A 118,498-nucleotide genomic window follows, 5' to 3' on the forward strand; every position below is an offset into this window, starting at 1 on the left:
CACTCATTAATCTATTCAACATCACTCCCAAACTTGCCCCTTGAGCTCTTAGCCTCACAGGGAATATCTCTGAGCAGTAGACCCACGTCACTGGGCCGGCACCTATTGAGAATGTTGCTACAAACGTCATTACCATTGTAACGCTAAGCACAATAGCCCACTTGAGCGTGTGTCCTGGGTTTCTGTCGATGACTGTAAGACTAGTCCCAAGCGCGGTCAATGAAAGAAACATTCCGCCCATACTCGTGAGCAACAAGGCACGGCGTCCAAACCGGTCGACCACGCAAGTCCCTACAACGATAAAGAGTGTTTTGACAATTCCAACAGCGACAGTTGCCAAGAGCTGGTCATTCTTGGATTTCAGTCCAGCCTTTTGGAAGATGGTCGGAGAGTAAAGGACGACCGCGTCAATTCCGGAGGCTTGCTGAGCGAAATGGATACCGAGACATGCTATTAGGATATGTCGGACAGCAGGGGTTGGCCGGACAAGAAGATCCTTCCACACGCCTTTTCCGGCACTCTTCCTGTTGGGAACAACTATAACATCGTCTGTCATGTCCTCGGGAATTCCGGCAGCCCGTTTGATGTCATTGAGTCTAGAGATGGCTTCTTCTTTGGTGTTTGAGGTTTTGTCGAGGACTTTAAAAGCATCCCCAAGGCGACCCTGGAGGACTAGCCATCTCGGAGACTCGGGCATTGCCAACACTCCAATGGCTAGGCACACTGAGGGAATCGCTCCGACACCTAACATGAATCTCCACCCAATATGCACGGGAAGCTTGGCAAAAAAGTAGTTCGATACGTACCCAAGAAGTATACCAATGTTGATAAATATCTGCATACAAAAGAACATATAAGCACTAAGTTTCATTTAAAATGTGCTTTTTATTATATCTAAAATTAGAAAGGTCAGATCTATTAGACCTCAGGGAAAGAGCTGAGAAAACCACGAGAAGTAGCAGGAGCAACTTCAGCCGTGTAAACCGGTGCGATCATCATAGCATAACCGACGCCAATACCAGCTACAAAACGGCCAACCATAATGAAAGGATAATTTGTGGCAAACCCCATGAGAAGGGCACCACAAAAGAAGAAGGCTCCTGCCAACACTATGGTGTATCGTCTCCCGATCCAATCAGAAGTTCTCCCCGCGGCGCCTGAACCTACCAGGGAGTAGATGTTTAAAATTCCCATGAGAATCTCAAGCTGTACGTCTGACAGTTTCAAATCTTCTTTTATAAAAATTGCAGCTCCACTCATCACTCCAATGTCTGCAACATCCATAGATATGTAAGGACGATTACAGAAACCAACTATGACATGGATCGTTAGAATAAAATCGTACCGTAACCAAGGATGATTGAAGTCATGGAGGCTAAGATTGCACATGCAAAAGCAAACCGGCTTCTATTCCCCCTCGGCGCCTCGGCTTCTGCAGTGACAACACCTTTCTCTATTCCAGAGGAACTCATCGTCTTCACTATGATTGCAAGAAAATGAAATTAATTAATAGAAGAGAGTATGAAAATGGAAAATGAACTTTGGTTCTTGTGGATGATGGAATTATTGGGATGATGGAATGGGTTTAAATAAATGTGTAATGCTCACAACAAAAACTAACTAATACCGACTGTTAAGAAAATACTTAGTTAACTGATTACCCGTTATGGTTAAACAAAATTTCAGGGATATAAATATAGATTAGAAGATGTCAAGATCCAGTGTTTTCCTCTCATCAACAAGTTTTGTCCTAAAATCGGTTGCTTACAGTAAAAACAGATCTAACAAGATTCTCTCTCTCTCTCTCTCTCTCTCTCTCTCTCTCTCTCTCTCTCTCTCTCTCTCTCTCTCTCTCTCTCTCTCTCCTAAAGTTAGTAACATATCTTATTATATAAAAGGTTAGTTCTTTAAAATTAATAATTAACACTATCACTACACAGTGCACTTAAAATTTTGAAATGGTGACATGTTTGAAATATATCATAGATAATAAGATAAACTAGAGTTGACCCACGAAACCACTGGAGACTTTAGGATTTGAGGATTTGCTACTTTGTAAAGGGAGAAGGCTCCATCTCTCTCGCCTAGAGAAGATTATCTTGAACCCTCTTTTTGTTTCTGTTATTCTTATGCAGTATTATTCAATATTGATGTTTGTGTTTTCTTGTGTCATGGCTGAGTAGTCGGCTAGCTAGTCTAGGGTTCTAGGGTGTTAATCATGTGAGCTAAACATAGATAAGTGAATCATATTATTGTCTTCACTCATATCCATCCTTACTGCTTGCATTAATCTGGCCGCTTAATGCTAGATCCTAGGTTTAACCTGTTTATTAACCGTGTAATAGGTTGCTAGATCTGTTATGAATGAGCCTAGCATCCATAATCAGCGAAAGTAGATATTAGGGTGTTTGGTGAACCTATCGGACTTGATCTCTATTGCTTGCTGTCGCGGCTTGACCCAAACGAGAGTTTAGATATCAAGATCGATCAGCATAGGGGGCTGTTCTACTTGAGTGATCCGAGTTCTGGACCTGTTCTTATAGCGCTTGAATAATTGTTTATCTCACAAGTATTAGCACCTGATGAAGTAACCCTAGGCTGGCTTCTTTTAAGTTGAATTCACATTTACATTATTTACTTGTTTTGCACGTTACCCACAAATCAAAACCCCATTATTGTTTTAGCTAAGTATTGATCCCATAAGGATAAAGTGTAATTGTTGGTCTATGTGGATTCGATCCTAAAGTGCTACATCGACATACCATTCGATTGTGGTAGTGTGCACATTAGGTTAATTGGTGTGGGTATACACGTAATATCAGACCCGGATGACCTAACTCGAACCCCACACATAAATTTATAATATACAAGCGGAGCCTAATTTCAAAACCCAAGAAAATTGATCCCGCAAGAAACAACTTGTACCTGAATGAATACTTGAATGTCCATATCTTCTGATTCTGTAAATAAATTTTTTTAAAAACTCTTTCTATATATTTGGCTAAAATAAAGGAAATAAAAAGAATTTTTTATTTAGTAAAATAGTTATACGGAGTGAAACATTAAGTGACAAGAAATGTAATACGTTTTAATTATTTTGATTTAAATTATTTTTTTGTTCACATAAATTATGACTTTGAATTATGTGTTTGGTTACATAACTTTTCACCGACTGGAACTAACATAATTTTTTTTTGTAAAATAGATTAAACCGAACTATTAACCATATGCAAAACCCGGCTATTTTACATTTTTGATTTTTATAATTTGCACAAATTTAGGGTATGCATAGTGACTAAGGAGCTAGATATGATTTTTATAATTTGCACAAATCATAAAACAAACCATAAACAAAAATATTACACATGGAGCTAGATATCATTCCTCAACATAGATAATATTGGAATCCATTTAACATCATCTCTTTGCACCACTTTCGGTAGAAGACTTCGGAAGACTTCCTGAAGACTTCGTGGAAAGTCTCTAGCATAAAATAAATTAGAAGACTTCCCACTAAGTCTTCCAATAGTCTTCTGAGAGTATTCCTAGAAGTTTTTCAAAATCTGATTCAGATCCGAAAAATCTGCATATTCAAAAGTATTCAAATGGCTTCAAAACAGAGAAAACTCAAAAAATAATTTTTTTATGCTTAAATAATAAACAAAACAATTACATTTGGTTGAACCTATAACTTTTTAGAATCTAATATATAAACACACAAAAATATATATCAAAACATTGTACCACTTTGGGCGGAAGACTTCCCGAAGACTTCGTGGAAAGTCTTCTAGCATAAAATGCATTAGAAAACTTTCCAAGGAATCTTCCGAGAAATCTTCTGAGAAGTCTTTTAAAGTCTGTCTAGATCTGAAAAACCTGCAAATTCAAAAATATTCGAATAGCTTCAAAATACATACAAACTTCAAAAATATAATTTTTATGTTTAAATAATAAACAAAACAGTAATATTAGGTTGAATCTATAGCTTTTTAGAATCTAATATGTAAAACACACAAAAATACATATCCAAAATTTATAGATCTACTTTGAAGGAGTGAAAGATGAGAACCATATAATGAAAAACTTGCAAAAAGAAGATAAATTAGTGAGAAGACATAAGAAAAAAAATGAGAAATAGATTTAAAGTTTGGTGTTTTGACGTTCAAAGAGATTAAAGAGAGGTTAGAGAGTTTTAAACTGAGAAACATTACATTTTTCTTTGCAGCTATTTGAGAGGAAAAATAGAATATGTAAATTTTCTTTATATATGGAAACAAAAATTCCAATTAAGTTAAATATTTTCGATACATAAGACTTTTTGGAAAGTCTTCTAAGAGCCTAAAATCAAATAACTAACTAAATAGCAAAAAACACTTCATTAAACTTAAAATCAAAATTTAAAGTATTTAATATACACAAAACTAAATACATATATGCCAAATTTAATTGTTTTCTTTTAAGTTAAGATTTTCAAATCTATCCGTAAAAAAATCAACAATACTATAACATATGTTATCAAACCCTAAACCAAAAAATATCATGACTCAATCTATATTCACTCATCTATGTTAAAAATAATTCAATTTAGTAAAATTAAATTTACACCATTTAGAAATGTTTATATTTACATGATTTAGATTTTTCTCCCTATCAAAATATATTTTATAAATTACTTTTAAGATCTAATACATGAAAAGACTTCTGGAAAACTTTGTTTTTGGCGGAAAACATAAATTCTACTAAATTTTAGATAGGACACCTACCTACTACAAAAATTCGGGCGGGAATATGTCAGAAGACTTTTTGGGAAGTCTTGTAGAAGTCTTCCAAACCCTAACCTAATCAAATAACTAAATAAATAGCAAAGCACAATTCATTAAACTTAAAATCATCTTATATAAAGTGTTTAATATACACAAAACTAAACACATGTAAGTAAAAAATTTTGAGTTAAGAGTCCAAAATCTAACCCTAAATACAAACAATACTATAACATATACAATACTATAACATATGTTACCAAACCCTAAACCAAAGTCTTCTGGGAGTCTTCCACACCCTATAATCAAATAAGTAAACAAAAAATATTTCCTTAAACTTAAAAGAAACTTAGAAAATGTTTAAATCAAATTATTAGATAGTCACTAAACACATATATGTCAAATTTTTTAAAAAAATCAAAAGATAATATTTCAAATCTAACCATGAAAACATCAACAATACTATAACATATGTTACCAAATCATAAACCAAAGGCTATCATGACTTGATCTTCATTCACTCATCTATGTTAAAAATAATTCAATTTTAGGAAAATTAAATTTCCATAATTTAGAAATGTTTATTAATACATGATTTTGATTTTTTTCCTTTTCAAAATATTTTTTATAAAATTTATTAATTACTTTTAAGATCTAATACATGAGAAGACTTCTAGAAGACTTCGATTTAGGTGGGAAACCTAAATAATTCTAAAATTTAGGCAGAAACCCTAAATTCTACTAAAATTTAGACAAGATATGCCAGAAGCAAAAAATACTTCTTTAAACTTAAAAGATACTTAGAAAGTGTTTAAATCTAGTTATTAGTCACTAACAGGTAGTGGTCAAATTAAAAAAAAAGGATAAGATTTCAAAATCTACCCTAAAAATACTAACAATACTACAATATTTGTTACCAACACTAAACCAAAGACTATCATGACTCAACATTCACTCAACTATGTTGAAAATAATTCAATTTTAGTAAAACTAAATTTACATCGTTTAAAAATGTTTATTATTACATGATATCATTTTTTTCCCATCAAAATATTTAAAAAAAATAAAAAATAAATTATAATATATTTAAAATCGACCGAACAAGGAGAAGAGAAGACTTTTTTGTAAGTCTTCTCACGCAGAGGGTTATAATGGTAAAACTCAATACATGTCATTTATTTGGTCATAATGATGTTGTTGTAATTTCACTAGTTTTTTTTATTTTTGAATTTAATTAAATTTGGGTATATTTTTGTATTCAAAATCAAAATTTGAGTCATTTTTGACAATTTTTCCATAAAGTTGCACGGTTCCATATCTAGTGAGAATATAATTAACATAGATCAAAATATTTCAAGCAATAGTTACAAATTTTGTTCACTTTGAACTTTATTTTAGTTTGGTATATATATAAATTTTATGTATAAGATTTTTGTTGTTCAATATAAATATATAATACAATGTCTAATATTTTTATTTAAAATATATAAGTAAGTGATTCATCTGCCGGGCTGCCGCACCTATCTAAACAAATTCCACATTTATCTGAACAAATGAATTTGTACAATATAATTGAATCATGAAAGTTAGGTTAATATTTTATTTTCATCTCTTTATTATACTTATTATAAATTTGGGGATTATTATTTACATGTATTAAATTTACACAGTAAGAGTTTAAGTTGATTATTGTATTATGTTAATTAGGATTTTGATTTGGATTTAACGTTTCAGATGGACTATATTACTCGTGTTTCCGTTACACTGGATTGTTCATCACTCCCTTTTGTTTTCTATAGTTAGAATATTTACCATTTCCATTAATTTAATCATTTAATATAGCAATTATTGACATTTACTTTGGTAAATCCGGTCATATGTCCGTCTAAAGTGTCCGTCTAAATTCGGTCTGTTTCTTTTTCAGTGTCTTCTGTTCACTTTAGTTATATTATGTTTTTTTGAATATGTCTTATGTTAATTTCAAATTTTCAAGGAAAATCAATGGAGTTATCGCAAGTACCTTTCTAAAGTCTGCATTAAGCCTGAGCATTTTAACAAAATCTGAAAACCGAAATGAATGCAAACAAAAAAAAAACGAAACCAAATCAGAATCGTTATAAAGATACCTGTATGGAGACTAAGAGCTAGGTATATTAAGGTTTGGGTACAATTCTAATTGAACCAAAATTGGTATTAAGATATGAAAACATCCGATTAATCTATGAATTTTTACATATATTAAGGTAATTTAGAAATTTTGTATTTTTTTGTTACTTTGAATACTTTTTTTGTTAGTTTAAAATATTAACTATTTTAATTATATTTTTGAATAGTTTATATGTTTTGAGTATTTTTCAGTTTCGTTAGTTTTAAAATATTTTTAGGAGTTCAAACATAGTTTACAACCCGATCTGAAGTGAACCCGGAAGGAAGCGGACAAATCTGATCTAAAAATTAGTAAAACCCGAATGAGACTTATGAGCATACTACCAAAAATTAGAATCAACCAAACCGAACCCAAACGGGACACCGAATACCTATGCCTTGTCTGCACTCATGTATCCATCTTGTATTGTATTGTGCTTCTGTCTCTTTTTCAGTTTCGGTGTAGATACCTTGGTACATGGTTTCATCCGAGTAACATGGCAGGCATACTTCTGGGGGCAGTAGTCCAGCTGGAAATTTCTTCCAAATGAGCGGAAAGATAAGTGGTGGCAAACTTTCATTGTAAGTCTTTCCTTTCCTTTTCCTTTTTCATTTTCTAAGTAATGAAATAATCAACATAACTAACTACTAATGTATTTTCTTATTTGACTTATAAGCATACTACCGAAAATCCAAATTTGAAGGCTCCTATATATGCCCAAGAAGAGATATAGTTTGATAGGTAGACCTTTGCCAAACAATCATCATGCACATTTTGATCTCTTGACAGAAAAGAAACACATGAAGAAATCAAAAGAGGAAGATGGTGATTTGATATCCGAGAGTACCCTGTGGAGATTCTTCGGTTTGGTGATCGAATTGCTGGCTTGGATGAGCTCTTGTGAGTCTGAGAAAAGCCAGATTTTGGAGATGTCAAGGTGGTGAGCATAAGAGATGGCTGCTCTAATAGCTAAAGCTTCAGCCAAAGGAAGTACCTTTGATATAAGTTTTAACAGGCTCATTCTCATACTTATCTAATATTTTGTTCTATATGTCTAGGCTTTCCCGTGGAGATGAAAGTATCCACCAAAAATCATAAATTTCATCTAGCAAGTTTTACTTGGAAGTGTTAGGAGTAGAAAAATAGAGTTTCTGCAAAACAATATCCTCAATGTGATTTTGCAACTTTATCCACAATCTCGAAAATCCACAGGGTCAATCCAATAAATACGAGTCAACCCGCAATATAAACTTTAAATGCATACAAATACAGAGGGTTCAAACCTTGAACCTTAAATAAATTTTGCAAGTTATCTAACCATTTCGGCCAGCTGATATATTTGTTTTCTTATCAGACAAAATAATTTATATAGCAAATCCATTTGAAATGACATTGTTTCTTCGTATTCTTCCATTGAACATGGGAGATCGGGTAATGAACATGATCTACCTTATACTTTTAAAGTTTGTTAACTTGTCTGTCTACATAATTTATGGAAAACATACATGGAATGTATTTTTACGAAATTGATGATTTCATTGTAACTAGGAAAAACTATGTACACATAAATAAATTGTACAACTGATGTAAATATATTTGTTATGTGGTACAACTAATATTTTTCGATTTCACTGTCAAAGTACAACTATGCACAAACTAGTATAAGTCAAAAACTAGTACAACTATGTACAGAAGGTACAACTAAAAAACTGGTACAACTACTTGTTATTTTATTTAATATTGTTTTAAATGTTGACCAGTTTTAAATGTGTATCATATTTTAAACATTGGGGTTGAACACATTAGTAATACTGGTATAAACAACTATTCAAGTTCTGAAATTTAAATATTCAATTGGGTACTGCATATGAAAAAACAATCAGCTGGCCAAATTGGTAAGTGTTTAGATACGTTCTTTTTAAAAAAAAATGTTTTTTGGCAATTATAACACTATCACATATGTTTGCATGATCTACCTTACACTTTTAAGGTTTGTTAACTTCTTTGTCCATATAATTTTTGGAAAACATATATGAAATGTACTTTAACAAAATTGATGATTTCATTTTATTGGGGCAAAGACATGTACACATAAAGAAATGGTACAACTAAGGTAAGTTAATGAAACTTCAACTAGTACAACTATACACAAATTAGTACAACTCAAAAACTAGTACAACTATATAGAGTTGGTACAACTAGAAAACTAGTACAACAACTACTTGTTATTTTATTTAATATTGTTTTAAATGTGCTTCAATTTTTAAATATGTATCATGTTTTAAATTATGTGGTTACTAATGTCGTAGTTGTACTAGTTGTACCATTTGTAAATATTATTGTGTAGTTGAATATGTTGTATTAGTTATACTAATATATATATATATATATATATATATATATATATATATATATATATATATATATTTAAACTAAACATAATTTATTTCATAAGAAACATAAGTTTTAATAGATCTTGGGAAGAGAAACCTACCATCCGATGTTAAAACAACGCAACTCAAATGTTGCCAAAATTAAACTAGTAATCCTATTATTGTAGTTAAACCAGTTGTATCAGTCAGACTATTATTATCGTAATCCAAACACCAAACATGAATGTTTATACATCCTTTTGAACTCTTGATGGTTTTTGTGTCTTCTTCTGGAATATATTCTACTAATCCTTTACTACTGTAACATTTTTCGGCTTGACAATTGTCTTCTTTGGTTACGAGAGCAAAAAAGATAAAAAATGATTTTTTTTCTGTAAATAGTAAAACTAGTACAACTGTTAAAACAACTAATTATTCAAATAATTATTATATAAAACAAAATTTTAATATATATTGATAAATTCATGCATGGGAAAATTAGACCAACATTTTCATTGGTTCTACATTATCCTCTTCTATAACATTATTCGCTGAAAACAAAAACCATAATATAGCCATATTAGTTATAAAATTGTACTAGTTGTAGGTTTTCTAATTATAATAATTATACTCGTTGTAGTTGTACTAGTTATACTAGTTTCAGTTGTACTATGTGTACTAGTAGCACTTTGCATTCTTCATTGTCGAAATTTTGTATTTAGAACTTAGATTTGATTTTATATGAGATAAAATAGATTGGGAATGATGAAGAATTGACCGATTTGGGATAAGAACGAAAATTTGTAAGGTTCGAAGAGTTTTTTTTTTTATTATGGAATGGAGAAATTTGTTAAAATGGAGATTTTAAATCTGGGCTTTTAAAGGTTGTGAATCGGGATGAAGTAAATTAAAACTGAATAATATGGAAGGGATTAGATGTATGGCACTTAACTTTGAGTTTGAGTTTGATTTTTAAGAAATGGTGACGAAAAATGGAGATGAAGAGCGTCAAAATGATGTTGGAGAAGAAGGAGAGATTTGGGGATCTAAGGATCCGGAATGGGTTGGGTCGGATTATTGGGTTTCGATAGGTAGTGGTTGGGTTGGTAAATAAATAGAAGTTTTTGGGTTTTGAGGACTTTTTGACTATTTTTCTATTTAAAACTAATTCAAAATAAAAATCAAAATACAAGGGGTCTTTTTTAGATTTTTTTTCTATGCCAAGTGGTCTATATCAACATTTGTTCCGTGAGAAACAAAAAGAATAAAGAGATAATGAGAGAAAAGAATAATAATATCCGTTAGATTGAGATCTATCAATGGTCAAGATTAATAGTTTTGTTATCCGCACCCTATTGGTCAAGGTTTTTTCTCTTTATTTTTTTTCTTTGTTGTACTCTGTTTTTTTTTTTAATATTTAGTATATTTAATAGTTATTTTATTTTGTGGTTAATAATTTAGTTCATGTTATAATTGTGGGTTTAAGATTTGCTTAAATTTTTAAAAATATAAATTTAACATTCATATATAGAGCTTAAAAAACCAATGATAGAAGATTACAAAATGATTTGATTTCACTTTTTATAAGCAATTTATGTCAAAGGAAATTAAGATTAATAAAGTAGGCAAAAAACTATGATTAATAAAATGATTAGATTTCACTTTTATAAGCAATTTAAAACTTAAAGTTAAATAACAGAAAATATTAGAGTTTTAATATTTTAGTTAGAGTTTAGGGTATATGATTAATTTGGAGTATGATATATATAGTGTTTGAGGGTTAAAGGTTTGGAGTATTGATTTAAGATTTTAAGTTAAATTTTGAAAATAAATTATTTTAAGAATTATATTTAATTTTGAAAAGTTTTTATTTAGAGCCTAGTTTTAAAGTTATGAGTTTAGAATAGAGGTTTAATATATGGATAAAGGTTTAGGGTATTGAGATTTGCACTTAATTTTTTCTAAAGAAATAACTTTTGAGTTTATATTTAATATTTTATGTTAAATTTAAGATTTGATGTTAGAATACTAGAGTTTAATGTTTGTGTTTAAATTTAGGATTTGAAAATTTGTTTAGGTTTAGGGATTTAAAAAGGAAAATATAGTGTTTTTAATTATGTGCTATTAAAAATACGCTATTATAGCATTTTCAAATACTCTATCATAGAGTTTCCAAATATACAAACGCTATCTAAAGTAAAGAGGTATGTCAACCATAACACAAAGGCAAAAAAACGTTATACTCTACTGCTATCAAAATCTTTTTTTCTTGTAGTGCATGAGAGTGAATATCTATCAAACCTTGCCTTTTTTTTATTTATATTATCTGCATTTTTTTTCCTTCCGTTTTGTTGTCAGAATTGTTTTAATCATCTTATGATCATTCTGTATTGTTGTGTTTTTTTAGTATTTTGTGGTGTTGTAAGTTTGAGGATCTAATGAGCTTAATTAATTATGATATGTAATTGGTCGCTGAAGATTGTTTTATTTTCTCCTAGAAAAAATGAATTCCATAAATATTTCCTTATTTTTATAGAAAAAAAAAAAAGACTTGAAGTCTGAGCATAAATTCAGAAGAATATCTAAAAGAATCAACAATACAACTGAAACTGCGTAAAACCCAAATGAAAATTTAAAAAACGTGCACTTTAATATCAATTCCAGCTCCAAAATAAAAATTTAGGCAATGACTTTCACTATTTATATCATATACGAAGTTAGGATACATATGACAACCTAACATTTTAACAACCAGTTTGTAACCAATTGTTACAAATGGGCAGGCGTTCATTGAAATATGAATCTTTGAACCCATAATAAAGCTATATATATATATATATATATATATATTAAAATGAACTGACAACATATAGTTCTATACACATAAAAACAAACACAAAATAAAAATCCACCAATAAACATCACAAAAGTCCACAGATAAACGTCACGCACAGTCACAAATAACTAAGAGTATACTTACAAAAGCATATCAAATATATTTACATCTTTAAAAATAGGGCAAAATCAATACATGTTTACGATACAAATTTATTATATTTTAAATAAAAACACATAAATTATTCTAAAAAATAAAAAGTAGTCATAAGTGAATTACATATTGTATAGGAAACAAACTTCCTAAAAAAAGTAAGAGCAGAAGTGGTAATATTTTTACAACTTACAAAGTACACTACAAAAAAAAAATACTAGCAAAGTATTTAATTGTAATTTTTAGTTTCGGAATTACATAAATAATTAAAATTTTTGTATTATAATTGTAACTTGAAATATTTAGACCACAGTGGTTGTATGTATACTATTCGCTCATTGGCAAATAAATTAATTGAATTTAAGAAAAAACATAACCACGAAATTGGAATCCATTTTTTTTAATATTAAGATAAACATAATCTATAATAAAAATAACAAAAGATACAAATTAAGATCAACCATCATTATACATAGTACAAGTCAGATTAAAAACATATAAATTAACTCTTACGAGTCCAAAAAATGGATTCACTACAAAACCACTGAGTTTTAGCAGAATGTACACCACATGTTGATCATCTATGACGCATAACCGATTTATATACTTCTCTTCCATATCCTAGAATTGCACAACTGCAATGAAAAATATAGTAATATAAACATATCATACGTGAAGCATATCCCGCGCGAAGCGCAGGTAGCCCCTAGTAATAATATGTAAAAATCATTTGTATACATAATGTTCATCCCGCACAAGATGTGGATCTTAACCTAGTCATATATTAGTTTTTGTGTAATACATCTATACAAACATGGATCATTTTTTATGTTTTTCGAACTCAAAAATAAATCATATCACATCTGTCTTTTGAAATTTGGACTATATAATTTGGCGGCTTTTCATAAATCAAGATTACATATGGAAAATATGGTATATATGAAAAACTAGAAATTACAAAATTCATTTTTAACATTTGATTAGATCCTTATGAGATTTTTAAGAGAACAGAAACATAATAAATGGTATGGAAAAGAAAATTGTCTAAAATTAATACTAGGAAGTTTACGAACCATGGTCAAGGGCATAAAACATATAAATTCTCTTGAAATATATATTTATTTTTTTATTAAGTATAATATTTTTTTGTAAAATATTATACATTATCTTTAATTGGTTTGTGGCATCACGTATCAACACCAGCACACCTCGTTGAACAAACTTCCCTATGCCACTCGTGAAATGATCTCTACTTGGGTTCCCCTATGCATACCTTGAAGCTTTGAGAGTGGCATTGAGCCATGGTGTTATGTGCAGTATTGTCTTAGATTTGTTAGTATGGTTGGAGGAGTAGCTCTATTTGAAAGTGGGATGTGAATAAAACTGGATCAATAATTTTGTAGACCTTCGGGCAAAAGAATTTTTAGGACCTTTAAATTAATATTAATTTAAAGTTTTGAGTAAAAATATATTTAAAAGAAAAATATTTGGTGAAATTTTTTGATGAAAACAAAAATATATTCAAAGAAAATATTTTTGTACCTTTATTTTTTTTTTATAAACTAAATATATTTAAAAAAAGACTAGACCCAAATGCAGGGAACATCAAATTGTTTGGAGGAATTAGAAATTCAACATATACACAGTTATAAGTTTATTTGTGAGATTGTGTGTTCGTGTTTGGAGTAGATTTATTGTTTGCTTTGGACATGATCTTCATATCAGTGTGTATTTTTTGGAGGAATTAGAAACTTGAGTTCTCGCATATGTTGATCTAGATATTGAGTTTTTTCCTGCTTGAAGTGGTTTATATTTATTCTTAGCCTCAGTTAAGTTACTAATATCAAACACAGTAAATGTACCTTCTATTTTTTTTTTTTTTTGGTTTATTGTCTAACAATATTCATGACTAAAATTTATTATAAAACTTAAAATAGAAAACAGAGAAGATGAGGCACTACAACAAATATAGGTATTGATAGCAGATTATAATAGCACAAATTTCGTAACTGCTATGGAAAGGTAATTAGAAGCCTGGATAAGAAATATATAGCATTTTACTTATGCTATGCCGAAAAATCAGTTAAACGAGATTAAAAACTTAGTAATCACCCAAGTTTATACACTTAGCGGCAACACTTAGAAAATAAAGGGGGTTTTCGCGGCCAACATTTCTCAATTTACTTTTCATAGCATTAGAAAAAAAAAGAAAAGGGGTTCTCGTTTTCTCCGTCTTCTCTTCTTCTCCAGATCGAGCTCAACGCTCTCTCCACCATCTCCAACTCGATTCCTCGTCGCTCACCAACATTAATCTCTTCGCTCATCCTAACCGAGTCTCCAATTCGATTCAGCCATCATCATCTCCGAATTCAAAGTGAATCCTTAATGCTGTGATTAGTTAGGTTTTGATTTTGTCGATTGATTCAAGTTCTGAAAGTAGATAGGTTTTGGCTGCTCAATGCTGTGATAATTAGTTAGGTTCTTGGTTCATATTTGTTTCCATTAATCCTAACAGAGTCTCCAATTCGATTCAGCCATCATCATCTCCAATTTCAAATCCGATATTCTAAATTGAAAGTGAATCCTTAATGCTGTGATTAGTTAGGTTATGATGTTGTCGATTGATTCATGTTCTGAAAGTAGATAGGTTTTGGCTGCTCAATGCTGTGATAATTAGTTAGGTTCTGGGTTCATATTTGTTTCCATTAATCACAGTTTTTTTTTTTCGCAGGTGTGGGTTCGTGTCTTCACAATCTTGCGTCTTCTATCTTCTGTGGAGGTTAGACACATCTATTAACTTATTCTCATTTTGTAATCATTTGTAGACTTTGTAGACATTGCGTTTGTTGTTTGCGGTTACCACTTTGAAGTGTAATTTATATTGTCATTGCTGCTTGAACCATGTACGCTTGTTTGAACTGTGGCAAGGGTCTTAACAATGTTGGACAAGTCATGGGTGCATTTATGTAGGTATGTACATTTGTTTAAGTGTTCAGTTTATGCATTTCCTCTTATCATAACTATTTTTTTTTTTTGACATGAGCTTAAGAGTTGATTCTGCATATGAGAGAGGTGCGAGGAGTTTTGTCAATGATGTTACGGCTAAGTTATGAGTTAATGAGAAGATTGTATGTCCATGCGCCCGATGTCGTAATCTAGATCGCCATACAAGTGAGGAGGTTGTCTCTCATTTGGTTATAAATGGAATGGATGATGCTTACAAGGTACGGTCGGATTGGTTTCACCATGGAGATGGTAACTCAGTTGATGTAGTGGAAGTTAAAGATAGATGCTGGAATGCTGAGATCCTTAGTTTATATGAAGCCGCAAACTGCTTAGCTGAGGATTTAGCCATTCGGGGGTCAGAGTTGCATAAGTCAGTTGAGGGTGAGGATAGGAAAGAAGATGAGTTTTTAGCAAAACTTGCAGAGGCTGAAACCCCCTTGTATCCAACGTGTTCGAGTCATAGCAAGCTATCAGCTGTAGTTTCATTGTTCAGGATTAAGTCTCGGAATGGGTGGTCAGACAATAGCTTTGATGACTTACTGCAAACTTTGCCGAACATGTTACCTGAAGACCATACTGCACACATCAACTTATGATGTCAAGAAGTTTTTGAAATCTTTTGATATGGGATATCAAAAAATTCATGCTTGTGTGAACGACTGCTGCTTATTTAGAAAGAAGCTGAAGACGGCTGAGAGTTGCCCAAAATGCAAGGCGTCTAGATGGAAGACCAACATGCATACTGGTGAAATCAAGAAGGGTGTTCCACAGAAGGTTTTGAGATACTTTCTAGTAATACCTCGCTTGAAAAGGATGTTCAGATCGGAGCAACTTGCAATGGATTTACGATGGCATTTCAATAAAAAGAGCACAGATGGGAAACTGCGTCATCCAGTAGATTCTGTTACTTGGCAGTCAATGAATGACAAGTATCCGGCGTTCGCAGCGGAGGAGAGGAACTTGCGACTTGGGCTTTCAACAGATGGGTTTAATCCATTCAGTATGAAGAACAGCCGATACAGTTGTTGGCCTGTATTACTGGTGAATTACAACATGGCTCCTCACCTATGTATGAAGGAGGAGAACATAATGCTCAGTCTGCTGATTCCAGGACCCCATCAACCGGGTAATAGTATTGATGTATACTTAGAACCTCTGATAGAAGATTTAAAACATCTGTGGTGCATAGGCGAGTTAACATACGATGCAGTTAGTAAGACAACCTTTACGCTTAAGGCAATGCTTCTTTGGACTATTAGTGATTTCCCCGCATATGGGAATCTTGCTGGTTGTAAAGTGAAGGGTAAGATGGGTTGTCCTATATGCGGGAAGCACACATATAGTTTGTGTCTGAGTAATAGTAGGAAATTTGTATTTATGGGCCACCGGAAATGTTTGCCTCCCTTACATAGTTTCAGAGGAAAGAAGACTTGGTTTGATGGGAAAACTGAACACGGGACAAAGGGAAGGATACTGACGGGTAGGAATGTCTCATTTGTCCTGAGAAATTACAATAATGTGTTTGGTAATAGAAAACAGTCTGGGAAAAAGAGAGCTACTCGAGTTGACATACCATCTGATAACGAGGAGGAACTAAGTGAATCTGATGAAGATGAAGATATAGGAGAGAAAGACGAAGAGGAATTGTCTAGATGGAAGAAACGTTCGATTTTTTTCTCATTTCCTTATTGGGAGGTATGGATAAAAATTCGATTTACAAGATGTTTAATTCTATAACACTTGTTCTGATTGATTTCCTTATTTGCTTTCACATGAGCAGGAGCTACCTGTTCGACATAATCTAGACGTTACGCATGTGGAGCGGAATGTGGCTGCAAGCTTGATTGCCACATTATTACATTGTGGCAATTCAAAGGATGGTCTAAAGGCTAGAAAGGATCTTGAAAGTCTTGGTATCAGGAAGGATTTGCATACAAAAGCTCAGGGTAAAAGGACATTACTCCCAGCAGCTCCATGGTCTTTGTCAAAGTCAGAGAAACTCACATTCTTTAAGCGGCTCTTTGATTTTAAAGGGCAATGGGTAGAGGAATGAGTGTGAGCAGACTTGCGTTGTTCGGCTTGAAGAGCAAGCAAATGACTGAAATGCAACATACATAAGTTCAGTTGAAGCAGCAGGTCCACGAATTACAAGAGGCTCTTGCAAAAATGAATAGTCGAGTAAGTGTTAAAGATTAACTGTCCTTTGGTTATTGTTTTTTGCAAAATGGTAACCTAATTTTTATGTCTATTTGCAGCGGTCAGACTCGGAAGTGGGTGAAAATTCACCACCATCAGTAAGTTCTTCTAGGTTAACTATTTTTTGCTGAACTTGAACGGAATGTAACAGTTTTGTTGATTAATATTTGTAGAGTGTAAACAAAAGGTTTCCACAGCCTAAGTGTATTCTATACGATTGGTGTGACAAGGAATCCAAAGTAGCAGACGGTCGTTTTCTGTCTTCTGATGTGATGGAGTTTGTTAACAATGTACCCTTGGGCCTTAATTCAGCTAAGGTGGTAGTTGAGACGGCTTTTGAAAAAGATGCATTTCTTTGGAGACCGGCGCCGAAAATGTATACTATTGGTCAGGCTGTAGGAGAAACAGTAGCGTGGCCTCAGGATGAGGTTCTAGTTCTTGACGATGAGTTCTCTTCAAATGACATTCCAAGTAATGTAAGGTTTTCATTACTCATCTCATTTTGATCTTAAGTTTTTTTTCTAATATCTATTAATGTGTTTCCAATGATGGATTTGTTTGTTTGTCAGAGCCCAGAGAAAAAAGAAATGAACAAGTGCAAACTGCTACATTGGCTAACAGATGATGAAGAAACAGTTGCTGAAGGTCGTTGGGAGAGTCGTGATCCCGAAGCCTTGGTGGATGGCCTTCCTCTTGGACCAAATGCTGTTAAAGTATATGTGGATGTGGTAACGGTAACGGAGACATTTCTTTGGCGGCCAACAGAAAAACACTCAAACCTTCGCGACTGTTTGAAGACGTTTGTAGCATGGCCAGTGAGCAGAGTTTTATTCGAGAATTCAGACACAGAGTCACCAACTACAGCTACTCCTCATACGCACTCACAAGTTCACACTCCACCAGCTCCTGCTAAGATTTCAAAATCATTTGCACAACCTCCTTCAAGTTCTCAGAAGGTAAGTGTAAGTGTATTAGTAGGTAGTGATCGTTGACCTGATAAAGTTGCTAATGGTTACATATTACTTACACTATTTGACATCGTTCTTTTATACAGATTGTGAAAGAGGGTCAGAAGTGCAAACTGTTGGATATTACCGGTGAAAAGTAGTTGTTGCAGAAGGACGCTGGTCTTCGAACAACCCTGAACAGTTAGTCCATTTCGTTCCGTTGGGGAATAATGCAGTTCGTGTGTGGGTTGATGTAGTGAAGGTGAATGATGCCAAGATTTGGAGGCCAACGTCTGCAGTTGAGTGTATGGAGGATGCTGTCGGCACTACTGTAGCATGGCCTGAAGATAAAGTTGTCATCGTTTGAGGTGGAATAAGAACTGTATGGTCTTCTACTTTCTTTCCTTTAGTATTACTAATGAACCTATGGTATTTGTGTGTTTTCTTTCAAACTTAATTATGACATTGTATTTCTATTATGGAGAAATGAAAATGGATTCAGACTTTGTTTATTTCTTTATGAGAATTTGCTGTAACATGTGATGGATTTATTGTCTGAAACTGTATCCAAAATAGAAGCTACAATTCATATATACATAATCAAAACCACATCACCAAATAGCATCTATGCAGAGCTACTACAACGTAATTCATGGCTACATCATATATCTATTTTACAAATATACATAACAGCAAAAAAATGTTATTATACAATTATATATAACACGAATTAGATGTTATTATTAAGTTTAATACAGCAAAAAATAACAGTTGTTATATCATTTCCTATAACACGGATAACGTGTTATAAATATAATTAATACAGCGTTAGAGAACAGCTGTTATATAATTTCTTATAACACGAGTAATGTGTCATAAATTGCATTAATACAGCATAACCGTAACGCTATTATAGGTCACTCTACAATAGCATCATTTCAAAACGCTATCGTATATAGGTACCCTATTATAGCGTCAACTATAATAGCATTTATAAAACCGCTATAAAAACCATATAATAGCGTTATCCGTATGCTATGAAAAGCCATATTTGTTGTAGTGAGGATACATACTCTACTCAAATGAAGAAAACAAATTTGAGCATTTACACCTTTTCAAAAAAAAAAATTGATCATTTACTTGTAACACTAAAATGTGTCATATTGATTGTAAATGTTGTATTTGTAAATGTTGTATAAGTCAAAGGTTATAGTTGCTCTCGTGGTGTTGTTGTTTTCCAAGTAACAATTAAGTCTAGTGACTCTAACTTTGTGAATTTTTTATGCCTTCAAGAAATTGTCCTCCTGGCCATTGTTGATATTCCATCCGAGAGAATCCAACATTGGGTTACCGATCTCTAGTTCTTTTTTTCCTAACATGATTTAACTATAAAGCTAAATAACATTATCATACAAACCTTCAGCTGCTATGTGAAGATATATGAGACTTTTGTCGATGCTGATTTTATGAAGATATTGTTGTATTCCTCGTATGTAATGTGTTTCCAAGTTTTTTTCTTTTGTCAACGTGTCTCCAAGTTATCATTAGCAAAACATCGTTCCATAAGGTCGTTGTACTTGTGAGCGATGCAGTGGACTCACTGGCAGTGGTTGTGGTTTGATTTTCTTGTAGACGCGAAGATCTGTTGTGGCTTTTTCAAAACCCGAATTTCTCTCCATGATGATCCACGAACTTGTTCCCAAAACCAATGCCACTCGTGAAATGATCTCTACTTAAATTTCCCTATGCATACCTTGAAGCTTTGAGAGTGGCATTGAGCCATGGTGTTATCCGCAGTATTGTCTTAGGTTTGTTATTGTAGTTGGATGATTAGCTCTATTTGAAATTTGAATATGAATAAGACTGGATCAATAGTTTTGTGGACCTTCGGGCAAAAGAATTTTTAAGACCTTTAAACTAATATTACTTTAAAATTTTGAATAAAAATATATTTAAACAAAAAATATTTGGTGAAAATTATGTGATGAAAACAAAAAATATATTCAAATAAAATATTTTTGTACCCTTTTTTTTTTTATAAAACTACATATATATATATATATATATATTTTAAACTAGACTCAAATGCAGGGAACATCATATTGGACCTATGAAAGTCACACCGTTTATCCCCCACTTAAACCACCTTTAGATGTGAAAATGTGGATTTGGGCTGACTAATACTGTTTGGACCTAAGGGCATTTGTGGTGCTACTTTTTGTTGTGTGATTTTGTGTTCATGTGTTTTCTAGGAGTGTTGTTAAATAACTTTTTAGCAGAGGTTTCAGAGCATTTCTAGTATATATCTATAAATCTTTCTATAAAATAGAAAAATATATTATAGAAGTATTGCTCCAATTATTGTATACAATGGAAAGTTTTTAAAAGAATATATATAGAAAATATTATTTTTATCTATATATATAGGAATAAAAATAACATTTTCTATTTTTCTAAAAATAAAAAAAAATATATTATAAAAATATATTGGAGTAAAAGCAGAAAGGTTAGCTTGAAATGGTTTTATGGGAATTTTCATGTTTATCACTTTGTTGGTACCATTATTCAAGTTTAGAATCATTTATTAACACGCAGTTCACCCGTGGTCGACCCAGTGACCCAGCGATCTGGTAAATTGTTTGGTTCAGTGTCCGAGTCGAATTTAAAAACATTGGTTAGATGTCATTTTGGGTTTTGATAAGCTTGTTCTTATAAATTAATTTGAGCATATATGTGATATATAATTATTTTAATGGATTTCAGTAGGCCTGGGCATTCGGGGTCCCAAACGGGTTTCGGTTTTATCCAATCGGGTTTCGGGTTTATCAAAATCAGCCCCATTCGGATTATATGAAAGTTCGGTTCCGGACCGGTTCGGGTTTTATCGGGTTCGGGTCGGGGTTAGTAAATCTTCAAAGAACCGGTACAACCCAATATACTTTCGGGTTCGGGTCCCAATCGGTTTTTCGGTTTAAAAGTACCTGATTTTTACCTATTTTATAACCAAAACATGAGTAAAATTTGTTCTTCAATTTTAAAATACATGATTTGTACCTATTTTGTAACTAAAACTTAAGTAAAAATCGATTCAAAAATAAGGAACATCAACCGTGATCATTCAAAATCAAACGAAAAGTAAACATATTTACTTATAAAAAGAAAACCAAATAAATAAAAGCATAAAATAAAAACCAAGTTCTCATGAAATGAGAAACATTGTTTAACGAAAACAAAATCTAAATCTAAATACTTCAAGATTCAACGGCCATCTTCAACCATCAACCTTCATGTAATAGAACCACCAACCTTCATGTAATAGATAAGTATTTTAGATGTTCAATATTTCTTAGTGTATTTTGGATACATATTAGGAATTGAGATCATGTTTGGTACAAGATCTTTTCGAGGTTTTGAATGTTTCGGGTTCTATCGGATATCCATTTAGATTCGGGTTCGGTTCGGATAATACCCATAACCCGAAATACCACAAAACAAGATCCATTCGGTATACGTCGGGTTCGGATCGGTTCGGATTCATTTTTATCGGATCGGATTCGGTTTGGGTTTTCGGGTTCGGTTTATTTGCCCAGCCCTAGATTTCAGTATATATTTGTAGTTAATTTAAGTAATTTTATGATTATTTAGATGTTTTTAGATAAATTTATCGGACAATTCTCTCAAATAGCAATTTTTAAGTTTTTGTCACAGAAATAGCTTTCAATAAGGAAAATGATCAAAATAACCCCTTTTTATTTTGAAAATTTTAATATTTATTTTTTATTTTTAAAAATTTGAAACCATATCCTCGAAACTCCACCCCTTAACTCTAAACCTTAAGTCTAGATTAGTTAACCCTATGATATAAATTTATTTTTACTCTTTAATAAAAAAAATTAGTCATTTTTTTTCATTGAGGGCTATATTTGTGACAAAAAAAAACTTTAAAAAGGCTATCTTAGGGATTTTTTTCAAGTTTATATGTGTTTAATTGCATATTTAGGGTTGGAGCGCTCCGTTGGTAGTTTGAGACAGAAATCAAGAACAAACAAAAGAGAAAGGACCAAATTAGAAATAAGTGTAACTTGAGTTGTTTATCAGATTGAGTGTGTTTAACAATTAGATCTGATCTCAAGCTCTTCAAGGGATTTGGCTCATTGCATTGATGAAGGACAAATCACGGATTGGCTGCCGCGACATGAGATCCGCTGCATTTGGAGGTGAAATCGACGAATTTGGGAGCTAGTAGATGCTATTAAGAGTTCCACATCGTGTAATAACATGATTTTTGGGCAATATATAAGTGTATGGGTAATCCTCCACTCATGAGCTAGCTTTTGGGTGTGAGTTAGGCCCATCACTAATATGGTATCAGAGTCCATGGTAAAAGCCCAACATATGATTTCCCACATAAACAGTTTCCTACCTATGTAGCCTGTACAAGTGGTCCATATTGTTGTGGTATATTCGAGATGTTGGACTTGAGCTGTTTCTGATGGACCGTTTCCCACCCACATCTCGAGGGGACATATTAAGAGTCTCACATCGTGTAATAACATGATCTTTGGGCAATATATAAGTGTATGGGCAATCTTCCACTCATGAGCTAGCTTTTGGGTGAGAGTTAGACCCATCACTAATAGATGCCGTGGATGTTGGGCACGAGCTTATGAGGTTGCGGCTGTAAAACAACGAATGCGGCTCACGCCGCGGAGGAAGCTTGGTCACGACAACAAAGGAAGGCAATCGCGGTTGTACCACCGGAGATCAACCGGAGCTGCGGAAGAGATGACAGGAGGAGTGGCTTGGTGCCATGGTGAGGAGTCATGGCGAGGAGTTGAGGTCGCATAGAAGATGAAGACTTTGAAGTAGCTCGTTGCCATAGGGAGGAGTCGAGGTTGCGGAGAAGACGAAGACTTTGAAGTAGAGGTGAAGGATTGAGTTTGGTTTAATCTCTATTGCTAAAAAGGAACCATTATCGATAAAAGTTTTGAGGAAGAAGTTAAGTAGATGCAGCTTGGATCGATCGAGGTCATCTATTTTGGGTCCTATGCTCACTTAATCGAACCCTGGTTCTTCCATTGGAATGAAATTTCCTTCTCCAACACTTTATTTTTACAAAAAGTTTCTGGTGGGTTGAAGCTAAGTAGTTCAGCGGAGATATAGAAATGAGTTGGTTGAAGCTGATGAAAATTATCAAAATTGACATCCCCTATATATTATTTGAGAAACATTGCAACATTTTTTGTAGCCACGTGTCATCACTAGAATGATTCTTAGAATCCTTAGAGAAATAGGTTGGTCCATCTAAATATATAATAAGGTTTTTATTAAACCACAATAAATACATTATTAATGTGCTTCGTTATTTCCTTAAATAAGATTACAGAATTACCTAATGTGGCTAAAGTATATATGACAATTAATGATTTTGAATAATAAAGATTTGATAAAAATAAGTTTGTATTATAATTATATTTGTTTAATTTTAAGCTATTAAAAAAAATTAAACAATCATAGTAACCATATAATAAATTTTTTTAAAAATTATTTATATATTATATTTTGAATTTTTAAAAACGAGTATAAATTACTAAAACTGTTACAAGTTTCACATTCAAATTTTGTGATCTATGATTTAAAACTTTTGTTATGACATGCTACAAATAATTAAAAAATAATATAAGTTGAAAGTCTCATTTAATAAGAATCAAAAATAAAAGATATATAAATATATGTATCATTTTAAATTAAACTATATGCCATATAAAAATACATAAATATCTTAATTTTGAAATTTACTTTGAACGTTTTTTTGATAAAAATGTTGAAAAAATATTGACAACTTAATTTTTTTAAATATTATAAATTACTTAAACCATTAATCACACAGTGAAAATTTTGTTATCGCTAATTTAGACTTTCTGCTATAACAAATACAAATGATAAAAAAAATATGAGCAAAAAGCATCATCTAATAAATATTAATATTAAAATATATCATATATATGTTACTATCATTTAAATTTAATTATATATCATATCAAATAGAAAAAATTTTTTTGATTTATAAAATTTATTTATATGTTCGCACCAATTTAATTATATAAGTAGTAGATAATGATTTTTTAATTATTCAATATATATTTATTATTTCATAATATGCTATAAACATATAATATATAAAATAATTTATATATATAATGTTTATCCCGCGCAAGGCGCAGGTCTTAACCTAGTTCCAATTATAAAAGAAAATTACCGGATGAGCTAAGGAAGAGGATTATGTGAATTTATTGTGATGTAGTGGGAGTTTGGGTTTAGGAGGAAAAATTGGCGTTGGGTTAGAGATGCCCTTAGAAACTACTGAGACGGTGAAAATTAGGGCATGTGAGACGATGGAAACGGTGTAAATGGAAAGGGCAAAGAATATGGGAGGTAACATTCAAGTATGAAATAATTATGCTAACTCCTAAGGTTGAAGTGGACCTATTTAGTTTCACAGCCCAATTATAGAAGCGAGTAAAACGGAGGTTTAAACCAAGTAGAAGTGCAGGTGTCTCGTGATTTGCCCTGCGATTTGGCTCTGGATAACGTGGCAGCACAAATGAAGAGAGTTTTTCTTTTGTCACAGATGAAGAGAGCATTAGAGCATGTTTATTAGTGAGACCCATTAGTGTCTCTTAGGTGGATTGTAATGATTTTTTAATTATTAAAATTATGATAAGAGATTTTGCTAAGAGATAGTTAATTATTGGGGTTTATTGGTGATAGCTTAATTAAGGTTCTTAACAATTAAAAAAGATTAAAATCAGAGAGAATGGAAGGATAGAGAGAATGTGAGAGTAAAAGATAGAGAGAATGTGAGATTAAAATCAGAGAGAATGGCTTGTGATCAAAAGAAAGTGAGATGGCAATGGCTTGTGATCATAATGTTAAGTATATATAAGAACATCAACGACAAGAGTGCAAAGACCCGTGAACTCCAAAGACCCATGAACACTATACAAAGACAACAACAGTCGCCGGACAGCCTCTTGATCAATCCACCTTAACCCCCACACACACTCTCTCGGACAGCCTCTTGATCAAACAGCTAAATATACCTTAACCCCCACACACAAACAGCTAAATATACCTTAACCCCCACACACACTCTCTCGGACAGCATCTTGATCAATCCACCTCAAGAGAAAACAGACACAAATCAAAAAATATTCTGAAACTTTGTATTTCAAATTAATAACTGAGAGAAAGAGAACCTGTGTGATGCCGCTTGATCAATTTCACTAAAAACACAACAAATCATAGCAAATCAGATGATTTATTAAGATTGAGGATGAAGAATCTAAAGACATGCATGCAGCTTTACCTTTCGATTCGCCTCAGCCGCAACAGTCGCCGGTATAGATCGTCTCAGAGAGTCACCGATAGAGAGAGATGTCGCCGTCTGTCGCCGTTTCTCGACGTTTCTTGCCGTCTTCAAACAACGACAAGACCCACCGCGGTTTTCCTTCGTCGCCGAGCCCCACCGATAGAGCCGTCGTCGTTCCGTCAAGGAGAGCCACGGAAAGGAGGGAATCGCCATCGATTCGTCTTTCGCAGAGAGAGGAGAGAAACGAAACAACACTCGAACAAATGAAAAAAGATGAAATGGTGGGAGCGTGTTTTTTCTTTTCCCAGTAGAATTGCGACACCTGGCAAGAAGGGACGGTGCCTTCACGCTCCTAATTAAGGGACGACTCAAGCTTAAATCACATGTTTCCTTTAATTAAATAATCCATTTATGTTAACAACCTCACCTAAGGAACGCCTATAAACATGCTCTTATACTTTATATATATAGATAGATATTTGTTATGAGAAAATAAAAAGCGATGAGTCTATTGAAGATCGTTCTCCCATATGTGTGATGACTATATCTTTGTAGGGTTTTTATGTGATTGTCGATGTAAAAAAAATAGCAGCAGAACTCACATTCTCATTAAAATAAAGTTGAACTTAGTTAACAAGTTGAGCTAGATGGATACATACATTATTTACACATGTTTTTTTATTTAATTTATGAAACGTCCCCAATACTCCCAACAACATATTTCATTATTAATTATCAGTGTTCCTCAACCACTTCTGTACCTTCGTTCGTAACATTTTTCTTCTTGTTTGCAGTGTAGCTCCCGAAAAGACTCTCCATTTCTTCCAAAGGCATACCTCGTGTCTCTGGAAGAAAAGTAAAGAAGAAGACCCATGCAGCAGCAGCAACTCCGGCAAAGAGAAGGAATGCACCACCAATGGTCAAACCTTTAGAAAGCGATAGGAATGTCATTCCGATAATACCACTCATCAATCTATTCAACATCACTCCCAAACTTGCCCCTTGAGCTCTTAGCCTCACAGGGAATATCTCTGAGCAGTAGACCCACGTCACTGGTCCTGCACCTATTGAGAATGTTGCTACAAACGTCATTACCGTTGTAACGCTAAGCCCAATAGCCCACTTGAGTGTCTGTCCTGGATTTCTGTCGATGACTGTAAGACTAGTCCCAAGCGCGGTCAAGGAAAGAAACATTCCGCCCATACTCGTGAGCAACAAGGCACGACGTCCAAACCGATCGACCACGCAAGTCCCTACAACAATAAAGAGTGTTTTGACAACTCCAACAGCAACAGTTGCCAAGAGCTGGTCATTCTTGGATTTCAGGCCAGCCTTTTGGAAGATGGTCGGAGAGTAAAGGACGACCGCGTCAATTCCGGAGGCTTGCTGAGCGAAATGGATACCGAGACATGCTATTAGGATATGTCGGACAGCAGGGGTTGGCCGGACAATAAGATCCTTCCACACGCCTTTTCCGGCACTCTTCCTGTTGGGAACAACTATAACATCGTCTGTCATGTCCTCTGGGATTCCGGCAGCCCGTTTGATGTCATTGAGTCTAGAGATGGCCTCTTCTTTGGTGTTTGAAGTTTTGTCAAGAACTTTAAAAGCATCCCCAATGCGACCCTGGAGGACTAGCCATCTCGGAGACTCAGGCATTGCCAACACTCCGATGGCTAGGCACACCGAGGGAATTGATCCGACACCTAACATGAACCGCCACCCAAGATGCACCGGAAGCTTGGAGAAAAAGTAATTTGATACGTACCCAAGAAGTATACCAATGTTGATAAATATCTGCATTCAAAAGAACATATAAGAACTACGTTTCATATACAATTTTTTATATTATATCTAAAATTAGAAAGGTCAGATCTATTATACCTCAGGGAAAGAGCTGAGAAAACCACGAGAAGTAGCAGGAGCAACTTCAGCTGTGTAAACCGGTGCAATCATCATAGCATAACCGACGCCAATACCAGCTACAAAACGGCCAACCATAATGAAAGGATAATTTGTGGCAAACCCCATGAGAAGGGCACCACAAAAGAAGAAGGCTCCTGCCAACACTATGGTGTATCGTCTCCCGATCCAATCAGAAGTTCTCCCCGCGGCGCCTGAACCTACCAGGGAGTAGATGTTTAAAATTCCCATGAGAATCTCAAGCTGTACGTCTGACAGTTTCAAATCTTCTTTTATAAAAATTGCAGCTCCACTCATCACTCCAATGTCTGCAACATCCATAGATATGTAAGGACGATTACAGAAACCAACTATGACATGGATCGTTAGAATAAAATCGTACCGTAACCAAGAATGATTGAAGTCATGGAGGCTAAGATTGCACATGCAAAAGCAAACCGGCTTCTATTCCCCCTCGGCGCCTCGACCTCTGTAGTAACAACACCTTTTTCTATTCCAGAGGAACTCATTGTCTTCGCTATGATTGCAAGACAATGAAATTAATTAATAGAACAGAGTATGACTGGCAGATGAACTTTGGTTCTTGTGGATGATGGAATCATTGGGAGGATGAAAGGGTTTAAATAAATGTGTAATGCTCACAACAGAAACTAAAAACTATTGACTGTTAAAACAAATACTTAGTTAATTAATTATCTGTTATGGTTAAATATATATCCCAGGGATGAAAACTAGATTAGAAGATATAAACAGCCATGGTTTTTCTTCTTATCTACAAGTTTTTTTCCTAAAATTAGGAGTTTACAGTAAGAACAGATCTAACAAGATCCGTCTCTTTTTGTTTGCTTTTGTTTTTGTCTATCCCACAGTTGAAACAGAAGTTATGAATATGATTAGTTTAAATCAAAGATAGTAAATTTTCTTTTTAGAATAAGAAAAAGATTATGGTTGTGCTGTATGTCACATATATCGAGATACTTTAGTGATACATTTAGAGGTAAACATATTTACATTGACTTCTGCTAATATTTCACCAATCAAATGAAAAATATATATTTTATTGTTTCGTTGAAAATGGTTTAATTTATGCTTTCTCTTTTCTATTTCCCATATTTTTTCCCTCTCATTATCTCTTCTTTAGTTACTCTGAGTTACTACACTAATAAACAATCAAATCCTATGAGTTATATATTTTAAATTATTTCAAAGAGCTTTGAGCTATATACATGAAAATTAAAATAATACATTAACTAAATTTAGAATCACGATATATGATAATAGGAAAAATAAGAGATAAAGTTATATATAAAGACAAAACTTTGTTACAAATTTTTATATTCAAATGGATAAAAAAAATATCACCCAACCGATCAAAAAAAGAAATATAGTAAAAATTCTATAAATTAATAATGTTTGACTATGATAGTTTATTGATTTACTAGGGGGTTTTCAGCTTCACAAAGAGTTATTTTTTTAGTTTTGATTTTGGTAAATTAAATATATTTATATATTATTTATTTTTTTAAATACAAATTTTTTTTTGTTTCAGAAATAAACTGTTGATATGTTTTTTCTTTTGCTAAGAAAATTGTTGTGTTTTCACCTTTTTTGTGAATCCTTTATTTAGTTTTACACTAATGTTTTTCTTTAAGTTTGACTCGCTTTTTAATTTTTTTTTATCTCATTAACGATTTTGTAGACTTTTGTTTCATCCTCTTAACTTATTATGGATCCCGTTTTTTTTTTTCATTTTACAGGATTTTTATCTCCTTTTTGAAAATAGAAGCCAAAAATATCAAAGATAAAATATTCTTTGATTAATTTCTGAAAATGATTTCGGATTAGCCATTTAAAGAATTGAGAAAGACATATATACATCAAAGCATAAACCCTAGTTCCTAGTACAAATATAACGATCCTGATAATTCTGGGATATCAAGGGCTGCAAAGCAACTGCTCAGCTGTAAAGGAGGAGATCCAGTCATACTATTGTCCTTTGTCATCAAGATGCTTTTCCCTTTTCGTAGAGAATCCGACCGTTGAGGACGGCTAGCAGACTTCAACTTGATGGGCTGAGTATTGCGGCCCATTGTCTGATCAGTTAAACCCTTGTCGTTTTGGAGAGACTCTGATTATATTTTGGAGGCTTGATGTATTCCTTTCTGATACCCCCTTTCAAACTCGGTGTGGGAGGGAAATCAACACTGAGTTTGTTCCCACACCGAGTTTGTGCCGAAGCTCAGAAAATAGATCAATGGGCAATGACTTAGTACAGATATCAAGAATTTAAGATTTGATGGAATGTGTTTGACTACAAAAGAACCCAATTCCACACTCTCACAAACATAGTGAAAATATGTTTCAAAACGCTTGGTTCTCTGTGAAAATTCGGATTGGCAGTTAAGTAAACTGACGAATGATTGTTTCGAAACAGCTGAATTGTAACAGGAATAGAAATACCCAGCTCCTTTCCAAGTCAATTCTGAAGCGGTTTCAGAGAGTGAGGGATACTCAGCCTCGGTGGAACTTTTTGAAACAGTTGGGTGTTTCTTGGATGACCAAGAGATGAGGTTCTGACCCAGATAAGTGCAAAAACTTCCAATATAACGTCTTTAGTCTGGACAACCTCACAGTCGATGTTGCTGTAAGCGGTGAGAGTGAAGTCTGTATATTTGTCGAAGAAAACATCCATTGTAACTGTCCATTTGAGATATCATAAAATTCTTTTGAGGTTTGTAAAATCTTCAGCAGTGGGAGCATGCATCTTTTGACACACCTAATTGAATACATATTGTATGTCTGGCCTAGTCAATGTTAGATACCGCAATTCCAGCCAGACTTCTAAAATATGTGCAATTCAGAAACAAAACTTCTTGATAAGGAACTCGATTAGCTGAAGATGCAAGGGATTAGGTCTTGAAGCACACTCTTTCATCCCTACAGTGTGGACACTACAAGAAACGTAGTCATAACGACTATGCATTACGACGAAAAATGTGTATTCACGTACCAATAAAAAGCTGCCACGTATCATATCTTGTTTATGAAAGAAATATTAATTACAAAAATTTTTTTGACATTGCAAGATTCTAAGCCCAAAATCATATAGCTCAAAAATCAAACACTAAACCCTAATTCATAGGATTAACACTAAACATTATAACTCAAACTCTAAACACTAAACCCTATACACTAGGGTTAACCCTAAACCCAAGGATTTAGAGTTTAGGGTTTAGGATTTTTAGAGTATGATTTTGCTGACAACGTTTAAGGTTTTGAGTTTGCTTCTCCTCCTCTCTCTTTCTACGGAAAAGAGTTAACTCTAAACTTTATAACTCAAATTCTAAACACAAAACCCTAAACCTAGGGTTAACATAAAACCCTAAACTCTAAAAATTCTAAACCATAAACCTTAAACTCTAGGGTTTAGGGTTTAGTGTTTAGAGTTTGAGCTATAAAGTTTAGTGTTAATTAGAAGATTTAGGGTTCAGTGTTTAGAATTTGAACTATAAGGTTTAGGGATTAAAATCTTGCAATGTCAAATGTTTTTTTGTAGTTAATATCATTTTCTATTTTTTCATAAACAAAATATGATACATATCAGGTTTTTATTGGTTAGCGTATAGAGGGTGAACCCAAGAATAACTCTATAGGATGACACATGGTTAGAACTGAAAATATAAATGAAGGGATAATGTATTTTAATTATTTAAAGCTAAATATGGCACCTTAATTATTTAAGGGAGAATTTGTTGTATATACATAAGAGAACATAAAATAAAAAATATAGCCATACTATAGTAATCACTATTTGATGGGACAATTTGACACATTTTTGACTTTGTTCTCTTTGGGAGCATGGCACGTACATCTAACATATTATTAAAAGTTATGTATTATACCGTACTATGTATATTAAGTAAATAGTATAGAAAAATATACAAAAGTAGTGTGCATTTGAGGAAGAAGAGCAGCAGGGGAAGAAGAGGAAGAGGAGGAGGTGGAGGGAGAAGGAGGGATGAGAAGTAAGAGCAACGGGAGGAGAGAGGAAGAAGAAGAGGAGGGAGGAGGTGGATGGAGAAGGAAGGAGGAAGAAGAGGAGGAGGGAGCTCCAAAAAATTATACTATTTAAGTACATAGAATAGTATACTACTACTATAAGTATTAGTAACACATTGTTTTAAATATGTTTAATTAAATGTACTATTTTATTTTAATGAATTGTACATTATATCTTTTGTCCGATATTGTTTAAAAATCTGTTTTAAAATTTTTAAGTTATGCCATATGTAAAAAAAATATGTATATCTTTACTAACATAATTATTTGGTTGAATTATATTTGATCCAAAAGATATACATCAATAAAATTTGGAGGGGGAGAAGAAAAAAAAGACAAAGGAAAAAAGAAAATGAAAAAAGAAAGATGAAAATCAATGGTTGAGATTGTTCAAAGGGCAAAACAAGTAATATTACATAAAATACAAAGAATACTAATCTAGCCTAATTGTTGCTATGGATATACACTTTATTTCTTATTTCTTTTTTGTTATGTACATGTGCCCCAATTTCCCATTATTTAAAAGAAAATTGAGGCCTATAGCCATGAAAAAAACCATAATTAGCAGACTAGTGGTTTACCCTAACGGATGTATACACGGCGTCTTATATACATAATATTACTTTGATACCCTCTCCAATTTACCGGCTCATCTGCTAGAAAAAAAAAATTAAAAAAAAATACTTTTTACCCCCAAAGTAAATCGTGTCCTCTCCGTTTTCACACAACCTCCATTCTCACTTTCTTCATCGGTGGTTCTTCGCACTCAAGATGCCCCTGCCGCAATTCTCCTCCACCCGCTCACCTCCGCATGCAATCCCCTGAGCATCTCCGTCGTTCTCTCTTCTGATCATCTCTGTCTTCTCTACTGCTTAACGGTTTCGTCACCGTCTTCGCTACTGTGTTCTGTTCTCGGCGGAGGCAAGTTAAACCGCCGGTATCTCCAACTTCAAAGCGTAGCGCGTTTCTCAAATCTCTGACACCGCCGTAAGTTCAGGACGCCATATGCTTCTTCTCCGTTTCTCTGATTTGAGTTTTCCATCTCGTCAAAATTAGGGTTTTTACTTGTTGTCTGTATCATCGTGAAGGAACCGGGATACCATACTTCCGGTGACGGAATTCCGTCCTCGGAGGTTGGAATTTCTTAAATTGATTTAGGGTTTGAGTTTTCCCGGGTTGTGTGAGGGTTTCTTAAATTTGAGTTGTTTCATGTCGATGTTGTGAACTATGTGGTGTAGTAATTCATGTGCAGATTGTAGCATATCATTCATTAGAATTATCTTGTCAGTAGACATAGTATGAATTTCCGGATCCGGTTTCTATTTCAAATGTAATAGTATTTGTCACCCACTATACCATTGTATGTCGTACACTATAGCTTTTCATTATTCTTGATTTGCTGCAATTGGTGTTTGGGTGTGGTTTGATTAGTAGGTTCTTCATGTACGTTTTGTTGTTCCTATTAGTAACAAGTGGAATAGTATTCAGATAGTCTAAACAAGTCAAATAGTATGCCTTTCAAAGTATTCCATTTCATATCAAATAGTAAAGCCGCTCATAATGATTTTCCATTCTTCTCCCGGTTCATCCTCTGTTTAGCTCATTGTTCATTTATATATTGCATTTGCCACGATGAACCATCCTCAGTCTTTGTCTATCTTTTTTTTATAACATCCAGGTTTGTTATGGACGAGTTAGAGCTTCCAAGTAGATTGTTTGAGACAAGCTGTGAACCCACTGGCAAGAAAAAGGTTAACAATTATTTGAATAAAAGTCTTCTCGTAACCCTATACAGATACCTCTTCCCGTAGTCATTACCTTATACTCCTTGTTTAAATTTAGAAGGTGAAAATATCTTCGTTAATGGAGAGGTGTACGTGGCATCCTCCTACTCTTTAATATGTACTTGTTGTCATCAATTTGTGTTAAGTGTTTAATGTGAGGTGTAGTTTTACCACTCCCCCATTAGATTTGTATCCAAGTGACATAGTATACAGTATATCGAATGGAAAAGGTACAACAATATATACATGTCACTCTAAGATTTGTATCTACGTTTCCCACTGCATATTCCATGTGGTCATGAGGTTTATATTTCCATTAGATGTGGTTTCCCTATGTATTGGGGTTTATATTTCTCTAACTTGGGTTTAGTGTTTATACTCAACTGTTGTATTACCAGAAGCTGATGTTATGTATTTCGTGTGGCTAATTAATAAGGTAAATACCTATCTCTATGTATTAATACACACGTATTTAGTTTACCAAAGATTTCGCTTCCTTGTGCTGGATTGGGTTTATATTTCCCTATCTTAGGTTTAGTATTTGATGTCAAGTGTTCTATTATCATACCCCCTATCTTTGTATTTGATTTTGCTCATGAAGCGTCTAAATACATATGTCCCCTAGTATGCCAGGTGGATTTAATTTCAAGAAGGTTTGGGTTCCGTTACCTATGTCTTGGGGTTTATATTCCCCTAACTTGGATTTAGTGATTACTCTCAACTGTTCTATTATCACCTCAGTTAGTTTTGTATTTCATCTGGCTCATTATGAATGTAAATACATGTCACCAAGCTCCCATTATAATACTTAAATATATACATGCTGTACTCTGCAGCTAGTGTTTAATGTCAAGTGTAGTTTTACCACACTCTCATTAGATTTGTATCCAACTGACATAGTATACCGTATATGGAATGGAATGGTTACAATAATATATACATATCACAATAAGACTTGTACCTACTTTTCCCACTGATATTCAATGTGGTCATGAGGTTTTTATTTCCATAAGATTTGGTTTCCTTATGTATTGGGGTTTATATTTCCTACACTTGGGTTTAGTGTTTACACTCAACTGTTCTATTATCATATCCCCTAGCTTAATATTTGGTGTTGCTCATGAAGCGTGTAAATACATATCTCACCTATTATGACAGGTGGATTTAATTTCAAACAGGTTTGAGTTCGGTTATCTATGTCTTGGAGTTTATATTCCCCTAACTTAGGTTTAGTGATTACTTTCAACTGTTCTATTATCACCCTCGTTATATTTGTTTTTGGGTTTTTCATCTGACTCATTAGGAATGTAAATACAATTCTCCAATCTCCCATTATATTACTTAAATATATATGCATGATATACTATGCAGCTAGTCTATAATTAACATGGTTTATGTTACATGAAATAGTAGTAATTCTGCCCCGGTTCTCGGAATTCCACTCCACCTAGCGGAAATGGAATAGCAGATCTTCTTCTCGGAATTCCACTCCACCTGTCGTTATATTATGCATATGCTATTTGAATTGGAACTATATCTGTATTTCTACTACTCTATGTAAAATATATAGTATGGTAATACGATTCTTGCATTCTCCGTTTGTTTAACGTTGTTTCTTTTACACTTCCGATTTTCATCTACTCCTCTCTCTGCATATTTTCCTTCCTTTGATTTTCATTTCACGCGCTTCCAAAATTCTCTCATTGTTACTATGGGTCACAAAATCACCACGTCGTTTACTTTATGTGAAGGAACCGTGTACTTGTTACTTAGAAGGGTATAACCGGCTGGAATGATGGCAAAAATACAGTCATTATATTCTGTCAAAATCATGTCTATTCTCTTGGTTTCCCTCTGAAATATGGCTATTACGCCAATAAGCCCTTATTTAAAGCTAAATATTGTACCTTACTATACTTTTTTTTGTCAACAACCTTACTGTTTTTCTTTGACATTAACAACCTTACTGTTTGTTGGCAAAAAAAAAAAACTTACAATTTTCAAGAATTCAATTTCCTGCTGTGTAATATACACATAGAAACATGCAGGTCAAAGATAATCTTTCAATGGTCTGTTCAATCGATTTCAGTTCGATTTTGGTTCAGATTGTTTTGGTTTTTTTTGTATTTTGGCTTATAAAAATTAGCTACCATATTGGAGTCATATCTAATTCAGTTTGGTACGGTTTATATACCATCGGTTCTTGGTTTATCGGTATTATACCAAAAACAATATAACTATATTTATCTCTGATAATAAATTAGCTTATATGATTAGGAATCAGATTTATTAAAACATAAATATATATTCTTTACTGTAAATTTAAAATACAATATTTCTGTTTTATTTAAATAAAAATAAGAAAAATAGTAATACCATAATATTATTATATAAATATATTTTAGCACAAATAATTACCAATAATAATTGAAATTAAGTTTTATTTAATTGGATGAAAATGAGAAAACAAACTTTTAACTTAAAACAAAATAACAAATTATTAAAATAAAATTTTTAATTATGAATATCATATAAGAAAATAAATAATATATATATTATTAATTTTATCATAAAAATTATCTATAAGTAAAATAATATATTTTAATTAATCGATTTATTCGGTTGGATCAGTTTATATACTGAACCATATCAACATACTGCAGTTTCTTAAAGATAACATTCATTCGGTTTATTTGGTACTGCCAAATCAAAACCACTTTTTCTATTCGGTTCGGTTCGGTTTTAGTTGTTTGGTTTTACCAGATTGAAAACCCCTATCTTTCATGTATGATTTTTGACTAAATAAATAAATTGTTTAAAAGATTTATTTTGATGTGATATTTATAACCTATTAATTTTATATTTAATTTTAAATTACAGTCAAAGCTCTTAATATGATTACCCAAATCTAACTTAACATGTGTCAGAAATCTTGAACTTTCTTTTTGTGATATTCATAAAAAGGGAAAAAATAATTAAATTTCAACAAAAAAATAAGAAAATAAAAAAGAATTGAAATTTTGCCCATACTTTCTTTATATAATTATCTTAAACATATATGCATTCTTTAATTTTAAAATAAAATCCAGTTTGATTGATGCACTTTTACCTATATAAAGAATTAAATCTGTTAGTTTTTGCATATCTATATTATTAAAGTTGAAGTACACATTGAGATTGTTTGGCAATATGGATAGTAGTTAAAAATAATATTGTTTGGAAACATGGATAATAGTAAGTTAGAAAAATAATAATAATGGGCTTATGCTACTAAAAAATTGGAAGTTCATTACATTATATTAAAAAGTAATGGGTCTATGTTGCTTGATAATATATATATTCAAATCAAAATAATAATTTAAAATTGATTTATATCAAAAATTTATTCAAAAATAAACATATATTCAAAATTTGATTTTTACTAACATATTTTTCGATAACTATTATAAAAATGTTTTAATATATATAAGAAAAATACAATACAAATCCCAATTTCAAACACCAACTTAAATTATGGTTTTTATATTTCACATTAAATTTTAAAATACAATTTATGTGGTTATTTATATGATTGTACGTATAAAATATTATTAATTATAGAAAACTTATTTGATGGTACGTATAAAATACGATTAATTATATGATAACACATATTTTGTAACCTATGATGACACATATAGGATATATATATATAATAGTGATTAGGGGTACCCGTTCGGGTTCTTTTTCGGGTCTTTTTGGGATTTCGTGTTCATTTCAGATCTTTGAGGATTTGGTTCGGATTTGAATAATCAATTTAAATAGGTTTGGTTTAAATATTTGGTAGAGAATTATTAATTATTTAAGTATTTTTATAGTTTTGAGTATATTTTAACTATTTAAGATATTTACGTTTGATTATTTGTATATATTTTCAAGCATTTAAGCAAACTTAAAAGTATCATATATATTATGGATGTTTTTATATATATAAAATCTAAAAATAATTAATATATATAAGTATATAAATATATTTTGGATACCCAAAATACTTCGGTTCAGATCGGATTAGATTTCAGTTCTTCAAATACCAAATTTTGAATAATTCGGATATTTAATCAATTTTGATTCGGATTTAGTACTACTTATTCGGATTGGGATCAGTTCAATTCTTCGAATTCGAGTTTTTTGCCTAACTCTAAATAGTGACATAAAAATCAAATAACATCATATTTTCTTTAAATAAATACACCCGCACGAACGTGCGGGTCAAAATCTAGTAATATATTATAAGATTTGATTCTTGCATACTATATAGCCTTCCATTTACAGACATACAAAAATAAATAATCGTTATTAATTTAAATCAAGATTTGAAATTCTTTTGAAAATAAATTGACTTCCATCGAAATTTTCACTATATATATCTTTGCTACATGAAGAATTTTGTCAAATCTGCCTCACCTTCATAGCTACCGGTAGGCCAGGGCAAATAAACCGGACCCGATGACCCGTACCGAACCCGCACCGATAAAACCGGGTCGGACCGGGTTCGGATCTTGCAAAAAAAACGAATGGAGCTAATAATTTGGTATAGTGGGTTATGGACCGGTTCGGGTAAAATACCCAGATCCAATCGGGTTTAAAGTATACCCGAACTAAAAACCTAAGACTCTATCTTTCCTATTTCCCCTCTTTCGATTTAGGATTCGATATGAAGAATATCCTAAAAATCTCAACTTTCTCTCTCGAAAAATCTTAATCTCCCTGAATCCCGATACCCAAAATCCTTTCCTAACTCTTGTCCTCTTCGAATCTACTCTTCTGCAAGTTGTAAACCCTCGAATATCTTCTCTTATATAAGTGTTTGAGATGGAGAAAAAAATCCATCAAAAAGTATTCACCTCCTTCTTCAAAGACGTCAATAGCACACTCAGAGGTAGTCTCCTTCTTCTTTACACTTGATTAATTAGTATAAGTTATGTTATTTCGGGTTCGTAAGTGTCTTTGTATTTCAAGTATTTTGGTTTTCTCTTTTACATATATTCGTGTCTTGTCTCTTAAACTTGTCGTACTTGTACTTATGTGTTAGTCAATAGAAGAATTTCTTATGTCTTACTTCTTTTTGTAGATAGTCAACTCGTGATAGTCAGTAACTGATTTGTTTCTTTACGTGTTGTATATTTAATTATACGTTGTCAACGTGTTGTAGATAAAAACCTTGTCTTTATGTTTGTTCTGTTTTGATTTTTGTCAACTTGTTTTTGTATATGTATGCTCTGTTTTAGAAGCTTGCTAGTTTACCGTTTGTTACTTTGAATATATTAGGCAATTAGTTTTTTGGTTTTATTTGTATTTAGAATAAAATTTCAAGTCGCTTGTATGCTAAATTTAAATGGAAGGAAGTGAAATAAAGAAATCTTTTATTTTTTCAACCAAGCAGGTACACGATTATAATTAGTCTTGTTTAGTGTTGGTCAGGTCTATTGTTTGTTTGATTCATCGTGTTTGTATATGCGTATTGTGTCAGTGCTTCATGTCCTAAGTACTGCTTCTGCTTTATTTCTTGTAGATGGATTCATCGTCTTGTAAAAACCAACAAAACAGTGGAGCTGACAAAGAAGTTGAATATGTAGACTGTGAAACTATTGATACGCGTGGGAAGAGGAAGGAAGCAGACACACCGTGTGGAGAGAGTTCTCGGGCAAATAAGGTGCCAAAAGTTGTTGTGCCGAGGTCTGGTGTGTGGAAACACTCACCACTGACATTTGGGTTTCTCAGGTGACAGGTAAGCATTTTTTATTTCTGAAAATTAAAAACGAAAACATTTGTTGTCGTTCTAACCAGATGTTGTTTCTTGGCAGGTGCAAGCTACATGGTTGTGACTGCACATTTTGTTTATCCAACATGGCAGCTGAAGAAAATCATTCTAGGATTCAAATTGGTCATGGATCATAATGGTCAGACAACTTCTACTGTTCTTCTCGAGTGTTTAGCTGATTGGGGAATTCGGAAATTGTTTTCTATTACGGTAGACAATGCAACTGCCAATACCTCAGCTATTAGGAGATTCCATAGGGATTTCAGTCAAGTGTCGCATGATGCTTTAGTGTTGGAGCGGAACTTTCTGCACATGAGGTGTTGTGCACACATTATTAACTTGATAGCTAAAGAGGGTCTAGGTGATTTAGGTGATAATGTGCTTGCCATCCGTAATGCAGTCCAGTATGTTCGATCTTCTAGCAATAGGTTGAATTGATTTGAACAAAGGGTTACTACTGGGAAGATGACACGAGGTAGCCTGCCTATGGATGTTAAGACTAGGTGGAATTCAACATTCCTCATGCTGTCTAGAGCATTACAGTTTAGAGTTGCTTTTGATAGGATGGAAGCAGAGGACAGGTTGTATAATGACTACTTTTTAGAAGTAGAAAATGGGGTTAAGAGGCAAGGACCGCCTGATGTTGTTGATTGGAATGCTGTGGATAAGCTTAAGAGGTTTCTAATCATATTCTACAACAGCACCTTGGTTGTCTCTACTTCCTCAAAAGTCAACTCCTACAAATGCTATGGTGAGATAGTGACAATTGAGAGGAATCTCACAGCATTGGCTAACAACCTAGACCCGGATTTGAAGCTGAAAGCTGAAGATATGTTGCACAAGTTTCTGAAGTATTGGGATGGCATGAAGAATGTGAATAGGATGTTGATCATTGCATCAGTAATTGATCCAAGGAAGAAGATGAATTTCGCAAACTTATGCTTTGAGAAACTGTATGGGAAGGACAGTTTCGAGTCTAAGGAAATGACTGCGTCTGTTCTTGATCTCCTTACAAGCATGTTCCAGGAGTATTCTAGCCGTTTCAGAGGTGCTAGTACTCAATCCTCTCAGACGAAGCAAACACCATCTGCGAGTGTTCAGGAGACTCAAGAGCAAATGGAGAGGTTGAAGTTGGTTGTTGAAGATTTCGGTTACGAGAGGATGGATTCTGTGTACAAGGAACTTGTTTCTGAAACAGAAAATAAGGCAAGGGATGAGCTGGAAATGTACTTGAAGGAACCTGTTGAGAATCAGAAGCTTATGATTGGATTTGAGTTTGATATTCTCGGTTGGTGGAAGGTGCACAAAATCAAGTTTCCAGTTTTGGCAGAGATGGCAAGGGATCTACTTGCGATGCAGGTTTCCTCGGTGGCTTCTGAAAGTGCTTTTAGCACAAGTGGTAGAATTTTAGAGCCATATAGAAGCTGTCTCACTCACTACATGATAGAAGTGCTGATGTGTAGTGAGCAATGGATGAAAGCTGATATCAAGTTTGCTGAAAAAGTCCAAACTAATGAGCAGATTCTAGCTGAAGTTGAAATGCTAGACAAGCTTGAGAAAGGTACACTTAACTTTCAGTCTTAGTCTTATAACATTTCATATGTTTGTTCCACGTTTTAACTATTGTTTTGTTTGTCTTTGCAGAGTTTGAGAATGTAACACTTGAAGACTGAAGCTTGAAGCTGGAGATCTTTTTGTTTTCATTTTGGTGTTGGTTTTTATTTCCTTTTCATTTGAGATATTGTCGTGCTCTAGCTTTGACAATTGCTTTTAAGGTTTTGGTGTTTTTCTATATTTATGTCTTTTTCTTAGTACGTTGAATTTTAATAAAGGTTTAGAGATTTGCTTTCATTAGTTACGTTTTGATATTGTTACTTCATGTTTTGATCTGGATGAACACAATAGGTTCATTGTTACGAGATACTACTAAACGTTTTGTATGCATTGTAGTAAGAAATATAAACTTTGTAAGCAGGGACGTATGCATGGTCAACATTACAACTCTGTTTTCTCATACAAATACAAGTTTAAATTAGTACTTTCCGGTAACATATAGGTATTTGGATATTCGATACCCGATTTAAACCCAAAACCCGAACATTAAATGGGTTCAACAGGGTTTAGGATGTATTACTAAACCCGACCCGAACCCGATAAAACCCGAACCGAGACCGACCCGAACTTTTATAATACCTGAATGGGGCTGATTTTCATAAACCCGAAAACTCGAAACCCGATTAGAACCGAACCCGAATGGTCATCCGATTGCCCACGCCTAGCTACCGGCAAATGTATGGATGTTTTTTAATATATTTTCTTCTTGTCTTTTAGTTTGTTTTAAATGTATCAAACGTGCATCTTAATATGATCAGTAAGAATCCATCTGAACATTCAAATATAACTAGAATTTAACGACATAAATCGAACAAAACCAAAATTCTTTTTATACTTCATTATTTAAATAGTCGTACAAAACTGGAACTCATATATTCATAATATCAGTTCGACTTGCAGATATAGTTTCTCTATTTTATATAGATCGATCTTATGTAGACAAGAAAAGGTGCTCAAATATAAGCATAACAACCCAAATACTATCTTGTATTTCCTAAAGAATGCCTACGCTATTTTTGTTTATACTCATTTCATGCATAAAATCAATGTTCAAAAAATTGCTACACTCTCGTTAGGCACTTTAAAAGGGATTAATGATTAAGTAAGCCCCGAGAACGATTTCGGAATGCCTTAAAAGTTGAAAAAAAATAAATATATAAAAAAAAAATTTGGAGCTGATCTTTATCACCTTTACGCCGCAAAAACCATTTTTAGAACCCTGAATAAAAATTTTAGAACCCTGAATAAAATAAATAATAATCCCTTTCACATACATATTTTAAACTATAATATTCAAAAAATATTATGATATAAAATTAGCATTTAAATTTGTTTAATAAAAATGAACAACTCAATATTACGATAACTAAGAAACATTTTTTGAGAAAAAAAACTCATAAGGTTTACTTAGGGGTTTACATAATTTTAAATTAAATATTACCATTTTAAATTACATATATTTTATTTTTATATATAAAATTTAGTATTGGTAATATATATTATTAACATATTTTGGTTTGTTTTGGGACTTAGTTTCTTAAATAAGAGACTGTGGTAATTCTAAAGTTTATATTCGTATAAAGAAGTATCCGATATTAATTAAATTATCTATATACATAATTATTTATTTATTGGAGAAATTTTACTTCTACACTTTCTTTGGTACCACATTTCAAGTATACCACTAGTATGGGGACATTTTCACAAATACACTTTTCATTAATGACCAAAAGACCATACTATCCCTAACCTTATCTCTCTCTCGCGATCCTCTTCTCTTCCTCTCTCTCTCTCTCGATCTTTTTTCTTCCTCTCTGCCTCCGAATCACCGAAGATCCACCGCCTCTCTCTCATTCCACCGGTACGGTTTTCGTGGCAGAAAAATTTCAGGCTTTCTATATCAGATTTTGAGTGTTTGGTTACTTTGACAGCCTGCTTGTGTGGATGGATCTGGAAACTGAAAATCGAATAGCTTCGGTTCATAATCATCGGAACGTTGATCATGGTGATTATGATTCTCCAGACGCCGAAAACATGCATCTCACCAGAAGCTCCCTCGAAGCCCCACACGCATTTCCCGAGATCCACCTGCGACTCCTCGCCGCGAAAGCATCTCCCTTTACCGAAGAAGAACGCTCGCCTCTGGTCCTCCAAGGCTTGGACGTCGCGTCTCTCCTCCTTCTCCTCTTACTTCCCCCGATTCCGCGATCTCGGGTCGCTTCGCAACCACACCAAAGCTCTCTGCCTCTCCGCCGGCGCCGGACACGCTCCGATGGCGATGGCCCATATCAGGTTATATGACGTTACCGCCGTGGAGTTGGTGGATTCGCTTCCTCTCGTGAGAAGAGCTGATCCTCATAACCTTCCTTTTTTCGACGGTGCGTTTGATTTCACGTTTACTGCGCATCTTGATGATGCTCTGTTTCCGTGGAGGGTCGTGGAGGAGATGGAGAGGACGGTGAGGCGAGGCCGGTTTTGCGTGGTGGCGGTTGATGAATGCGGTGGGGATGATGTTAGGGAGATTGCTAGACTGTTCTTGAAGTCTAAGCTCGTTGATGTTGCTATTGTAACATTAGAAGGATCCGAAAGGACTAGTATACTACTCAAAGTTCAAGACTTTTAAGACATGACTGACTCTGTTTTTGTCTTATCAATGTTTGGTTTTTCAAAGTTTGCGCATTATATCTAATCCCCTATATATTATTTGAGAAGCATTGCAACATTTTTTTGTAGTTAAGTGTCATCACTAGAATGATTCTTAGAATCTTTAGAGAAATATGTTGGTCCATTTAAATATATAATAAGCTTTTTATTAAACCACAATAAATACATTATTATTATGCTTCATTATTTCCTTAAATAAGATTACGGAATTACCTAATATGGCTAAAGTATATATGACAATTAACGATTCTGAATAATAAAGATTTGATAAAAATAAGTGTGTATTATAATTATATTTGTTAAATTAAACAATCATAGTAACCATATAATAAAATTTTTAAAAAATTATTTAAATATTATATTTTGAATTTTTAAAAACGAGTATAAATTACTAAAACTGTTAAAAGTTTCACATTCAAATTTTGTGATCTATGATTTAAAACTTTTGTTATGACATGATACAAATAATTAAAAAATAATATAAGTTGAAAGTCTCATTTAATAAGTATCAAAAATAAAAGATATATAAATATATGTATCATTTTAAATTAAACTATATGCCATATAAAAATACATAAATATCTTAATTTTGAAATTTACTTTGAATAAATTTTTGATAATTTTTTTTAAAAACAAAATATTAACAACTTAATTTTTTAAAATATTATAAATTACTTCAACCATTAATCCCAGAGTGAAAATTTTGTTATCACTAATTTAGATTTTTTGCTATAACATATACAAATGATAAAACAAATATGAGCAAAAAACATCATCTAATAAATATTAATATTAAAATATACCATATATATGTTAATATCATTTAAATTTAATTATTTATCATATCAAATAGAAAAAATATTTTTTCGATTTATAAAATTTGTTTATATGTTTGCACCAATTTAATTATATAAGTAGTAGATAATGACTTTTTAATTATTTAATATATATTTATTATTTCATAATATGTTATAAACATATAATATATAAAATAATATATATATATATAATGTTTATCCCGCGCAAGGCGCAGGTCTTAACCTAGTCCTTTTGTATATGACTGTGTTTATCTTATATTGCCTCTGCTGAGTTTGATTCTAAAGATTGATTAAGACTACGCACGCCGGTTCAAAAAATCTCAAGCACTTATAAGCATCATTTCATCTTTACACAGCTTATCGATGGATGCTATAATAAATAGGTTAGGCATCCAAATAGGCCGTAGTCATTAGATGAAAGCTATTTACATGGAGATGCATTACGATTTATAAGCCTTTATAAATAATTGTATGGTTCTTTTGAATTTAAATAATTTTATAAGGTTTTATAAGTTATTTATAATATTATATTAACTGTTTATAAGACTATATAAACTATTTATAAACCTTTAAAGTGATATATAAACATCTTATAAATGATCTATAAATCATTATAAATGATTTATAAACCATTACAAATGATTTTTAATATCTTATAAAAAATTCATAAACCCTTATAGTAATGCATAAACCCTTATAAATTATTTTAAATGGTTTATGAATTTTTATAAATAATATAAACCCTTATAAATGATATATATACCTCTTAGAAAGGAGATATAAATCATTATAAATAACTTAGAAACCATTACAAATGATCTATAAATCCTTAGATTATTTATAAACATTTATAAATTATATATAACTCCTTATAAATAATTTATAAACCATTATAACTAATATATAAACATTTTATAAACCATTATAACTAATATATAAACATTTTATAAAGGTTTATAAAACTATTTAAAATGGTTTATAAAACTATTTACAAGAACTTTTAAGCTATTTATAAGAGTTTATACAGTTATTTAAAAGTGTTTATAAATTAATCTACAAGGTTATATATCTATTTATAAGAATTTATAAATCTATTTATACAAGTTGTGGAATCTTTCTATTCTGTACAAGTTGCGTTGCTGCGATGATGATTTGTCCTGTGCCAAGTTCTCGCTCTTCTTCTTCTGCTTCTGTTTCCTGTGGAAGAAATCCTCTGTGTCCAAAACATACAAAATCTACAAGAGATGTTATGAATACATAAGAGCTAGATGAAGCAACCAGCCCTTATATATATATATGTGTATATTGGTTCTTCTAGTTCAAGATTATCAAAACATGAAACCTCATACCGGTTTGGTTTAAGAATAGATTCGCTGTTTACCTTGTAGGAAGAGCAAGACATCTTGCACCCAAGGCCATTAATTACTTCTACACCTTCCATTGCCTTGCAGGCTGCTGCAAGATCATCTAGACCAGAGTATATATAAACCATTATAAATAACTTAGAAACCATTACAAATGATCTATAAATCTTCAGAATTATTTATAAACCTTTATAAATTATACTATATAATTCTTTACATATAATTTATAAACCATTATAACTAATATAAACATTTTATAAACCATTTTAACTAATATATAAACATTTAATAAAGGTTTATAAAAATATTTAAAAGAGTTTATAAAACTATTTAACTTATAAGCTATTTGTAAGAGTTTATACATTTATTTAAAAGTGTTTATAAATTAATTTACAAGGTTATATATCTATTTATTTTATTCCAAAGATTATAAGAATTTAATAATCTTCATAATACAATTTATAAGAGTTTATAAATCAATTTGTAAATCAGTTAGAAGAGTTTATAGATCATTTATAAATTCTTACAAATATTATAAGTAAATCTTTATGAAAGTATTTATAAAGTTTCTCAATTTGCAGATGGCAAATCTTGTTGGTTATGTCATTGGACCATCAGGTCTAAGCATGTTTGTCTCCAGCTTTCTTAGGAGAGAAGGTATGAATGAAGCCCAGCGGTTTTCAATTCTTGTTTACGTTCTTTGCGTTTATGTTTATTCATTTGATATCATAGGATTGCTTGTTTATGATGATGCTCCCGATACTGTTACATGTCTCATAGGCCGTCATCTTATTTGCTCTAATTGAAACTTCTCAAACCATATCTAATGAATACTTCAAATCAAGGATTCAAAACACTCAAGGAATGAGACTCGTGAAGTAGAGAGAAGATGAAAAGAAAAAGGATACAGCCTGAGATCTTTGATGTATCATTAACGTCTGCTTCTGGTATAACCTTTGTGACACAAGCATACATAGAAGGATACAGCCTGATATCTTTGATGGATCATTAACGTCTGCTTCTGGTATAACCTTTGTGACACAAACATACATAGAAGGATACAGCCTGATATCTTTGATGGGTCATTAACGTCTGCTTTTGGTATAACCTTTGTGACACAAGCATACATAGAAAGCTTCTTCCTGCAGATAAAAAGAGGAGTTGAGAAGCCCAATATCTTACCAAACATTCAGAAGAAGCTACTGCATCTTACTCAGATCTCAAGTCGTCTGGTCTTTACTCTTTAAAGATCTCCTCTTTTCATCAACCAATGTCCATTGTGCATTCAGGTCTTTGAGTTCATCAGCAACGACTGTATTGACAGACAGAACAAAGACTTTTCTTGTCACTGAACCAAGGGACTAGAAACTAAAGTATATACACTTATCTAAGCTCGTCATTTATCTTGCTTTCTAGTTCCATATCTTCATCAAGCTCTTTCTGAAGACGCACAATGTCATCGTCTCCTGCTGATTCATCTGAATAAGCTTCCTCTGTTTTCTTCTTGCAAGCTTCTAGCTTCTTCTTACAATCTGCATTTTTTTTTGAAAAAACAAAACAAAACAAATTGAACACTTTTATATTGTTGATTCTTGTAAAGTATCAGTCTTTCGAAGTTTTCTAGAGACCTAAGGGAAGAAACTAACCTTTAATAGATTCCTGAATCTGATTGAAATCCTCATCGCAAGCGAAGTGGAGAGCTTTTGAGTGGTTGAAGCTTTGGGATTCGACGTCCGTTCAGTAAGTTCAGTAAGTCCAAAAGCACCAGTGGTGAAGCAGTCCGAGTCCCTCACTCATCGTTACCTGAAATGAGAGGCGTACTCAATTGCGATCTCACAGTCACCGATCGGATCGGAGATGATACCTCCGGCGAGAGAAACCTGTCCGATATTTCCGGCGAGAGACACCTGTTGTGGGGGAGAAGGAGAGTAATTTAAGTTTAATTATTTAAGGGTACAATGGTATTTTGATAATTAAAAATCTGATGGTATACTTGGTTAGTGTATAAGTGAAAAGTGGTATTAGGAAAATGGTATTAGTGGCAATTCTCCTTTATTTATTACAATACTAATGAATATATATATATATATATATATAAAATTATAATATTTAAGTATAAAAAATTTTGGTGGTGTTTTCTCAGAACAAAAAAAGTTTAGTCGTGTTGTTAATATATGTAAAGCTAACATTGTTAGCCTAACAAACAATATCCAATTCTTTTTCATTAAAGACAAATAACCTTTTTGACTGTCTAAAAATAAATGTTCTTTAGTTGTTGTTGTTGTGGTTGTTAGTGGGTACTCTAATTTTTTTTTTGCTGCATTTCCACTTCTATATGAACATTTGATCAAATTATCTTGTGAGCTGTTTTTCTTTCCGTAGGACTTAGTTTTGCTGGGTTCTCCATTTCTTTATTTTTTTGTAATTAGTCGTTTGGTTTTCCAACTTAGATACTTCTGATAGTAGAACCGAATGCCTTGAGCCGCTATTTATCATAAGTTTTTTTATTTTGTCTATATTCACAAAAAAATACATTCATATAAAATAGGTATGAATATAGAAATTGTCTGTATGTTGGTTTTATATAGACTTATATTACTTCAGCTTGCCATTTGTTGTTCATTTCGTGAACCACTTTGATTTCAATAGCTAATGGAAGACGTCAGGCCATTAACACCAGTTAAGGCTGAGGAAGATGATGCAAGAATTATGTCTGGTGCTGACAAGACGGAGTTAACTCCTGCTTTGGAAGCTTCCTCGTCGGCTCTCTTAGATGCGAAAGATGTCAACCCATTGACGCTGGTGTAAGAATATTTTATATTCTATGTGATCTATGTATCTATTGGTTTAGTATAAGGTTCAAGTTCATATTAATGTTTTTTAGATTCTAATATAAAAAAAGATACCGTGATGGATCGGTTTCGATTAATGAGTTAGAATCCGGGTGTATTGATAACCCTCCTACTTTACCTTATATATATAAATGTCCTTAATCTTATGATCATATATATGTATATGTAAATGGTAATAATAATAGAATATGTTACCATAGATTTAATATATATGAGATGATACATTATTTAGCACTTGTGCGGTTAAAATAATGAAGGGTTGCGTAGAAGTATTATGTCCGAGAGTTGCGTTGGTTAAGGCACATCTCTTTGATTATTATAAAAGTGACTTGTACATTGTTTGACTTGTACGTAAGAAAAAGTGTCTCTGAAAAAACACAAAAACAACAATACTGATTATCAAAAGGAGAGATTAAGGAAGGTTTGAGATTTCTTGTCCATCAAGGAAATCACCAAAGAGAAGGTTAAAGAGGAGAAGATCAATTGGTGGAATTGCATCCAAGCATAGATCAAGGTTAGTGCTTCTACTTTCTTTAGAAACATGTTAGGATTGAATTAAGGCAAATCTAGATTAGGTCTTGGTGTAGATTTCATAACTAAAATCATAAAATTAAATTAACATGTGGTATCAGAGCCAGAGCCAGGTTGATTTGTTTAATTCACCGTTAATGAACGTATGGCGTCAAGCGTGTGTTCATGATCGTTGTTGCGCTAAACTTCTGAATGCATTAGAAAGTCGCGTTGTTTCATAATTGTTTAGAAGTAACTAACGTAGCATGCATGATTAAGTGATTCTGGAATTTTGTCAACATGTGCATTCGTGAGTTTGTCTGTTGCATCATGCGGTAGAGATTACGGTTGTAATCATTAAGGCACATGCATAAATTAATTATTTCAATCTAGAATAAATTATCTTTTGTTCATGAACATATACGGTATCAACCGTTTTAAAGAGTGTTCATGAGATTTGTTTTAAATCACAGTAATTAATTTGGCCTTAAAGTAAGCCATCGTAAGAGAAAAGAACGTATATAATGATTTGGTATCACAAGATCAAGTACGTTATTCTCGTAATGATTTACGATGGCATATGCTTTTACGTGTATGGAATCTTTGATAGCATATGCATAAACCGTTAGCACATGGCAATTCATTTAGTGTGCATAAACGTGAATTATCTATCAAAGCAAATGCATATTTGATTTAATTAATATGATATGTTGTAACTGTCATGTTTTGGTTAATGGTGTTTTCGTCAACGCCAACGCCATCGAACATAAGACAACGATACGACATAATTAAATATGTGCTTACTTAAGGTTTATTTTATTAAATTAAAATATTAATTAAACAAAAAGAAAAATGCTTCCGCGCATTTTAATAATAAGTAATTGTGTAATGAAATATTAACACAATATAAGTAGTTTTTCCCCTTCGAATTTTTTTGTTTTAGTGTTTATATGTATATAATATGATAGTCACCAAAGTGACCTTGTTATATTACATATAGATATTAAAAACTATAGAGTTTATAATTGATCTTGATCAAGGATGCTAAATGACATAAAAATTTGATCAATCAATTAATTTATTATTTATATTTTAGGAGATCACCCAAAGGTTTTTGGATCATTGAATATGATTAATAATAATAAAAAAATTAGTCATTTCTTACTATAGTCGATAATATGTATATGCAAAGATAACATACTTATTTGATTAGTGTTTGATTTGATTAATATTAAAGTATTTATTACTAGCATCACTGAAAGTACTTATATTTAAATATTGCCCAAAGGTTATTTGAAATATAAGTGTTAAAAATTCTATTAGTCTGAATATATATTAAAGTTTCAAAGCACTAACGGGTAAACATGTATGAATGCTTGCAGCTTCATCAAATGTGTTTGCATCTGTTAACTCTGTGGTAAAGTTTAATGGCCTCAACTATGGTGAGTGGTTCGAGCAAATCCGGTTTACACTGGGTGTAATGGCTTTGGACTCTGCCATACTAACTAATGAGGAACCCTCAGCTATTACAGTAGATAGCTCTGAATCTGAAAAGTCTCGTTATGAGAGATGGGAGCGATCTAACAGGCTGAGCTTGAACCTTATGAGGTTGACGATGGCGGAAAGTATTAAGCCATCAATACCTAAGACAGAGAAAGCAAGGGAATTCCTAGAGAAAATTAAGGAGTGTTCACAATCGGAATTGGCTGACAAGTCGATTGTAGGAAGTCTCATGAATGAGCTAACTACAAAGAAGTTTGACTGGTCTCAGCCAATCCATGATCATTTGACGCACATGTCTAATCTGGCAGCAAAGTTAACGACCTTGGGAATTGAGGTACATGAGCAATTCTTGGTCCAATTCATTATGAACTCTCTACCTCTTGAATTTAGCCAGTTCCAGGTGAATTACAACACCATTAAGGATAAATGGAACTTTAAGGAATTAAAGGCTATGCTTATTCAAGAAGAGGGGAGACTAAGGAAGATGAAAGATCAAGTTGCTAACCTCGTAGGTCTTGGAAGTGCCAGTAGCAGCAAAAGAACAACAAGTAGGAAGGACAAAAGGAATGTAAAGAACTTCGTGAAAGGACCTCAAAGTCAAATCCAGAAGGAAAAGAAGTGTTTCTTTTGTAAGCAAGTAGGACACTTCAAGAAGGATTGTCCTAAAAGGAAGGACTGGTTCGACAAGAAAGGTAAACATTACAGCTTTGTTTGCTATGAAATGAATCTTGTTGAAGTTCCTAATAATACTTGGTGGTTGGATTCTGGTGCTACTACTCATGTGTCTCATATTAAATAGGGATTCAGTTCGATCCAGCCCATAAGAGGACCTGAACAGTACTTGTTCATGGGAAACAGGATGAAGGCACAAATAGAAGGAATTGGGACGTATAGATTGATCTTGGACACTGGAAGTCATGTGGATCTTGAAGGGTGTCTCTATGTACCTGAGTGTGCTAGAAATCTTGTTTCTGTTAGTAGGTTGGACAATTTAGGATTTAGTATTAAGGTTGCACATGGTGTTTTCACATTGTACCGAAATGATTACTTTTATGGTAGTGGTATTTTATTTGATTCACTTTATAAGTTCAACCTCGATGCAAAGTTTTCTGAATCCCTATTTAATGTTGAAAGTCGAGGCATTAAGCGTAGCGCAATTAATGAAAGTTCTGCTTTCTTGTGGCATCAACGACTAGGTCATATTTCCAAAGAAAGAATTAAGAGGTTAATAAAGAATGAAATTCTTCTTCAGTTGGATTTCAGTGACTTAGATGTATGCATATACTGCATTAAGGGAAAGCAGACGAAACATACTTTAAAGAAACCAGCCACAAGAAGCACTCAGCTTCTTGAGTTAATACACACCGATATATGTGGCCCTTTTGATGCTCCTTCATGGAGTGGCGAAAAATATTTCATCACATTTATTGATGATTACTTACGGTATGGATATACCTATCTACTGCATGAAAAGTCTAAGTCTGTGAATGTCCTAGAGGTATTCATTGACGAGGTGGAAAGACAGTAAGATAAAAAAGTTAAAATAGTGAGATCTGCCAGAGGTGGTGAATTTTATGGAAAATTCGATGAAAGTGGACAATGTCCTGGTCCATTTGCAAAGTTACTTGAAAGTAGGGGCATATGTGCACAATACACAATGCCTGGTACTCCTCAGCAGAATGGTGTAGCTGAGAGGCGGAACCGTACCTTAATAGAGATGGTTAGGAGCATGTTGAGTAATTGCACATTACCTCTTTCTTTGTGGATATATGCATTAAGAACTGCAACGTATGTGCTGAACCGAGTTCCTAGTAAGGCAGTTCCTAAGACTCCTTATGAGCTGTGGACGAGAAGGCAACCAAGTTTAAGACATCTACGTGTGTGGGGTTGTCCAGCAGAAGTAAGGCTATATAATCCACATGAAAAGAAACTTGATTCTAGGACTGTCAGTGGATTTTTCATTGGCTATCCTGAAAAATCAAAGGGGTATACATTTTATTGTCCTAACCATGGTACAAGAATAGTTGATTCGGGTAATGCTAGGTTCATTGAAAACGGTGAAACTAGTGGGAGTGGTGAACCACGAAAAGTGGACATTAATGAAATTCAGGTTAAAGTTCCTTCACCTGTAGTTCCACCTGAAGTAGTTGTTCCTATTGTTGCATCAGACTCTAATGACACAATAGGACAACATAATGATGAGCTAATCCTACTAGCTGAAAATACTGTTGATGAACATGTCATAATTCAAGAAGAGAATAGTGAACCACGAATACCTTTAAGGCGATCTGGAAGAGAAAGAAGATCTACCATTTCAAACGATTACGTGGTCTACACTATTGAAAATGAATGTGACTTAAGCATGGATGACGATCCGATCTCATTCAAAATGGCCATGGAAAGTGACAATTCTGAAGAGTGGTTTGATGCCTTAAAAGAAGAAATGAAATCTATGGATGATAATCATGTATGGGACTTAGTAGAGTTGTCCGATGGTTCCAAAACCATTGGTTGTAAATGGGTCTATAAGACTAAACGTGACTCGAAAGGTAAACCTGAAAGACGCAAGTCTCGCCTTGTTGCTAAAGGTTTCACCCAGAAAGATGGCATTGACTATAAAGAGACCTTCTCTCCGGTTTCAAAGAAGGATTCTATTAGAATTGTTTTGGCTTTGGTGGCTCATTATGATCTTGAGCTTCACCAGATGGATGTGAAAACCGCCTTTCTGAATGGAGATCTTGAGGAGGAAGTATATATGGACCAACCTGAAGGTTTTGTGGTCGCAGGAAAAGAAAATTTGGTGTGTAAGCTGAGAAAGTCAATATATGGACTAAAACAAGCTTCTCGACAATGGTATATAAAGTTTAATGATACCATCACATCATATGGTTTTGTAGAGATCATTGTTGATCGATGTATCTACATTAAAATCAGTGGGAGTAAGTTTGTGATTTTAGTCTTATATGTTGATGATATTTTGCTTGCTGCAAATGACATGGGTATGTTACATGATGTGAAGAGGTATCTCTCTAAGAACTTTGAAATGAAAGATATGGGTGAGGCATCTTATGTGATCGGGATAGAAATATTTCGAGATAGATCACAAAGATTGTTAAGTTTGTCTCAGGAAGGATATATCAATAAGATCTTAAAGAGATATAAAATGGAGAATTGCTCTGCAGGAATAACTCCAATTCAGAAGGGGGACAAGTTCAGTAAAATACAATGTCCTAAAAATGAATTGGAGCGTAAAGAAATGGAAAGAATTCCCTATGCATCGGTGGTTGGGAGTTTGAACTATGTTCAAACATGTACTCGACCTGATATCAACTTTGCTGTTGGAATGTTGGGTCGATATCAAAGTAATCCCGGAATGGACCACTGGAAAGCTGCAAAGAAGGTTCTCAGGTACTTGCAAGGCACCAAAGAGAACATGCTTACATATAGGAGATCTGATCATCTGGAAGTCATTGGATATTCAGATTCAGACTATGCCGGATGCGTTGATAGCAGAAAATCGGCGTTTGGCTACATGTTCCTATTAGCTGGGGGAGCAATATCATGGAAGAGTGGAAAGCAGTCTGTCATTGCTACTTCCACTATGGAGGCTGAATTTGTGGCATGCTTTGAGGCCACAATTCATGCATTATGGCTGCGGAACTTTATCATAGGGCTTCGGATTGTCGACACTATAGCGAAGCCGCTGAGAATTTACTGCGATAATTCTGCAGCTGTCTTCTTTTGAAAGAACGACAAGTACTCGAAGGGTGCTAAGCACATGGAGTTAAAGTACTTGTCTGTTAAAGAAGAAGTTCAGAAACAGAGTGTCATTCGAGCACATAAGGACGGACATGATGGTAGCGGATCCGCTAACTAAAGGTTTACCACCCAAGGCGTTCAGTGGCCATGTAGAGCGTATGGGTATTATAGATAAGGCTTTGCTATTTTAGTTATGGGATGCTCATTATGTATTTGACACTGAGAATTCACATAAAGTTATGTTTCTGATTTATTTATTATGTTATCATTAAAGTATGTGTATACACTTATGGTTTGTAGATAACATATGGTTGGTTTGAGAAATAAAATTTCTTCTCATATAAGGATTGATGTAAAATTAGAATTGATTTGTGATACATGGAAGGGACTATGTCGTTTAATGGCATACAACCGCCATGATTCGATCAATCCAAATTTTAGTAAAGATCAAGTGAACTTGATATAAAAGTGCACATTAAAGTTATTAAACCCTTAAGTCGACACAAAGGTCAAGTGGAAGAATGTAAGAATATTTTATATTCAATGTGACCTATGTATCTATTGGTTTAGTATAAGGTTCAAGTTCATATTAATATTTTTTTAGATTCTAATATAAAAGACGATATCGTGATGGATCGGTTTCGATTAATGAGTTAGAATCCGGGTGTATTGATAACCCTCCTACTTTACCTAATATATATAAATGTCCTTAATCTCATGATCATATATATGTATATGTAAATGGTAATAATAATGGAATATGTTACCATAGATTTAATATATATGAGATGATACATTATTTAGCACTTGTGCGGTTAAAATAATGAAGGGTTGCTTGAAGTATTATGTCCGAGAGTTGCATTGGTTAAGGAACATCTCTTTGATTATTATAAAAGTGACTTGTACATTGTTTGACTTGTACGTAAGAAAAAGTCTCTCTAAAAAAACACAAAAACAACAATACTGATTATCAAAAGGAGAGATTAAGGAAGGTTTGGGATTTCTTGTCCATCAAGGAAATCACCAAAGAGAAGGTTAAAGAGGAGAAGATCAATTGGTGGAATTGCATCCAAGCATGGATCAAGGTTAGTGCTTCTACTTTCTTTAGAAACATGTTAGGATTGAATTAAAGCAAATCTAGATTAGGTCTTGGTGTAGATTTCATAATTGAAATCATAAAATTAAATTAACAGCTGGTAGTGAAGATGATAGGAAACTGGTGATGCAAACACAACTCGGTGAAACTATGGTTAAATTGATGTGCCACTTACGGTTTCTAATGAAGATAAAAAGGAGAAACTTTCTAGTGGTAATGTTCCTAATCCTCTCTTGATGAAGCGAAGAACGAGACGTAAGCAGAAAGCACATTGCTATGGAAATTCTTCTGGTTATAGGAGAGATAACATAAAAACAGTTGCCCCAGCAGTGAGACAAAATGCTACCTCTTCTGCTGCTACTGAAAGCGAAAAAAATCCAATATGGTTTACATTAGTCGCTTTACAGGATCAGTAAGACTTCTTACCTCTTCTCTTGTTGCTTCGTTGCTTAACTCTACGACTTATATTAACACATGATCTTGCTTGTTTTTCAGGAATACTGATGCGCCATTGCCTCAAACCCCCAGTCGTTACTTTAGGGTTAAGTATGTTCACCTCTTCATCTCATTATATTAATCAATATTTTTTTCCTTAATTTCAGTTACAGTAATTTGACTGATGATTCTTTGCTTGATAATTGATCTTATTCTCAGGGATAGCATATATTACCTTGCAATGAAACTGAATCTTGAAAGCAAGAATGAGGTGCTTCCTGTTTATTCTCCTCTTTTTTAAACTTCTTCGTTTTATTCTACTGAATAGTCAATAAGAGAAACACAATTTTGGGGTTTGTGGATTTCAGGTGGAGTTATACTTGAGGAGACTGCCTTTGGATTCATCAATGTTGTTGTCTGACTTATTAGGAAACTGGATCGCTACAGCAAGTCCTCAAACAATAACAACAAGGATGGGAGCTTCAGGCGCTGATTACATGGTCCTTAATAGAAGAAAGGAGAAATGTCTTCATTAATGTAAATGATGTACAAGTATGACTATATATACAAGTGTGATTTTGATTAAGCTAACTATACAAGATTAAGTTAATACTAAGTGTATACACACTCTATTAGGCCCCCTCACGATGGCGTCATAACATTGTGAAGACCCATCTTGGACATAAGCTTGTTAAACACCATCGGGTAGAGAGGCTTAGTTAGACCATCAGCCAGCTGATTCTCAGATCGAACATGAAGTGTCTTCAGTTGACCGGCAATGATCCGTTCACGAATAGCGTGTCATTCACGTTCTATATGTTTAGTGCGTTCGTGAAAGACCGGATTTTTGGCAATGTGCAAAGCAGCAATACTGTCACAATACATCACATGAGTAGAAGGAGAAGGACAGCCCAACTCAGCAAGCATGCGAGAGAGCCAAAGAATATCCTTAGATGTTGTATACATTGCTCTGTATTCAGCCTCTGCTGAGGAATGAGAAACAACATCTTGTTTCTTTGATTTCCAGGCAATGAGAGATTGACCAATGAAGATGCATGATCCGGTGATACTGCGACGAGTATCAAGGCAGTTAGACCAGTCAGCATCACAAAAGGCGTTAAGCTGATAATCATCATCGGCAGGAAAGAACAAGCCTTGACCAATCATGCCTTTGAGATAGTTAAGAACCTTGTGAGCAGCATGAAGATGAGGTTTGCGAGGTGCAAAAGAGAATTGACACAATTTGTTGACGGCAAAAGAGATATCAGGGCGAGTTGTAGTCAAATACATTAGTTTGCCAATCAATATGCGATAAGGTTCTGCACTGGGTAAGAGTTCACCATCTTCCAGCAAGTTTAACACTCGGATCCATAGGAATAGACGATGGTCGACAACCAAGTAAGCCTGCATCAGTGAGGAGCTCAAGAACATACTTGTCTTGACAAACAGAAATACCAGAAGCAGAGCGTGCTATTTCCAGGCCAAGAAAGTATTTGAGAGCACTCAAATCACGAAGTTTAAAATAACTTCGTAGTTGAGAAACAAACCACGTGACTGCAGCTTTAGTATCACTGGCGATGAGGATATCATCAACGTAAAGAAGGAGAATGATGATACCTCGAGAAGATGTTGAAAGAAACAGTGTGTGGTCACCATTGATCTTTGTAAAGCCCAAGGAAAGAATAGCAGAAGAAAATTTCTCAAACCATTGTCGAGATGCTTGCTTAAGACCATATATCGATTTCTTTAAGCGGAGCACAGCATTCAGAGGTAGATTGGGTCCTTTCCTTTCAGCATAGACAGGAGGCAAATCCATGTATATCTCTTCGTTGAGATCATCATTCAAGAAAGAATTGGAGATGTCAAGTTGATGAAGAATCCATTTATTCTTTGCAGCAAGAGCTAATATCATCTTGACAGTAACCATTTTCGCAAAAGGTTTGAACATAATCAATGTCCTCCTTTTGCGTGTATCCCTTGGCTACAAGACGACCTTTGTGTTGTTCAACAGTACCATCAGCGTGAACCTTGAGTTTGAAGATCCACTTACAACCCACTGTACTTTTACCTTCAGGTAAACTGCAAACTTCCCAAGTGTCTAGTGCCTCTAAAGCACCAAACTCAACATCAACATCATTACACCACTCCTTGGATTTCTTCGGTTCCGAAAAATTCAATGGTTCAGAACAAAGAAGAATCGCGTTTATGAAATCAAAATGAAGGGATGAGAATTTGTTATAGGTGAGATAGCGAGATAGAGGATAGAGAGAAATAAAGTTACAATAATAGTCTTGTAAGTAGATAGGAGTTCTACGGGTCCGGGTTGGTGCTACTACTAAAGGCAGACTAACATTAGATGATGACTTTGAGGAATCATCAGATGATGCTGGTACAGAAGGTACATCAGCATCAGGTTTATCAGGACATGAACAGAAAGATTTTGATGGATTGGAAAAAGAAGAGTCAGCAAAAGGAAATATATTTTCATGAAACAGAACATGTCTTGAAATGGAGATGCTGTTAGTTTCAAGATCTAAAAGTTTGTATCCCTTGAAGCCTGCTGGATAACCGATGAAGACACAAGCGTTAGCACGAGGATCAAATTTGGTATGAGATTTAAGAGAAGTGATTTTATAGCAAAGACAGCCGAAAGTCTTAAGTTGATCATAAGCAGGAAGTTTAGAAGTAAGAATTTGAAAAGGAGACTTATGATCAAGATTTGGGTAAGGAAGACGATTGATAAGAAATACTACACTGAGAATGCAATCTCCCCAGTAAAAAAGAGGAGTTTGAGATTGGAACATTAAAGCTCGAGCAACGTTTAAGATTTGTTGATGCTTTCGCTTCACAACGAAATTTTGTTCAGGTGTTTCAAGGCAGGAATGAAAAGAAACAATGCCCTTTAATTTGAAAAGATCGGTGAAAAAGAGCTCAGGAGCATTGTCAGATCTAAGAGCATCTCCAATGTACACCTCTATAATTTCCTCTAAAATAGAGATCTCTATTATAGAGGTGAAAATGCTCCAATGTATGCCTCTATAATAGAGTTCCTCTATTTTAGAGGAAAATATAGAGGAAAGTTACTTTTTGCCTCTATATTTAGAGGTGAAAATAACATATCTCTATATTTTCCCCTATAAATAGAGAAACTCTATTATAGAGGCATACATTGGAGCATTTTCACCTCTATAATAGAGTTTTTCTATTTTAGGGGAAAATATAGAGATAGAAATAAGGGTGGGTTGGAGATGGTCTAACATATTTGACACAAGTATTGAATTGATTTTCAATCATTGTCAAGAAATTCGGAAACACAAACAAGACATCAGATTTCAATTTCATCAGATAAACCTAAGTGGCACGACTATGATCATCAACGATAGTTAACAAAATATCTAAAACCTTCAGATGTTGGAACAAAGAATGAACTCCAAACATCTTTATGTAAAAGATCAAAAGAAGCAATACTGGTTGTATTAGAAATTGGAAACATTAAGCGTTTTTCTCTTTTGCTACCACCTTCTAAATTTTGCTTCGACTTCTTCGATCTGTTCCTTGGTTCTCGATTGTCGATGTCAATATCTGCTTCTACCATCCGCTTCTTACTTTTACTACTGATGCCACCATTTGATATTAGACTCTTCTACCACCATCTACTCACATCAGAACTGCAGCTTGTCATGCGATCAACTCCTCAATTTCTTTACTCAGAATTTCCATTCTTGTCTCCCCTCTTTGGAAACTACTTCATCTTGATCACTGGCACCATATTATCTCCTTGTTTGGGCTTCCATCTTAAACTCCTCTCATCCTCCTCTGGTCTTACACCTGATTAGGCTTCATCTTCTATGCTCGTCACATTCTTTCTCTTGGCTTTTCACCGTTTGGGCTTCACCACTAGACTTCTTCTGATTGGTCTTTCACTTGACATCTCTTCTTTGACTCTTCGGCTTTTTCCTCTTCAATAACTTTTGACTCCTTGAGGCATCACCATTCCAAATACACCATACACTCTAGCCTTCACATTTCCATTACTGTCTCGGTTGCTTCTTCACTAACTCGACCACTGATTGCTTTGGTCTTGCATACTCGCTGCTGGTCTTTACCACGGTCACCTCTGTTTCTAGATTTTTTTCATGCACGCACGAGTCTTCCTGAGTACACCTTGTCAAGGTTTGTGTCCTTCTGACACCACAAACACTTACAAAACATCACATGGCTATAAATAAGGGTTGGCTTCCTAAACTCTAGGGTTCACTCTCTCGTAAACAAAAACAAGGTTCCCTAAGGCGAAGCTTAACTACCTCAACTTAGCAAGGTCTACACACTAAACAACACTTGCTACCCGGACACACAATCCTCAACGCCACAACAAAGAAAATTGCACACGCAACACAACAACAAAACAAAACAACAGCCACAACACGCAAAGAGAAGGATCAGTACTCACAAACTTTAGCTCCCACGAGCTCAACGACGAGGTTCATAGAATGGCCATGGTTTCTACGGTTCGATCCTCCCGTTGCAGATGAGGCTGATCAAGCCGGGCTGGCAGGGAGAATGACAGAGATGGGTACGGCTCGGATCACGCTGGTCATTGGAAAATCCGCTACGAAGTGTCCATGAGCTTCACACGAGCTGCAGATCAGGTAAGCATTCAAGTCCGGCTGACTCCTAATCCTGGTGCACGCCCAAGTATGATGGTCACCTGCTCCACACACATTGCATTTCTTCCCGGTTAGAATGTCGCGAGAGTTTAATATTTGATGCTGGTCCTCCACTAGTACCCCCTTTTTCCACTTGTCCTCCTAGAGCTCCACTTGTTCTGGTCATCCCTTTCTGAGTACCCTCCATCATCTGAACTTCCCTTTCGGTCTCTTGTTGAACGTCCATGTCCACTTTCCTTGCTTCTATTTCGGCTTCTGGATTGGCTGGTGATGACACCATTGGCATTGGCGAGTAATGGTACTCGTAGTGTGGGTCAAAAGATTGCCCAATACTTTCCAAGCTGAAATCGATAGAGCCTCCAAATGAGAACGCTTGACTCCAAGCTGGTATTGGGATCCACGGACTGGTCTCTCGGGAACTGATGTCCACAATGTTGACAGCCACCATGCTTTCTCATGAGATCTCGATGATTTCCGGCGGTGGTGGTTCAATGATCTCCACATCGGATGAACTGATCTCCATTGCCTCCCATAACTCATTGCCATAACCGTACTGGAAGTTGAATGAGTCGGATGATGCTTGCGGAATGGCTTCCATGCCTTGGAAAAGTTTATACCCTCCAAATGAACAGATTCTTCTTCAATCTCTTCAAGTACCCCAGCTTCCTCAAACTTGGATGACACGGTCACGTGCGAACTCTCGGTGCTCTTGACCACATTCTCATTTTCAAAGTTGGAATCAGACATTGACTCGCTGGATGAGCTCGATTCACTTGACCCATCATAACCGGCTGCTCCAGACACTTGCCCAACTCTTCGTAACTGTACCACATTCCTCATCCTCGATCTACTCCCACCCTGTCGATTACCAACACCAGAAACTGCAACACAAGATAAGGGTGAGGTCCTAAATTCCCAAAAGCTGATCTAACATACCTAGTCCTAAGCAGATGACGTGCCAGTTCCCTAGTGATGTTGTTTGCGACTCTTTTTGACTCGATAAAACATTTGAAAACCCACCAACGAAAGCACGGTATCTCAACCATGCTTTGATACCACCATTTGAACACCCTGGAGCATCCTAGGCCGGACTAACCCGGAACAACCTAGAAGCATCACAATTTTGACGAGTACCGTAATCAGTCCAGCCAAAAATTTAAACAAATTCAAAGTCTCAACCAGTCCGGCCACTATACGTCCCTCTCGACCTCGGCCTAAGGCTTGCCAACCCGTACCTTGGTCAAGAGTTGTGTTAAGTTCGGACAAAACTATATATCAGCGTTCAACGGGGATTATTAAACAAACATACTTTTATTTATTTTACAAAGTTGGGAACTCGACTAAACTCCTCAAACACAACAACAAAGAGAAAATATCAATTCAAACGGGTACCCATGAAAATCAAAACGAGTGAAAACATTAACATCTTGCTCCTTGCAAACAACACTGGAAAACTACGCTGGCCTCGTCCTACACACCCCGCAAACGCCCGACCCTCTATGGTTACCTGCAAAGAAAAGGGGGAGTGAGCAATCATAGATTACTCAGTGAGTTCCCAAACACACAACAACAACGACCCCTCCCCTTTGCACAACAACAAGAGCAATAACAAGAATGCAACGCAGAAAAGTAAACGTGCAACTACTAAAGCAATGCAATAACGTAAACATGAATGCAATGCAATAACTCTACTCCCCAGTCTCATTCCGAGACCTAAATAGAAACCCCACAACAATCTAGACTCAATCCTAGACTCGACGCCACCATAAAAACAAAACACTAGAAGGACGGAGCCTCAAGCTACACATCCGGGGATGCTTGCACACCACGGAGCCCTACCTCTCTACCTTGAACACTCCCGACCACAAACACCAAAGTCACATGACCGGAAAACATCACTCTGGGAATTGGGATTCTCCCAATCTAACCTGGGCCGCATCGTCATGCAGCGCTCGTCCATGGGCGCGATCCACTTTACGTGACGAGCCGTGGAGAGTAGGTCACTCCACGACTGGATAATTGGGCTTCTCCCAATCTAACCTCAGGGTCCACACACATCACTGGAGAATTGGGCTACTCCCAATCTAACGCCGAGATGGCCACACACTCACAAGCACTAGTCTTGATGCAACACAACTCAAACCAGCATGAGGGAGCTCCACCTCTACCCTCCATGCAACACACATCTAGACTAAATGCACGACACACACACCCACTCGCACTAGTCTAGACCAAACACAAAACACAACCAGCATGAGGGAGCTCCACCTCTAACCTCCATGCAACACTTGGTCTAGACTCAACATAAAATGACTCAAAAGCGAGTGACACACTAAACAGCTACCCGGCATAAGAGAGAGTCTCACTCAAATCTCAATGCAACCCCAACTACACTATGCGCAATGCATATGAACCGGCATGAGAGAGTTTCACTCCATCTACATACTACATAACACCATAACATATGCAACTACAAAACTAACAATGCATGCATGTAATCTAACCTCTTAACAACACAATTCATATCAATCATGGCATCACCCCTAGATGACCATGTTTACAACAACAAGACATGATATGCATAATCATAACTATAATATGCAATATAATTAAATACTCAAGTATGGGGTCTACCAACTCCCAAACACACACACACAAACCGCAAAGGGGTTCAAGCTCAAGAACCCTAACATTTCAAGCTCTCCAACCTGCACACACACACGCAGGAAACCCACCTAGGTCTTCACAAGCTGCACAACACCTCCAAAAGCAAAAGGCCTAAGGTTCACACCAAAACCGATCAAAAAGAGGCTAAAGGCTAAGAGAGGAAAGGAACCTACAAATGCAAAATCTAAGATCTTACCACCTCTCCTAGCACAGCAAAACAGATCCTAGGTGAAGGATCAACACACGGAAAAGCCTCCTACACTCTCCTCACACAAATTAGAAATTTTTATCGGTTTTAGCCATTTCCTCTCTCAAGAACAAACCATAAGATCAACTGAGATAGAAGACACAAGGGGATTCTAAACTTCTAAAACTCATCCTACGGATCATATTTATAGCCAAAGAGTGGATTGGGAACACTTGACATGTGTAGTTCCACTTGTCACCAAAATACACTCCAAATGCATGCATGCAAAAAAGTACACTGAATCAAACCATTTACGTCTCATCTTCTAGAAGATAAACCACCTTCCTATGTAGGGTAACTGCACCAAAAATCAGTCCGAAACTTGATTCCCAAGTTTAGTTTCTACCTCACCACTTTTTAGCCCCAAAATAGTTTTTAAGCCTAACACATGTGAAACCTACTCCTTAGGCTTGTCTACCTTGCTCCTGTAGACCACAGTATGTAGGGGAAGAACCACTGCATGGTCGTTTTTGTGCCTGATATGTTCCCATTAGCCTTCTTCCCCTTAACCAAACCACAAAAATGGTCCAGTTTGACACCTTTGGGTCTTCAATCTTCTAATCTGTTTTTCTTGTTCTCCAGCCCAATCCAATACTTCCCCTAGGTCCTAAATAAAGCTTAGATGTCATGGGTTTCATGTATAAAAGCCTTTTTCAGCCCATAGCTCTCATTACCAATTGTAGCCCATTTTGAGAAACAAATGGTATCTCCATGTCTTCTATTAATTTCTTCACCATAAAACTCCTTGATTTATTCCACACCATGTCCAGGATGGAAGGAATTTGGTCCCCTCATGTGGCATGCTCCTATTGGTTGATCGAATGGGTTATATGGACCAATGGGGTTCATTCTCTCTCCTTTGACTTTAGTTGGCTTTGACTTCCAAGTTGACCATTTCCAAAAGTTGAGGAAATATGTAAAACATTCTTTTGAACTCCTTTCCCGTGTTTGCACAACCAATTTGGCTTCTTTTGCCCTTAACTAGCTCATTTCGACCATATCGGCCAAAACTGTCTTCCTCCGGACCATCTTGGTTTTGTCTTGGCCAAACTCTCAAATATGTCTTCAAATACCTTAAACAAGGTTCCTAAATTGACTCCATAACTCCTGGATTCATAGTAGTCACCTTCGTCTTCTGACCGTTACCAAACTTCTGCGTAAACCATCTTTGAAACCTTTATTGACCATCTCCTTATGGGCCCATACAAACTTGATTATGATTCAACAAAATGTCTTCCACTAACCCAACATGATGATTGAGATTGAGTCTTACTTGAATTGTTAACTTTGGAAATTCTCCATGCTCGACCATTACCCTTTCGTAGCTCAGATTATATCTTTGCGATAAAATCTGGTTTTTGCTCGAAAGTTCTTCAAAACTCTTCGACCGAACCTCTAGTCATAACTTTATATAACATAATACTCCAAATGTTGGTTGATCCTAAGTTGTTGACTTTGCGTTGACTTGATGCCCTTGACCAGAAGTATTACAATTATAGTCTCCAAAAAATGTTGCGACCCATTCCGCAAATAAAAACTCATTGCGACCCAAAGCCCAATTTGATAACTCGGCTACGACCCACTGCTCCAATTTTCTCGGTTTCAAATAGTTGAAGATTTAAATGCCTATTTACCCATACTCCTTTTGAGTTTTAATTTAAACTAGATGTTTTACCCGTACATGCGAGCATAATCGTTTTACTAATAATTATTAATATATCTATTATGATTTAAACATGATGATGATAACTTATTTTTTATATTCTTAATCATTTTAGTTTTATTTGACTTGATTTTGATCTACGTCTTCTTAACACAAAGCAAAGCCATAAAACTATGAAACCATGAGAGTATAACTGCATATCAAATATTGCATACAATAAAGTAAAGTAAAAATATGAACTTTTTTTCTTTACAACGAAAAATGTGAACTTTTGGTCTTTCTTAATCTACTTTGTATTTCTGATTCAGAAAATGTATTAAATTACCAAAAAAACATTGAAACACACATATCCAAGTAAAAAAAATAAATAAAAAATAAAGTTCGATGATAATTTAGAAGAAAACTTTTTTAAAAACGAATTGAGATAATGGTAATATTTCATTGGTTTACTTGATAAATATATACATTAACTTATTTTAATATTTCATAAGTTTACATTTAATTTTTAAAAAATATAATGATAGTTTTATTATTATAGTTAATATATAATGATAAATCTAATTATTCATTAAGAATATATCTATTTTAGCCGTTTTAGAAACTAAACCATTAACACATGTTTATAACATGATTACATAGGCAACTCTCTAAACTTATTAAATATATCACATGTTTTCTATTTTGATGCTGTTCATATAGCCGCTAATGCAAACAACTCCAACCAATAATATTGTTTGACCTGCACAAAGTGATTAAACCACTGAAAAGAGAATGTTCAGATCAAAATGAAAGTGATGAAGAGAACGCAAACAATTGAAACAACCAAAAAACACTATACCTAGAGGATGAAACAAAAATTATAACTGATACAACTTGGAATGAATGAGTAAAGTGAAACTATAGAGTTTAAAACCTCTTATGTCACATTAAAATAAGAATTGGTCTTCACTTGTGAAAGTTCAAATAATTATAATTCTAGTTCCAATTAGAATGTTCAAGATAGTTATATTATTTAAATTAATAAATTAATGATTTAAGCTTAAAAATAATAAGAAACTTGTGAAAGTTAAAATAATTATAATTATAATTATAGTTCCAGTTAGAAATTTTAAAATAGTTATATTATTTAAATTAATAAATTAATTAGAAATTTCAAAATGTTATATAATTTAAATTAATAAATTAAATAATTAAGCTAAAAACTAATAAGAATATGATAAATAAGCAAAATTATATAAAATCATGGAGAATGTGACAAATCAGTAAAATCATAGTTATATTATTTAAATTAATAAATTAATTAGAAATTTTGAAATAGTTATATTATTTTAGTTAATATAAATTAAATATTTAAGTTAAAAATAATAAGAATATGACAAATAAGCAAAATTAGCTAAAAATTAAAATCATAGAGAATGTGACAAATCAGCAAAATCATTTTATAAATAATAGTATATACAACGTTCATTAGTTATCGGTCGCAACGATGTCGTTCCATTTGAGCCTTTAAGACACGATTCCGGTGATTCAAGCCCCTCGCCGGCGAAACTCTAACCCTAATCTCGCCTACTCTCCGTCATCGTACTATTCCTTTCAGTATATATTCTTCCCCTAAAATCGCTGATCGATGGATGATTATCTGAGCGGCGAGGAGGAGGACGATTACTATTACACCTCCGATCAAGAGTCTCTCGAGGGCCTTGATCATGATCAATCCAATCTCCACCCTCTTTCATCCTCTGGAAATACAGCCAAGGTAACTGTCTTTTAAATCAGTTGTTGTATCACTGTTCATCCAAAAACTTTTATCTTTTAAATGTTATTGTATCCGCGTCTTGTGACAAAGCCTATTCTTTTGTTTCCTAATCATTTGTGTAGGTCATTACAAAGGAATCGCTTTTGGCTGCACAGGTGAAAACAGCAATGATTCTTAACTGATTTTTTTTTTATTTTATTTAATAAAACGTATAACGCAGAGGGAGGATCTGCGAAGAGTGATGGAGTTGTTATCGCTTAAGGAGCACCATGCTCGGACTCTTCTTATCCATCACCGATGGGACGTTGAGAAACTGTTTGCTGTTCTTGTTGAGAAAGGGAAAGATTGCTTGTTTTCTGGTGCTGGTCTTACACTTGCTGGAGATGATCCCACCTTTTCTCCTTCGTCTTCGATGATGATGACTTGTGATATCTGCGTTGAGGATGTAGAAGGTCATCATCACATGACAAGAATGGACTGTGGCCATTGCTTTTGCAATAACTGTCAGTACTCCCATCCCATGCTCTCTTTATTTTCATCATTTCTCCAAGAGGAAGTTGAATTTATACGATACGATTGTGATCGTGACTGTGGTTAGATAGATTAGGATAATTTTACATTAAGAGTTTTGGTAATTTTCTATTTAATAATTGGTTTTGAAGTTTTCCTTTTTATATTAGTTTAAGAGTTTTCCATTTTCTACAAAGTTGTATCCCTATATAAGGGTTTCATTTTTGATTTATAAAGAGAAGCTTCCAAGAATTACCTTAATCTTTAAGAGAGATTTGGTTAAAAGGAAGCAAAGCTTTTTGGTTCATATCAGATAAATGATTGTTTATATGTTCTGTGGCTTTGCTTGCTTTAGGTTGGGCTGCGCATTTTACCGTAAAGATCAATGAAGGTCAGAGCAAAAGGATTAGATGCATGGCTTATAAATGCAACGCTATTTGCGATGAAGATGTCGTCAGGAGTCTAGTTAGTGAAACCCAACCTGATTTAGCAGAAAAGTTTGATCGTTTTCTTATCGAGTCTTACATCGAAGACAACAAAATGGTGAAGTGGTGCCCGAGCACTCCGCATTGTGGGAATGCAATACGTGTTGAGGATGACGAGCTCTGTGAAGTTGAATGCTCTTGTGGGTTTCAGTTCTGTTTCAGCTGTTCCTATCAAGCCCACTCCCCTTGCTCTTGTTCCATGTGGGAGCTGTGGAGGAAAAAATGCCATGATGAGTCTGAGACTGTTAATTGGATCACTGTTCACACCAAGCCGTGTCCCAAATGTTACAAACCCGTTGAAAAGAATGGTGGATGCAACCTCGTGACTTGTATCTGCGGACAATCGTTCTGGTGAGGGCTACATTCTTGTTTCTCCATTTTCTTACTCTGTTTTGTAGCGAAAACATTTGTCAGCTGGTGATGAATCTCTTGTTGCAGTTGGTTGTGTGGTGGCGCTACGGGAAGGGATCACACTTGGTCTAGTATCTCGGGTCATAGTTGTGGTCGGTACCAAGAAGACAAAGAGAAACAGCTGGAGAGAGCTAAAAGGGATCTTTACCGGTATATGCATTACCATAACCGTTACAAGGCACATATCGATTCCTCCAAGCTAGAGGATAGGCTTAGTGATACTATCCTCGAAAAGGTGTCAATTTTAGAGAAGAGGCAGTTACAGTTTAAAGACTTCAGCTGGGTTACGAGTGGGCTCCACCGGTTGTTTAGATCAAGACGAGTTCTCTCGTATTCATACCCTTTCGCGTTTTACATGTTTGGAGAAGAGCTGTTCAAAGACGAGATGAGTGCTGAAGAGAGAGAAATAAAACAAAACCTGTTTGAGGATCAGCAGCAGCAGCTTGAAGCCAATGTTGAGAAACTTTCAAAGTTCTTGGAAGAACCCTTTGATCAATTCGCTGATGATAAAGTCACGCAGATAAGGATTCAAGTCATCAATTTATCAGTCGCAGTGGATACCCTCTGCAAAACAATGTTGGCATTTGTTGTTGAATTACTATAAAAGATTTGCTAAGAATGAGTATGGAAACTGACATGTAAATAAACTTTTGGTTTTGCAGGTATGAATGCATTGAGAATGAATTGCTGGGTTCTCTGCAAGTTGGCATCCACAACATTGCTCCATACAGCTCAAATGGAATAGAACGAGCATCGGACTTTATTAGTTCCCGAGAAGCTGGTGGTGAGAAATGCCAAGCTTCGAATTCAGGTACAATTTTCTGAAACTTGAGATCATTTTGGAACCCTTGTTGGACACATACAGAGCAGCAAGGTTTAGTAGTAACACACCCTAGTGTATCAACTCTTTAAATATAGGATGTAGCTCAGAAGACACAAGTTGCTCTCCGAGGAAACGTCCCAGAAAAGAAGGAATTTACAGAAATAATCAAACCACTTTACTGGATTTAAACTTGCCAGCGGATGTCATTGAGCGGAAATGAACTCATCATTCTTTCTCCTCCTCGCAAGAACACCCCATTTTGTCCAGATCATGCGAAATGTACAAATCATAACGCTAAACCCCTCTGCTTGATTATACTTTCACTGACATGACCCCTCCTCGGTTCTGAGGAAGAGGGTTAGTCCCTTATGTGTATGAAATCTTGCTGTGATCTCTATATAGTTTGGACCTGATTTGTCTAATTACCATTTTAACTACCAATTTTTCAATTTAGAGAATCTGATATAGTTTTTACCAAACAATGATATGTTTTATATTGGCTTAAAAATAGAACTTGCAATCTTCTTCATAGTTTTTACTAGGCCTGGGCATAAAATCCATAACCCAAAATCCGAACCGAATCCGAACCAAAAAACCTGATCCGTACCCGGTTTAAAATTTAAAAGATATCCGAATGGGTCTTGTAAGTTGGTACAAAACATATCCGAACCCGAAGTGTTATTAACCAAACCCGAATGGGTAACTCGAAAAACCGAAAATCCGAAAAAATATTCGAAGAAACCGATCCGAATATCCAAAATAATATACAATATAATTATATGAAACATGAATATATACTTCAAATATTCAATTTCATATTTATTTTGATATGGTATCTAACAATAAGTATTTAAAATTTAAATAACTACTTTAAATACATAATTATGTATAAATAAGTATATATTTCTTAAGTTTTGCTTTTTAAATTTTAGATTTTATTTTGGATATATCCGAACCAAACCCAAACTAAAAAACTTGATCCGTACCCGGTCTGAAATTTAAAAGATATCAGAATGGGTCTTGTAAGGTGGTACAAAACACATCCGAACCCGAAGTGTTATTAACCAAACCCAAACGGGTAACCCGAAAAACCGAAAATTCGAAAATTCGAAAAAAATATCCGAAGAAACCAATCCGAATATCCAAAATAATATACAATATAATTATATGAAACATGAACATATACTTCAAATATTCAATTTCATATTTATTTTGATATGGTATCTAACAATAAGTATTTAAAATTTAAATAACCACTTTAAATACATAATTATGTATAAATAAGTATATATTTCTTATGTTTTGCTTTTTAAATTTTAGATTTTATTTTGGGTATATTCAAACTGATCCAATATAACCCGAATCCGAATGATATATGATTACTTTATGAGTTCTATGATGTGATACAAAACCGACTCGAATCTGATGGGTTATATCCGAACCCGATCCGTACTAATAAATTTACTAGAATGAGACTTAGGAAATGTTATAAAAGAGAACCGAAATCTGAAAAACCCGATCCGAATACGAATGGGTATCTCAAGCCTAGTTTTTACCAAACAATAATATGTTTTATATTGGCTTAAAATAGTACTTGAAAACTTTTTCATAATCTACGTAGAATGATAGGTTTTGTCATCTTTATGATAAAAATCCAAGATTAGCTTTATCAGAGTTGAGAAATTCCCTAGATACCTTTTTTTAGTTTATCAATTTCTCTTTTGTTATTTTTGTAATAGTGAAATAACAAAAAGATGAAAAGAAATATTAAATTATAGTGGCCGTTGATTGAAACCGTGTAAGAAGCAGGCATCGGCATCAGAAAGAAATCAGAAATAGCCCAAACCCACACAATCAATCACTCACGCCTTTTCTTCACAACATCACTGAAAGCAAAGTCCAAATCAAAACTTGTCCCTTCCTCCTCTTAACTTACAAAAAATAACCTAAACCCCAATTTTCTCCTTCACTCCTTTTCTTTTTCTCTTAGTCGCTGAAAATGGAAGACGAAGAAGGCATCGGGTTAATTCTAGCAAGAGCCACCGAGCTCAGACTCAAGATCGCCGATTGTATCGATACCTCCAGCACTGATGTTTCTTCTCCCAGAGAAGGAAAGAAAGATGAGATTGCTGGGAATCAAGAAAAGGATTTTGACTCATTCAGCTCTGACGAAGAAGAAGCTGATGAACAGCTTTTGCGTATACGCGATGCTCTTGAATCTCTTGAGTCTCAGCTTGCTGCTTTACAGGTTTTTAATACCCTATATTCACTCTGCTTCTATGTCCTTTTGTATCAATTATCCCAAACCAGACCAATCTTGAAAATTGGTTAAAGTGTTAATTCTGCTTTTAACTTGAACTGACTCTGAGTTGGTTTCACTGTCTTAATTCTTAGTTAATGTTAGAATGCTTTGTTGTTAATTGTAGGTATTGGTTTTCTTGTAATGAAAATTGAGATTGATTATAGAACTCAAAGTTTCTGGCTTTTAGTCCTGCTTTTAACTAAAATTGAGTCTGAATTGATTTCATTCACTGTCTTAATTATCAGTTAATGGGGAAATGATTTGTTGTGGTAATAATAAGAGCTTTAGTGGGGAAATGATTTGTGGTAATAATAAGATCTATTACCTCATGGTATTGATTTTTGTTTTCTTGTAATAACATTCAGAATCTACGGCAAAGACAACAGTACGAGAAGCAAGTAGCTCTCTCTGAGATTGATTACAGCAGGAAGATTTTGCTCGAGAAGCTCAAGGAGTACAAAGGAAAAGAACTTGAAGTGCTACGCGAGGCTTCCACTTTTGCTGGCGAAAGAGTTGACTATGAGAACGATCTTCTCCTTCCTCCTTACCCTATTCACCCTCCTCCTCTCTCCCTCGGTTTAGATAATAACAATGCCTACTTACCTCATTTACCGTTAAACCAGAAGAAATCTGATGCAAATGGGTTTGGCTCAGGACATGTGAGAAAGGAAGCAGAGGTCAAGGGTCCTAATGGATTTGTTCGCTTCTTAGGCTCTGTTGCAAAGATCATGCTGCCAATCATCGGCGTCATTTCCGTCTTGTCTGCTTCCGGTTATGGTCCAGAGCTCAAGAAAAGAGGTGTGTCATTCAAACTTCTGGGGCGTCTCCCTCAACGAGTAGTCAGAGCACCTAATCAGTGCCCGCCTGGGAAAGTTCTTGTCATTGAAGACGGTGAAGCAAGGTGTCTTGTGAAGGAAAGAGTCGAAGTACCTTTCGACTCAGTGGTTGCGAAACGAGATGTAACTTACGGATATGGTTGAATTGAAGAGAAAATAAAAAACACCCTTCTCTGTAATCTTCACTGCCTCCTGAATTTATGTGTGTAAAGTTTCAACCTTTGATCTCTTTAGATGTGAAGCAACAATCCCAAAGTTTTGTTCTTGCTTGTATGATTATTCTCCGCATACAATTTTACCAACTCGCACCACTTGTGTAGTCTCATAGGCAAATGTTTTATTAATTAGTAAAATAATAAGAACGGTTTATTTATTTAAAGTTGTGGTTTGACAAAAAGATTAGTCAAAGAAAGTGTCACTCATCCATAAGAAACCACGTTCTGTTGCAGTATACTAGCACATAGTTTTAGTTTCTTTACCTGGCAACTTTATCTGGAACTTGTTTAACAAGTACTTGTCTCTTGAACAACACAAAAGGGTAACTAACAAAACCTATATATACATAGTACATCTTTCCTAACTGTAATAAGATCACACAGTTTTCATTACAGAAAAGAATAGTAAATCAAGTAATTTAGCCTCTGAGGATATGGACAGTGAGGGAAAGATTGTGTTTACAGAAGAGCAAGAGGCTCTTGTGTTGAAGTCATGGAGTGTCATGAAGAAAAATTCAGCTGATTTGGGTCTCAAACTCTTCATCAAGTAAGCCTTAATGATCCCACTGAATCTTTGTATTTGTATATAATATAAATTTGAGATATAAACACATTTGAAAACGTAGGATCTTTGAGATTGCACCAACAGCGAAGAAGTTGTTCTCCTTTTTGAGAGACTCACCAATCCCTGCTGAGCAAAACCCAAAGCTCAAGCCTCATGCCATGTCTGTTTTTGTCATGGTAACTTGATCCATACCTTATTGATGGATTCTTAATTCTTTTTCTTTTATCTAAAACTGAAAATTGGAGTTTTGGGTTTATCAGTGTTGTGAGTCAGCAGCACAGCTGAGAAAAACAGGAAAAGTCACAGTGAAGGAGACAACTTTGAAGAGGCTAGGAGCCAATCATTCTAAATACGGTGTCGTTGATGAACACTTTGAGGTTAGACATATGGCACATATCTCTTTTGTTCTTTGTTAATAAAGTTATAATATCTTAATAAACCAGAAAAGTGTTACAAAAAATAAACCAGAAAATATGATTAATAATTTTTGCAGGTGACCAAGTATGCATTGTTGGAGACAATAAAGGAGGCGGTGCCAGAGATGTGGTCACCGGAAATGAAATCTGCTTGGGGTCAGGCTTATGATCACCTTGTTGCGGCCATTAAAGCTGAAATGAAGCCTTCTCCTTAATATATATCTTAATATAATAAGCAAAAATGTCTACTTATTACAAAACTTGTTGTCAAATTTTGAATATGTGTTGTTTGTATCCAGTTTGGTTTTGCTTAAATAAGTGTGGATTGCAATTCCACATTACGTTTCAGTCTTTTTCTTTTCTTATTTTACTGTTTGATACTATCTTATATAATAAAAGAGACTTCTCTCTCACCTCAGTCCTCCACCTCATCATTTAGAATAGGGCAAATTACTCCACGTGGCATCTTCTCTTTCTGCTGCTCTTTTTCTCATCAACCGAAAACTTATGGGCTTACTGATTTGTTGACATTTAGAGCAAGGCATGGTCTTTGTATGGACTTCAGAGCTATCATTTTGTTCAGGCCCAATATTATTAAGGTATGAATCTAGAAAGCATCGTTTCCCTTCTCTTCAGACGATACCGCCTATAAAAAAATTTCAGTAACGGCTTGAGTTTCCATTTATATGCTCCTTAACTCCGTGCATTTATGGAAATTAATCAACCTCTCCATCTTCCAAAGTAACCAGTGGAAATTCTCTTATAAATCGGCAAACTCCCTGCGATGAACAGCACTGCGAAATCGAGAAGAACGATCTTCAACAATAGTGTATTGATTCATCATGCTTGCCGGGCTCAAGCTGGCTTCTGTTCAAACCTATAAAGAGATGTTTGTCTCTCTCACGTTCATCCACGTCACCCTCCACGTATGAAAATAGAGCATCCTCCAGCCAACACGTGTCCATGCGAAAGAAACGCTCCGTTTCATTTATTTGTGTATGCAATACATGTGGGCTTTAGTGTGTATTTGGGCTTAATGAATCCAATCCGGATAAAGAAACTCCAACTTTTATGGAAACGCGTCGTTTCTGATTTAGGGTAACACGTTCTTCATTTCCCCCATTCGAGAGCTAATCTCAACCTAAGGTTTCTCTGGTGCTGTTTCATCTTCTTCATAACAATCCTAGAAACTATCAGTTACAAATTCATCCTCTTAAATCCACCACCCACGATCTACCTTGAATGAGATCTTCACGTAAGGCTGTGGAATTACAACTATAAAAAGGTAACTTTTCCTACTATGAGAACCATCTCCTCATTCCATTTGTTTAAATTTATTTTCTGTAAAATGGCTAAAGCAACAATTTTTTTTTTAGATTTGAAGACCGGACGAGTACGGCACAGTAGGAGGAGGAAAGCGGTAGCGACAGAGGAGAGGAGGATCAAGGCAATTAGGGACCAGCCGTGTCCGGTTTGAATCCAGTTGTTTATTGTAATTTTTCCGTCCTGTTCATCATTATTTTGAACACACAGGGTGATTAGATTCATATTTATCAGAATTATGCTTTTAGTATCATAGTTTTCCTCTTTGCAATATGATTTGAATCTGTTGTTTATTATTTTATTATTTTTGGTAATCGTTTTCAGGCAACATTCATTCCAGTGTTCATGTCTTCCCACTTATAAGTGACTGGGTTCTATTTTTTACTTTGATTTCACTTGGTGTAATCAGAACTTTTGACTGTAGACTCTCTTCAATTGATGCGGTCCAGTGATGAACCCGGCTTGATGAGTTAACCGAACCGATTACACCCATTCCTGAAGAACACTTCGGGTTCCGTAATCACAGTGAACTGCTTGGCCTAATCAACACCAATACCTTGACAAAGTCTTATTTTGTTTCTTGATGAGCTACTGCTCAAAATCTTGAATCTTTTTTTTTGTTTAGGTTAATGTATGAACTCCAAGAGTTTCTGAAACAAGCGTGAGGAGAACAGCAGGTAAAGCTTGCTCGACAAAGAAACCATATTTTCTTAAATCAAGTCTTTCTAAAAAAATTTTGGATAGTTTTGCTCAAATTCATCGTCAAAGAAGATAGTAAAGCTTATAACTTGCAATCTTCTTTTTTTTTGAAACAGTTTCTTTCTGGATATAATCTTCTTAATGAGATTTATATACATTTGATAGTTTGAGGAAGGAATGGTAGTTTATTGGATTGTTGAAGATGGCTGTCAATGAAGGTATTAACTTAGCTATCAGACTTGGTGTGAAGTGATCCTTATGTTGTCTTCAATCTAGGGAAGCAAGTAAGTGTATCTCTTTGTGACTGTTTACTAACCTGCATCTATAGACTCTTTGTGGATCTTAAAAGCTATTGTCATAATTTGCTGATTGTTCAGAAACTTCAAACAGCAATTGTGAATAGTAATTTGAACCCGTATGGAATCAAGAACTTATGATGTCTGTTCCTAAGAGCTATGGTCATGTAAAACTGGAAAGCCTATTAATCTAAGCACTTTTGCTATTGACAAAAGTTGTTATATATTATATCTTATGGGTTTCTCTGTTGATTGCAGCAAGTTGATATCCAGCCTCTGATACATTCTCTGCTGATGACAAAATGTGAGAAGCTCAACTTGATATCCAGCCTCTGCTGATGACATCAATTATGATACATTCTCTGCTGATGACATAATGGGAGAAACTCAACTTGATATCCAGCCTCTGATAACATCTGCAATGGCGTTTGAGGATCCATAGATGTTTGGGGATATGCAGATTGGGAAATGTCTAAAGTTGCATGATAATCTGCCAATAGATGACAGCATCATTAACATTGTTGATGGGAAAGTGAAGCATGCATGAGGTTTAGATCAAGCTTCAAGATGTAGAGTCTGTAGAATTCGAGATGGAAATGGAATGGCTACCACTCGACCAATAATACTAATACCAGTAGGTTCCACTTTATAAACTTACACTTTTTGCAATACATACATTCCTTTTTTTTTTTGTTGAAACATTTTTAGATCTCTCATTTCCTTACACAAAAATGTATGTTTGTAATATTTTGTTTCTTGGTGGCTATATCTTACAAAGTTACTGATAAGAACTTGCGAATATATTGATCAACAACACAAAAGAACTAAGAACCTAGGGATTGTGCAAGAGTCCCTAACTCTCCCAGATACATCCACCACAAGATGCATAATGATTCAGTTACAATCGATCAACTATATATAGTGATCTGACTCTCTAATACTTACAACTCTAACTGAATCTTTACTTTCTTCTACAGATGCCAGGTCACTCTTTATCTTCATATTCTTATGTAAGTGCCATGTCAGCAGCTCCTCACGTATCAGTTACACACTTTTGTATACGGTTGACTTACACTCTAGACATATATTTATCTAAATACTCATAATTAATATATGGTTTCATTGTATTTACCAAACTTAAACTAATGTTCTGTAACAGTGAATTTTATATTTACTTATTGGATTGTTTTAGTGATTCCAAACAAATAAAAATAAAATAAACTATCAATAATTTCAAAAGTATGTACAAAAAAGAAACAAATCAATGTTTTGAGGATTCAACCTAACTGAAGTAATAAAAATTATATTCTATTTGTTATATATATAAAAATTATACTCTCTTTGCTATATAAATTATACTGATATATGTTGTTGTATGTATTATTTATAGTTATTGTGTGTTAGTCTTTGAGAAAGCACAAACGATTATCAGACATAACGTGTTGAAGAAGTCATAGGCTTTATCGGTTACATTTTTACTCATGGGTCTTCATGTCAAGACGTTGCAAAGAGCCTAAGCGTCGTATTAGAGTGTGATCATAATCAAGTTTTGTTTCCCTAAGAACCTTCGTGGGTGTCATCAAACAAATCCTTATTTGATAAACTGATAATCACCTTTTTGTATATATGATTAACTGATATGAACTTTTAATTCTCATGCCTATCATTAGTTAGGTATCTTCACTATTATTAAAATAGTTAAAATATGGAAAAACTTATTCGGTTATATTTACTACATAATACTAAACTAAACTAACTTTTGTAAGAAAATGTAAATGTTGATAAATTTCACGAAAATTCACATATACCAAAAACAAAATTATGGTGATGATTATTTAGTTAGTTTTTAGTTTTTGGCTTTTGGTTTTTAGTTTTTTGAATTTAGTTTTTAATTTTTGGTTTTTAATTTTACAGTAACTTTTGGTTTTTTTTTTTAAACCTGAATGGTTGTTTTAGACTTTGATTTTAGAGTTTGAAACAATTACTATTATCACTAAAATAAATAATTATATATTAAAATTTATTTTAAAATAAACAACAAAAGGAAACTTTTATAAAATAAAAACGAATAGCTACATGTATACCTACATAGATAACTAAATTAAACTTACAAAACAAACAAAATAAAAATTTAATTATATTTTATAAAATATGGTAAGAATGAATAAACTTTATTAAATTCCAGATTTAAAAAATAAATATTAATATCTGGAATTTTAAATTTTATTTAATTTTAGACAATGAATAATTAGATTTTATATTAACAGACTAAACTATTTTTTTAAATGATATAAATGCATAAAATTTATATAGTTATAACATACAAAGTAATAGCTAGATTCTAAATTTTATTTATAGTCTATCCAATTATTTATTTTAAATATTAGTTATAAGTAAATTATTTTAATAAATGTGAAATTACTGAACCAATAAATAAAAAATTAACTATTTATATATTATCAGCAAAATATGCAGATTTGTTTATTTTGAATTTTAAAATAAATAAACACGTTAATATATTAATACATATATATATATATATATATATATACAAATATTTTAAGAAGAATAAAAAAATGCAAAACCCACGTATAATGTTGAAAAAACTATATAAAATAATCAATATTTTGAGTATTAAACCTAACCACAACAATAAAAACTCAAATCTACTTCTTATATATAAGAAAATTTGAGCAAATATTTAAGAAAACGTATACCATTTCAATAATGAAAATCATATCATGCTAATACAAACTTATAATCTCTAACAAAACTAATAAAAATATAAAAAAAAATAAAAAGGTTTAGTTAGACATATGTGAAGATGATGTGTGCTCATTATAAAAAAATATAACAAAAAAAAGAGGTAATAATAAAATTGTATAATGTGAGAAAATGTATTTGAAAACAAATAAAAAAACATAAAACAAGTTAGAAAAATAAACAAATATCCAACATTAAGTAAAATGAATGTAATATTTCTCATCACTTAAAATTTTCTAAAATAGAAAAATAATTATTATACACATCAATTGCAAATGCAAATCTAAAACACAAACCACAAAATCATACATAAAATAAAAATCCAGATAACAAATAAAGTATATCCCGCCCGTAGGGCGGGCCGACCCTAGTTTACAATAAAGGAAGGTTTTATTATGTTGGAGATAAACTAGAAAGTAACTTGAGTGGCAAGTTATCTAAATCCTAATTAGATTTGAGTTTATCTGAATATTATGTAAGTCCTAACGTGATAAGGACTAAGTGTGTTTTATAAAAGAATATGCAAGAGGTTGCATAATGTTTGGGAAGTTCATGAGTTTGTGAGTTTGAGGTTTTGAGTGATTTTCCCCAGAGAGATTAATAAGAAGAGTTTCTTATTGTGGTTTAATATTGTGTTCTTGAGTTTGCGACAACAATATATTATTGGGCAAATACTTTGATATGGGTGATGGTACTGTTGGAATAACTATATGGATACATAAAACTGAATGGAGAAAGAAAGGAACGTTTTGTTCGAGCTCAAGAAATACATAATCTCGATCACTGAAAAAGAGTTATCTGAATGTGCCCTCCCTACATCGACTAATAACACACAAAAAAAAGTGATTGCTGCATGTGGGAGCCTCCTCAATCTTTAAAAGCATTGTAAAATTATGAGTTTTACGATATATCAAACTGAATATTATCTTTAAGCTAAAATGATAATAGAAAAAAAAATCAAGATTACAATAATTAATATCAAATTCTTGAAGAACAAAAAAATGATTTGTGTGGTGGTGAGATGTTTTTTACTTTACTATTTAATGTTATGTAGTGTGTGATGGTTTTGATGCAATTAAAATAATAACCACACAACGATTATAAAATAAACTAATTAAACAATTAACCACTCTTCGGGACTTGAAAACTGGATTTCCTGTAATCTGTAAAAAAATTGCATAGTTTGGGATTTGAACCTTTAAACCTTAACCAGTAGGCTACGGTGCTTTCATAACTAATTGTTTTCTAATATGGCTAACTTGTTAATCTTGTAGGAAAGCTAATACAATAGAAACTTTATAAATTAATATTTAATAAAATAAAAATATAGTAAATTATTAAATTTTTTGGTCTTAAACTAGACAGGTTCAAAATGATAATACAATACTATTTTTAGAAAATTTTATGTAAAAATATGGTTCATTAAAATTATATTTTAATCATATATATTTTTATATAAGTATAAACAAAAAATGTATTGTTTGTTTTCTATTCACAATAGAATTTATCTCTGTTATTTTAAACATGACAATATATTTTTTGATAATATTTAGTAAAATTATATGTAATACAACATTTAAACTATGAAACATATTTCATATACATCGAATAACATAATCAAAAACAATAATATATATGGTAAATTTTTAAAAAGGAAAGTTTTTTTATTAATTAGTAACATTGTATGTATTAATAATATATATGTATTATTTATTTTGGGCCAAAGCTAAATAAATTTTCAAATGTTAAAAAAAATTGGAAAAATTGCCAAAACGGAACAAAAATTTAGGATGGTTGTCCCCTTAGTATAATACCATCACTAAGTTGTTCCTATAGTATAATATTTTTCATAATGCCAAAATTAACCTTTCATTAATCAAATTAAACATATATTAAAATCATTTTTAAGAGTTTAATGAAAAAGATAAAAATAAAATGCTTTAAAAAGGCAAAAGAAATGCAAAAACAATTAGAAAAAATAGAACAAAAGACACTGAAGTATGGAACCAAATATCCCTACTTACCCTAATATTCTTCCATATCAAAATACTCCACAACATTTTTAAAAAATATTCTAATGTAGAACTTGATTCCAATAACAATAGCCTACCCACTTTGTCATCAGCCGAAAAACGCATCACGTGGTTGCACCAAATTCCCAAACACCACATATTGTATAGATATGCATCATAGAATAATAGTTTGTGAAAATCAAAAGAGAAACTATGGAGAAATCATAGATTGATAAAGAAGAAAACAAAAATCGTTTTTTTTTATATTGGCAAAGCAAATCGATCAAAACACGTTTTAGGAAGTTAGGATATTTTTAGAATATTTTCTTAACAGAAACTTCCTTAATTTTCAAAAACAGGTTTTCTTATCCGCCTTCTACAATGAGTAGAACTAGGCTTGTCCAATATGGTAAAACCGAATCGTACCGAACCGAACCGAAATAGACAATATGGTGGGTTTTGGTATATACCATATAAACCGAATGGATATGATTTTATAAAAACCGTAGGATTTGGATATGGTTTGGTTTATAACCGATTAAACCGAATAAACCGAACAAAAACGATCAAAAGTAAAAATATGTAAATATGTACATATTTTATAACGTCACATGAAAATCTATTTTTTTATATAAGTTATTCTTTTGTTAATAATTATTATCATATTTTTTATATTAATAAAGAATCATAATTTGAAAAACACTTCAAATATAATTAAATAACAATTCATCGCAACTGAGGCTTTTTATTTTTTTTAGTCTTCTTCTTTCAATCATTTTGCTTTGTTTTAGCATTGATTAAATTAAAATGAAAGTTATAAATTTGATGGATAATAACTAAAAAAAATCTTCACAACTTTTTTCTTATTTATAAACGAACAAAGTTTCACTCGAAGAAACATAACTTTGATGAACACTAAATATGGAAGAGTAGAAAAACTTTTCTTTCATACTTCTCTTTTGTTTTTTTTTTATTTTTATTTTCAAAATTTCGAGCCTTTGATTTTAATTCTAGAATTGATTATTTCATCTGAAGGTATAAGCGTTTTTATATTTTTTCTTTTATTTGAAAATATAATATCTTTTTAATAAATGACTGCAATGACAATATGACTCTAAAATTTATATAATATGATCCCAAACTAAATAATTATGTTTTGGTATAAAACCGAATAAACCAAAAACCGACGGTATATAAACCGAACCGAACCGAACCGAAGTAAATATGGATTTAGAATGGTAGTTATATTTTACTAACCGAAATACCGAAAAACTGAAAAAACCGAACCGACACCGAACCGATATCCGGATTGAACACCCCTAAGTAGAACCATGACAAAAAACTTGAATGCAATTTCTACCTCATGTAGACGTACGTGTTGTATTTAGATTTCGCATTCCCGAAATTTTAGAATACTTCATAAAACTAGAAACTGCATTTGAGAGAAAGGTAGATATCTTTACAATTAGTATAATTCGCATTCTCCATATTTAGAATTTTAATTAAAAGTAGATTGTTTTGTTCTAAAAAAAGTAGATAGACTTGTTTATTCTGGAATTCGTTTTCTACTAACTCATTTTCCGTAGAAGACAAATTCTACTTTTAGTAGAACAAAATTTTAAAATTTGTTTATCAAGTTTTTCAACCAAAAAAAAATATGTCCTTACAAAAAAACAGGTGTTTTGAATCATTTATTTTAAATATTTACATCAATTATAAATGATACAAGTAAATTTTACATCGCTTATATAAATGACTCTGAAAGTGGTGATGCAAATAATTTAAATCAGTTCAAACACAAATGATGATAATATTTTCTATATTTGCATCATTTATGATATTAGTATGTGTCATTTGCCAAAATTGATCCTAACTTTTGCATCATTTAATACAAATGATGTTATTATTTACTATAACTCTTGTAATTAATTATGAACTAGGAGTTTTTCCCGCACATGCGGGCATAGTTATTTAATAAAATATTTATTATAAAATATATTATTAGTTTAATGATAAAAAAAATTAAATAAAACATTAAATTTATACTATTTTATGAATCTTTCAATTTTTAATTCTTAATTTTTATTGATTTAAAACATTATTTTTGGATAACAACACTAATATCTTGTAAATATGTTGTTATCTTGAACAAAATTGTATTATATTAATTTATAAACAATGATATAATTAAATAAAAAAATATATAATTATTAATATAAAGTGATGTTATTAAACCAAATTCTAGGAATTAGTATAACCTACAAAATCTCAAAATAAATCAAAAGCACAAAATTGTTAAACCAAACTCAGCTTTACATATTATATTAGTCAAAATAAATAAGAATATTGATATATATAAATATATATATATATATATTATATATATATATAGTTATATTGTGAAATAGTTCCTATAATAATTAAATAAACACTCAAGCAGACCAACTATGTGGACAAACAAAACAGTAATATGTAATGTATATTTGAGGAAATTTTAATTTAAACAAAGTTATAATTCTTTAAAACTCTTGAAAAATTAAAAGTAAATAAAGTAAATTTTAAATTTTCATAAATATAAGGTACTTGTTGTAAAAATATTTTGAAAATATTCTTTTTATAAAGTTATTCTTGCAACTAGATGATAACAATAAATATTTAGTAAAAATAAAAAACATGTTGTAAAAGTATGGAATTTATCGTAAAAGTATGAAATTTATCTGTGTATTATTAATGATCAATGGGGGTTCCTTTATATAAGGATTACAAGATAGAAATAAATGAAAAAAATATACAAATCCTAATCCATCTAGATATAGGATAACTACAAATATAAGGAAAAGAAAATAGGGTTTCCTTTTCTCCTAATCTAGTAGCAGCCTCTCTCTCTCTCCAAAGTCGGCCGCCTCTCTCTCTCCTCTCTCTAGGGTTTCGGCCATCTCTCTCTCTTCTAGGGTTTGGGCCGGTTATGGACATCCACCAATGGATTTATAACACTCCCCCTTGGATGCCATAACCATATAGGATCGTAGTACACTTCATGTTGCCTCATTAAAAACCTATCAGGAAAATTCAGTGGGACAAAACCATGATGAAGGAAATAGAGTACAACACGTACTACTCCCCCTAATGTGAACCTCAGTGTAGGTTCTTTAGTCTACGCATCTGATGCGTGATCTTTCCTGTGCAGGGAGGGAGTAATCAAATCGGCCAAGTTTATTACTGAACCGTAATTGGATCACTTTGATCTTTCCGGTCTTTTCTCATGTCTTCTGACATCATGTGTACATGGTTAAGAAGTGAACCTTTTCTGTCGACCACTCTATACTTTGGTCCGACATGTAGGACTATGGTCCTTGACCAAAACATCCTCTTGGATACTCTCTTTTGGCTATCATGATTAGTGACGATGATAAAGTGCTGATTATAGGAGCTTCTTCTTTACTACCATCGACCACACTCTAATCTGATCGATCCATGTTGAGTCATATACTTCTTTTATACATATTCATAACTTGTCTCACGAGTGTCCAAGATCATGACTTGATCAATGATCATTGTTGTAATGAGTTTTACAATCTTATCTAACTATGGCTCTTTGTCCAAATACACTCATGAATCTCATCAAACTATGGCTCTTCGGCCAAATACACTCAAGGACCTCATACATGACTATCGACTCTTCTTGCCTTTGGCAATGCTACATTCATTAGTCTTTGCAGTCCTATCTTAGTATATGATGGCGTCCTATGACCTCTGTCGCCGTGGATCATACCACGCATATTAGGTCATGGACCTCGGCCACATGTGTTTATGGACTACAATCATGATGGCTGTTCTTTCTTTTTCACTAGCCATGATTAAAGAAGAAGGGTCGGACACTTCTAGCCGGAAAACCCACACAGATTTAATAGATAATCTGTATCAACCAATTAACCTCTCTTTAGGCTGGTTTAGTATAAAGTAAACACAAGGAATTCAAATCTCTTTTATAAGTATATGGACTGAATTTGGATTGTTCTTATACAACTCCTTTACTAGTATTATATACTATATGCAGCTGCTTTATTTCAGTCTATGAACAGCTTAGGAACAATGATGTTCTTTATCCAGTGATCCATGTGCTACTTACTATATCATTATATGTCAATCTAATTTCTTTCATATGACCAGACCTTTTGTCAATTTCGAAAATCTGTAGCAGCATCCACCACATAGGAATTTATCTCCTTATAATCTATTCCTTTGGTCTCTGTGAGCATCCTTGTGCAACAAGCTATGATCTAATGCTGTTAGTAGGAAAACATGAACACCTTTAGACCACTTGATCATGTACCATATCTCACGGTTTCTTTTTTTTCAAAAGACCCATCTATTTCACTGGTTTATCCGATGGTGTTTCTGTATTTGTGTATGGCCAATACGCCTATCTCTTCTTTAGATACTATGAACCCCACGTTTATCTTTCAATCTAACCTTTAATATTTAATCTTTATGAGTACTCTTTCGTGGGTTCATGATCCTCGCTTATATCTTTAAACTTAAGTACTACTACTTTATGTATCCTTATACAAATATAACTCTCATTTGTTGACACTTATATATATGTGTGGTTCCATTGTTGTTCCAGACATGATCTAATCGATTTGAGATTTCATTATCCAGGACCTTTGTTACCTAGTAGCTTAGCGTCCCAAGACTACATGGTTTGGTACCGTAGATGTTCAGCTGCGCAGCCTTATCTCAATGTCTGGTATGGTTTCTCTTATGACCTCGGATCTGTATTCTATGCACCTTTTCTTTCCGAGGTTCCTTTTCTTATGGAACTCATTGGTCTATCTTGTATAGACTCTGTAGCAACTTGACTATGTATCTTTCTAGGACATTAGATTACGTTTGGTGCTAAGCTGGTGGTTATGACTTAGCCATTCTTTTCTTTTCTTTTCGGGTCAGTGTCTGGCATCTAGATTAGCTAGCTTTGTATAATATTTCTTTGGACGTCTTAAATCATATTCTCTAGTCCGAGGATCTTGCCAAGACAATGATGGTTAATACCATTCTATTTCTCTTATCATTCTTTTACTCTTTTATCATTCTTTACCAGCTTATAACTTTCTCCTTTTAATGTTGGATAGTCGGATTCATTGATCATGTAATCCGTGTACCTGGCCACAATCTAATCACCCATGTTTGGCTCAAGTTTTCTTTGAATTTGTGGGAGAAAGTAATACTCCTATCCAATATATATTCCCAATCCTCTTCTGAGGTTCCATCTTAGACGGCACATATATGTATGTGGTGGTTTATTCAAAATCTCTTAAGATAGTGTATGTTTGGTTTTATGACCCGTATATAATCTGAGATGGGAATATCTATGCTCACTTATATGGCCTGATGCATTTGAACTTTATATACATGTAAATCTATAATGTCTCCAAGCTTTATAGACTCTATAGTCTTTGGCTTACATGACCGATTCTTTATGGGTAATAGCTTACTTGGCCAAACCTTTATAGGTAATGGATTGTGTGCGGCCAAGCCTGCACTATGCGGCCAAGTCACGGCCGAGTAATGTCCTCTTTGGTTTGGCCGTTTGTATCATGGCCTCTACGGTCGAGGAATGGTCCTTTATGGCCGAGTAATGGCCGAACCATATATCATGGTCTTTAGACCATAGTACATGAACTAGTAGTATTGATCATGGGTTTATCCTCTCTCCCCCTCATGACCATACTATAATTTCGTGATGCTTGGGACAATTAAGCCTAATGAGTTTCCCTTTGTGTACATGTTTCACAACGTGAAATCTTTACGGGATAACTCTGTGCCTTTTCAATATTAATCTTTGCATCAAGTTCTATACTAGGATGGCTAATCCTATCATGCCATATAGTGTAAAATTTCGTGGGATATATCAGTATAGTCACCACTTCGCTTGCCTCTTATCATACTGATCTTGTAGCATAGTTTTAAATCAGTAGAGATCATAAGGTATAGTCTTGACCATTTTCTTATAAGGTCTTAGGCGTTCAAAATCTGAAGGAACTTGTTTCCTTTTGTTTGCCCATTGTTTCTATTTAGAAACCATTTATAACTCAATGGGTCACATATCATTTGGGTGTGTATAATGCCTTATAAGGCAATGCCTTGGCCATAGTTTCTTACTAGGCTACTATACCCATTCATGATTTCTTACTTGGTATTATGCCCTTTAGGCAACTCTTTATCAAAACATTCATATGTTCAAGTAAGATCAGGCAATCAAAATAAACTCTTTTATATATATGTAAAGTCGTGAATGACAATTAGGTTAAAGCAAAACACAAGTCAAGGACTTAAAATAAAATGTCGAGATCCCTCTTAGTCAATAGACATGCCGGCCATTCCTTGAGTTATATTGGACACGGCTCCCTTGGATTCATTCTGATCCATATCAGTCTTATTTGTATCAGGGTATCTCATCTCACTACTCCTCTTTAGTACCTTGTCATTCTCAATCACCGTTAGGCAAGAGATCAGGTCATTGTAAGTGGTGAAAACTCTTTCTATGTAGATATGTTTTGATAAAAAGTTTCCTGGATGGAATGTGGAGTATGTTTTGAACAATACATCCTCATCTGTTACCATTTCACCATACAGTCTCAGTTGGTACACGATTCTGGTCAAAGCAAAATGGTACTCGGCCATAGACCTAAAGTCTTGGTATCTGAGACTCATCCAATCGTGTCTGACCTTTGGTAATAACAACATTGTGTATCTTACTTTAATTCTGTCCAAAGGTCACGAGGATTCTCAATATGTAGATACTGATTTCTCAGTTCCTCAGTGAGATGATGGCGCATAATTGTTATGGCTCTTAACTTTTTCACTTCTAGTTGTATAACCACCCTGAATAATACTTCTTCCGAGTCCTCTTGATTTTAGGATAACTGAAGTTTTCATTGCCCATTCTAGATAATTATCTCCAGAGAGAATTAGAATGGCATAATCCATGGGATCAAATCTCGGCATCTGAAATCATTTTATCAATCAATTCTTGATTTAGAATTCTTGCAACCAATTTAAATAATCAGTGCATATGATTTCATAAGTCTTTCGACCAAAGCAATTTACTACTCGACCATGGTGCGAGACAAGTCGAGAATGCAATGTCTATATATGATGCTTAGGCCACACGGCCATTGTGATACAACGATCCTAGAGATCGGTTCATGAGTTATGCAAACAAGGTCACACGACCATTCAGATATGGTGTCTCACTAGACCACACGACCAAGCTATGATGCATTAAGCCACACGGCTTTCTATCACATGCTGTAAGCAAGTTACCAATCAAGAGCACAAGGCCGCGAGTATGAGCAATGCATCGAAACGATTAGGCCACACAGCCGTTCGGTATGATTCATAACAAAGCCACACGGCCACACAATTCATATCAATTAGGGTTTACCAATTTCAAGGTTGGTAATATGTGGCTAGATTTTAGGGTTTCAGAATCAAATGATCTAGCAACCTAACTCTCATGCAATATGTAAACAATCCTAAACCTCAATCTTTCAAGTTTTAAGCAATTTTAAGGTTTCAAGGTCTTTAGGAATTTAAAACGAGATTTAGGGTTTTAAACATTCAAGTAGCCGATTTTATCAATTATGAGATTTAAGGGTTTCAAGGCCTTAGGATTTTAGTTTCGAGTTTTCCATCAATCTATTAATCCCAAAATCTCAGATCATCAATCATTTAAACAAGAAACAATTTAGAAACCTCAATGATCAATCGATCAGATAAGGACATCAAACAACAACCGGTTTAAGCTTTAGTGTTTCTAGGGTTTCGATTCCAGATTTAGGGTTTTTATAATTCAGATCAGGAACAATCAATAAAACAATCAATCATGTTCTAGGGAATCGATTTCAATCTAGTGATTATGAGATGATCAGTTTTAGGTTTATACCAATTTTAGGGTTTAATCAAGAACATAGGATTTTCATAATAATGGATTAGGGTTTTAGGGTTTGATCATTATGTTCTCAGATTAATCGGTATACCTCTGTTTGTAGGGCTGAGAACCGGACCACCAAAGAACGGATGAACCTCTAGCTGCACACAGACGGACGTGAGCTGGCTCCTATCGGGTCGCGAGCTGAGGACGGACGCGAGCTGTCTCGAACGGGTTGGCGTCTGATCGGGGATGTGAGCTGAGGACGTTGGACGTGATCTGAGCTGGAACGGGACGCGTCTTCTTCTTGTCGGGTTAGCGAGCGGCTGTTTCGGGAACGCGAGCTGGCTGTGATGCTAATCGCGAAGCTGAGGTCGTCCAGGATGCAAGCTGAGAACGTATGAGGTCGTCTAAGCTAAGATCGGATGAGGCTGAGACGGTAATGCTTGCTGGAACGGACGGTATGCGATCGGGTTAGGATTTAGGTGCGATCGTTAGCTAGGTTAGGGTTTAGGTGGTTTTTGCGATTTTTCTATCTCAGGGTTTTAGGGACTATCATGTTGATAACGTGTTGTAAAAGTATTGGATTTATCTGTGTATTATTAATGATCAATGGAGGTTCCTTTATATAAGAATTACAAGATAGAGATAAATGGAAAGTATACAAATCTTAATCCATGTAGATTTAATATAACTACAAATATAAGGAAAATGAAATAGTGTTTCCTTTTCTCCTAATCTAGTAGCCGCCTCTCTCTCTCTCTCTCCAAAGTCGGCTGCCTGTATCTCCTCTCTCTAGGGTTTCGGCCATCTCTCTCTCTCTCTTCTAGGGTTTGGGCCGGTTATTGGCAAGACCAGTTATGGACATCCACCAATGGATTTATAACAAAACAAAGAAATATTAAATTTTCAACTTAAATAACAAATACAAGTTATTCTTGCAACTGAATGATAAGAATAAAAATGAAAATATAACGAAAATCACATTAACAAACAAATATAAATCAAATTTATTGTTATTGTTTATATACTTCTTTTTGTATTTTAATACTAAAATAAATTTAATAATTTTTAAAAATATGCCATGACATATTATGTTTACAAACAAATATAAATCAATTTTTTTTATTTTGTATAAAACTATTTATAATATTTTAGTATAATGATAATTCTAATTATGATATGTGTATATATAATATTAATTATATAAATAAGAAATAAAGATGTAGATAAACACAAAATAAAATACATGGAATTATCTTCTTCTTTTTTCAAAAACGTTTTCCATTTATTTTTGAGATAATTTTATAATATTAGTTTGTATAAGTTAAATAATGAATTATATAATTTATTTATTAGATATTAAAACTTTAATTTGTCAAATTAAAATTAAAATTGTTTAATGATTAAGCCTAAAATCATAGAGAAAATGACAAATAAGCAATTTCACTTCTCAAATAGTAATATATATATTAGTATCAGTTACGTAATATTAAGAATGATTAATAATAAATTATTAATCCATATAGTTATTTATTCAGTAATTAATTAATTAGTTAATTAATTATTTTTTATTAATTAATCTTTGAGAAATACCCTAGGATAGCACTAAAAAGTTTCTATCGCAAATATAGACTCTAAGAATTAAAATGACCAAAATGTTTCTTTAAAGTGGTAAATATACACTTATACCCCTAGGGTTAACTAATCCAAATCTTAGGATTTAGAGTTAAGGGGTGGAAATTTGGGTTTGAGGTTTAAAATTTTATAAAATTGAAAATAAATATTAAAAAATTTAAAATAAAAATTTTAAAAATAGTTTCAAAAATTATTTTCGAATTACAAAAAGAAAATTTGAAAAGAAAAATAAAAATAAAAAAAAGTTTAAAAAAAAATCAAAAGAAAAATTTATAAAAAAATTCAAATTTGAAAACATATAATCTAAAACTATATAAAAAAAAAAATTTATATCTAGGGTATTAGTGTCCTTTAACCTATTAAATGAAATATTTTGGTCATTTTCATCTTTTTGTCTATTTTTGTGACAAAATTTAAAAATAATCTATTTATGAGAATTGTCCTTAATCTTTTATAGCATAAATCTTTTTAAATATTTATTATTAAGACTTCCATAACAGAAATAAATTTCAAAATATTTTTGAGAAAATTTGTATTATACCATCACGATAAAAAAACTAAATTGTCATTTACAAAAATGAAAACAAAATCAGAAAGAAAAATCAATCAACATAATATCAATCATCGTTCTTGTTCTTCATTCATCTAGTTATATCTCTTCCACTTGAAAAATAAGGATTGTAAAATCCAAGTAGATATCCTTTGAATATCATCACACTTGAATACATTTCCAACCTACAAAAAGTAAAAGGAAATCAAAAAGATTAATAAATCTCATATAAACTATTGACAAATTTTATTTGATCATAAGTATAAATATAATGGGATTTTGAAGTACCTTTATTTCTGTTTGTAGAAAACATAGTCTTTCGAATGATTAGTATGTGCACTTCTCTATAATCTTACGGTCACGAGATGAAAACCATTCCAAATAAAACAGAGAAGTTATGAAACAATCGAAAACAAACATGATATAATCTGAGAGAAGATTTTAGAAGAGGAGTCAGAGAGATCATCATAAGATGTCAAAACACACACTTTAAAATTGTGTGAAACGTTTTTCGAAGGGGGAGGAGTAAAAGAAGATGATTGTGGCGTGGTAAATGGATAGTGGGTGATTTAGAAAATATATTACTAGTTTCATTCAAAATCGGGAAGCAATCCCTGATTTTTTTTTTAATGGTATTTAATGGTATTTAATTGTTTTTTATATCAAAACAATAACTTTGAAATTAACTGCTAGTACCAAATTATGGCAAAAATAAGGCATATTAATTAACATATCAATTTATTCAAGCTACGTTTTAAAATGTATGTATATATATTAACTACTAAATACTCCTCCGTTTCTAAAAGATTCATATTTTAGGATTTTCACACTTATTAAAAAAATATTTCAAATATTAGTTACCAATACATTATTTTCCGCGATCAACTATTACCCGCAAATTTTCACCAATAGAATTTTTTAATAAATACAATTATGTTTTTTGAAGTTTACAATTTACATTTAATTTATGCATTAAAAGTATGAAAAATATATCTATTTGAAACAAATTTTTTTTCTAAAACATGGATATTATAAAGTAATGCAATTTTATAAGATCTCCATTGGATATCTGTTTTAGTGATGTAAGTTAAGATTTTTTTATATTGAATACTTTGAATTCAAATTTGTATTTTTTCACTCTTAACATTTGAAATGAAATAAAATTTATTTTGATGTAACCAACGCAAATTGCACATAAAAAATTTTAATTGAATTATATTAGTATCATTTTATTATTGATGTAAAATTTGTTTCATTTATTTAAATGATTTTAAGTTTTGCATCATTTCTCTAAGTGATATTAACACAAGTTTATATATATATATATATCAGTTATTTAAACGATGTAAACTTATATTTTCTATCTTTTTTTTTTTACGACCAAATATTAGTTACCAATACATTATTTTCCGCGATCAACTATTACCCGCAAATTTTCACCAATTTATATTTTCTATCAATTGTTTCAAAATGATGCTAACAAACATGTGTTTGTATCAGTTTCAATGAAACGATGCTAAATAATTAATAGAAACATCATTTACTATAACGAATGTTGAAATGAATATTTTTTTATCATTTACTAATAAACGATTTAAATTAATATCATTTACTTTTCTGATACCAATTATGTGATGCAATACATGTTTTTTCTGTAGTGTGTGTTTGTGTATATCAGTGTTTTATTAATTGTTTATATTTTTAATAATTTTTTGATTCATAAAACTATTTATTTCATTAATTTTCAGAAAGAATAAGGGTAAAAGGAAGACAAAATGGACAAAATTTGTTTTATACCAAAAGGATAATCATACTAAATTTTTGTTACGTTTTGGAAATTATTCTAAAATAATTTAATTGCGCTTAAAAATAAGATATAAAAAAGAATAAAATATCTTGGTTGATCCCGTCTATCAGCGTGTTCCTTTTACTTCTTTTTTTTAATGACGAGATATCTTTCCTTATTTTGATTGTTTCCTTTTAATGCAACTTTCCTAAACCGAAAAGGAAATCAGGAAGGTCTTTCTATATAAACACACCTTAGTGAAAATAAATCAATACGTTACGTACTTTCTTTTTTGTCTCCATCACCATTTTTTTGGTAAACCACAATGTCAACAGTAACAAACGGTGAAGAAACGATGTGGTGTGGTCACTGCGGCGTTAACACACCAACTCGCCATGAAGGAAAAGCTGGTTCCGTCAAGTAATATGCTCTCACCAAAGACTCAATTTTCTTAACTTTTGCTACCTTAAACTATTACTAGGTTAAAGACCCCGCCTTACGCGAAATGAACATTATATATATAAATTATTTTATATATTATATATTTATAACATATTATGAAATAATAAATATATATTAAATAATTAAAAAGTCATTATCTACTACTTATAAAATTAAATTGGTGCGAACATATAAATAAATTTTATAAATCGAAAAAATATTTTTTCTATTTGATATGATATATAATTAAATTTAAATGATAGTAACATATATATGGTATATTTTAATATTAATATTTATTTATTATTTTATTTTTGTTGGCATCTAATATTAATATTTATTAGATGATATTTTTTGCTCATATTTGTTTTTTATCATTTGTATCTTTTCTAGCAAAAAGTCTAAATTAGTGATAACAAAATTTTCATTGTGGGATACCTATCAAAAAAAAAAATTTTCATTGTGGGATTAATGGTTTAAGTAATTTATAATATTTTAAAAAATTAAGTTGTCAATATTTTTTCAAATTTTTTATCAAAAAAATGTTCAAAGTAAATTTCAAAATTAAGATATTTATGTATTTTTATATGACATATAATTTAATTTCATATGATACATATATTTATATATCTTTTGTTTTTGATACATATTAAATGAAACTTTCAACTTATATTATTTTTTAATTATTTGTATCATGTCATAACAAAAATTTTAAATCATAGATCACAAAATTTGAATGTGAAACTTTTAACAGTTTTAGTAATTTATACTCGTTTTTAAAACATTTAAAATATAATATATAAAGAATTTTTTTAATTTTTATTATATGGTTACTATGATTGTTTAATTTATTTTAATAGGTTAAAATTAAACAAATATAATTTTAATACACACTTAGTTTTATCAAATCTTAATTATTCAAAATCATTAATTGTCATAAATACTTTAGCCACATTAGGCAATTCCGTAATTATATTTATGAAAATAATGAAGCACATTAATAATGTATTTATTGTGATTTAATAAAAAGCTTATTATATATTTAGATGGACTAACTTATTTCTCTAAGGATTCTAAGAATCATTCTAGTGATGACACGTGGCTACAAAAAATGTTGCAATGCTTCTCAAATAATATATAGGGGATATTTATCAGATTTGTAATTTGTGTATATTGTCGAAATACTTCGCAGGTCTTGCAATTGGTGTGGGAAAGTGTTGGCAGATGAGACTGGAACCGCTGAAGAATATACTAAACTCTTCCTTAAACATCATCAGGTGTTACAAGACTCAGTTATGGTTTCTGGCAAAAGAAGTCGACGTATCAAAAAACATTAAACTGAGTTTGTTATTATTTTAAGTTAGGACAAATGTGTCTGCTTAATATAGACTAGTGGTATTCCGGCACTACGCGCCGGTTCTTATATTTTATTTTTATCAAAAAAAATATTTTTCTGAATTACAGTTTGACTGTTTAGAGTAAATTCAGAATTTACTATATGAAAATGACAAATTACCTTTTAGATTTCTCATATATAATTAACTAACTAAAATGATGATGGCTTTTTATATCAATTATTGAACATGATAATGACATATATTCATTTCTAAATTGTTGAAAAATATCTATCTATATATATATATAAAGATGTTGGTGGCTCTCCTGGGATGCCACGTGGAAGGTCGAGCTCCTACAGATTGACACGCGTCCACTTAAATGAAACTCTGTGTTTCATTAAGTCGTATCTGCTCATTTGTGATTTGGGCTTTTTGTCTATGTAAAGGTCCATAACCTGAATAAGGTAAACCTAAGCAACTCGCCATCGTTTCCTTCTTTGTTGTTGTACGGCGACTTCTCATCTTCATCATCTCTACCACTGAAACGCTCTCGATTATTTCTTCTTCGTGTTTAATCTCAATTAATTCTTCAACCACGATGTAGCCTTGAATGCTTGCTTCGCTTTTCGGAGTCGGAGTCGGTGTATCTGCAGAGTATAAATAGGTCATGTTAGGATTTAAACCTTTGCCTAGTGCTTTAAACTTAGATTGAAATCAATATCAAAAGCTCTTTTTCTTTATTCACTATTAATGAATAACCTTACAAGAACAAAATAGAAATCACAAGTTTCTCTTAAGAACCAAAACCCTAACTATTGATTCTCTTGATCTCTCTCTATTTGCCTCACTCTTGTATCTTTGTTTCGGATGCCCTAACAAGCCTAGATCACCTCTCTATTTATAACATCATCAGCCTCTTAACTTTCCTATTCCTTGTTGTCTTGGTTCGTCTTTGACCGACATAACAAAACAAGAAACTAACTTCACGTTTCCTTTTTGTTTATGCAGGATTCTTGCTGGGCTGGAGTGGGCCAAGACAGAATTGGGCTTTTCTCTCTACAGGTCAGTATTCTTCCTCTTACAATCATCTTATCAGTATGTTTAAACAGCATAACTTTAGAATTTCCAATAGGATTCGATATGTATTTCTTTCTAAGTATAATAGCTAACCAGTTTGTTCTACTTACTGATTTGAAGTCCCGACGTTGTTCTTCCACTTCCTTGCGGCTGCTCAGATCGGTGAAGCCAGAAACGGGAGTTGAAATGATCATCCTTGATGCTGAGGTATTCCGTTCTTGAACCTCATGAACTCCTAAATTTTAAACAATTTCTTGCTTTTAAACTCATAAAAATCCAAAACTCAGTATTAAGATCCTTATTCAAACTCTTTTGAATGATAAATCTTGGACCCATTTAATGATTATGTTTTCTTTATACATGTGTTGCGGTCAATACTCATGCCAGTCAATCGTGAATGTCAATTGTCTTGCTCCACCGGCATGAAGAAGGACAAATGGTGTTGTTACGTCTCTTGCTCCAGGTGGACCAAGGAGCTTCAAGGACTGGCTCAGCCTTTACTTTCGTGACCTGCAACAACGCTAATGTTGTTGGTGTCCTCCGGTACGTAGGACCCTAAACACTTTGTTTTCTTAGCTTTAGATACCTTTTAAATGAGTTAATTTGGTTAATTATATTATGTTTTTGATGTAATGAATGGTTTAATGTTTTAAAAATTATAGATTGTGAAAGTTACTCACATTAATGTGTATAAGGTGAAGATTTATTGACTAAGAAATGGTAGCTTCAGAGAAAGTTAGATGTGATTATTTGGAAACATAAAGTGTTAAGTTCATGGCGAGAGAGAATCTTATGCTGCATGGGCTAAATCATCATAAAGTTATTAAGTCTCTACATCGTTTTTAGTCTATGGAGCATCATCTCCCTGGCCTTCCTGCAACTGAAGGTATTAAATTTAATCTTTTTCAAGTTTGTATTGTGTTTTGCGTTTCAATTCTTGCTGGTGAGCGATGTATATATTGTTTTATATAAGATCATGAGATAATTAATTACATAAAATTTTAATGTTCAAGTCTTCATCTGCAGTGTAATTATGCTTCCACATATAAGTGGTAATTGTGATTTCCAACGATGTGATTTTTATTTTCTGATTTTTCCCTTTGGTCTTTCTTTTTATTGATTCCCTTTGATCTGGCAATGATGACGATGATATGCCTGGAATGAACTCATTCTCTGCCAAGGTGGACGTTGGCGGTAGTACTCTTGAGGGAGCACCGACTACATGAGCAGATCCAAGTGATCTCGACACTAAGAAGCCTCCGGCTTGAAGATAGCAGAGAAAGCATGCATGGTACAATGGCACAAGTGAAGATAACGAGGGCTCTGAACGCCGTATTTCCTGTTTGAATAATGCTAGCATATCAATGTTGCTTAACGATTTTTTTTCCTTTCGTTTCATCCCTTTGGATTTGCTATGTTTGGTTCAGACGATGTTTAAAAATATTTCTAAGTTTAAATAAATTGATGTATTTGTGACATGTTTAATCATTACGGTTCCATTAAAAATAAAAACATGAGCTTCATACTTCGCCAAATATAGTCAGGGATAATTTGTTGCATTAATGTATAATTATATTTATAACATTCAAACAATATCAACAATATTTTACAAGCAAGAATCTGGGCAGCACAAACATAACAAGAATCAACAGAACTATAACTCTGAATATTTGGCACTTCAAATCTTTTCCTCACTAGGAAGGTTACTTTGCAACTTAAAAAGAGAATTCTTCCCTTCACTAATTCAGAATCATTATAATTTTACCTTCACTACCTCTAATATCCCATTTTATAAATCTGTATATATAAAGTTGGGTTTGATACTCTCCTAGGCTGTCCACGTAGGCGGACACGTCACTAATTCGAGTCTTGAGAAGCCGACACATGTCTGCGCCCAAAACGCGGCGTTTCATTAATTTGGAGTTGGAGATCGTGTGAGCTTTTGGTGTAACTCATAAACATGCGGGAATATTATCGTGTGGACTTTAGATCAAAATAAAAATAATACTTTTAACAGCATACTTTTATATTTTAGTAAACAAATAATGTCGTGTTCTTCGTCTTATGAACATGTCATAAAAACAGCTATTATGATATCGTTGATATTCAATCCGATCATACAGGTATGACAAGTTAATGTAAATCAACATAACCGAGTACGATGATTTTAATTGGATTTACATGTGTCAAAAAATACAATAAAATATTTTTATTTATTTTAATGTGTAAAATAGCCCGTAAAAACCAAAAAAACTAGGTGAACCAATAGGTTTATAGTATATTAGTGAACGTACATATAAAATGTATAATATTATATAGAGAATGAAAAATTGAATTTACTAATTTGATATACATATACTGAGCATTTAACATAGGAATAATGTTTTAGCAATAAAAAAAATAGGAATAATTATTTGCTTTACCCATTTACATCAATTTATTTTCTAAGGTCCATGATTTCACGATAAATAGTACTCCTATAATTATTTGCTTTACCCATTTACATCAATTTATTTTTTAAGGTCCAGATTTTTCACGACAAATAGTGCTCCTAACTTCTTCTTCTTTTTTCAAACAGTAGCTAAAACATATTATTATATATTACTCCTACTTAGCTATTTAAATAAACAAACATTCTCTGATATTTGAAAATTTTGAACGATTCCCTTTGTACGGTAAACGGTTTTATTTCAAAGTATTAATAAACCAATGCAAAAATATATTTTGCAAAATAATTACGCGGATCTTCAGCATAAGCTCTTTATTACATACGAGCATGAATTATGTAAAAAACTTTCATGCAATATTATCATTTAATTTAAATAAATTGTTATTGATAACGCAAGTTTCCACAGTATTAATAACTTATAAATTAATAGTAAAACCTATCTAATAAATTCTAAACTTATTTAATAACGATAGACCATATTCAATTTAAAGAGTGGCAGAAAGTTGAAGTATGACTTTTATTAGAAGAAAACTATCACATTTTAATTAAAACATACACAGACTATGCTACTCAGAGTAACAAAATGTTTTTTTGGCTTAGATAATTAAGTTTTTCCTTAACATATTTCTCTGGCATGATCTTTGCATAATTATATGCGGACATCACTAATTTTATTATATTAGATTGTTCTTCATAGATAATGAAAGTTACTATCATTTTAATTCAGTCCAAAAATATTAATTAAAAATAACAGCATGATCTCTGAATTCTATTTATTTATTTTTGTTTATAATATCGTTTTCAGTCTAAAATTTTTTTAAAAATGCTTTATAAAATTAATGTAAATTCATATAAATAGTTTTTTTTCCTAACTTCCTGCCCATAGGGCGGGCCGATCCTAGTATATATTTATATATATGGCATTCATATTTTTATGGTGCAATCATATTTATATGGATATCTAGATTTCATTAGTTAAACATTAGATGATATCAAATATATGTAGTTTATATATTATTATTTTAAAATAGTTGAAAATATAAATGTTATCTCATATTTATTTTAAATATATTTATAATTATTTTCATTTCTAAATTAAAATATTAAATGATATAGTGTATATGTAGATGATGCACTATCACTAAAAGAGAAAAAAATGTAACAAAAGAAACCTATTAAGAATCTTTACGCTATTATTATATTAAATATTGTATTAATATATTTGAGCTAAATAATTAAAAGAAGAGAAATATGAGACAATTCATAAATATTAATATATCTTCTCAGTTTCTAAAAATTGTTTTTATTTAACTTAATGGTATAAAAATATGATATTTATTTGACATATTTTATAGGTGGTGTTAAATCTTTATAAATATATCGTAAAAACTTTTAATTTTGTAAATGAATCCCTTATATATATTAGAGAGATCTTTTTTGTAAAAGTGTGAGTACTTTTGATTATTGTTATTTTATGTTTGACATATATTTAGACTTTTCGTGTTTTAAGAGTTATATATATATATATATATATATATATATATATTTAGTTTAATTTATATCATTTTTAAAGAGTTAATTTGTATACCAAAAGCAAATTTGAAAAAACAGAGACAAACTACATAAACGAATACGTTTTTGTGATGTTTAATTCTTTTTCGAACACGTTTTCGAATTCTTTTTATTTGAAGGGTTTACCTTTTCGAATATAATAGTGACGTTCTTTCCAAAATTCTCAAATGTCTAAGTACAATGCAGAAATCTACATACTCCCCATTTATAAAATGAAAAGTTGAAATTAGTGAATGTAATGTGATTTGTCCAAAATATAAAGAAGTTTGTAAGCAGTCAACTGATGTTATTGGTTTTTGATCCTGGATAGTTAGTTGGGCATAGAAATACACCTTTTTATTTATAATCCGAAAAACCCATAAGAATCTTGCGGAAGAGATGGTAGATTTCTTTATGAAAGCTGGCAACATAGAGACGGTAGATTTGAAACCCTAGATTTTACTTAATCATTGGAGCTTTCTTTAAATCGACGTCAAATGAATCGATAAGAAGAATTGAGAAGGCATAAGGTACCTGTTGACTTCGCAGCAGGAGCCAGGAAGAAGCAATGCTCACATCACATGGGGAACTATGTGAGGAGAACATTTTACCTTATTATATTAGATGGTTAAGTAATGTGGTTATTTCATCTTTAAATATTTTTAGATTAATGCTTGTGACAACATTTTTTTGGTTCTTGTGAGAAATGTGTTTTTTCATTTTTTGACATTCAATATTTTATGAAAGTAGCTGTTTTTAACCACAAAAATGTGCTTTGAACAAAAAAAAAAAAAAAACCACAAAAATGTGGATCTGTTACTTTTTCTCATATTTTTTTTGCTATTGTTGCTCAAGTGTAATGTTATGTCAATGTCAACCTTGTATTAATTTTCTGCTGTGATAACGACAAAGGTCCCATAACAGCCTATGTATCCAGTAAAACCTTTAATTACATCCAAAACCACATAACTAACCGAGACAGGAATCATTAACTTATTTTACAGTAAAGCTTAGGAGAGTCAAATCAAGACATAAATTGAAGAGTCGACGAATGTCCAAAACATCAAAATCCAAAACGACTACGAAAGCAGCTGAAAAAAAAAATAACAGGCTAAAGACAGCCTAAAGTGTTTGAGTTTGTGTATCAGAGTATAAATTTTGGAAGCAAAATCTACGGTGAAAGTTTAACACCTCGTTTCTCAACCTCCATCCCGCTCTTTGGAACTCAACCCCATCCCGCTCTGTGGAACTCAACCCCATCTTGTTTATTTTCTTTGGTCCTTCCTTCTTATCTTCTAAGTCTCGCTATATTTTCTTTCATAATTCTATTTATTATCATCTTTTTCCTCCTCCATACTTTCTTCTGCAACTTCACCCTCCAAAGTCCAAATCACTGGTTCTTTTCAAATACTCAACTCAGTTGTGTATTTTGCATCACAACTGATCCAAGCATCTCTTAAGCAGAACTCATAAGCAAGTCAAATTATAAGTATTTTCTGCAGGTTTAAAGCGTTTCCTCATAACTAATCTTGACAGGCTTCCAACCTTCTCTAACTTCCTTGTTCTTTGCCTGACGCTTGCTCCTAGACTTTCTATTGTCCAAAAAATAGCACTCGAAGAAGTGTTTATAGCTTCGGATTCATCCATGAAACTAACCTTCTGAAAGTAACAGATATTGTTTGAATTTCCTAGAAGAACCCATAAGCCTTCTTCTCTGTTCGTAAGGCGTGTGAGGAATAATAGCACATAAGAATCCATTGGAAAGTTTAAGAGTGATCCAAGCTTGAACTACGGCCTTCTGTTTTGCAAGTGACTCTTACTTTTAGAGAAGGGAACAGTTTAGGACGTTCTTTCAAGTGAAGCCTCTTGAAATTTTTAGAATGACTAACGTGCACTAGGAACAACAGTAGAAACTTAAGGAAACCAAATCATATTGATCTGACCAATCCAAAAACAATTAATATGTGAAAGAACATATCCTACAACAGTTTTAAAGGAAAATTCTTGCCACCATTAAAACCTAGTTACCCAGTAATCGATAACCTATATAGCACCTATAAGCATTCCATCATCGTCATATCCTACAAATCAGTTCTGATCTGAATCTATAAGCATTTATATTGTAAATAATGCTAACTTTCTCTCTATTTGACGCTTTATTTTTCCTGCGATTGGGTTGCCGTGGATATTAAGTTGGGAAGAAGGTAATTTCGAGGCCAAAGTGGTTTGTTCTGCCTTGGAATGTTTGAACTTGTTCACCTTCTGTAAGTCAATTTCTTACTAAGACTTGCTGTTAATTTCCCCATCCCTTATCCCCACAACATTATAAGTTATAACATCAGATTTTCACAAAAATTGTCAAAGAAAAAGGTTAAGAACAAAACGTCCAAAGTGAATCGTTCGAAGAATTGACGTTTTTTTTTTCTTTTTGAAGAGCCTGCATCAGATTTCATAAAATAATCAGAATAGGATAAGAGCAAAAGGGATCAAACTGGGGCCGACAAAATCATTATGCGGAGCCTTCTTAGATCTGAAGCAAAACAAATACTCACTGCATATCAAATCAAAAAAATTTTGCAGATGAGGATGAAAGACTTACTGGTGTTTTTATGCAGCATGAATACCCGATTTAAAGCTTGAGCGGATGGCATATCATAAATGCATAGAAGCTTGATGGCCTACAGTTTCTGAGAAGAGAAAGTCATCGTCGAGAAAAGTGAATAGAAAAACCCAATTAATCTCTTCAATGGATAGCTGTCTGACATGTAAAAATATAATCTTTTTTATTGGATGATTTTTAGTGCGGACATGGAGGTCTCACCATTGAGTATACCATGCTTTTAGTATTGTGACTAGATCTTTTCTCTGCGCTACGCACGGGTAATATATTTAAATTTGTTACCTTTATCATTTTTAACTTAACTTAACTAATTTTTAAATTTTTTTTTATGTTTTTAGTTTGAAGTAAGTATTTCTATTATATGTAACACAATTAACTAATAAAATATGAATTATCAAATCTGAAATTTTAGAGTTATATAAAAAATATAATTATGTATAGAACATAAACTATCTTAGTTTAAAAGATCAGAATCTCATCATGAATAAATTCACGAAAAAGTACTCCAATAACCTAATTAAAATATAAAACCTCTTTTTTAAAAAAACGTACTTAATAATATTTTTTATGTGTAATAGTTGAAAACTGACAATTGAATATCAATCTAAAATATTATTTTAATATATCTAAAGGTAAAATATTAATTGTAATAAAAAAAATTTGAATTTTGTAATATTACATGAATTAAAGGTCTTTAAAATCAAAAATCTATTTTATTAACATAATATATTTTTTATTAATTTATTATTTTGACGTTACAAAATATTGATTTAGTTGTATTTGTATATTAATTTTTTAATAATTTAGTTTCCTTTTAAGTAATTTTAAAATTATCAAGAATATAATATATTTAAAATTATTTATTTAAATATATTCAAATATGACGTCTCATTTTTATGTGTGTTTGCGTTGAGCATATTTAATTTGTAGTTTGTATATTTAATAACACCTTGTTGTGTGTCGTTTTATGATTTTAATAAATGTGTTGTTATTTCATTTTTATTACTACTAACATGATTGTTTAGTGATCAATGATAATTTATTTTTAACGTTATGTATTATATTTTATCGTATATTTTCTAACTCTTCATGATGACACTTTTTTTTAGAATCATTTTAATTAGATAATATGTTTAAGGATGTAAATAAAATTGTGTATGTTGTAAATTTAGACTTTTTAGTGTAACTGAGCACTACTGAAAAAATCCTTGATACTGACATTAGAAAGAAAAAAATTTGAACCCTTAAAGTTAAGAAGTGAGACGTTGTCTTTGACACTTGGATTAAGAAGAAGAAGAACACCGGCAGACTCAACACCGGCGATGGCAAGCTCTGAGAAGCCAATGATTTGAAATCGACTAGTTCTCTATCGCCAAAAAAGAGCCGAAATTAGGGTTCTTAGTCTCCCCGATTTGGGAAATTATCAGTTAACCTCTTTTTTTAACCACATCCACTTTTGTTTATTTACTTTATTTTTTTGTTTTTTTAATTAGAACTTTTTTTAAACAATTAAATTTATAAAAAACGTATTAAGATTAGATTAAGGGTTTAATTGGGTTTTCAGAAAATATTATACTAAGTGGACAACTTATAGTTCATATTATGGTATAGGGACAATCTATTAGTTTTTTTTGTTCCATATTTACAATTTTCCCTTTAAATTATGGTGTGTATCCAAAATATCATTATTGCCAAATATCTTTTGCACTTTCAACCCAAATTATTTTTCCAAAATTATTATTCATTAAATTTTATATAATTGGATTTTTGAAATGTATAATTATTGTTTTATCAATAAATAATAAATAAAATATTTTTTTTATAGTTTTCAGATTAATTTTTTGATTTTTTTAGAAAAACTTATATGTTTTAAATTTTATATAGCTTTCAAATTATATGTTATAAAAATTTGAAATTCTTTTTCAAATTTAAAATAAAAATAGTTTCAATTTGAAAAATATAAAGAAACAAATTCAAAATAATTCGAAAAAATATTCATGAAGTAGCAATTTACAAAAGTTTGATCAAATTTTGTAAGTCAGTGTATATATATTTTCTTATCCAAGTAACTTTTAAAATTCACTAACTCTACACAATTTTTTCTCCCAATAATCTTCATCTTTATAGTAGACTTCTTACTCACTCTAATCATGCTTTCTTGCTCACTTACACCTAATCCATACCTCTAGTCTCTAGACCAATCTTTACACCCACAACTTAACTATTCCAACAACTCCTTAACAAACAACAACTCTTACTAACGACTTCTTACGATCTGGTTCACGTTCATCATCTTTAGCTTTGACTTTGTATTGATCTGAAACTTCTTCTTCCTCTTTATAATCACCACGGTTCTTCTTCTTCTTGCCTTTTAGTTTTTCTTCTTCTCACTGACTTCCATTCTTTCATTTGCAGGTTTTACTCAATGAATCACTTCTCAACACAAAGTAGTATGTGAAGCAAAGTGTGATCACTACCTCGTTCATTGCAACCATAGGTGTCTCATAAGAAGAGGTTTCGTCCGCCGCGGAGTATCTTTTTGCGAAGATTATGAATCACAACTTGTTTTCAACAGAAACTAAGCAGGACCATTGTTGAACGGCTTAAGATATGCTCAGTTAAATATACTTCGTTTCAGATGCATCGAAACACATCTTTGACTAATGTAGCTTTTAACGTAGAGAAGATGTCATGTACTGATGTAAATTGTTTAGATCGTGTGATAGTTATCAGGATCAAATCGTATTGGTATGAATCGCATTGGCATCTTTAGAATAATTTTTGTAAAGAGAAGAGAGCAATATGTTTGATCTATTACTTGCACACGTATTCGTATAGTATTTAAACGAACCTTAGTAATTTTTGTAAAGAGAAGAGAGCAATATGTTAGATCCTTTTTCTTTGAATCTGCATATATAAACGAACCTTAGTGATTAAATTACATGATATAAATATCAATTAATCTAAACTTAGACAAATTCTTTAAGATACGTTTGGACGTGTATTTGTATACTCCCTGTTCGAAAACTCGCTAGGCGCAATGCGTGCGGTTGGATAGGGCCTAGCGCCGAATCAATAAATCGGATATTGTACGTGGATTAATCGGCGAGGAGTTTTAGGTTAAATATATTCTTTATGTAATGTTTCAGCAGGAATGACCCATAGTCTAGTGGTTACTGGCGTCATATATTCTTCTCAGCACACGGGTTCGAGATGCTTATGATGCATTTTTGTCATTTTTTCGGATTTTAGGTTAATTAATAGGAAAATGACAAAAACAACCTTGTCTTCAACGTAGACCTGCACTTTCTCTCCCAAAGTTACAGCCGCCATTATTTTTTTTTTTGATTCAACTGTTTCTTTCTGCTATTCTTGTAGGTTTAAACTATAATTTAACAAGTATAACAGATACGTATGTGATTTCGAACACAAAACGTTCGAAAACGATGATTTAAAAAAATGTCCGATTAATTGACCGTATTGCACCAAATCGGGACGGTGCTATAGCGCAACGCGAGTTTCCGGCGAGTTTCCGGCCGCGGACACCGCGTTTTCGAACAGGGCTATTATGTTATTCTATAGTTAACCATTATTCTTTAGCGAGTGCTAAAAAAAGAAGTAAGCACTACAAATATGAAACAGTACATTCCATGAAAAAAAGAAAATCGTAAAGATGCTCTCTGAGTCTCAAACTTAGTCACATGAAAATGCAAGAAGATGATCCAAGCAACAAATACTCTTTTTCACAAAATAAATTTAAACTAAAAAATAGAAAAACAACGCCAATCAATACTTTTAGTTCCCCAAGATGCTTGCTTTGTCTAGCTGAATCTTTGATCTTATCAGCTTCTGGAAACCATTCCTGCAAACAAATAATGGTGATTATCATTGGTTTCAGGGAATGGAGTGATACATATATATATATATATATATATGTCTTATACTCTTGTGATCCAAATGTTTTTTAATAATCTCTCAAAATTGAACCATATACTCTGGATATGCCTTTAAACTGTATCATGTCACAAAATAACAGCTTGGAAGATTAAGAGTATATAAAGATTTAAAATTTGCAGCAAGAGAGATGAGATGTCGGTAGACGCAAATCTAACGATTCAAAAAGTATAGTTGCATCTAGAATTGTTCATGAAATAAAGAACTAAAGCGTATTTCCTACTACGGTCATATATCAAGAGAGACTTGAGAAATTCGAAAATCTCTGAAACTTTCAGTAGAACCACATCACCAATACTTCTTTCTTTATAAAAAAAAAACTTCTACATGTCCTAAGCTCAATCTCTTCAAGATTGTATACACACAAACAGAAGAACTTTGTTTCTATAATGGTTCCACATGATTTCAGACTCAATTTCATTAGCTTTCTTAGAACCAGTTAAAGAAGATGAAGTGTTTCTTGAGTAGACATCAGAATGATAAGCCCTTGAGAGGATGGAGACAAAGCAACCCAAAAAACGGATCCAAACCGGTAAATAATTGAGACATGGCTAATCGAGTCCTCTTCCTTCTGATGGCCTCTCCTCTGAAGTCTCCAGCCAAACACATCAAGGCTTCCTTGAACAAAAGGGAGTGAAGCATAAGGAAGGTTTGATCCGTGAGGACGGAGGAGCCGAGACTTGAGCAGTCGAACCTCCACGGGCCATCGGCTTTCGGATCAGAAAATAGAACATCATTATAATGAGAGAAAAAAAATTCTATTGCTATTATAATTGTGAGGATGATTTTCAGGGATGAGGGTTTACCTTTTTATAGAGATACACGGTCTGGAAGAGTGTAGGAATCATTGAATGAGTGTTCGCTAACTGCGTTGAATCAATGAAGGTTGTAACGCATGTGAGGAGATGAATCGATATCGAAACACATACGAAGAGATGAATCGATATTAAAGCACACAGATCGATATAGACGCGACGATTAGGAGACTCGTGTTTCATGCCCATGGATGTTCGATTAGTTAGAGACGACAAAGAAACACAAAAGGGGAAGAGACATTCATTTAGCTTAGGGTTTTCAGGAAACAGGCCTGATGGGCCAACAAAATAAAACAGAACGGATAAAAAAGCAGAAGCCTACTTTGCCCAATGACGTGGCAAAAACCAAGTTTTTTATTGGCTGATTTTTTATGGTGACGTGGACAGGTTCAATGGAGCTCATATATCCCTTTTAGTATATAGTATAGATATCAAAATTATTTTCTCCGAAAGTTCCAATATATTATAAGAAAACATTTGTAATAAATGTGTTAACATTAATTGACACGTAGTAGACTTGCAATCATTTAAAAAGTAAAATGTTGATGTGGTACCTTCACATGCAATCGTTTAAAATTTATGTGTTCACACACTATCTTTTTTAATCAGCTCAGTTTTAGTTCATACATTTTTAACCTTTGTATTATTGAATTTGAAATTATCTCCGTGTAACTACTAAATAATATCATTGTTGAAAAAAATAAATTACAAAATCATTAAGATTCGAATCTAGGACTCGAAAAAATATCCGTAAATTTTGATTCAATTGGTTTTGTTTCGATTTAAACTGAAAAAATCCGGATATCCGTAATTCTACGAAACAAAGCAAATACTAATATGCAATATCCATAAAAACACAAAGCAAATCAGATATACTAATTTTTTAAGAATGAATATCCTATCCGTTATAGGCATATATATACATACATTTAAAGAATTTTATATATAACTTATACCAAATTATATTTTATATAAATTTAACAATATTTTTATTTGTTAAATTTTATTATATAAAGTAGACATTCACTCAGAAATCTACTTAGTTTAGTTTTGTTTTTTTGTTGGAAAAAAAAATATAGACATTCACTCTCTTCTCATCATGCCATGTCACTAAATAGAGAGAGGAGAGAGTGCCACCTGTCCCCATTATTGAAAATATCTGATCTTTCACAACGTTGTCTTCTCGCTACTCTGCAAACCCCCATCGAAACGTTTCCTTTCAACTTTCACACCAAGAAATTACTTTTCTCAATTATGGCCTTTACCCCCTTCTCAAGAATCTAATTACGTGTAATTAATTTTGATTCCTCACGTTCTATGTCATTCAGATTTTCTGATCTATAAAAAGGGATGTAAATGATAACAAATCACATTGCTTAATCCACTTCCTTTTTTTTTCTTACCTTTCAAATAATATGCTACGACAATTAGCGAATTCTCATCTCCTGCAGACGATAGAAACGATGTGGGTGTTCTCCGATTCGAGAATAGCAGAAAGCCACCGGAGATTCAGAGAAATTCCATAATTTTCATTATTGTGAAAAAAAATGTTTAGCGGGAAACTAAAATAGAAGACTTTCGAGGCGATTTACATGTAAGTCGTATATTTTAATTTCTTCACCAGACGACTGAAATGTAAAAAATTAACTAACTAAACACTTCATAAAATCAAATTAAACTTCAAAAGTGTTTACTATACACAAAAATAGACACATATAGGTAAAAATTTAATTTTTCAAAAAAAAAACATTCAAGCTTTCCAAAATCTAACCCTAAGAATACATACAATACTACAACATATGTTGTCAAACCCTAGACCAAAGAATACCATGATTCAGTACCTACACTTATCTATGTTGAAAAAAATTCATTTTTATTATATTTTAATTTATATCACTTAAAACTGTTTATATTTACATGATTTTAATTTTTCGCTTATCAAAATATTTTTTTAAAAATTTAAAAAATTATTTTGAAGATCAGCTACACCAGAAGACTTATTTTGAAGTCGTCCAGACATACAACATCTCAGACGACTCAGACGACTTACTAGAATTATATTCATAAAAATGGCTCTGTTTTTTTGTTTGGTCACAAGGGACTGGGCTATAATTTCACAAGGCTTTTAGTTTAGTTTTGCATTTGATTCAAGTTTGGGTATATGTTTAAAGTTAAAATCAAGTTGTGGATTAGTTTTGGGAAATTCCTCAATTACTTATTGGTTTACCAATTACACCCTTAATCTTGATAAGTCTAAATCTTTTTATTCATCATTATCTTTAAAGTTTACAATCATTATCTATTGCCAAATCGTAATTAATATCTCTAACCAATAAAATGACGCCACGTCATAACACTTTATACTCATTTTTTTGCAGATTCCAGGTTCAGTTTTTCTTGTTTCTTGGTTTCATATTAAACCTTTTTCTTATGGACACGGAAGTTGGTCGAATAAACCCATCACTGATCTGATGATCTACTTAAAGTTTTTATATATAACACGATAATTTTTTTTTTTTGTAAATGGATATAACACGATAATTAAAACACGCAAAGTAGGAAGATGGAGATGTGATTAATTAGAAGGTGGATCATCCTCGGGAGATGAGGGAGCCTACAACTCCGGCGATAAGGGCCGTTGGATCACCAAGCACGGCAGAGATAACGAACTGCACGGCCATTCCAGCGATCTCACAGCACTTCTGGACTTTGCCTTTGCTGCTGCTACGGTGGTGATGCTCAAGGGTGTTCTTCAACGCCAGGCTCTTGCCCTCTATGCGTTTACCACTTTGTCCTTTGTACAGCTCCCGCCAATTCTCCACCAACATCTCCCTCACGCACGCTACGTGGAGATTGTACTTTTTGCAAGACGACCTGTATTTAGTTCATATGTTTTCTACACTGTTACATCCTTATCATTCACAGAAATTATAATTTATATGAACCCCATTTTATAATCTGTTATACACTGTTACATCCTTATCAGTCACAGCAATCAATACTATTAAAAGAAAAGGAGTCTAAAAAATCTACTTATAAAAGTTGTTTGGACTCTTTCATTTAACTCATTATTTTTTGGTCTTACCATAAATTTATACTAACAATGTTACCATATATTTCTCTAACAATAATTTAGTCAATTCTTTTATTTATTTAAATCTCACTTCTAAATTCTAATCATTACTATTACTATATTTATCATTTTGATTTTTAATCGTAAAAACATTGAAACTAATGTTTTATATTATCACTTTGATCATATAATATATGATTTAAAGCAAGATAAATTACAGGACATATATGTGTACATTCTAACTTCCTCTTTCGTTTATAATAAAGTAATCATATCATATATAAACTTTCTCACTAAAATCTCATATCATATACTAAACTTTCAACCGTCTATAGTTTGATAATATTTTCATATTTAAAAATGATTTTTCTGAATATTCATGTTACCTTCACAAAAATGAAGAAATTCATTGGTTCTATTAAAGTTAACCCGACTTCACGATATCAGTATTGATTATTCAAGATTTGAAAATTATTTGTTTAGATATTATACTTTTATATACTTTTCACTTAAAACGAATCAATACAATTAAAAGGAAAAGAGTTTAAAAAAATTTAATATAAAAAAGTTGTTGGAGTTATGTATAACTATTTATTATTTTTCTGATAATACATTAATCATTCTAAACATACAATATTTTAAATATTTTTAACAGATCTTAATATTATTTCTTATGATACCTTTACTCATAAAAACATTTCATCAACCATGTTTTTGTACAATAACGTTAAAAATCTATATCAAAAAGTTGTTGGACCTGATATGGACGTAATGGGTCCACATCTGTTCGGGTATTTAAGATCCTAAAAGAATTCGAAATATAAAAAAAATCTGAAAAAAATCTGAAACACGAAAAGTATTTGAAACTCCAAACAAATACCAAAAAAATTTAAATACCTAAAAAATTTTAAAATCTTATTCAAAATCTAACACGATGAACTGGAAAATACCCAAAATTTTATCCAAATACCCAATTTTTTTTAATTTGAAAAATTTATCTGAAATCAAAACTCTAATCGTAAACCAAAACCTTAAAAACAATATCCATAATACTGGAAACATATTCGAAATATCCAAATATACCTAATAAACACATATTTATGATCGGATCTAGGGTAGGACCCGAACTCAAACAAAGACATGCAGGTCAAAAAAAACACAATATGTTATCTTCTCTGGACCTGAACTAACCTATAATTTTGGGTCGGTTTAGTTTTGTTTTTTGATCCGGATATAATTCTCACGTCGAAAAGAAACTTACGTAAAAGTGTACATATAAAATCTCAAATAAACTAATTTGTAGATTATATAGCTATTAAAAATTATGTTTTTCGATATAATAAAATTTTGTATTATAATATAATCCAACAATCCTGCGGGTCAAAATCTAGTTATACTTTATGTAATCAACCACATCTTATAAACTGTTAAATTCAGAAATATATTTTTTTGTAACAATACTATAGTTTTGCGACAAATAATAAGCTACCGTAGAGTACACGTTATGTAACTTGTATACCAATTACCACACAAGTTCATTTCCTTAAAGTAAAGGAGAAAGTATTGTGTTTAAACTTTAAATGACATTTGCTTTAAATCCTTGTTTGAAGGCCGTCGCTTTAATCTTTCTTTTCCTCTAATCATATATTCGGTATAAAAACGAAGTTCATGTTCAAGAATCAAACTATCGACTAAATCCAAATTTTAACTCAAGTTGCTTTATTAAAAATATTCTTCAGAGATGTTGATTTAGAATATATGCTAATGTTGACTAAAACACCAATGAAAACTTTCACGACAAATACAATTAGGCATGGTATTTTTTCTTTATAATCATAATTTGATTTGTTTCGTTATCTCAAATTAAATATAAAAAAACAAATCAGAATATTTTAAATTGATATTATAATAACAATACAAGAAAAAGAAAAGAATAAAGAAGAGAAACCTGTAACTCCAGCTACGGCCTTTTTTTCCACATCGATGACAGGACGAGCTAACTTTGCGGTAAAGGAAGAGCTTGGTCTCTCCATCGTCCAAAACCATAGGAAGCATAGCGCAACACGGGTGAAGATCAAACCCACATGCCCTGCAATGGTACACGAATCCCGACACGTCCTTCTGGCACGCGTTGCAGTATCGTCTTTCATTCCCTGGCGGCTTAGCCAAAAACTGAAACTTACATTTTTTGTAGAACGGATGTGTTATGGTGGCGGAAGGTAACGCGCAGTGTGCATGAAGATCGAAATCGCAGCTTTGATGATCACTGGAGCAGCGATAGCGAGAGCCGATCCCTACTTCATTGCAGCCATCACACTTGAAGGGCTTCTCGGTGTAGTCGTATTTGAGGTTATGTTTTGGGTGGCTAAAATGAGATATCTCTGCGTATTTCATATTTAGTTAGTTTTCTTTTAGAATAGTTTTATGTACAATAAGTTTGGAAAAAAAAATCATAATTTATAGAGGGGATTTTTGAGAAGCTTTAATCTGACTTGAAGCATCAAAAAAGAGAAGAGAGTTATCAAGTGGAATCTCTAAGTTGCTGCAAATGTAAGAAAGTCCCTAAAGAGAGAATAAGAATGTAGAATATGATGGTATAAAACTTTTTGCCCATAATTGATTAGACTATGTATTCCAAAATAATTTTCTAATTTTTTATTTGAAGCCTTCATTTTTCTACCACTTAAATTATACTGTTCTGAAACGAAGAAAAGTATTTCATTGGGGTCTTGCCGGAGATATAAATAACAACTACTCTAACTTGTAAAATTATGTTAAAATTATCTAATATATTAAAACAGAAGTACATTTTATAAATAACTCTGAGTTTTTACTATATTTACCAACCCCTGCCACTGAGTTAATTTTTTCTTTTTAAAATAAACTAAATCAGAATAAAATCAAGCCGTTGAACCACTATGTTTTGATCTATTAAATACAAACTTATATTGTACACATAAATTTCGTGGAAGCTAATAACTACTTTCCATATATTCACTTTTCAAAATTACTCCTAAATATGCTTACACTTTTCTAACGTGAATCAATATAAGGAATATGCTCAGTAAAATTTTCAACATTGCAATATTTTAACCTCAAATTACGGTACAAATAAAATATTGCCATATCATTAGTTAAATTTCAAAATATCTAAACAAGATTTTAGGAATGTTGCAAAAAATATCGCAGATATACCCTACCTATAATCTCTCCATATCTAACTATTAAATTCAAAAATAAGAGTTAACCGTTTTTTCAAAAAAAAAAAAGAGTTAACCTACATCGTTTCACCATGTCAATATATACGTTATAACCTCTTTAAATTAATAATCTATAAATTAATATGCACTAAAAATCTCTATAAAATAATATAATTTTATAGTCACAAATTGAGTTTTTGGTTCAATTAGTATATCGATAAATTAATAAAAAAAATTATAGTTTTGGTATAGTCCCAACGTTATTAATTTATAGAAGTTTTACTGTATAGCAATTCCAGTTACATACTTCCCATTCATATTCTGAAATCGCAAAATAGTGTCGCTTACTAAAAATTTTACACCTCTTAAGGATGTTAAACCCTACAAGACTTGATGGGAGTACACATGAAGTTACTTCATTCGTGAAATTAGAACACCGGTTATGGGGGAGACTTTCTTGAGTGCATTCTTGAAATCAGAACACCGGTTATGGGGAGAGTCTCTTTTGAAAGAAATATCCTAATATTCGTCAATATAATTTTTAAAAAATTCTTAAAATATATAGATAGTTATATAAGTCTCTCTATTAAGTGGGTTTACATATTATTTAAGCCTAAAATATTTAATATGTTTTTCGATCATTTATCATTCTCAAATTACAAGCCAAAATAGGTAATCCTCTTAAAACCTAATTATTAGTGTAGATGATTATTTTAAATATTAAACAAAATAAAATAAAATTTCTACATACTAATTATGTAGTGCTAATAATTTAAAATTTAACTATACATGAAAGTCCCAAATTTATTAATATAGAAATTATTGATACAAATAATATTCAAAATGTAATATATTCTATGATCCAGAACTCCATCTTAAAACTAATATAATATTATATATTATAAGAAAGATGTGATACAAATGACAATTTGAAAAAAATAATTTAAGTTATCATATTCACACTATATTTTTCAAATATAAAAATATTATACGATTAATTATATGCGAAATGTTAGAAATATATATCATTAATTTATAGAAACAATATTCACTTATAAAAAAGTAAAAACAAACATCCGCGCTCGGCCGAGCGGGTCAAGCTCTAGTATGTCCTTAAAAGATAGGTACGATTTGCTACATGAAATACATGACTCTATATATGTGAACATGACAACATGTCATGAGACTGGTTTGGATTTGCCTATTTCTAGACGCTGATAGGTAGTTATAGTATTTGACACACCCATCGGGCCACCCTTTCTATATATGTCACATGATCATTCGCTGATTTTTTTTAAAATGTTTAATTATCCACATTAGTTTGTCCTTCAACTTTACCATCGATGTAGGGGGAATGTATCTATTTCAACCTGAATTTTACCCATCGTCCTTATTTCTATCCGAACTTTGTAATAATGCGTAATCCATATCAAACTACATAAAAACTCAAAAAATATTACATGAAATTTAAGCGTTGTGTTTTTTCCTTCACCAATTCTAGTGCATATTTCATACTGAACTAAACAAAAATTCAAAAATAATACATGAACTAAAATCGTGCTTATATATAATTGACCATCAAAAGTGTTATTCAACCATTAATTTATCGAACGACGTTGTTTTTGATAAATTCCGTAAATTTTTAGTTTAAAATACTACATTTTTAACGACTTAAAAATACTACATTTTTAACGACTTAAAAATACTACATAAACTCTAAAATTCGTGTTTACATATTAATTTTAAATTTTACAAAATTTATCTAAAATGATGTCATTTTGATAAATCAACAGATGACTAACATCTTTGATTGTCAATTTATATATAACCACGATTTTGAAAGTTTATGTAGAGTTTTCAAATTTTAAATTTTACAAAATTTATCAAAAACTACTTCTTTTGCATCTGATCTAAAGGCAACCAACACAAAATTCAAAATTTTTACAATCTATTTCAATTTTTAGTAATACTATAAAGTAAATATTTAAATTAATAATAATTGGTCTAAATTTATAAAATAATAATTTTTAAAGTTAAATTAAGACATAAATGATTATATAATTTTTTTATAAAACTGAAAAACTAAAAATTTGATAATATTTATTTGATTAAACTAAAACTTAAATATCAGTTACTGTTTACAAATTTATACAAAAAAATTACTTTGGTCTAGTAATTAATCTGATCTGACTTGTCCACCAGTATGAGAGTTTAAACCTTCCAAAAATTAATTTCAAATTTTACAGAATTTATCTAAAATGACGTCATTTGATAAATTAACGGATGACTAATATTTTTGAGATTAATATATATATATATATATACACAATTTTGAGAGTTTATGTAGTATTTTAAAATTTTACATTTTACAGAATTTATCAAAAATGACGTTTTTTGATAGATTAATGGTTGAATAACACCTTTGATGATTAATATATATTATTTTTAGCACAATTTTAAGAATTTGTGTAGTATTTTTGAATTATTTTTTAGTTCACTATAAAATATGCACTACTATAAAGTAAGGAAAGGAAAAGGCACAACATTTAGGGTATGACTGGTTTTCCCGCTACCACCCGCAAACGCAGCTTTTGCGGTTAGTAGCGGTTGCTGGCGTTTTGCAACAATCGCTCAAACCGCTCTAAACCGCTCCAAATCGCTCCAAATCGCTTTGAACCTCATAAATTCAAAAGCTGGTTCCAGCTAGCGTTTGCGGTTGCGGGCGTTTGCGGGAAGATAAAATTTTTTTTTTTTTCCAAAACAATATAAATACAAAAATAAAAAAATTCAATAAAAAAATTAAAGTGAAATTATAAAAATGCTAAAATATATCAATTAAATTTTAATTAATATTATAAAACTTTAAAATAAAAATATTTTCTATATTTTTAAAAAATTTAAACTATAACTTTCTAAATATAAATTTTATATTTATTATAATATTATTATTTTTGATATTTTTATAATTGTATAAAATGTAAATATTATTAATTTATTATTTAACAGCTGCTGCATTTGGTAGTTAACCAGTCATAAGTATCCCGCAAACGCACAAATTTCTAACCGCAGAACCAGTCGTACAAATCTCTTAAAACCGCTAGAAACCGCAACCACCCGCATCCGCAAACTCCCGCAACCGCAACCGCAACCGCTGCGGTTAAACCAGTCAGGCCCTTAAAGTTTATGTAGTATTTTGGAGTTTTTATGTAATTGGGTATGGAATACACACCACCGAGAGGAAATAGGCATGACGGCAAAGCTCAGGTTAAAATAGGTGATTTTACCTCGGTATAGGTATAGTGATATCAAACGCACACAATTTTAGGTTAAACATTCAACAAAAGCTAGCTTAATAATTTAGATTCTTTAGGTCTTAGATAAAACATTAATTTATTCCGGTCATATCGAAAACATGCCTTCACTTTGATTGGGTTCCAAACTGAAAATATACTGCCTATTAACCAGTAATTTTTTCAAAAGTCATAACTAATGGGTTTGAATTATGCCCCGACAAACCAACTAGCAGAGCCCCAAACCGAAGTTTGGCCAATTCGGTTTGCATTCGGCTCATAATCTATTAATTTAACAAAATTTATAACTAACGTTGCTTTTAACTGGCATTTGGTTTGGTTTGGTATTAACCGGTTTCAGCCCCTTATAAATATGAACCAAAATAACTATAATTTATCAAACTGAACTATTCTTTTTAAATTACACTGAAATTAGTCAAAAATTACTACAAATAATATTTTCTATTGATGTCAAAAAAAACAAAAATTTCTATTTTAACAAACCCTGCCATACCCTTAATTGACAAAACACTTCAGAAAAAACGCTATAATTTTATTTGCTGCTTAATTTTTAATAGTGACTAAGCTAAGATGACATAAAATGTCTAGTCATATGTTACTAGGATTAGACTTGCCAAACTTGATGATTAGATAAAAAAAATTGATTCAAATTAAATAAAAACATTACTATATAATTCATTTCGTAGACAATCCAATAAATTAGTCAAATATTATAGTTAAATAATATTATGTCAATATATGACTATATACAAGGGTATTAATATACATACAAGTCTAATCAATACTATTACAAAATAATTAACAAATAATATTATGTCAATATATCATTCTATACAACTTTATCCTATTATAAAATATATATTATAAATTTCACATTTAATCAACTGTATAGTTTTATGTGAAACTATAGAGAATACTATTACTATTTTATATATTTATCATATAAATATTTTTATTCTAAATTTTATATACGATAATTATATATACAATATTTTATATATTTTATTTATAAGTTATAGTTTTAGAATTTTAGAATATATAAAATATGATATTTGTAACATTTTTTATGATTTATATATTAGAAATTTAGAAAAAGATATTTATAGCATGGTTGATATGATTATTTTGTTCGTTCAAAAGTTGATACAATATATTCTCTAATCTTTTTTCATTATTATTATATTTAATATTTAAATAGCCATAGTGAGATTTATCAATCAAAAATCAGTTGCAATCAAATCACGATATATCTTTTTTCTTAATATCATGCATTCAATATTTAAATATTTATAGTAAAAAATTCAATCAAAATTCTGGTGAAAGTTAGTCTCGAGGTATTCTCTTTTTTCCTTTAAAAACATAATATTTTTAAAAAATTTATTTATAGAATATTATATTTTATAGATTATCATGAAAGCCAACTTCCACCAAATTTACTATATAAACAAGACACTCTCAATAAAAAAGCGTAGCCATTGAACTTTCTTATGGTTTGAATTTTTTTGTTGCTTTTGATTTAGTATATTTATATTATTTTGAATGATAAGATTATATATACACCTATATTTTCAGTTTGCTGATTTGATTTTGTTTTATAGGTAGATGAACTATTATAAGTTCCTTTTCAGAGAGGAGATTTGAGGTATTGTGAGAAGTGTTCACATATCAAACCTCCCAAATTTCACCATACCGAGTTTGCAAAAAGATGTGTGCTTAAGGTATTTTCTCTACTGAACACTCATGTCTCTTGCATCATGCCAAACACATCAAAATCGCCCAAACCCATTTTATATTAGGGAAATTTTCCAAATATGACTCAAAGTTTGATTTGAAATGCAAACCTATACTTAAACTTGAATCAAATGCAAAACTAACCTAAAAGCTTTGTGAAAATACATCCAACCCCTTGTGACCAAACAAAAAAATAAAATTCATTTTTATGTAAACGTCTGAGTTTTCTAAGATACTAGAAGTCGTCTGGACGACTTCCAGATAAATCGTTTGGACGACTTCCAGATAAGTCTAAGTCCTCTGGAAGACTTCCAGATAAGTCGTCAAGTGTTGTTGATATTAAAAATAATTAATAAATTGTTTAAAAAATATTTTGACAAGTGAAAGATTAAAATCATGTAATTATA

General features: G+C 32.5%; 11 protein-coding genes, 2 long non-coding RNA genes and 1 other non-coding gene across 21 annotated transcripts in view; 8 read left to right on the forward strand and 6 right to left on the reverse strand.

The window, feature by feature from the left end:
* Window positions 1–1,712, reverse strand: part of LOC103846056 (putative polyol transporter 1) — a 2,135-nt gene extending 423 nt beyond the window's left edge. Inside the window, exons 1-3 of the mRNA XM_033275525.1 lie at window positions 1,346–1,712; window positions 925–1,271; window positions 1–835 (exon numbers count right to left, since the gene is read on the reverse strand). The exon at window positions 1–835 is cut by the window's left edge and continues 423 nt beyond it. Coding sequence (XP_033131416.1) covers window positions 1–835; window positions 925–1,271; window positions 1,346–1,472 — 1,309 coding nt within the window. The 5' untranslated portion in view covers window positions 1,473–1,712. The remainder of the gene's footprint in view (window positions 836–924; window positions 1,272–1,345) is intronic.
* A 10,337-nt stretch (window positions 1,713–12,049) lies between these two features.
* Window positions 12,050–20,890, forward strand: LOC117126696. 2 transcript variants are annotated; one of them, XM_033275527.1, is made up of 3 exons: window positions 12,050–15,237; window positions 15,317–16,968; window positions 17,054–20,890. In XM_033275527.1, the coding sequence occupies exons 2-3, from the start codon at window positions 15,781–15,783 to the stop codon at window positions 17,324–17,326; spliced, it is 1,461 nt and encodes a 486-aa protein (XP_033131418.1). In that variant the 5' UTR covers window positions 12,050–15,237; window positions 15,317–15,780; the 3' UTR covers window positions 17,327–20,890. The 2 variants fall into 2 exon arrangements, with proteins under 2 accessions (XP_033131418.1, XP_033131417.1); XM_033275526.1 differs by having other exon boundaries at window positions 12,050–16,968.
* Window positions 20,891–25,314: 4,424 nt separating this feature from the next.
* Window positions 25,315–36,898, reverse strand: LOC103846244 (putative polyol transporter 1). 2 transcript variants are annotated; one of them, XM_033275719.1, is made up of 5 exons: window positions 28,094–36,898; window positions 27,673–28,019; window positions 25,786–27,585; window positions 25,676–25,702; window positions 25,315–25,598 (listed from the first exon to the last, which is right to left on the reverse strand). In XM_033275719.1, exons 1-3 carry the CDS (start codon window positions 28,218–28,220, stop codon window positions 26,524–26,526), a joined length of 1,536 nt encoding a protein of 511 aa, XP_033131610.1. In that variant the 5' UTR covers window positions 28,221–36,898; the 3' UTR covers window positions 25,315–25,598; window positions 25,676–25,702; window positions 25,786–26,523. The 2 variants fall into 2 exon arrangements, with proteins under 2 accessions (XP_033131610.1, XP_009121388.2); XM_009123140.3 differs by having other exon boundaries at window positions 25,315–25,702.
* A 798-nt stretch (window positions 36,899–37,696) lies between these two features.
* On the forward strand, window positions 37,697–41,270 carry LOC103846059 (zinc finger BED domain-containing protein RICESLEEPER 2). The gene is made up of 4 exons (XM_009122980.3): window positions 37,697–38,472; window positions 39,106–39,321; window positions 39,398–40,915; window positions 40,999–41,270. The coding sequence occupies exons 3-4, from the start codon at window positions 39,820–39,822 to the stop codon at window positions 41,025–41,027; spliced, it is 1,125 nt and encodes a 374-aa protein (XP_009121228.1). The 5' UTR covers window positions 37,697–38,472; window positions 39,106–39,321; window positions 39,398–39,819; the 3' UTR covers window positions 41,028–41,270.
* Window positions 41,271–41,503: 233 nt separating this feature from the next.
* LOC103846245 lies at window positions 41,504–43,638 on the forward strand. The gene has a single exon (XM_033274576.1). It carries the CDS (start codon window positions 42,971–42,973, stop codon window positions 43,589–43,591), a length of 621 nt encoding a protein of 206 aa, XP_033130467.1. The 5' UTR covers window positions 41,504–42,970; the 3' UTR covers window positions 43,592–43,638.
* A 2,469-nt stretch (window positions 43,639–46,107) lies between these two features.
* On the reverse strand, window positions 46,108–48,437 carry LOC103846246. Its single transcript, XR_004449339.1, has 6 exons — window positions 48,414–48,437; window positions 47,618–47,721; window positions 47,461–47,531; window positions 47,202–47,346; window positions 47,018–47,128; window positions 46,108–46,956 (listed from the first exon to the last, which is right to left on the reverse strand). It is a non-coding gene; the product is annotated as a kinetochore protein SPC24 homolog (transcript).
* Window positions 48,438–55,513: 7,076 nt separating this feature from the next.
* LOC103846061 (E3 ubiquitin protein ligase DRIP1-like) lies at window positions 55,514–56,505 on the forward strand. The gene is made up of 6 exons (XM_033275247.1): window positions 55,514–55,523; window positions 55,632–55,687; window positions 55,777–55,946; window positions 56,030–56,080; window positions 56,189–56,240; window positions 56,338–56,505. Exons 1-6 carry the CDS (start codon window positions 55,514–55,516, stop codon window positions 56,503–56,505), a joined length of 507 nt encoding a protein of 168 aa, XP_033131138.1.
* Window positions 56,506–56,770: 265 nt separating this feature from the next.
* On the reverse strand, window positions 56,771–57,259 carry LOC108870142 (uncharacterized mitochondrial protein AtMg00240-like). The gene has a single exon (XM_018655395.1). It carries the CDS (start codon window positions 57,257–57,259, stop codon window positions 56,771–56,773), a length of 489 nt encoding a protein of 162 aa, XP_018510911.1.
* Window positions 57,260–66,642: 9,383 nt separating this feature from the next.
* On the forward strand, window positions 66,643–69,729 carry LOC103846062 (probable E3 ubiquitin-protein ligase ARI2). Of its 2 annotated transcripts, none has more exons than XM_009122983.3 (7): window positions 66,643–66,969; window positions 67,092–67,124; window positions 67,190–67,472; window positions 67,835–68,315; window positions 68,403–68,951; window positions 69,038–69,186; window positions 69,272–69,729. In XM_009122983.3, exons 1-7 carry the CDS (start codon window positions 66,841–66,843, stop codon window positions 69,298–69,300), a joined length of 1,653 nt encoding a protein of 550 aa, XP_009121231.1. In that variant the 5' UTR covers window positions 66,643–66,840; the 3' UTR covers window positions 69,301–69,729. The 2 variants fall into 2 exon arrangements, with proteins under 2 accessions (XP_009121231.1, XP_009121230.1); XM_009122982.3 differs by having other exon boundaries at window positions 66,652–66,969; window positions 69,294–69,677.
* Window positions 69,730–71,036: 1,307 nt separating this feature from the next.
* LOC103846063 (plastid division protein PDV2) lies at window positions 71,037–72,709 on the forward strand. Of its 2 annotated transcripts, XM_009122986.3 has the most exons (3): window positions 71,037–71,446; window positions 71,866–72,076; window positions 72,155–72,709. In XM_009122986.3, the coding sequence occupies exons 1-3, from the start codon at window positions 71,198–71,200 to the stop codon at window positions 72,478–72,480; spliced, it is 786 nt and encodes a 261-aa protein (XP_009121234.1). In that variant the 5' UTR covers window positions 71,037–71,197; the 3' UTR covers window positions 72,481–72,709. The 2 variants fall into 2 exon arrangements, with proteins under 2 accessions (XP_009121234.1, XP_009121233.1); XM_009122985.3 differs by having other exon boundaries at window positions 71,043–71,446; window positions 71,866–72,709.
* A 38-nt stretch (window positions 72,710–72,747) lies between these two features.
* On the forward strand, window positions 72,748–76,597 carry LOC103846065 (non-symbiotic hemoglobin 1). 4 transcript variants are annotated; one of them, XM_033274578.1, is made up of 9 exons: window positions 72,748–73,098; window positions 73,178–73,292; window positions 73,377–73,493; window positions 73,610–74,817; window positions 74,909–75,024; window positions 75,180–75,532; window positions 75,720–75,838; window positions 75,932–76,017; window positions 76,109–76,597. In XM_033274578.1, the coding sequence occupies exons 1-4, from the start codon at window positions 72,986–72,988 to the stop codon at window positions 73,745–73,747; spliced, it is 483 nt and encodes a 160-aa protein (XP_033130469.1). In that variant the 5' UTR covers window positions 72,748–72,985; the 3' UTR covers window positions 73,748–74,817; window positions 74,909–75,024; window positions 75,180–75,532; window positions 75,720–75,838; window positions 75,932–76,017; window positions 76,109–76,597. The 4 variants fall into 4 exon arrangements, with proteins under 4 accessions (XP_033130469.1, XP_033130470.1, XP_033130468.1 ...); XM_033274579.1 differs by lacking the exon at window positions 75,932–76,017; XM_033274577.1 differs by having other exon boundaries at window positions 75,720–76,597.
* A 4,962-nt stretch (window positions 76,598–81,559) lies between these two features.
* On the reverse strand, window positions 81,560–89,723 carry LOC117126491. The gene is made up of 2 exons (XR_004449093.1): window positions 88,425–89,723; window positions 81,560–88,383 (listed from the first exon to the last, which is right to left on the reverse strand). It is a non-coding gene; the product is annotated as an uncharacterized LOC117126491 (long non-coding RNA).
* A 111-nt stretch (window positions 89,724–89,834) lies between these two features.
* Window positions 89,835–101,212, forward strand: LOC117126736. The gene is made up of 2 exons (XR_004449544.1): window positions 89,835–92,952; window positions 94,166–101,212. It is a non-coding gene; the product is annotated as an uncharacterized LOC117126736 (long non-coding RNA).
* Window positions 101,213–105,371: 4,159 nt separating this feature from the next.
* LOC103846067 lies at window positions 105,372–115,487 on the reverse strand. The gene is made up of 3 exons (XM_009122988.3): window positions 111,798–115,487; window positions 106,768–109,650; window positions 105,372–106,671 (listed from the first exon to the last, which is right to left on the reverse strand). The coding sequence occupies exons 1-2, from the start codon at window positions 112,241–112,243 to the stop codon at window positions 109,368–109,370; spliced, it is 729 nt and encodes a 242-aa protein (XP_009121236.1). The 5' UTR covers window positions 112,244–115,487; the 3' UTR covers window positions 105,372–106,671; window positions 106,768–109,367.
* Window positions 115,488–118,498: the final 3,011 nt, after the last annotated feature.

Source organism: Brassica rapa, chromosome A07 (genome assembly GCF_000309985.2).
Source record: "Brassica rapa cultivar Chiifu-401-42 chromosome A07, CAAS_Brap_v3.01, whole genome shotgun sequence".
NCBI lineage: Eukaryota > Viridiplantae > Streptophyta > Magnoliopsida > Brassicales > Brassicaceae > Brassica > Brassica rapa.

What these genes read in the sequence shown, in the direction of transcription:
- LOC117126696 (XM_033275526.1), top strand. Translation starts at nt 15,781, where the DNA reads ATGGGTGGTCAGACAATAGCTTTGATGACTTACTGCAAACTTTGCCGA. An exon ending in TCTCATTTCCTTATTGGGAG is followed by an intron (nt 16,969 to 17,053) that starts GTATGGATAAAA and finishes TCACATGAGCAG; the next exon opens with GAGCTACCTGTTCGACATAA.
- LOC103846244 (XM_033275719.1), bottom strand. Translation starts at nt 28,220, where the DNA reads ATGAGTTCCTCTGGAATAGAAAAAGGTGTTGTTACTACAGAGGTCGAG. An exon ending in TTCAATCATTCTTGGTTACG is followed by an intron (nt 28,020 to 28,093) that starts GTACGATTTTAT and finishes TGGATGTTGCAG; the next exon opens with ACATTGGAGTGATGAGTGGA. An exon ending in TTCTCAGCTCTTTCCCTGAG is followed by an intron (nt 27,586 to 27,672) that starts GTATAATAGATC and finishes TTTTGAATGCAG; the next exon opens with ATATTTATCAACATTGGTAT.
- LOC103846059 (XM_009122980.3), top strand. Translation starts at nt 39,820, where the DNA reads ATGACACGAGGTAGCCTGCCTATGGATGTTAAGACTAGGTGGAATTCA. An exon ending in GCTAGACAAGCTTGAGAAAG is followed by an intron (nt 40,916 to 40,998) that starts GTACACTTAACT and finishes TTGTCTTTGCAG; the next exon opens with AGTTTGAGAATGTAACACTT.
- LOC103846245 (XM_033274576.1), top strand. Translation starts at nt 42,971, where the DNA reads ATGGTGATTATGATTCTCCAGACGCCGAAAACATGCATCTCACCAGAA.
- LOC103846061 (XM_033275247.1), top strand. An exon ending in CACAACTCGGTGAAACTATG is followed by an intron (nt 55,688 to 55,776) that starts GTTAAATTGATG and finishes CTCTTGATGAAG; the next exon opens with CGAAGAACGAGACGTAAGCA. An exon ending in TTAGTCGCTTTACAGGATCA is followed by an intron (nt 55,947 to 56,029) that starts GTAAGACTTCTT and finishes CTTGTTTTTCAG; the next exon opens with GAATACTGATGCGCCATTGC.
- LOC108870142 (XM_018655395.1), bottom strand. Translation starts at nt 57,259, where the DNA reads ATGTATTTGACTACAACTCGCCCTGATATCTCTTTTGCCGTCAACAAA.
- LOC103846062 (XM_009122982.3), top strand. Translation starts at nt 66,841, where the DNA reads ATGGATGATTATCTGAGCGGCGAGGAGGAGGACGATTACTATTACACC. An exon ending in CCTCTGGAAATACAGCCAAG is followed by an intron (nt 66,970 to 67,091) that starts GTAACTGTCTTT and finishes TCATTTGTGTAG; the next exon opens with GTCATTACAAAGGAATCGCT. An exon ending in AATCGCTTTTGGCTGCACAG is followed by an intron (nt 67,125 to 67,189) that starts GTGAAAACAGCA and finishes CGTATAACGCAG; the next exon opens with AGGGAGGATCTGCGAAGAGT.
- LOC103846063 (XM_009122985.3), top strand. Translation starts at nt 71,198, where the DNA reads ATGGAAGACGAAGAAGGCATCGGGTTAATTCTAGCAAGAGCCACCGAG. An exon ending in CTCAGCTTGCTGCTTTACAG is followed by an intron (nt 71,447 to 71,865) that starts GTTTTTAATACC and finishes AATAACATTCAG; the next exon opens with AATCTACGGCAAAGACAACA.
- LOC103846065 (XM_009122987.3), top strand. Translation starts at nt 72,986, where the DNA reads ATGGACAGTGAGGGAAAGATTGTGTTTACAGAAGAGCAAGAGGCTCTT. An exon ending in CCATGTCTGTTTTTGTCATG is followed by an intron (nt 73,293 to 73,376) that starts GTAACTTGATCC and finishes TGGGTTTATCAG; the next exon opens with TGTTGTGAGTCAGCAGCACA. An exon ending in TCGTTGATGAACACTTTGAG is followed by an intron (nt 73,494 to 73,609) that starts GTTAGACATATG and finishes TAATTTTTGCAG; the next exon opens with GTGACCAAGTATGCATTGTT.
- LOC103846067 (XM_009122988.3), bottom strand. Translation starts at nt 112,243, where the DNA reads ATGAAATACGCAGAGATATCTCATTTTAGCCACCCAAAACATAACCTC. An exon ending in GGCCGTAGCTGGAGTTACAG is followed by an intron (nt 109,651 to 111,797) that starts GTTTCTCTTCTT and finishes AACTAAATACAG; the next exon opens with GTCGTCTTGCAAAAAGTACA.